This window comes from Pteropus medius, unplaced genomic scaffold, assembly GCF_902729225.1.
Source record: "Pteropus medius unplaced genomic scaffold, Ma_sr-lr_union100, whole genome shotgun sequence".
Lineage (NCBI taxonomy): Eukaryota > Metazoa > Chordata > Mammalia > Chiroptera > Pteropodidae > Pteropus > Pteropus medius.
This window is the reverse complement of record NW_024352149.1, coordinates 287999-432177: the sequence shown is the minus strand read 5'-3', so window position 1 is coordinate 432177 and position 144179 is coordinate 287999. Positions and strand designations below refer to the sequence as shown.

The 144179-nt window shown below is 37.0% G+C and overlaps 1 protein-coding gene, 2 long non-coding RNA genes, 1 other non-coding gene and 1 pseudogene across 10 annotated transcripts in view; 4 read left to right on the top strand and 1 right to left on the bottom strand.

Moving 5' to 3' along the window:
• The window catches only part of LOC120589389 (uncharacterized), a 12031-nt gene extending 11923 nt beyond the window's left edge, over positions 1-108 (top strand). The window contains exon 3 of the long non-coding RNA XR_005649475.1: positions 1-108. This exon is cut by the window's left edge and continues 2934 nt beyond it. This is a non-coding gene — a long non-coding RNA (uncharacterized LOC120589389).
• A 47883-nt stretch (positions 109-47991) lies between these two features.
• TAB2 (TGF-beta activated kinase 1 (MAP3K7) binding protein 2) lies at positions 47992-121101 on the top strand. 7 transcript variants are annotated; one of them, XM_039846936.1, is made up of 10 exons: positions 48168-48299; positions 71411-71560; positions 77303-77390; positions 80512-80588; positions 86272-86462; positions 93359-94856; positions 114088-114248; positions 114459-114552; positions 115860-115940; positions 119073-121101. In XM_039846936.1, the coding sequence occupies exons 5-10, from the start codon at positions 86361-86363 to the stop codon at positions 119213-119215; spliced, it is 2079 nt and encodes a 692-aa protein (XP_039702870.1). In that variant the 5' UTR covers positions 48168-48299; positions 71411-71560; positions 77303-77390; positions 80512-80588; positions 86272-86360; the 3' UTR covers positions 119216-121101. The 7 variants fall into 7 exon arrangements, with proteins under 7 accessions (XP_039702871.1, XP_039702873.1, XP_039702870.1 ...); XM_039846938.1 differs by lacking the exon at positions 80512-80588; XM_039846937.1 differs by lacking the exons at positions 77303-77390; positions 80512-80588 and having other exon boundaries at positions 47992-48299.
• Positions 113825-113943, top strand: LOC120589437 (5S ribosomal RNA). The gene has a single exon (XR_005649489.1). It is a non-coding gene; the product is annotated as a 5S ribosomal RNA (ribosomal RNA).
• A 5057-nt stretch (positions 121102-126158) lies between the features above and the next one.
• On the bottom strand, positions 126159-140814 carry LOC120589388 (uncharacterized). The gene is made up of 3 exons (XR_005649474.1): positions 138041-140814; positions 130039-130557; positions 126159-126916 (listed from the first exon to the last, which is right to left on the bottom strand). It is a non-coding gene; the product is annotated as an uncharacterized LOC120589388 (long non-coding RNA).
• On the top strand, positions 128955-129073 carry LOC120589439 (uncharacterized; annotated as a pseudogene).
• Positions 140815-144179: the final 3365 nt, after the last annotated feature.

The window sequence follows — 144179 nt, the reverse complement described above, 5'->3', positions numbered from 1 at the left end:
TTCACACCATGAATTTGTCCCACATGTAAAAATTAAATCCAGGAGAAAAAAACTGAATTTAATATTGTAGACTTAATATCCTCTTGACTCTTTTTAAGAGTTCAATATTCTTTTTGAAAGAAATCTTCAACTGATCCAATTTTAATTATGTGTTTTTCTCCAGGTTTTAGACAAAGCACAAATACTGAAAAGTTTAGATAATGATGTCTAATTTTCAGAGCCGTTAAAATGTTGTTACTAATTAGAAAAAAAGGAGTCATACTATCATTGTTACTGAAAAAAAACAAACAGATGTTTTTAATCAAAAATAAATGGGTAGTTATCTATATCAAAATATTTTTATCCAAATTTAACAAATTCCTATCGCTATCCAGACACAGAAACCTGAATTTAATTTAGCCACCTACCATGTACGAAACATTATGTTGATTCTGTGTTGGAGCCAAGATTTACCAGTCACCACCCTGCAATCATTTACAGTATGAAAGCTGCATGCAGGCGTTAAGTTCGGCAGAAACTGGTTCAAGGAAGAATTGCCATTTCAGCCAAACCAAAGGATTGGTAGACTATCAATATATATGAAGATTGACAGAATTTTCCAAATGAATGTCCTGAACAGCTTCTCCTAAATGGCTGAAAACAGTCTCTTCGCTGCCCTGAAAATGCAAAGTAATTTAATAGGTTTCTTCGCTTCTACACCCCTTGGTGTACAATTTCCCTAAAAGGAATTGTAGAGACTGTTATGGCCCAGGCAGTGGTGTTCATCCCCAGGAGCTTGCCCAAGTTCCCAGGGGACACGCCTCCCACACGGGGCCATCTCTGCGGGCTTCTCGGTGGGCAGTCAGTTCTGGAGCACCAACCAGATCTCTCTCTGACTTTGGAAACTGGAGAATCTGGCAGGGTCGACCTCTTCTTTCCATGGCATATTCCCAGCCTGCCTCTTGCCAGCTTCAAGGGAAGATCGACTGAATGTTTTTCAGCGTGCACTGAAGGCGATGCCTATTCTGCATGCCCACTCCCGGAGTGCAGAAATGCGGAGGCGGGCCGCTGCTGTGGGTCGTGTTGGCCCGAGGGCCCAGGAACTGGCAGATGACACCTGGACTGAGTCTGTTGATCGAGGAAAATGGCGAAGCTCACATCTTAGCCTCCTTGGCGGAGTCTGGAGGCCTAGGAATTCCCTGGCCTCGGAGTAAAGCGCGACCGGAAGTGCCCATGCTTGGTGCAGAGACAGTTGGTGACCATGAGAGAGGAAGAACCTCTACCATAAAGAGGTGATATCTACCCTGTTCCCTGAGGGAGCGTGTGCCAGGGTTCCCACGGAGAGTCTTTGTGAAAAGAAAGACTAAGTCAAATGAGAATTCCGACATTAATGTAATGATTAGTGACTAATATCTAGGACCAGCAGAAGGAGCAAGGCCTTCTTCATCAGGGACCTGTAACGCTGGGGGGAAGGGACTCTTATCCCATTCCAGTGCAGTAACTGGTGAAGACGCCGGGAATCAGGAAGCAAAGCAATAAAGTAAAGAATGACATAACCATCAGCGGCCCTGCAGAGTTGGGGACAAGAACAATGTTTGCATGGCAGCCACATCCCAGTGACATAGCAAGGTGACCCACAGCAGAAAACTGCAGAGGCCAAGAGAAGTGGATCAGGTATGCATGGCATTGACCTCGGATAGAATTTCATAACCAAAGAGGAAGTGCAAGCCATTGCCGTGATGTGGCCACATTTCCATTGATCACCATGGTAAAGGAAGAGTTAGCCCTGTGTGTTACATTTTGTTTTCACCCAAACGTTTTGCACTAGTACAAGCTGGCATGGCTTGGGAATTTAGAATATACTTGTCTTTAGAACCATATCATTCCTAAATCTGATTTAGACAAAATTAATGACTTGGAGCCTTAAAAAAAAAAAAAAATGAGGAGGAGGGAGAGTTTTGACTCACTTGAAATAATGCTGGAAAAATGCATTTTAAATGACAAGGGTTCAGAACCCTTTTTTAAAACACGGCAGTTTCCAAGGTTTACAATTTTGTGGGTCTCTAATGGCGAAGACCCTACAAAGCAAATCTGGCTTTGCCAGCATTCCCTTTTAGAACGTTCTTGGAATTTGGTTGAGGTTAAGGATATTTCCATAACGTAAGTCCACACCTTAACTGTTTTCCAACATTTGAACATCACTGTGAATGTGACTGCTTCTCTTTTATTTTACTGTGGCCTTTCTCAGCTTCCCACAATTGGGATAGTATTTCATATCCACAGGAATGGAAATAATAACCAATAGCTCACTTTCCTCTTCTGTGGTTTCTGTTTGTGTTTTCGCTCCTGCTTCCTTGAGTTTCCTCAGCACCCCTCCTCCCCAACCACTTACCCCTGCAAGCACTGCTCCACCCAGCATCTTTACTGAAAGCAACGTCTTATGAAGAGTAAGTTGAAAGGAATATAGCAAAGGCAATTACCTAGAGGCTGTCATCTCCAGAGCACTGAACTAATATAGCAAAGGCAATTAACTAGAGGCTGTCATCTCCAGAGCACTGAACTTGAAGCCAGAAGGCCAGGGTTTAATGCTAACCTCGAAGCCCCACACCAAGTCTTCGATGGTTCCCTAATGTCTATAAAAGGTACAAACTCTTTAGCCTGGAATTCAGAGTTTTCCCCAATCTGACATTGACCTGCATTAGTCTCCTACCACAGTACCCACATAAATTCTCTTTACCAGCCAGCTGGGAAGTTGCCTCTGAGCAAAGCATGCTCATCCCTGCTGTCTGTACTGTGCTCAGGGCTCCACTTGCCCACAAGACTGGCCAAGCCCTTCCCTGTGGAAGTCCTATTGATTTGAAGCCGCATTTGTGAGACTTACAATGGGTTACAACACAGATGCTAAAGTAAGGTGATACCTGCAGTTAAAAGTGGAGTATATTAAATGATATTAGATTTCGGTTAAAGTCGTCGTAAAAGATCTTTAAGTCAAAAGAATAAAGGGAACTGAAAATAGTATCTGGTGTTAATTGAATGTAAAAGAGAGCAGTAGTCAAATCCATGTGCAGAAAGGATATGTGAACAAAAAAAGACCGACCTAAGTGAAATCTAGAAAAGGGGGCCCAACATTGCCCAAGGAGCCACAGATTGTCCATGTGTCTGTGTCACTCTCCAGAGGAGAGCACATCCTCACTGATGAACACACTCATCCACTTGGCAGAGTGTCCCTCAGCAGAGATGACTTTGCTAGACTATCACAATCTGGTCACCTCAGTGCTGAAACCCCCCGCCCCCTCTTCACCTTTGCTCAGATTTCATGCTCACTGAGGAATCTTTGGTCACATTTCGATTCCTGTGTAGGTCCTCAAGGAAGAGAGGGGCTAACTAGAGAGCATGAATATGCCAAACCTACATCACAGATGGCCGTTGGGTTTCTACTCCACATCTTCATCTCCTATCAGTTGGTTTTGTAGGCGCCCTTTGCTGAGAACCTGGCCAACTTGAGGCACAATGATCAAATCGAGTTTGTAAACCTCACAAGCTAAGATCCAGAGCATGAACATGTAGCTCCTGAAAGTCCTTTGTGGGAGGCCAGCCTGATCCCTTCGATACCACTAAACTGTCTCTATACCTGCCACACCAGTCTCCCCTTTCACACCAGTCAGCGTCTGCTTACGAGGGAGAACCCATACCAGTTATCTCAACGAAGAGAACTTCATGTAAAGAATTGAACATGCAACAAATACTAAAAATGCAAAAAGGGAACACCAAGTTTTCATAGACATAACATGGCAGGAAGTAGTTCCTACCCCTAGCATTGGGGGAGCAAAGGAAAGAGGTTGGGATTACTAAAATTTAGAGAGTTGCAGTACTGTTGTGGGCTAAATTGTGCCTCCCCCCCAAAAAAATTCACATGTTAAAGTCTAACCCCCAGTACCTCAGAATGTGACTGTATTTGGAATAGGGTCTTCTAAAAGGTAACGTTAAAATGAGGTCATTTGGGAGGGCCATAGTCCAGTATGACTGTTGTCATCAGAGGAGGAGATTTGGACTCAGATGGGTACGGAGAGAAGACCAAGTAATGACACACAGGAGAAGACAGCCATCTACAAGCTATGGAGAGAGGCCTCAGAAGAAACCAACTGAACCAGTTGGTTTGTTCTTGGACTTCTTACCACCACCAGAACTGTGAGAAAATAAGTCTCTATTGTTTCAGTCACCCAGACTGTATTTAGTATTTTGTGATGGAAGCCCTAGCAAACTAACACAAATAGGAAGGAGATTCTTGCAAAGCTGAAACTCGGAAAACTGAGAAAGGGGAACCTGCTCCTGGTTCCGGTGTTTCCGAGGGAAGGCAATGAGGCTGGCGCTGCAAGGCAAACAGGGAAGGGCGGGCGTATCCTCCTTCCTCTTCAGGAACTCCAAGTTCTTGGTGGTGCTCCCTATTGGTAGAACCTAACAAGGATCCAGCAGCAAAGAAGAAAAGTGGTTTGCGGAATCCCAGCTCCAACATTGTAAAGCAGAGGGAAAAGGATGGTTTGGTACTGAGATGATAGCTTAATAACTGACATCATATTGTATTTATAGATATTCGTCATTGTCTCTCCCCTCCACTCAAAAGTGAACTCGAATAGGGTAGGGATTTTGGTTTTGTTTTGTTTTTTCACTGCTATGCCACCAATGTCTAGAATAGTCTCTGACAAATAGCAAGAACTCAATAAATACATGTCAAATGATTAAGTGATTAGTATCATCGCCTAAAACATAGGTTGAAAATCAAAGACTACGTGAAATATGCACTCCAAAGTACATCATAATCAATGTATTAATTAAGATTGGGTTAGCTTTAACTGCCAGAAAAAAACAAAATGGTAGTGACTTATCCAAGAAGACACCCACTCACAAAAACGGTCATCTGTCTAGGGCTGATGTGGTCCTCCATGGTGTCAAGAACCCAGGCACCTTCTTTGTCATTGTTCTACCATCTTCGGCTCCATGTCCTGGTTCAAGATGGCTGCTCCAACTCCAGCCATTATGTCAGCATTCCAGTCAGGAAGAAGAAGAAAGGCAAGAAGGAATGTCATCTTTTCTCCTTTAAGGGCATTTCTCAGAAGTTGCTCACCCTACCTTCTCTTACGTGTAGTCATATGGCCCATACACAGCTGGGGGACATAATATTTCGCATGCCCATATGCCTACCTGAAAAATCATATCTTCTATTTACTTAAGAAGATGAGACTGGATATGGGAGATAACTGACATTCTCTGCCACAGTGAACATTAAAAAATTCTTCTGTCACATACATAAAAGGAAGAAAGTAAATATGATTTGCTAAGCAGCAGTTCTCCATGTATGTTATACTATTAGTTTAGAATGCAACACTAATTCCAGTTGCTCCCTGGATTTGTCCAATGCAGGAATCTGGAAGTCATCATAGATGTCACCCTTTTACTTCCACATCCAGTTGCTCTTTGAGTATCTGTTTTGATCTCCCTCTATAAATGCAGTTGATGAAAATGGTAGGAGTTTACATAGTACAGGGTTAAATGCCTGGGCTCTGGAGTCAGAAAACCTGGATTCAAATCTAGGCCCCAATGCTTGCTAACTATGTAATCCTAAGCAAGTTACTGAACAGCTCTGTTTCCTCATCTGTAAAATGGGGCTAATAACTGTTTCTACCCCACATGGCTATGGGGATGGGGAGCTGAACATCAGTTAAGTGCTCGATAAATGTTCACTGTTATTGTTATAATTATTTTCTGACAGTTTAAACCCCTAGATATCTCTCAAATCTCTTCTCTCCTCTTTGTTACTGTAGGCACACTTTTACTCAAGCCTTTATCAATTCTCAGCTGGATCAACACTCACGGGCCTTTCTTATTAGTACTTCTGCCTTCATCTTTATTTTCCTAAAATCTACCATCCACTTAGAGGCAGAGAGATCTTTATAATACAAACATCTGACTACGCAATGCAGATCCTCAAAATTCTTCACGATGACCCTACAAGACCAGATTTTTTTGGCCTCCTCATCTTTTGCCACTTGCCCCCAAGAAAACTTGCTATAATCCCAACAAAGTATTTACAGTTCTCAGAACACACTCCTTCTGATTTCGGACACATTGTTCCTCTTCCTGAGATACATATTCGCACCAGAATCTTTGTAAAGTGACTTCTCACCTTTTATGATTCAACTCAAATGTCACTTTCTCCAAGAAGCCTGCCTTGACCTCCCTTGATACAAATGAATTAGTACATGGAAAGAGATTAGAATTATGCCTGACTTGGTAACTTCTCAGTAGGTAGAAATTTTCATTACTGCCATTTTACTTCCATGTTTGCAGAGTGCCTTGAACTTTATTAGAATACTACTAAATTCCTGTAACTCTTCTGAAGTGTCTGTTTTTCCCACCAAGCTTTCTTCTACCATATACCAGAAACTTTTTATCCCCTATACCCAGGTACCAAGGTACAATGCCTGGTACACAAAAGCTGAATAGTTGCATGGATGATGGATAGAAAGATGGATGCATGGGTGGATGGAAGATGACTCTACCTTAAATGAGCCCAACATGAATTTAAGATGAAGAATGAGAAAGAGGTAAAAAACATCCCTCATGATGCTCTATCACTGAATGGGGCTTCAGAATGAGTTTAGAGGCACTTAGTAAAGTGCCTGCCACCCTATCTGAATAAATATACAGAAGGGTGACTGCGGCGATGTTTATCTAATGCAATGGGAACTTTAAATGATATTCTTTTGCTTTCTACTTTGTATATCTCTACATTGCTTGAATTATTTGCTGTAAGCATGTGATCTTCCTTTTTTAAAAAATTCTGAAAATAAATATGGCACATGATTCATTCTGAATGGTGGAAATAGGAATGATTCTTAATCTCTCCTTTGTAATTTGTGCTTTTAAAATTCCTGCTCCCACTCCCTCAATTTTTTTTTTTAATGAGCCCAAAAATTATGACTCTTCAGAAAGTACTGGTTAAGGTAGCAGGCTCTGGAGTCTGTCTGGGTTCAAATTCTGTCCATATAATTCACTAGCTGTGGTTCCTTAGGTAAGTTACTTAACCTCAATGTCCTCATAAATAAAACAGATTTGTCCTTCTACACAGTTTTGTTATGGAAAACATCTGGGATAGAGTAAAGCTGTTGTTATTATCCCCTAGCATATGGTACCTTAAACCTTGAATACAGGTGTTCGACTAAGTTGGGTTTTGTTGTATGTTTTTTCAATGACAAACTACATCTTTTATGGTACTTATTCTAGGCCTCTTCTGGACTTCAGCCATGGTTTTTCTTTATCTTCATGAAAACTCTAGAAAGCTCCTAGACCGAAAGCATGTTGGCTACCAGTAGCTAAGGAGTAATCCTCCTTTTCTAAAGGGCCAAGACGAAAAAAATGTTCACCTCCTCTTCTCTGAAAAAAAATTTTTTGCTGCTGCTGCTCTAAATGCAAAAAGGATGCTTTTCACAGTGATTATAAAAACAAATCTTCTCTGCTTCATTTAATATAAAATATATGTGTCTGCAATTTCTTCTATCTGGTTATCCATAATTTCTAATTTCCTTATAATGAACATGTATTGCCTGTGTAATAAAAACTTTTTTTAAAGCACAGTACAGTAGTTGTTTCCAATTCTCATGGTTACAGAATGAGTCAATCTTTTTAATGTCAAAATTTTTTTCAGGGAGTGACCTAGTAGTCAGAGCATGTCTGGGAGCTGGAAACTCAGTCCTTATCGAAGCACTGAGACTCTCTTGCTGTGTAGCCTTTGCAATTTCCTTTAACCTCTCTGAATCTTAAATAAGGATACTCAGGGACATTGAAAAGTTCAATTGGTTGGTGTTCACTAGTTCTGTAAAGGCATAACACCTTATTTTCATTAAGGATAAAATTGAGAATTGAGTCAGAGGTATAACACCTAAATAAAAGCTGCTTTCATTAGTGTCTGTGCTGTGGAAAAGTGATACGTCCTTTGAGTATATTGTATGGACCAGAGTTTCAATAGGCCCAAGTCTCACAATTTGAAAACTGCTTTGGTGACACTGAGAGAGAAGATCGGAAACATTCCTTGGTTTACTTTACTCATTTGCTAATATTTAAAAAGGACAGACATGAATACAACTCACTTGCAGGAAAGGTACCAGCCTCCCTATGCGCCTTCTTAAATAATCTGATGTATGCCCAGAGCCCTGGCATCTCTATTCCTCATAACACGATCCCTCTACAACCACAGCGAACTGCACTGAAATGAGGAGCTGGCCCATGACGAACCGAGCCGGTCAGATCTGGTCTCCTGTGACACAAGGTTGAGTCAGAGATCACTTAGAACTTGGGGGTGGTCACCATGTTGGGCCATGTACAAGCAGAAGAGCCTGGGGTGCAGCCAGGGCAGAGTGGAATGTACGGAGAGAGCAGCAGACAGGAGAGATCTTATAAAGCAAAGAGAGAGAAAATGAGGGCAAGAGGGTAGGCGAGGATGCTGCCTGAGGCTTCCGCAGATCAGGAAGAACTCTTGCATCTGGGTTGATGAGAATCCTCCATGTCTCCCCAGTAAACTCCTTTCTCAATGTGATTTGAACGGGTTTTATTTTATTACACCAACAATCCCTTATTAAATCTATAGAGCCTAGCCTTTTATGGCAGTGAATCCTACGCTGAAATTACATATACCAAGAAGTCTACCAAAAATCTAGGAAGTAGTCTAAAGTTGCCAACTTCTTATTCTGCCAAAAAATAAGAAATGTTACACTATACTGTCATGAATGTAGTGCTAAAATTATAATGCATATGTGATATATAACATATAATAATTTTTAAGTTGAATAGTTTCATTTAAAACTCACCGCATTATTCTTTTTTACATTTTTTTTATTAAAGGACAGTTTATGTACAGTAAATTTCACCCTCTTAAGTACACAGTTCTTATTTTTTTATTTCAACGTGAACACTTGAAAATATTGTCAAGAACATCATTGGTATGACTGTCATTGGCATGACAGTCCCTACTACATGGAACACAGAAAATAATGGACAAAGATGTCAATAATTTTGTTCATGAGCTAGTATATACATAACTTAGCCTTACTTAAGAATGAGTAGACAGGTCTACTCCAGGGGTTCACCTAGGGACCCAGGTGCTATCTGTCTTATGACTCCATCATACTTTGTCATATTGTCTTCATTTGCTTGATTGATGCTAATTCATCATAATTTTACCTACATTCTTACCCCTAGGAAAAGATGAAGTGGAGGGCAAGCCACGTCCTTTTTAGGACATGACCCAGAAGTTACTAATATCCTTTTGGCTAGACCTTAGTCACTTATCACCAGCTAGCTGCTAAGAAGGCTTGAAAGTATACTCATGAGTGGGGCAGTCAAGTGCTCTCCTTAAAACTCTATTACTCTGGAAGAGTATATATTCGTGGACAAGCAACAGTCCGCCAGAAATAGGAAATCAGCTGTGATACCTAAAATCTTATTCATACTCATAGATAATCAGGCAGCAGAAGTTCCTTTTTACAAACTATGAAAAGCTTTGCCCAAAGCCACTCTTGAGGTTAATAGAAGGTAGAATGTGATTTTCCTTTTGCTTGGGAACTAGCAGAAGGTGTTGGCAAAAGCTGAGGACAAAAATTGAGTCAAGCATCAATGGTGTCAGACACCCCCCATAAAACCACTGCCGCATACCTCCAGTCCCACCCCCCACTTTCCAAAGGCTAAGTTAGTAGAGAGGTAAGTGGAAGTCATTGAGTAATTGCCCTATGGGAACATAATATTCTGTGATAAGGGAGAATTTCTTCCTCATCTTAGGAAAAGGGAAAAGGATATCTCCCTTCTCAAAGACAAGTGAACAAGGCTCAGGAAAGTAACCCCTAAAAATTAGAACAGTGTTTCTCATTCAGGGGCAATTTTACCGCCTACGTAAGATGACTAATAATCCTGGTTTGGATTGGCACTGAGGAGTTTCTGGGTGTTTTGTTCCTATTGCTGCTGTAACAAATAAGCATAAACTTAGTGGTTTAACTGATGAAAATTTATCATTTTACAGTTCCGGAGGTCAAAGTCTCCCTGGACTAAACTCAAGGTGTTGACAAGATTATGTTCCTTCTAGAGGCTCAGGGAGAATCCATGTCTTGCCTTTTCCAACTCCCAGAGGCTGCCTGCATCCCTTGATTCACAGCCCCGTCCATCTTCAAAGCCAGCAACTGCATCACTCCGATCTGCGCTCTTGTCATTACAGTTCCTTCTCTGACTCTGGCCCTCCTGCCTCTTTCTTGTAAGGACCCTTGAAATTACAATAAGCCCATCCAAATCATCCAGGATAATCTTCTCATCTCAAGATACTTAACTAATCACATCTGCAAAGTCACTTTTGCGATGTGAAGTAATATATTCATAGGTTTGGGGGATTTGCTTGTAGACAGCTTGAGGGAGGAGGGAGGACAGGACATTATTCTGTGTACCATATCAGGACATGGGACTTTCAGGCTTAGCACCAGGAAAGTTGGTCACCCTGTCACTGAGAGACATTTGGCAACATCCAAGGATGATTTTGTTTTCACAACTGTCATCCAGTGCATAGAGGCCGGGGATGCTGCAAAACATCCTACAATGCACGGGACAGTCCCTAACGACAAAGAATTATTCAGCCCAAAACGTCAATAATGCCAAGACTGAGAAACCCTTGGTTAAAGGTACCCACTAAAAAGTCAAGAATGGCAATCTTAGGTGGTGAAATTAATGGTTTTCTCTCTGCCTACTTGACCAGGGAAAAGAGAAAATGGGGAAAGACAGTATGTCTTAAAGAATAGGTGGCAGTGAGCAGCAGACGTATCTGCTTTGGCATGGAATGGCTACTTGAGTTTCCTGTGAGTTGAGTGGCTCTCGCAGAAGGGGGCTGATAAGAGTCTGCCTGGAATGCCACACTCTGGAGCCCTTTCTACCACATGAGTGAACTCTACCAGCAAAGACAGATGGTCAGGGGAGGTGCTAAAGGAGGCCGGATGAGGTTGGGCTGGAGCCAGACCTTCCAAATAGGGAATTGTGCAGTGGGGCAGCTTCATGTGATCCCTTAAGAACTTATTAAATGTTTCGTGAGAGAATCAGCCTTCGTATGCCTGACCCAAAGACAGTATGCACAACCCACCAGTTTTAGCTGAAGTAGCATCAGCAATCAATATGAGGAGATGGTAATTGTGCCCCTACCTCTTCCCTGTGTCCCTAATCGTTCAAAATGAAACAAGGAAAGGGAACAGAAAGGCAGAGCACACAGTTTCCTTGCTCAAAGTCCTTTATGCCACAAGTCTGATCTGTGACGGGGGAGAGGGAAGGTTTTGAATGAGACATGCAATTAAAGTTTAAACTGGACTAATTTCAATAAATTGGAAGTGACTAGAAAGTAAGAGGATCTGTCCCAGATGTTTAAAAATCTGCTACCTAGTAGAACAAGAAGAAGAATGGACAGAGGGTAATTGAAAGCAATGATTGGAAAAAATAAAATTTTATGCTAGCACTTCAGCAAGCTAAATCTCCTTTAATATCTAGTTTTATGTCTTAAAAGTATAATATTTTCATTGACTGGTATCATTGTTGGAAACACAAGAGGATCTTAGTCCAAAACTCGAAAGTGTGGTGTAATCTTGTGCCCAGAGTCCAGATAACAGCGACATAAATAGTAATGCATTAGAATTCCTATGGCTATATGGTCTTGCCTTCAGTCATCCAATAGTCTCACAGAATAAGTGACCCAGTTAAGGGACCCCATTGCTAAAGTGTGTGGATGTTTCCTGAGCACTTTGTTCTCAGAAGAATCATAAACTCTACAACCTTAAAGTGTTTCCTTGGTTTTTCGAAACTGTATTTATTTGAAGAATAAAAAGTAATAGCATATTACCTTGCTTTGCTCTCCCTGTGTTTGTCCCCTTCCACTGTGTTACACAGGTAACCAGACTTTTTTGTTCCCCATGATCATGGGAGAGCTAAGAAGTTACAGAGCCGAAAGCAAAAGTTGCCTGAAAGATAATTCCCTTTCTTTCTTTTGAAAAAGTCTTAGCCCTTTAAAGAGACTGCGTTCGTTGTCCTGGAAGGAAAGGGCCTTTGAGAAGTGGTAAAGAAGGAGTGGGGACTGGGGCCTTGATTGAAAAAGAAGAAAGTTGGGGTTCCAGAGACAACGAGCACAGGAGGTGCCAGACTCCAGTGGTCACACATGTACCCGGAGCTGGACTCACTCCTTGCCAGTGCCTGGCCCTCCTCACGTGTGGCACAAGTAATGTAACTATGCGGGCTACGACCAGAGGCAGCTCAGTAATAATCAGGGCAGAAAGAGAACCTGTCCCAGTGCCTTGGGGCTCCACAACACCCCTGTACTTTTGTATAGCCCCAGGAACCTCAAGTATAGTTTTTATTAGATTTATTGGGGTGACATTGGTGCATAAAATTATATAAGCTTCAAGTGTACAATTCAATAATATGTCACATGTATATTGCATTGTGTTCACCACGTAAAGTTAAATCTCCTTCCATCACCATATATTTGACCCCTTTTACCATACCTACCTTCCTCCCTCTTCTTCCTGCTTCAGTGTATTTGACGTGGAATTTCCTGCTACCCCTGCAGGATAAAAACTCAGAGGTGTTGATTTAAAGGAAAACAAAAAGCTTGAATTATGGACTGATGTTCATACCTTGTACATCTCCCCAGTTTGAACAGAAGCCTATATTCTTAAGTTACATAATTAAAATGATCATTTTCTATTTTTAAAAAATCATACCCCCGAAGAGGTTAAAATGATGCATGTGATCGTAGATTAGAATTGGCAGCATCTGTATGAACTCATATTAGTTTAATATATATACAGATGGTTACACAAAGAAATATTTATAGATATGAGTATACACTCGAGTTAGTATACATATATCTATTTCTTTACTCTGTTAGCTGAGAGGACCTAAAAGCAACAACACCCCAGCAGCAAGGAACACACCTAGCACCTAGATCTTAGTTTCTAATACCATTTCCCAATAAATAAACTTGGAGACTTGGCTGATTCTAAGCCTAGAACAGAAAATATACAAGATGAGTCTAGAGCATTTCATAGTACCAGAAAGTAAGTAAGTGTTAAAAAAAAGAAAACCACAATGATTGGGGTATGTCTAAGGGACACAAGAGGAAACTGAAAGAACTCCTGATAGCCAAAACTGAAACAATTCAAGCAAAAAAGAAAGTAGTATTGGATGATAACCCTAAGTTTAGAATAAATAAATATCCATGAGTACATACTGATATAATAAATTATTTGATCAACAAATAAGGAAACGAGACAAATCTCCTGTGCAGAAGAATTCCAGTAATTTGAGGGCATTCTCTGCCCCCAAGCAGGTGGAGCATAACTCCCCACTCATTAAGTGTGGTCTATGAACAGTGACAAAGAGGACACATGGAAAAGTGGAGCACAGAGTAACTTTATAGTAAAGAAACCTGATAAACACAACCTCAGGCAGGTGTTCAAGTTCAGCATCAACAGAGAGAAGTCATGTTGATACTCTGTTCCCTCGGTGTGATGAATGTCACATTGCCTCAGTGGTCTTCCTCCTGAAAACCCATAACTCAAGCCTAATCATGAGAAAAAATTCAGACAAATCACAACAGAGGGACATTTTACAAAATACCTGACCAATATTCCTCAAAACTGTCAAGGTCATCAAAACAAAGCCTAAAAACTTTCGTAGCAGGAGGAGCCTAAAGAAACATGATGACTAAATGTAATGTAGAATCCTGGATGGGATCCTGGAACATTAGGTAAAACTAAAGAAATCTAAATAAAGTACTGTCTTTAGTTAATAATAATAATGTATCGATATTGGTTCCTCAACTATAACAAATATACCATACTAATATCAGATGTTGACAATAGAGATTGGTCTGTGGTTTATGGGAACTCTCTACTAGCTTTACAATCTTTCTGTAAACCTAAAACTTCTCTAAAAAATATAGTTTACTAAAAGACAATAATATATGAAAAGGCTCTCAGTTTTATTTTAAGACTCAAAAAAATTAATATAGTGGACTGAAACGTGGACATTTTATCACAAAGTATAACTTAGTGGTGATAATCTATGGAGAGAAATTAATAACATTAATTGGTTTATACATTTGTAAATTGGTTTGTATTCTATTAAGAGCCAAAGAAAATGTTTATAACATGCTATATTAAGAATGATAGATGTCTGAGGTGGTGCTCAGTGATTCTGAGAAACATCTGTTGGTTTCAATAGGAATTTTACGATTAAAAATGTTTAATGATTTGAAATTTTCCTTCTTTAATTTCTCTATTATCTCTGAAATATTGTCTTAGAGTTCAATAAATCATTCAAATTCATATTTTTAAGTACTACTCTCGGCTTTTAAACATTTGAAAAGCTGTTCAACCTCACTTATAGTAAGAGATATATAAGTTAAAACCAAAATAGCATTTTTATCACACATAAAAAATCCAGAAGTACACTATGTTGGCACGATTGTGCAAAAACAGGCACCTTCATGTATTACTAAAAGAAATGTTAATTGGTAAAACCCAAACGGAGAGAAATTTGGTGCTATCAAAATTATAAATGATTATATCTATGATCCAACAATTCCATTTCTAGGAATTTATCCTACAAATATACTCACACAAATGCAAATGACATTAGTACAAGTTTATTCATTATAGCATTGTATAATTCATTATAGCATTGCAAAAGATTTGGAAGGTCTATAAATTAAAGATCTGGGTAAATAAAATAAGATGCATCTCTACAATGCAATACTACATACCCATTTTTCTCAAGAATAAGCAAGCTCTGTTATTGATATAGAAAATCTCTAAAATATATTATATTAAAAAAAAATAACTAGATCCACAATGGACTAGTGGTTACCAGAAGGGAGGGGATAAGAGAGAGGGGAAAAATAAATAAAATGTTTAAAACATAAATAAATAAAATGCTAAAAGTAAATAAATAAATAAATGAATCTAAATCCAAAGCAGTGGATATACTATTTATATAAAAAAGAAGATAGGAATTGGTTTGTAAATGCATTTTTTTGAAGTCCTTGGAAAGATAAACCAAATAGAAATAACAGCGATTACCTCGCTGGGGATGAAGGATAGGAATGAAAACTAGGAACCAGGTAAATAGGAGATTCACCAGGTAAATAGGTAGATTTTCAATGACTACCTTTTTATATCTTTTGATGTTAGAGTTACATAAATATACTACCTACTGAAAAAATTAAATAAGTTTTAAAACTCTACTTGGTAAGAAATAGAAGGTCACTATCAGAGATTCTAAATGCACGTACCATATAGTACACAAGTTAATTATTATATTTTCTATTTCCTTTAAATGAGTCAGAACAGAAACATTAAAATTAAAGGCATGATATTTATAGTTTTAGTAATAATTATAGCTTGCAAACAGCCTGAAGGTACTTTTAGAGACATGATTTGTGATACACTTAGTCCTAATTACAACACTATTCAAACCTTCTTAATGATTCATTAAATGAGTCTAAATAGAAATTCAGACCTAAACAGAGGAAGAGAGATCATTAGAAATGGTAACCGCTTGGGTAAATATTTAAGATTTTTTTCTATTACTATTTAAATTTCCTTAAAGGGAAATTTATTTACTGTATAAATAAAAATAATAACAATGTAGCTTAAAGTATATGAAAAGCACGTAAAATACACAACAATAATATCACAAAAAGAGGGAGAGTTAGAAAAGTAACTATTGTAAGTTTCTTATACTCCATGTGAAATGGTAAAATATCACTTGAAGATAGACCGTAATAAATTAACGATGTTTACCATAAACCCTAAAGCAACCACTAAAATAACAAAACAGAGCTATAACTATTAAGTCAACAAAGGAGATAAAATGGAATCATAAAAGTGGTTGATTAATTCCAAAGAAGGCAGTAAATAAAAGGAGAGAATAAAGAACAGACGGAACAGAGAGAAAACAAACAGCAAGATGACTAATTTAAACCTAACCTTATCAGTAATCATATTAATGTAAGTGGGATCTAAACACACCAATTAAAAGGCAAAGATTATTCAGAATGAATAAAAGGCGAGACTCAACTACATATTTCCTAAAAGAAATATACTTTATATATAAAGACTCAAAAAGTTTAAAAGTAAAAGGATGGGAAAATATACCAAGCTAATACTAATCAAAAGAAGGCCAAAGTGGCTATATCTGACAAAGTTGATTACAGAACAAAGAATTTTACCAAAAATGAAAAGAAAGTCGTTTTGTAATGATGAGGGTGTCATTACTCAGGAGAACATAATAATCTTAAATGTTTATGCATCTTATAACAAAACTTCAAAATATATGAAGCAAAAACTGATAGAACTGCAAGGAGAAATAGACAAATCCACAATTATTGTTGAAGAATTCAGTAACCCCTCCCACTAACAGATTGTGGTAATAGACAGAATATTAGCAACAATATAAAAGACTCAAACAAAACTAGTCACCGACTTCACCTAATCAACATTTATAGAACAACAGAATAAACATTCTTTTGAAGTGCATGTGTAACATTTACCAATTTAGATTCTAATCAGAAATGTAAAACAAATCTCAAAAATTGTAAAGGGTTCAAGTCACACAAAGCATATTCTCTGGCTACAGTGGAATTAAGTTTGAAATTAAGAGAATGGGGAGAGAAATGATTATAATTATTGAATGTGTTATTAAAAACGTCACTCCACTTTTCAGACTACATTTTAGAGCAACAATCAGAACAAATACAAATTCAGCAGGCACTGACTCCTCTCTCTCCACAACAAAGCCCAAGACGGTGACTGAGTCACGTGAATTAGTCACACATTGAAGGAGCTCTGGTTGCCACCACTCTCAGGGGAAGCAGCTCTTGCCATGTACAGACAAAAAAAAAGTTATTGCCTGAATTTAAAAAAAAAGCTCTTCCCACCCACCTAAGGCCATAATACATTCCAGAACAGCATTCTTGGCTGCTGGTTCATCATAAATTGCCACTGACTGGGACGGCTTGGAGATGAGGGGGTAGGGTGGGGGTGGAGGGGTGAGGGGTAAAGAAAACAAAACCTTTGTGAAGATTTTGTTTTCTACCTTAATAAACAAAAGGTTGACAAGTGACCACCTAGAGAGAGTGATCTAGCAGTTATTTCACAAGTCAAACATTTAACAATTAGCAGGCTGGAGTGGTTCTATTGTGGGAGTTCCCTGGCTGGACCCTTTTCCCAGGTCCCCTCTCTCTCCCACTGGGCTTGTTTACACCACTTGGTTGATGCTCATAAAAAGGTAGCATTGCTTCCGTGATAATTCTACCCCAAAATACAATACGCGAATCTAATCTTTAGGAAACATCAGACAAATCCTGATGAGGGATAGTCTACAACATCATTGACCTGTAGTTTTCAGAAATGTATAGTATTGAAAGTCAAGAAAAGATCAAGGAACTACTCTGAACCAGATTGAAGGATGCAAATAAATGCGAAGTGGGTGGAGATAGTGGAAACCATGGGTTTCAGGTCGTGACCCATGTAAATGGTTGGTAACCAACAGAGGAACCAAAAAAGTGATATAAGTATAATGGGAATATGGGAGGAAGGGAGAGGGTCTGTCTTGTCTCTGTGTAATATGACAGGAAGTCCATTGATAATATCTAGAATAAATAAATCACAAAGTAGGGGCAGAAGAATATCGTTTGGAGGTGTAGAAGTATCCAAAGGAAGAAACAACTCAAAGAGAAGTGGTGGCTTTTGTACAACAGGGCTCCCCTTCATTGACGCTTAGGTTGTTTCCATCTTAGCATCTCGTTTTGAGCGATATGGGGGTCATTGGTTTTGAGAAGAGGAAAGACATGATCTGTCTGTTTAAAAGAATCACTTTGGTACCATATGATTTTACTTATATGTGGAATCTATAAAACAAAATAAACGAGCAAACAAAACAGAAACAAACTCATAGATACAGAGAACAAACTGATGGTCACCAGATGGGAGGAGGCTGGGAGATGGGTGAAAAAGGTGAAGGGATTAAGAAGCACAAATTGCCAGTTATAAAAACAGCCACGGAGATATAAGTACAGCTTACGGCATGTAGCCAATAATATTGCAGTAACTATGTGTGGTGTTAGACGGGTACTAGACTCATCGTGGTAAGCACCTCATAAGTTACGTAAATGCCAAATAACTATGCTGTACACCTGAAAGTAATGTAATATTGTGTATCAACAATAGTTGAAAATTTTTTTAATTTAAAAAAAAGCATCACTTTGGTTTCTACATTGAGTCGAAAGGGCGGAAGCAGGGAATCCATTGACTTAAGTGAGCAGTCTTACAAAGAACTGAGGTGAGTTCAAGATGGTCTCAGAACATTATCAAATGAAGACTGTATATAAGTTCCACTATCAAATATTGCCAATTGCTAATAGACAGTTTATTTCAAATCTCTTCATGCATAATACACCTGTATCAATCCAAAAGTATTCTGGAAATGAAGCATTTCACTAATTGGATCACCTTTTTCTGCAGTGTTTTAGGTTGGAGAGGTTTTGCTGGGCAAAGAGGAGAAGGCCCTCATCTTTTTCTACTGGCAGTGCCACATCTCTCTCCCTCGTCACTCACATCTCAGGGGCTCTGGAAATGAGGCAGGACCAGAGGAACCGGAGCTGATCACGCGGAGGAAGCCGATGTTTCTTCTAGGTGTGGCCCTGTAGGTGCGCAGAGCTCGGGTGCACCTGGGCGCAGGCACAGGGGCCCGTAGTCGTCTCTGTGAGTTTGTAACTGTCTATTTATTCTGTGCTGTTTTGCAGAGAGGTGAGAGGAAAGGACGAGGGAACCAGGTTAAGAGTCACTCTGCTGAGCAGACCACAGCGCAAGACACAAACAACACAACGACCATTTTATCAGAATCTTCCAGCCTCGGGTTCTCAGTTCGGAGATAATAGTACACAGCTTATAAAGTAACTTTGGAATGAGTGAGATAACCCACAGAAGGTACTTTGCACAGTGCCCAGCACATATTAAGGACTTAAAAATATTTCCTGTTATCATACTATGTTTGTTGCTTATGTGTTTAAATTTTTAACTAATTCATAAAAACCATAATTTTATTCTTTGGCTTAACAATAATTTGACAATTGGATTTAAACATGCTCCACATCTTTATGAGAGTATCCAAGCTTCAAATATTATCTAGTGAGAAACTATTTTGAGGTACTTAGTTAAATTGAAATTAATGCTTAAGACCTCCTTTTAAATGATATGCCCAGTGCAAACATTCTCAGGTCTTCTATTTATTAATCCACTTTAGAAAGTGTTCAGTACTAACCTGCCTTTTCCTGAAATTTTCTCTACAGGGAATAGTGTTATGTGGCAGTTCAAGCGAGCACAATGTCTTTATTTTAACATATATGAAAAATAAAACCAGGCACAGTACTGCATTGAAAACGATTTCAGTAACAGGCTGACTGAGAGTGACCTGTGCTTTGTGGGCTGTCTGGCTGGCAAGTTAATATATACTTCAGCAGTTTGCATCCAAAGAAATGCATTTACAACAACTTTTAAAGAGGAGATTTCATTTTCCATTCGAAAAAGTCACAATTTCCTCCCACTCTCTTGAAAAACAAACCCAGAAAACAAACTTTGCTTGTTATAGTTCCTCATCACTATATGTGTAGGGGAAGCTTATTATTTCTTCCCATTCAATATTACTGAGAGCATTTCCAGTTTGAGCATAAATTTACATATTTCAGGGGCTTCTCCAGTTTTATTTACTTGTTTTTAAAACAATGTTTTTTGTTTTTCTGTTTATAAAAGTAATACATCCTCGATGTAGGAAAATATAAAGAAGGGGGAAAAGTCACCTATAATCCTTTCATCCAGAGATAACTCATACTAACATTTTGTTTCGCTTTTAGTCTTTTTAAAAATACATTCTTTTATGGTTACATAGTTGAAGTTAAACGATTTTTAACCTGCTTTGTTCCCTTAACATTATATCATAAGCATTTTCGTATGTTACTAAAAATTCTTCATTTTTAAGGGTGCCAAATATTCCAACATATGGATGTATCATAGTTTACTCAGCTAGTCCCCTACTGTGATAGTTGAGTCTCAAATTTTTGTTACAATGTATAATGCAGTGGTAAACATTTTTGTGCATGAAACTTTTGTCAGGTTATTTCTTCCAGATTGGTGTCTGAAAGAGAAATTAATGGGTCAAAATGCACAAAAACTTACAAGGGTTGTGACATATACTGGCAAAGTTCCTTCCAGGAAGACTGAGCCAGTTTGGGACTTCAAAGCATGATGGGCTGGCCAGCACTTTTTTTCAAAAGCAAAAAAAGTTTTTCTATTTTTTAGAGAAATTTTTTAAATGCTCTTTATATCCTGTTTTGAAAAACAAAGTAGAGTAACATCAAATACTAGTAATAACCTAGAAAAAACTGAATACGGCCATAGAAAAACAAATTGTTCTTAGATATACAAAAATAATTCATAAGAGATGTGTATCATATAATAATATTTGAAAAAAATTTTTTTCATGATCTTTGCATAAGTCAGATACGGAAGTCTATTGATAGCAACTGAAATTTTTTTCAAACTCTAAGACCAGGTATTGGGAAAAAGGAAATGTAATTACTTGAAGTGTGTAATTAATTCTGAGATACACAATAGGGATGACTTGGTTATTAAAAAAAGATCTTGGGGGAAAATATACACCTCATTTAAGAAAAAAAAATGAATTATTTTAAAAGAATAGTTTATGAAATATATTGTTTTATGTCTTTCTTTATCTGAAAGCAAAACAAAGACTTAGCTGTTTTAAACTGTTCATTGTATTATTTAGAGCAGTATTTCTCAAAGTGGAGTCCCCAGGCCAGCACCAGGAGCGTCACCTGGGAATTCATTAGGCTCCAAGACCTAATAAATTAGAAACTTTGAGGGTAGTCCCCAGCAATGTGTTTCAATAAGCTCTCTAGGCAATTCTGATGCAAACCTAATTTTGAGAAAAATTGATTTAGACTTGAAAAGTAAATCAGTTTGCCTACCTACCCAATCACCATCCTCTGAGGCTATATAGTAACCAGCTATATATAAGGACACTTCTTTCTGCTTTACAAGTTCTACTTATCTACAAGTGTTTGGAGCAGCCACTCTGTGCTTAGTACATGACTGTATGTGATAAAGAGGGTATATAAGTATGTCAAAATACAAATTTTAGAACTTTTCCCTATTTCTATTTTATAAGAAGGCAGGATTCTTTGTTGCTGCCAGACTTCATAGGGTTAATGGAATAGGTGGAAATGCAGAAACAGGTAAGAGGAGGAGGTATATCACTTTAAGACAGGCCTAGTACTCCCCCTAAGAGATGTGGAAGGCTATTCTCCTGTAAAATGGTCCCAGGAAATGCACTCTAGGCTCCAGGCACAATTGTACAGTATTTGAGAGTCGTCTTATGCGGCTGCTGGCTGGAGTCCTGTGCCTTCAGTCTGCTCATTAAGGTAGTGTGGGTAATAACTTTTACTGAGAGCCTGTCCTGTGCCCTCTTGAAGAGCTCAATGAGCACTGCGTCATTTAATGCTGAAACTATACCAGGAAAATATGGCCTCTTAAAAACATCTAAGACTCAGAGAGGGGAAAATAATCTGACCAGCATCGCACAGATGTAAGAGTCAGAGGCAAGTCAAACCAGACTTGCCTGATTCCAAGGGTTATGCTCTTCATTTCCGTGTGGCAGTGCCCCAGATTCCAGCACCTTCCTCCTCTCCTTAGCCGACTCCCACTCTCTGAGGTTGTGATCCTAGATGCTCCTGACTCTGCAGGGGTGGTGGCTGTGGGTAAATCACCCCACAGAGGACAATGAGCATAATTCGGGGTAATCTCTTTCAGAATTTTTTTATGTCTAAGAAGAGAAATCTTGAAGAGGCAGTTCTTTAGATATTAACAATTTGGGATGGCCTTTCTAGCAGTACAGCAGCTACTGAATAAGATATTTGAGAGTGAGTTAAGGAGAAATTTCCAGAAACTTTTCGAATTCAGGCAACTGCCTGTCTTGCCCATGGGTAAAGACAGATTGTTTATATGGTGTGTGTGTGTGTGTGTGTGTGTGTGTGTGTGTGTGTGTGTGTGTGTGGTAGAAGAGATCATTCTGTGGCAGGTGCAAATTAACCCAGAATGAAAATTAGATCTAATTTTGTTTTGTTAGATGCTTCCTCCAATTAGTCCTAATGAGATTAGCATTCTCAGAACAAACTAAAAAATGCCTTTTGAGCATTTACTATGCACTCAGCAATAGGCATTAGGATACAAAGGCTGACTTCAGGAAACAGTCTAGTAGGAGAACTAGAGATACAGCCCTATAAAATATTGTAGGAACAGTGTTGGAAATGTTCACAAAGAATTATGGAAAAGAGGGGAGGCACCCAGTTCAGCTTGGGGAAAGTCAGAGGAAGGTTCCTGGTGGTGAAACTGACCCATTGCTTATCCTCAGAGAATGGATACAAGTCAGAGTAGAGAACATGGCTAGAGATACCCAGGCTGGGTCTGTGGGGAGATGAGGCATTTTGGTGTTGCTTCAGCAAAGCTAGTGGGGATGCCGCGAGTGGTGATAGACTTCATGGGAGAAATATGAAGGTCTTAAACTTTTTTAGAAGTATTGCCCTTCTGCTTTAGGCCGTGGGAGGCTATTAAATGTTCTCAGAAGAGGACTGTCATAGGTCAATTTGCATTTTAGGCGTATGATCTGGGAAACAGGCATTAAGGTTAGAGAAATCAAGCAAGAGGAAGAGATGCTGCAGTTACTCAGCGGTGGTCAGATCGAGTGACAACTCCCCTACGAGACTATCATTATTCATATTCCGAAATCTTAAACTATTCACCCCATTAATTTTAATGATTTTTATTATACTTTAAAAAATGTTTTTCAAACAAATGTAGGCAAGGATGTGGAGAAAAGGGAACCCTTGTGGACTTTTGGTGGGATAGTAAATTGGTGCGGCCACAATGGAAAAAGACACGGAGGTTCCTCAAAAAATTAACAATAGAACTACCATATGATTCAGCAATTCTACTTTTGGATATTTATACTAGGAAATGCAAAACACTAATTAAAAAACATACATGCACGCCTATGTTCACGGCAGCATTATTTACAATAGGCAAGATATGGAAGCAACCTAAGTACCTATTGATAGGTGAATGGATAAAGAAGATGTGGTACATATATACAAGGAAATATTAGTCGGCAATAAAAAAGAATGAAACCTTGCCATTTTCAACAACATGGATGGATCTAGAAGGTATTAGGTTAAGTGAAATAAGTCAGAGAGAGACAAATGCCATATATTTGACTTATATTTGGAATCTATAAAACAAAATAAATGAAGCAAAACAGAAACAAACATAAATACAGAGAACAGACTGATGGTTGCCAGATGGGAGCGGGGCTGGGAGGATAAATGAAAAAGGTAAAGGGATTAAGAAGCACAAATTGCCAGTTATAAAAACAGCCATGGGGATGTAAGTATAGCATTGGGAATATAGTCAGTAATATTGTAATAACCGTGTATGGTGTCAGATACGGTACTAGACTTATTGAGGTGATCACTCCATAAGTTATATAAATGTCTAATCACTATCTGTACACCTGAAACTAATATAAAATTATATGTGAACTGTAATTAAAACATAAATATATATTTTTAATTTTAAGTCGAAGATACACACATACAGTTTTAAGTCACAGACTTCTGCTCTCACTTATTTAACTCTAGCCCTGTTGTACAAAAGCCACCAATTCTCTTCTCTTTAAGTAACTTATGAAGTGATCACCACAACGAGTCTAGTACCCATCTAACACTGCACATAGTTACTACAATAGTATTGGCTACATGCCCTAAGCTGTACTTACATCCCCGTGACTGTTTTTATAACTGGCAATTTGTGCTTCTTAATCCCTTCACCTTTTTCACCCATCCTCCCAGCTCCCTCCCATCTGGTGACCATCAGTTTGTTCTCTGTATCTATGAGTTTGTTTCTGTTTTGTTTGCTCGTTTATTTTGTTTTATAGATTCCACATATAAGTAAAATCATATGGTACCAAAGTGATTCTTTTAAACAGACAGATCATGTCTTTCCTCTTCTCAAAACCAATGACCCCCATATCGCTCAAAACGAGATGCTAAGATGGAAACAACCTAAGTGTCAATGAAGGGGAGCCCTGTTGTACAAAAGCCACCACTTCTCTTTGAGTTGTTTCTTCGTGTGGATACTTCTTCACCTCCAAACGATATTCTTCTGCCCCTACTTTGTGATTTATTTATTCTAGATATTATCAATGGACTTCCTGTCATATTACACAGAGACAAAACATACCCTCTCCCTTCCTCCCATATTCCCATTATACTTATATCACTTTTTTGGTTCCTCTGTTGGTTACCAACCATTTACATGGGTCACGACCTGAAACCCATGGTTTCCACTATCTCCACCCACTTCGCATTTATTTGCATCCTTCAATCTGGTTCAGAGTAGTTCCTTGATCTTTTCTTGACTTTCAATACTATACATTTCTGAAAACTACAGGTCAATGATGTTGTAGACTATCCCTCATCAGGATTTGTCTGATGTTTCCTAAAGATTAGATTCGCGTATTGTATTTTGGGGTAGAATTATCACGGAAGCAATGCTACCTTTTTATTAGCATCAACCAAGTGGTGTAAACAAGCCCAGTGGGAGAGAGAGGGGACCTGGGAAAAGGGTCCAGCCAGGGAACTCCCACAATAGAACCACTCCAGCCTGCTAATTGTTAAATGTTTGACATGTGAAATAACTGCTAGATCACTCTCTCTAGGTGGTCACTTGTCAACCTTTTGTTTATTAAGGTAGAAAACAAAATCTTCACAAAGGTTTTGTTTTCTTTACCCCTCACCCCTCCACCCCCACCCTACCCCCTCATCTCCAAGCCGTCCCAGTCAGTGGCAATTTATGATGAACCAGCAGCCAAGAATGCTGTTCTGGAATGTATTATGGCCTTAGGTGGGTGGGAAGAGCTTTTTTTTTAAATTCAGGCAATAACTTTTATTTTGTCTGTACATGGCAAGAGCTGCTTCCCCTGAGAGTGGTGGCAACCAGAGCTCCTTCAATGTGTGACTAATTCACGTGACTCAGTCACCGTCTTGGGCTTTGTTGTGGAGAGAGAGGAGTCAGTGCCTGCTGAATTTGTATTTGTTCTGATTGTTGCTCTAAAATGTAGTCTGAAAAGTGGAGTGACGTTTTTAATAACACATTCAATAATTATAATCATTTCTCTCCCCATTCTCTTAATTTCAAACTTAATTCCACTGTAGCCAGAGAATATGCTTTGTATGACTTGAACCCTTTACAGTTTTTGAGATTTGTTTTACATTTCTGATTAGAATCTAAATTGGTAAATGTTACACATGCACTTCAAAATATCTATTTTGTTGTTGTTCTATAAATGTTGATTAGGTGAAGTCGATGACTAGTTTCGTTTGAGTCTTTTATATTGTTGCTAATATTCTGTCTATTTGTTCTATCAGTTATTGAGAGGGGTAACTGAATTCTTCAACAATAATTGTGGGTTTGTCTATTTCTCCTTGCAGTTCTATCAGTTTTTGCTTCATATATTTTGAAGTTTCATTAAAGGTAAGTAAATGCTTAGAATTATTATCTTCCTTTAATAAGTATTCATGTTATTTTGTTTAAATGTTATAACATTTAGAATTGTTTATGTTATAAGGTACATAAAAATTTAGGATTAAATGTTCTTATGTGTACTGTAATTTATACTAAGTTACATATAAGAAAATATTTCAGAATATTTTACAGTCGATTTTTCTAAATAAAACAACTTTGTTTACACTTCGCCACAAAATCCTCTTTCCCCATCTCCTCTGTCTCTGATTCTAACTAAGAGGAAGAAAGACAATTCGAAGGTGTCCGAATGTCGTAGTGCCATTAACCAGGGGCTGGCAGTCGTGAAGCCTGGCCTGAGAAGGCGATTTCTGGTTGTTTTCACAGGGAAGTGCGACTCACCTGGCAGTGCCCGACTTCCCAACACTTCAATCAGGGAAACCAATGAAGACAGGTGCCTTGAAAAATTATTCATCTGGTCAAAAAATTTTAATTCTATATTCATATACTGATTAGCAATAAAAGCTATTGTAATTAATTTGGGTTAGATGATATTTTTGTTAAAGAAAAATAAAGAAAATTAAGATTAGGAATGTTAAGGAAATAGGTCATATGATTAGCTATGAAATAACTTTAACTTTTGAATAAGTTCATTATTGCTTAATTAATGTATATTGATTTGTAGAATCTTCAGAGGTGCTTTTGTTCCAAATCAGAAATAAGCTGGATTTCTTAATATGTAACTTTTATGCTTCTTAATTACCTATTGGAACACCATCAATGACATAGTTTAGTGTTCTTTCAAAAATAAATTTGATAATTGGTTCTTCCTCTATTTAAAAAAATCTGTTGAGTTTATTTTATGCTTTCTTAAAGTAAACAAAAATTCTTAAATGCTACCTGGCATAGCCTCTTTGTTTAAACTTGCTACTTTATAGCCGAGCCCTTATTTACTAATTATTTCAATTACATCATCATTTTAAAATTGTACTTTCTATATTAACTTGTTCAGTTCTCGTGGACTCCTAATTATGAAATAGTTTTCTGATGCCAATGCTGATAGAGTTCAATCTGTGCTCCAAGGCACTGGGAAATGAGGCTAATCAGTTTTTGTTGTCAAAAACTTACTTAAATACTCACTTTTTATAGAGCATTATGTATGATCAGAAGCATCACACTTCTGTCTAGTCAATCAGTCTGCTTGCCATTCCCACTGTTAAATTCTGCAAAATCCAGTTAGTTGCCAATTACTTCCTCTTGGAAGGCTGTTAAGATTATCCATTTATGTTCCTCAGTTACGTTAATTTGAATAATTATTATGTTAATTATGTTAATTTGTTACATCTTAATTCGTGTAATTTTAATGAACATTTACTGGTATTTTGCTTCATATCCTGTTTTCTAACAATACAGTTCTTATGATCTGTTGTCATAGTTAGAATGTAAAACCCTTAAGGACAGGCACTGTCTTCTATTGTTCATAGGACCGGCAACTTAGTCAACATTGGCAATCACTCACCCAGAAAGCTCCAGCAACATTCCTAATGACCACGTCCAGTCGCAATAAAATTCTGAGCGCTTTTCTGGATAATCAAAGAAAGTTTAAACTGAGCTTTGTGCTATATGCTAATATTTTGAAATTTGACAATCCCTGAATGGAAAATGTTCTCAGTCCCTTTCAGTTCACAGAGCATGTGATCCGCAATCATTCCGAATAAACAGGAGTTTACTATGTGGTGTTCTGCCTAGAGCAGGAACTCAGGGATTGCGTTTGATTTTATCAAAATGGAACAAAACCTCAGAAAAGAAGAAAATCTTCTAAATTTGGATCCCATTATTTTAGATTTTGTGATAAATTGTCAAACAAGTCTCAAGCTAAAGCATATCTTTATTTTTGCTATGAAAATGAATTTTACCTAATAAATTATGTCAAGAAGGTAAGGGAATTTTAAATCATTCATTTATTCAACGGCTATTTATTTAGCACCTACTAAGTACTATATATTATTACATCTGCTGTAATCAGATGTAAACATTTGTACAATGCTTAGCTTTTATAGTTATTCACTTATAGTGTTAAAACATTTCTATTAATTAAGTTTTTTTTTTTCAGAAAAACGAACTTTGTTATTGAGTGTTTGACACTCTCTAGTCTCTGTCTTTCTACCACCAAAACCATAGTTTTTATAACACCGTATTGGATTAACTGAAGGGTTTTTTTTTTAATTAAATTATCACACCATAGCAGAATAAACACTTTTCTGATGAGTTTTTATATTATCAGATGATATAAATGAAGTTATATTGTCTGTGAAGTGATCTAATAGCATTTTGAAAGATATCATAAATATCTCTTTAACAGAACGTGCCAACTTATATTTAGAGAATGATAATTTCTAAGAGTTGACATGTATACTACTGATACATTAACTATTTGAAAAGGCATTGGGGCCCTGTCATATATGCCCTTCTCAACCCAGCCTGAATGTACCTGAAACATCTGGTTTTTCATTCATTAAATTCAACATTCCAGTGGAAAATGCCATTGGAATGTGCAAAGATTCAAACAACAAGCCAGGACAGCTGCATCTGAGACCAGTTTTATTTTGAAACCAGAAAACCCATGCAGATAAACAACAGCAACACACATAAGAAGTGAATTAATGACAGCTTGCTGGAGATGACTCAAAAAGAAGAAATTTCAATTGTAGTTTTCAGACTTCTCTGTCAGATTAAAAAAGGTGGGTTACTGATCGTCTTCAATGAGATGGTAGATTTATATAAAACAAATTCACACTATATTGCATATAAGAAAGTATTTCAGACAACATGGATGGACCTTGAGGGCATTATGCAAAGTGAAATAAATCAGACAGAAAAGACAGATATTGAATAATCTCAGTTATATATGGAATCTAAAAAAACAAACTCAAAGAAATAGAGATGGGATTGGTATTTAGGGAATGATGGGGGAAGGAGGTGGGTGAAGGGGGTCAAAAGGTACAAACTTTCAGTTATAAGATAAATAAGTCCTGGGAATGTGATGTACAGCAGTGGTCCCCAACCTTTCAGCACCAGGGACCGGTGCTCTTATGAGAATCTAATGCCTGATGATCTGAGGTGGAGCTGAGGCGGTGATGCTCGTGCTGGGGAGCGGCTGCAAATACAGATGAAGCTTCACTCTCTTGCCTCTTGCTGTGCAACCCGCTTTCCTAACAAGCCAGGAGACAGTACTGGTCTGTGGCCCAGGGGTTGGGAATTCCTGCTGTACAGCCTGGTGACTATAGTTAATAACACTGTATTGTATATTTGAAAGTCGCCAGGAGAGTAAATCTTAAAATTTCTCATCACGAGAAAAAAATTATAACTATATGAGATAATGGATGTTAACTACACTTGCTGTGATCAGTTCACAATATATGCATATATGAAATCGTTATGTTGTATATCTTAAACTAATACAATATCATATGTCAATTATATCTAAATAAAACTGGAAAAGTATTGAAAAATTAAAAGCCAGATCCTTATCATGGCCTTCAGTGGATCACCTGCAGCGCCTTTGAAAACCAAATTCTCTGGGTTGGGGCCTCAGTTTGAGTCCTTCAGAAGCTCCACAGGCGATCTGTATGTGCAGCCAGTGTGAGAACCACCGTCCTGCAGGATCTGACCTTGTTCCCCACCATGCTCCTCACCCAAACCTCTCCGGGCCACAGGGCTGCTGGCTCGTGCCTGTGCTGCCACTTCGCTGCTTTTGTACTTGCAGGGTCACCACCCATGCTCAGCCATCCCTCCTGCAGGCCTTTGTTCAAACACCACGTTTTCAGAGCTCACTTTCCTAATCGCCTTTTGCGTCCTCTTTTCTCATCTCTTCTATCCTCTTTCCTTGCTTAATTTTCCTCTCTCTATAGCAATCGTCACTGTTCCATATACTTACTAATTTATAATTGTGTCTCCTGTTCCACTCCTCTCCACCACAGTGCAAACTCCATCAGGGCAGGAATGCTTGTCTCTTCTGCTTTCTTATGTATCCCATCTGATCACATCTGGTTTTTCCTAAACAGTAATAGCCTTTATTAATTTTCTTTAAATAACTAGCCATATTAGTTTTCTAGAGCTGCCATAACAAAGTACCACAGACTGGGGTAGCTTAAACAATAGAAATTTATTTTCAAACGGTCCTGAAGGCTGTCAACAGGGTGGATTCCTTCTGAGGGCCAGGAGGGAAGGATCTGTTCCACACCTTTCTCCTTAGCTTATAAATAGCCATCTTCTCCTTATGTATTCACATAATCTTCCCTTTATACCCATCAGTGTCCAAACTTCCTCTTCTTATAAGGACACCGGTCATACTGGATGAGTGCCCACCCTAATGATCTCATTTTAACTCTCTTTAAAGAACTTACCTCCAAATATAATTACATTCTGAGGTACTGGAGGTTAGGATTAAACATAAATTTGGGGAGAACACAATTCAACCTATAAGATTAATGTTATCACTGATTTCTAACATTTTTAGCACCTGCTCTTTTGATAAGCAAATGCACTCAAGAAATCAGCTGCATTGGTGAAGTTATAGCTCCTTCATCCTATCTAGTTCCAAGGTCAAGTAGAATTTGATATTGCTTTATAACCAATAGCACCCTAAATAATATAAATTATGTTTCTGAATAAATAATTGCTTTATAGACAGTCGTTATTAACACATGCGCCATTGTAAAAATATCTATGAACTGGAAGGCTCTTGAAGAGTCAGTGGACCTGGGTTTGAGTATAGGTTCTACTATTGACCAGCTTTGTGACCCAAGCTCTCTGAACCTTAGTTTTCTCACAGAATTGTGTCAGTCAAATATGATCATTAATGTAAGAGAGTGTTGAAAACTATAAAGTGCTATGCAAGTATAAGGGACTTTTTTTAACTTTTCAAATTGAAATATAATAGAAATTACAGTTTTGTTTCTTTCTTTCTGTTCATTATACTTTTATTTTTCCTTCTACCTTACTATACTAGCAAAATCTCAAGTACAATGTTGAATAGTTTTCATCATGAATGGATATTATAGCAGACCCTTAAAATAGATTTAAGATTCTCTGGAAGAAATTGTAAAAGATCTGATTTTTTTTTTTCATTACTATTTAGTTGAGCTGCCAGTGAAGCCATCTAAGCCTTTAGTTAGCCTAATTATCTCTCCTTTGAAGGTAATCTGTCCTTTTTTTTTCTGTGCTTGTTCTTAAGTCTTTGTTTTGCTAGTTTTCTTCTATTTTACTACAATGAGTTTAAATTTTTCAATTTACCTAGCTTGAGAATCTACAATCTGTGGATTCATATCTTTCATCAGTTCTGAAACATTCTCAACCATTAGATCTTCAAATATTACTCTTTTCCATTGTCTCTCTCCTCCCATTCTGGAACTCCAATTAAACGTATGTTAGATCTTCTCTCAGTATCTTCTGTTTACAATCCTCTTTGTTCTTGTTTCTCTATGTTGTTCTCAGGATAATTTCTTCTGACCCATTACATAGTTCACCAATTCTGTCTTTAACTGCCTCTAACCTAGTGTTAAAACCATCCACTAAGTTCAACATGTTCACTTATGTATTCGTCTACATAACAGGTAGTTCGATTTGATTGTTTCAAGTCTGCCAGTTATCATCGTGCCTGGTTATCTTTGATCATGCACTGCACATTGCATTTGTAAAAGTATTTGTAGAAATAATTTGAGGTTTACGGTGAAGGCACTTTCCTGTCAAGTGTGGCACACTACACACCCAAAATCACCTTACACCAAATTCAAGGCTTGACATTCCTAAAGATCCAAAGGAATTCAAGCTGACTAGAGAATTTGAACAGAGCTGGTTGTCTTACTTGGAGTTCGCTCCAAGTTTGAGGTCTCAGCTTATTTTTAGGACCATCACTGGTCTTGCTCCCTACCATGGGCAAGCTCTGGACTTTGATATTTGTCCTCCAGGTCCTTAAATCTGTCAAAATGAAAGTTCCAATTTTCCAGGATCACGAAATGACAAGCTGACTTCTTTCTTGCTTTCCTTTCATTTTCTTTCCCTTTGGCCTGACAGTTTCTCACTGTTCTGTCATCTCTTCAATGTTTCAAGTCAATTTTTAAAATAATGTATCCAACTTTTTTAGTTGTTTTCAAGTGAGAGGCTAGAAAGAGAAGGTGGTTATCTGAATAATTTAGTTCACCATTACTGTAAATAGGAAGCATTCTTATAGGTTATTATGAAAGGAAATTGGTGTTAGTTATAAAGGAAGGAGAATCAATATGTGTTGAGAATATTGTATGTTAGGCCCTCTGTATATATTCTCTCAGATAGGTCTTACAAGAATGCTTCGAGATAGATAGTATCTTGATTTTAAAGAAGCAAAAATGAATCCTTAGGAGGTTAACTAGTTAGGCCGAAGTCACCTGACTATTAGTAATTGGTAGAGCCCAGCATTGGACACAGATATTTTTAGTACCAAATGGCTATTTTCATTATAACATGTTGGTAGAATGTCTTCGATTTTTCTCCCTTTGTTCTTTTTATTTTGAAAATTTTCAAACTGTAAAAAAATACATAGAATGATATATCTATGCAATAAACACCTGGACACCCTTCACTAGATTTACCAATTGGTAAAATTTTCACACAGTTTCTTTTTCTCTCTTCTCATCCACCTTTTTCCCCTCCTACCCAGCCTCCCTTCATTTCTTTCTTCTACTTTCCCTTCATCTACCATTTGATGGTTAGGCATCGACTTCTTGATATTTCATGCCTAACACTTCGTGACATAGCTACTAAAAGCAAGGACTTTCTACATTCACAATGCAATTATTATTCCAAGGAAAGTTAATATCTACATAATACCATTACCAAATATAGAATCAATTTTAAATTCTCAATTATCCCAATAATATCCTTTATAACTGTGATTTTTCTTATCTAGGAGCCAATCGAGGAGCATACATTTCACTTAGCTGTCATGTCTGCCTTCTTATTTTAAAAATGAGTGACTAGACAAAGATCTAACCAGATACAGACACATAAATAATGATTTGAGGTAGAAAGAGGAACATAAACTTTTTAATTTATAACCTGATGCATTGTTTTGATTTTTTTCAATGACCATGTACAATTTACATAATTTTTAAACCAATATTTTTTAAGGAAGGACTGCATTTTTAAAATAATATTGTTCAAAATGATGTTGATGTTCATAAAATTTATGCTATTTCTGCCTAGTATTTTCTCTTACTATACTGCAAGTTCCCTATTTATTTAAAAATGCTTGGCTTTATGTGACAATACCTTGCATTGTGGAAATTCTGAAAATAATTATTTTCAGAATCTTTCACAGAATGATGATTGATTTATTCTGTTTTGCCTAAAAAGTAGGACCACCAACTTAAAACATCCAAAGAAGCCATTTGGTACTAAATCATAAGTTAGTTGAAAAAAAAAATTAAGTGACTTCAGGGAATTTTAGGAGATCGTGTTCATAGCTACTCTAGTATTTTTATACTAAAGTGACTACTGTTCTAGATGTCTCTGAAAGTAAGTATGTTATTCCTTAATAATGCATTTTATTTGGCAAAAGAAATATGTAGTTTTAAAATCAAAAAACATCATTTTCAATCAAGACTCTACTTTTAAACGAACCAGTCACTTAAGCTCTTTGAATTTCAGTTTCCTCACTTATAAATTGGAGATTGTCATATGTACTGTTTAATGATATTCTAAGGAAGAATTAAAAAATGGAAGGCATTTTACAAAGTCTAGAGCATACACAAATATACAGAGAAACATTAATTTTTCTTATTTTAGGAGAAACTCCATAAAATATTATATTCTCCCACGTGACAGAACCTGTTTGAGAATTTTGAAGATAATCTCAGCTAGAGGGATTAATTCCATAACTGGCTAAGTACATTCCTTCAACTTATGTTGTTTTTGAGTTTAAAAAACATGCCTAGCTCCATTATTACTATCAATCATAACTTTTCATTGAGGATTTACTTAAAGAATCTTTTTCATGCTAAGTGAATATGAGGATTTATTTTTTTCTTTGACTGGACAGCTAACTGTGAACATTTTTATATATTTCATACATAACAGAAAATGAAAAGTATTACAGTGGATGAGAAAAAATATTTTAAAAATCCATCTGATTTTAATAGACATTTTCATCTATGGATATAGCATTGGTTTGAAATATTTAATTCTGGTCGGTTTACAAATTAATAACACATACCTAGTTAATATATGGAGAACAGCACAGGTGTACCATGATCAGGATCACAGGCCCTCCCGTCATTAACCTGAAAGACTAGACTCATTTGTTTAAAAGTAGCTTAGTACTGCAGTCGTTGAGAATTTGGAAACATCACTTGTAAAATTTTGAAACTATTTTGCCATGAATAAAACATTTTTCTTTCTGTTCAAGTATCTCTCTGAAATGTTGATTATTAGTATACATGGAATAGAGTTAAGAAGCAGTGTGTATTATTAACATAATGTAACGTCAAATTCTGCTACATGAGCCCATAATGTTACTTGGCTCATCACAAGCTTGAAATTCAAAAACTGCATTAGCTTGTCACTTTGACTATATTTCCTTTTTCTAAGGGCCCTACCCAAATCTCACAGGACTGGTCAGAATTGGGAACCATTAGATATATAAAAGCACCTCCTAATCATTTTCATACCTCAAATGTCCTACCTGTTCTTTGCTGTTAGTAGATAAGCTATTAAAATCTAAAAATTTTGACATTATCATGTGCAAAAAACATTAGTTAAAAAAAAACCAATAGAACACAAAGTTCTTCAGTGAAATGCTGGTTTTAAGAGTAACATAGACAAAGCAGTTATTCATAAATCTGAGGCAACATTCTTTTATATTTTATTTAAAGAAATGCTATAGTAGCTGAAACTGGAGTCTACAAGTGTTTCCTTAACATGTCATTTTTTCCTCCATTTCAGATACATAGACTTATTATGATAAAGTTCTTCAGAATTCTTAAGGTTTTCCATTTTATAATAGCAAGGATTTCAACATTTATTTTGGAAAAAAATGTTTATAAAATTTTGTGACTTTTTCTAGTAAGTAAACTAATAGTTAGGTCTAGGAACATGAAGATTATCCAGTGCCTCTCCTCGTCCTTGCCTCTAAACAGTCAAAGTTTTCTTTTCTTTCGTTTATGTAGGAATTTTGCTCTAAGAGAAGCAAGCGAAAGGGAAAGAAGGGGTGCTATTCTATAGATCTATAAAATTTTGATTAAATAGTCTTTCCGAAAACTTACTATGTGCTGGGCATTGTGCTCCTGCTGGGTTCACCAGGGCAAGAAAGTGGAGTGGGGACGGGGTGACCCTGCACATACAGATATATGAAGGCATGAAAGACCACACAAAGTATATCACCTTAATTTTGTAGCTTGTAACTTAAGTGTCTTAAAATGTGGCTCTCTACACAACAGCAATTATATTTTTGCCAATTTCATTTTCAGACCATGCTTGGGACCTATATGAAATCACAGAGTCCTCCTATAGTGGACAATCACTATGGACGATCACTCCATAGTCCCCGCAGTGAGCTCCTTCCAACCACCCCAAGATCTGAAGCTGAAACACAGTTCTTTTCCGTTCATAGATGGGCAGCCGTTGGAAGTCATTCAGTTCTGTTGCAAATGTGATCAGCCCTAGGACCTTGAGTCCCACAAAAGAGTGGACTGAGTTAAGGATTTTCAGCCACTTTTCCCCAATAATGGGTGCAGAGCTCAAAGTTCTTAACATCCAGATAACAGTGCAAATAAGATTAAGTTCAACAAGGACGGGAGAAGACAATGGCAAGGACAAGGAGAGGAATTATCTTGCACTCTAAAGTCTTATATATTTGGAAATTTATACAATTTTGGGAAAAGTTTTAAGAGGGATGACAAACCAAGGAAGAAGCAAACTCCCCATCTCTCCTCCCTTCCACCACATCCCCAACCCCTGCCAAAAAAAAACAAAAAACGCTACTGTAAACCAAAGGCCAATGCTGCTCAGGTTTTTCTAATCTGCTGCCCTGTCAAGGTTTCTTTTCCTTCAGTTCTTTTAACCATCATGGAAATGAGGCCAGTACTCTGTGATTGTCATTTCGTTCCAAATTCTTGAAATATTTTATTATTTACAAAAGATTTCCCTACTGACTTAGGACAGGAAAAAATATGAATGTGCAAAACCTGAAAGTCCTAATAATAAAAATTTCCATTGTTATAACTTTAGATAAACACGGATTATTCCTAAAGGACTTTTGAAAGGAAATATTTAAGAAACATGATTTTATTTTGTTTATTTTTATTGAAGAGTTTTATTTTGTTTGTTGATGTATAAATAATATATTTATTGTTTTTAAATTCAAAAAATAACACCCAAAAAAGGTATAAAGAATAAAACAAAGGTTACCCTTAATGTCAGCACCCAATGTTATGTTTTGGAGTCTATCTTTCCATACTTTTTTCTATATATTCCCACATTGGGACACAAACCCACTGTTTTAATGGTGATCAGAGTATTTTTAATAATCTATCATGCAATCTATCTACCTTCTTCATTTAATATAATATTATGGCATCTTTTCACGTCAATGTATGTAAACCTACATTTTCCTTTTTAATCATTGCATCATATTCTATTGTATCAATGCACCATAATTTAGCTTATTACTTATTAAGATATATTCAGTTTGTTTTCTATTTTTTAATTTCTTCCAATTGTAAGGAAGATTGAAGTAAACATCCTTGAACAAATACCTTCAAATATATGTCCAATTATTCCTTTCTAGGAGTGAAATTACTAGGTCAAGCAGTTTGCATATTTAAAATTCTAATACATGTTGCTCAACAGCCTTGTAGAAAGCTTATACTAATTCTACTCCCATTCCAAGGTATAAGAATGTCTGTCTCCACAGTCCCAACACTGGGATTTTGCTTTATTTTAATCTAACCATTAATAAATTTAAAAATTAAATTTCATTGTTTTTGAATGAAATTGACTATTGAGAACGAATTTATTTTCCTATGTTTATCAATCATTAACACACTTTTTAAAATGACCTAGTTACATCCTTTGTTCATCTCCTATTGGCCTGTGGGATTTAAACCTTATGATGTTTAATAACCCTTTGTATGTCAGAAATAGTGACTATAGTCTAGATGGACTATAAACTCTATGAGGATTGAGGTCATCTTCTTTATCACCATACAGTCTGCCTCTAATGTAATGCCTGACCCGTGGCAGAAGCTCAAAATATACTTGAGGTTTGACTGACTTGCTCATTATATATATTATAAGTATATTTTTCCAGTTTATGTTTCTTTTAATTTTTTAATTTATTTTGCCCCTTCAAAAGTTTTTAAACTTTGTGTAGTAATAATCTACCAATATATTCCTTTATGATAGATGACATTTGAATCATGTATCAAGATTATAGAAATAATTACAAAAAAAACCCATTTATGTATACACTACATTGCCAAGAACTGTTGCAAACGTTTTACATACATTCGTTTAATCCTTGTTACAAGACTTTTGTCTAGTAGAGTATGCCATCCCATTTCCACCATACCCCCTCCCCAATTATTTCTCCTTTAGAAAAATGATTCTAGCCATTCCTCTCAATTAATTTTTATTAACTTAATGTGTAATGCTTTCCCATTTTCTAAATCAGAAGGAAGAGGGAGGATAAAATAAGAAGCTTCACTCTCTCCTCTTTACCTCGGCTGCCCTCCTTTTCCTCCTGTGCGTGTGATTCCTCTCCTTTTACACAAATCATAGCATGCTGTACACATTGTTCTGCAATCTGCTTGTTTGATTCACGTAATAAAACTTCCAGATACTCTTTAAAATCACTTTGTCAACTTTTGATTGTGATCAAGTTAAATTTATAAACTTAGGGAGAATTTTTGTTTAAAATATTGCCTTCCTATCCCTCAAGAATATATTATTTCTATTTTTTTTCTAGCTTTCTTTTGTGTCCTTCAGTAAAGCTTTTAGTTTTCTTCTTATAAGTCCTATATATTTCTTAAGTGTATATCTGAATAGTTGGTCTTTTCAGTCTTTTTCTATCTGATAGGATGGAAAAAAATAACTCTTGTTTTTTTTAACTTGCATTTACATTATTATCAACAAGGTAATACATTTTCAGACACTTATTGGCCCTGTGCATTCTCTGTAAGTTCAACTTCCCATCCTGTACATTTGAATGACAGAGAATGTTTGAGAAGATCCACAGGACAACTAAAATCATTTTTCAACACATTAAAATTATAATTCGTCATTCCCACCAAAAGCAATTTCTCCACCTTACTCCTCTCTTTCTGTTAATAGGACAACAATTCTGGATCATTCAGGCTCAAAAATCAGAGTATTCTGTGATAACTTTTTTCTCCCTCAACCCCTACTTTATTTCCTTTGCCTAAAGTGAGAAAAAAAAAATCTGCCATCAAAATTTTTCTTGCTCTGACTCTTCCTTTTATTGCCACAGGTTTGTTCATGTCCTCCATACCTTTGCCTCGTAAGAGTCGGCTTACAGTCTCCCCGACCTCCTCTCTCTTCCTTCTCTCCCTGAATAGAAGATAGATGAAATACAGATCCATTGTTCATAAAACTTGAATGGTACACCACAGCCTACCAAATTCATTTCGCATTGCTAGGCTTTTCTATCTGTCTCCCACCACTAACCTAGATTTCCCCTGCAGTTCAGAAAAACCAAACTACTTAACGTTCCCAAAATATGCTCTATGCTTTTCTGACTCTATACCTTTGCTCCTGCCATCACAAGCACCTGGAATGCCTTTCCTTTTTACTTTTTATTATTATTTATTATTATTATTATTAATTATTATTATTTTGCAACTCCATCCCTTCTTCAAGGTTCATCTGAGGTTTCACCTCCAAGAAACCTTCTGTGATCTCCTCCTGCTCTGAACTCCCAGGGTATATTTGTTTCTCTTAAACTGCCTACCCTATTATTATCGCCATTGTAAATTATTTAAGCAAAGAAAATGAGTCTTGCATGATGGCTATGGGGTCAGAGGATCTATCCGTTCAAAGCCCCACTGTTCACTTACTAATTATTTTAGGTTGGTTAAGTCATTTAACCTCTCAAACCTTAAGATCGTCAGTTGTGAATTGGTGGTAGTAGTTATAATGTATATAACAAAAGAAGCTATGAAGAACAAAGCAGATAATGTATGTGAAAAAACTTCATAAATTGTAAAGCACTGTATAATAAATATCGGTTTACAATTGGGAAATTTTGTAGGCCCTGAGTTCCTACACATTTGTGCATCACACCTGTGAATCAATGTGCCAAATTCTACATCAGAGAGTTGCAGTATTTTCTGATGAGATTTTGCATCATAATCTAGTATCAAAAATGAAAATCATCCTATTAGAAAATAACAGATTTTTTAAACAATGGTTTAAAAGCCTTAAAATACTCAAGTCCAGCTTAAAGATAGGTGACATTGTTATAGATTGTAAAGAATAGCTAATTTTGCTGCCAGAAACCATTCTGAATAATAAGTATTTTTATTAAAGAGTCTAAGACATTTGGTGAAAGGGAAAGACAAAGATGAGAATATTAGCCATTCTGAATTTTTCTATTTTTAAGTCTAGTCCTGAGCCAAAGGGTAGCTAAGTAGATAAAGAGGATCGTTGATTTCTCATAGTTCTCTGTTATTATTATTCTCCTGAAATAAATTTTAAAATTATTCATAACAACTTCTGATATTTCTCCCCACAGTGTCATCACACAACACATACACACTATATTTTGTACACATGGGAGCATGTGACATAAATCACCTTATTTACCCTAGAGAAAAATAAGAATGAATGACTCCCTTCATATGACTGTCTCCTTGCCATAAGTTTTTAACCCCTTTCCCAACTCTTTTATTCTGAGCAAAAGACCTTGTTTTCCACATATATAAAAGGATGCAGGACCTCACCAGTGTCCTCGTTTTCTAAGATTAAATTTCTCTACATTGTCATCCATCGTTCTCTCTTTTTTTTTTGTTACATTTTTACTGGAGTACAATATATTTAGTAAAGTGCCTCAATCGCACTTAACTTTAGTGCATAGTTCAGTAAATTTTTGCATATATTTAAATCCAAATGACCACCACCCAGATCACTATGTAGAACATTTCTAGTACCGCATCCAGTAGGCTCCCTCATGACTTGTCCTCCCTCCATACTCCCTGGAGGTAAACACTATTCCGACTCGTATTTCCATCAATTCGTTTTGCCTGTTCTTGAACTTCACACATATGAACTCATATAATGTGTACTCTGGATTTTTTCTCATCTCAGAATGTCTATGAGATTCATCTACTTTATATCGGTAATTCATTCTTTTCAAATATGTAACAGTTTTATTAAGATATAGTTCACATACCATAAATTCACCCTTCAAAGTACAAAATTCAGTGTTTTTTAGTATATTCTGAGTTATGAAACCATCACCAATATATAATTATAGAGCATTTTCATTATCTCAAAAAGACACGCTGTACCAATTAAAAGTCACCCCATGTTCCTCCAGTCCCTGGCAACTACTAATCTACTTTCCGTCTCTGTAGATTTGCCTATTCTGGACAGTCCATATAAATGCAATTTTACACTATATAATTGTATAATTATATGTGACTAGCTTCTTTCAATTAGCATAATGTGTTCAAAGTTCATCCTTGTTATAACATGTATCAGTGCTTCATTCCTTTTTATTGCTGAATATTTCATTGATGGATATACCACATTTTATTTATCTATTTATCAGTTGATGGACATTCAGGTTGATTCTACTATGAATAATGCTGCTATAAATATATGTACAAGTTTTTGTGTGGACATATGTTCTCATTTCTCTCAACTATTACCTAACTTTTTAATTTTTACAAAGTCCAATTTATCTATATTTTCTTTTGTTACTTACGCTTTTGATGCCATACCTAAGAAACCACTGCCCAACCCAAAGTCATGAAAATTTACCCCTATATTTTCTTCTAAGACTTCTAAGACTTTTAAAGTTTTAGCATTTAGGTCTATGGTCCATTTGGAGCTAATTTTTATACATGGTGTGAGGTACAGTTTTAACTTCACACTTTTATATACAGATATCCAATTGCATACAGATATTCAACAGTTGTTGAAACAACTGTTCTCTCTCCCTCTTGAATTGTCTTGGCACTTTCACTGAAAGTCAGTTGACTATCAATAAATGGGTTAGTTCATTCTTTTTTTATTGTTTAGTAATATTCCATTGTATGAATATACTATAATCTGTTTATCCTCTTGATAGATGTTTGGGTTGTTGCCAGTTTGGGGCTAATAAGAATAAAGCTACTAAGAACATTCAGTTTGGGGCTATTATGAATAAATATGCTATGAATATTCATGTATGTGCTTTTTGATTGTCATATGCACTTGTTTCTTCTGGTTAGTACATACCTAGGAATGAAATTATTTGTGTATTAACCAGAGTTCTCCAATAAAATAGAAGAGAAAGAGAGAGACAGAGAATAAGGAATTGGCTCACGTAATTATGGAGGCTAGCAAGTTCAAAACTTACAAGGTGAGCGCTTGCAGACTAGAGACCCCAGGATTGCCAATGTTGAAGTTTCAGTTCAAATCCATAAGGCCTGGAGAACCTGGAAGAAGTGATGTTCCAGGTCAAGTCAAAAAGCCATCTGCTGGAGAATTCCTCCTACATGGGGAAAGTTGTTCTTTTGTTCCGGTCAAGCCTTCAATGATTGGATGAGGCCCACCCACATTATGGAGGACAATCTGCTTTACTCAAAGTCCACCAGTTTAAATGTTGATCTCATACAAAAGACCCTTACAGAAACATCTAGAAAGTTTGACCAACTGTCTGGACACCATGGCCCAGCCAAGTTGACACAAAAAATAAACCAACATAGTTGGGTCACAGAGTAGACATATGTTGAGCTTATTTAGATGCTGTCAAAGAGTTTCACAGTGTAGTTGAATCAGTTTACACTCTCACCTGCAGCATATGAGAATTCAGATTGCTCTATATCTTTCTCTGCCAATACTCAGCACTGTCAGACTTTTTAATTTTAGCCATTCTGGTGGGGAAGTGGTCACATGTCAGTGTTTTTAATCTTCATTTCTCTGATAAAAAATTTTATTGAACACTTTTCTATCAACTTATTGGCCATTTGGAAATCATCTTTGAAGAGCACCTGTTCAAGAGTTTTTCCTTATTTTAAAAATTTGGTTGTTTGGTTTTTCTTATTGACTTATGGAAGTTTTTTACATATTCTAAAGGAGTCCATTGTCAGATGTACCCACTCTCCTGATAATGTCTTTTAATTAATAGAAGTTGTTTTTTTTTTTTAATTCCTGTTTAGGTCTATGATCCATCTTGAATTAATTTTTGTATATGGTGTGAGGTAGTAGTCAAGTACCTTTCTTTCTGTATAAGTGGCCAATTGCTCCAGCACCATTCGTTGAAAATATTATTATTTCCTTACTGAATCGCAACATTGCCTTTGTCGTAAATTATGTTCTATTTGTGGATTCTCTATTATGTTCCTTTGGTGTATTCATCTATCCTGTGACAATACCAAGCCTTTTAATAAGTCTTTAAATTTGGTAGTGTAAGTCTTTTAATTTTGTTCCTCTTCAAAACTGTCTTGGTTAATCTAGATCCTTATATTTCCACATAAATTTTAGAATCAACTTCAATTTGCACACACAAACACACACACAGACAAAGACACGTAACACACAAATATTTTGGAATGTTCTTTCTTTCTAATTTTTGTGTCAGAAAATGTCCTTTCTCCTGAAAAGTTAGACTCTCCTTTTGTGTCTTCAATGACTCTTGGATACTCAAGAGTTATCACCTCATTCTTGCATCTTCATTCTTTTGCTCTATGAATTTTTCACCTCAACCTATAAACATAGCCAATGTCTTTATTTCCTGCCATCTATAAACAAACAAATAAAAGCAAGTGTTTTTCAACCTTATAGTAGTACCCTCATGTTGCCATCCTCTGTCTTTGCTATTTAAAATTTTTAAATATATACATATATTTTTAGTTATAAAATTCTATATATTACACAAAATTTGGGAAATAGCAAGAAAATAACCTATTGTTCAACAACTCCAAGACAATTATAATCATTTTATATATTTTTCTAGTATCTTTATGTGCACATGTATTTATGTACTTCTTGGTGTTGTAATCCATGTGTTTGGCGTTTCTTTTTTAGTTTTCTTTCTTTTTCTTTCACTTAGTTTTACAAAGATTTTTCCATACTGTTCCATAATTTTAAACATTATTTTCAATAACTGCATTACATATAATTGAGTATACAAACCTTAAGTTTTAAAACAATAATGTATTCAGAAATTTCAGTTGCTTATAATTTTTAGTCTTATAAATAAATATTGCTATAAACATTCTCATTCACGCAGTTTTCCCTTTCACAACTAGCAAACTTTTTGAAAGAATAGTCTCTATTTCATGCTTCTACCTACCTATCTGCTCATCTCTTAACTCCTGAAATCTACCTGCTCCTACCTTATTATGAAACAACTCTCTTAAATGTCACAATGACCTTCTAGTTGGCAACCCAATGTTTCTAAGTTTGCATCATTCTGAACTTTTCCATAGAACCTAACACTGTTGGCCTTCTTGAAATTCCATCCGTTTCCCATGATTTCTGTGCAATACATGGCCCAGGTTTGCCTACTTCTATGCCCAATTTTTTTTTTACTCCTTCCATCTCATCCTCTAGGGCTGTGCTGGAGACACTCTCCACCCTTCTCCGCCTTTGGCAATCTCATGGCTTCACTTATTTTCTCTCTGCAAATGACATCCAATGTATATCCCCAACTTTGGTTTTTCATTCCAAATTTCATTCCTGTTTTCACATGCTGATCATGTCCACCTAGATATCTCTTTGGCTCTCAAATTAAAAAGACTATCATAGAAGTCATCATCTTGCCTTCCATAACTTCTCCTCTTCCTATGTACCCTGGTCTGTTAGGCTTAAACCCTAAAGTCATCTTTGACTCTCACCTCTCTGTCTCTGACTCCTCAACTCTTGTTCCATCATATAAATCAGGGACTGCTTCATAAATGGGCATATAATTTAACTATGGCCTAGGAAATGAGAGGAAAGTCAGCGGAGGGGTGGGGAAAGTGGTTCTGGAAAATGTTTTCTCTCTCTTAAGTTCTCTCTTCTCCCTCTGGACACTATGACATCAAGATATGATACTCAGAACTGCCATTACCATCTTGCTATTAGCTGGAGAATGACATCAGAACAGAGAGGAAAAGAACCTGCTCCTTGATATTATTAAGCTTCTGAATCTTTCAAACCTGAAGTCTATACAGCCATACTATTCTTTACATACCTTGTGTTGTAGACACATAGAATTAAGTGTTATCCCTCAAATATCCCTCAAATATGACTCTCCCTTTCCTGCCTTGTTCATTTTTCCTATACCTGGAATGCTCTTACTCCACCTCCTCCTGTCCATAGGCAATTTTCTTGAAACTATCCATGACGTTTCCCCTACTTCCACACCCTGCAAAGTAACCTCTCCTTTCCCTAAGCTTCTATGGTGTTTTTCACCATCTACCTTGTATTGTTGTTATTTATACAGTGTAATCTCCTCTACTACCAGTGCTGCTCAGTAGAACTTTCTGCAAAGATGGCTAATGAGCACTTGATATGTGGCTGGTGCAATTTGAGGGCCTAAATTATTCATTTTATTTAATAAATTTAAATGTAAATAGCTATGGGAAGCTAGTGGCCACTGTCTCAGACAGTACTAGACTAAAAAGGCTTTTCAGTATAGTACAGGGATTATATCTCATCTCTGTAATCACTACAGAGAGCACCTAAAAAACAGACTACTTTTATTCCCTCTTATATTCTCACCATAGCCTTGTAGATAATACACATTGAATATGTATTGGATCATTAAATATGGAAATCACACTTATCAAATATAGAAGGGTTCCTAACTATTTTTGTTCCAAATGCAAGTATATTAAATAGGGAAGAAGTAAAAGCTGAATGACCAAAACTCCCATCTGTTACTTGGCTAGTTTCATTATAAAAAGATCTCTTCTCTCTTCTCCCATCCTCCCTCCCTTCCTTCCTTCCTCTCATTCTTCCTCCCTCTTTCTCTCTCTCCATACCTGTCTGCCTCACTGCATTCCTCCTATTAGTCAACAGGAGGACTCTGCAATTTAAAGCTCCTTGATTTTTAAAACTTTTAATTTTGCAATAACTTCGAAGAATGAAAAATTGCAAAAATAGTACAGAAATTTCCATATTCACCAAGTTTTTAAATATTTAAACATTTTTTAGAATTCAAAAATACTCTGTGGTTGCCAAGGGCTGGGGGGAAAATTAGAGAGATTTAGTGTTTAATGGGTATAGAGTTTCAGTGTTGCAAGATGAGAAAGTTCTAGAGAGCTATTGCACAATAATTTGAATATACTTAATACTACTGAACGCTATACTTAAAAATGGTTAAGATAGTAAATTTAATGTTTTTTGAGCAAAATAAAAAAATGCATACCACTACCTTAAAGCATGAAAACAGTTAAATCATCTTTGAAAAATGAGCTATAATTTTATTATAGGCTCCAAAAAAGCAAGTATCTTCTGTCTTGTGAATCATTTTTCTAGGAACCAATCTATTCTTGTATTTTGGAAACCTCATTTTTTGGAAGTCCTTCCTTATGGCTCATTTTAAACCCTTTATTTTATGATAACCTCTTTTTCATTATATTCCAACCTCAACAGAAATAATATTGATTCTTCAATAACAAGAATAACCTAGATTTACCACTTTTTAGATTGTCAATCTCCCTCTTTCTGTATATGTATATGGGAGAAGGAAAGATATGTATGTATGCGTGTGTGTGTAAATAATTTATTTTTTCTCAACCATTTGGGAGATTGCATACATGCCCTTTGCCCTTTAATATTTCAGTGTGTTTTCTTATAAGGATATTCTTGTACATAACATATTCAGGAAGTTTAACATACTTTTACCTATAGTCCATATTCCAACTTCATCAATTATGTCGGTGATGTCTTTTATAGCATTTTTCTCCTCCAGTAAAGTATCCAGTTCAGTGTCACATATTGCATTTAATTTCCTTTGATCTGCAGTTTTATTTTGTTTTGTCTTTTTTGACACTGACAGTGTTTAAGAACACAGGCCAGTTATTTTATGGAATTTTCCTCTATTTGGGTTTGTCTGATGCTTCCTCAAGAGATCCAGGTTAAAGCAGTTCAATGTTGGTGCGAGGATGTACTGTTAAACATACTTTCTCTGCCACCCACTGTTTCTTAGACTTGACCTATTCATACCTATCATATTAAGTTTATAAAGTATTATATTTCTATCAAAAACATGCATATACATTTCATTAAATTTTTAAAAATATTTTTGTATAAAATACATTTCTACCATTTCAAAGGCAATTATTGCCTCTGTGCTTTATATATTTTCAAAGACAAATGAAATTCATGCTATAATATGATACAATTTCTCCAACTCATTTCATAAATTGAGTATGGAAATAATTCCTCAGAGGAATATTGTAAAATATTAAAGTTCTGTGATTTCTTACTACATACCAGTAAATAAAAACTACAGTCTTTCCATTTTTTAAATCCTAACTTACTTTCACATCTCTTAATAATGTGGATAGTGAAAACATTTAAATTCTGGTTTGTAAGTAATAATACTTTTGGCTTTCAGAGTGGTGAAGGTTTTGAAATTGTGCTATATCCCAAGATTTCAAGTATTTTTTAAATGACAGAAAAAGAATGGGGACTGTCCCATAACTCTAGAGAAGCTTGTACTTGAGTGTTTTTTTTAAAAGGCTCTCACTGTAGTTCTGGCGCTCACACTGGAAAGAATAAAAATGGTCCTTAAAGATTCTTCTGGGGAGTAAGTAAGAATTGTTTCAAGGAAGAAGCTGGCAGAGATATGGACAATTTGGACAGGGACAGATAAATGCCGTAGTGTTTTGGACACCATGAAAGCGCTAGACTGTTTAAATAAATATTTTACAATTGAGAAATGTCTGAGTGTTAAACATGTTTTTTTCTAGAGAAAATTAAATATTTCTTTAAGATGATAGAAAGAAGTCTCCCCTTCTCCCTCTAAGTTAAAGCGTCTTTGGCTCTGCTTCAAGGACTTCTAGGAACGTGCAATTACAACAAAATCGAAACAACAAAACTTTTGCAGCATTTAGACTTTTTTTTTTTTTTTCAAGCGCTCAAGAAAACTCCGAGCCCGACACTCTTTTCAAGTCTCGAAGTTGAGGGTCCCGTGGATTCTGACATCTCCCGCACACTCTCGGGACGGCTCTGGTCTGCGCGGGTCCCTTCCTTCAGCCGCGGCTTCCGCGCCGCCTGGCTGCAAGGGGGTGTGTCCCGGCCCCGCAGCGGCCAGACGCCCGCCTGCGCCGTGGGCCCACCTGCTGCCCTCCCCGGCCCCGGCCAGGCCCCGGCCCGGGCCCTGAGAAAGCGCGGGGCCGACGTCGAGCCCGCCCCCGCCCCGAGCGCGAGGCCTCCAGCCCGCGAGGCGCCGCCGACTGCCTTGCAGGTCCGAGCGCTCGGCCGTTCCCTCCCCCCGCTTCCGGACGGGCTGAGCGGACGGGAGCTGGAGTTCCTCTCTCCTTCCAGCCCAAACTGCTGTCGGTCCCCGTTGAGGGGAAACCCTTGCACCATCTCCACATAATACACACGCAGCCTCCTCTCCCCGCCCCCATTCCGAAGAAGTATAAGGTGAGGCCGGAATAAAAGAAAAAGAATCCCGCGCCTTCTCTTGCACAGCCCCGGCCGCGGCCCGCGCCAGTCCGCGGCGCTGGGAAGCGTTCTTCCTTCAGCCTCAGCAAGACAGGCGTGGAGTCTGCGAGTGTCGGGGGAGGGGTGCAGGGCGGAGTACGAGCATCCCCGCGCCGCCGCCGCCGCCGCCACCCGGCTAGGGGAGGCCTCGTCACAGCCGCCGCCTCAGCACGGCCGCAGATCTCGCGGTGTTTGCCGGCGGCTGCGCCGCCATATTGTGTGACAGTATTTTGATTTGCACTGGGCTGGCAGAGCCTCGGCGAGAGCGAGCGAGAGCTGGGGGGGTGGGGGGAGGGCAGTCGAGTGCGAGGGGGGTGGGGGCAGAGGGAGGTAGGGAGGCCGAGCGAGCCCGAGCCCAGGAGCCGGGAGCGGCGACGCCACCCAGCCATCGTTTTTGATCTGCAGCAGCCGCCGGCGGGGCGACCCAGCCCGACCCCCTCCCCTCCCCCTCAGCCACGAGCGGCGGCGGCGGCGGCCGGAGGGAGTTGGCGGCGGCGGCGGCCGATCGGAGGGGCTGAGCGGGGAGGGAGGGAGGGCTGAGGTGTCCCCCCTGCCGGGTGGAATCGGAGGCGGCGGCGGCGCTGGCGGCGGCCGTGGTGGTGGAGGCGGCCGCGGCGACGGTGGAGACGGCTGCCCTAGTAGGAGAGGCGGCGGCGGCGGCCGAGGAGGAGGAGGGGGAAGCGGCGGCGACGAAGGGTAAGCGGACAGCGCAGCCGGGCCTCGGCGGGAGCCGCAGCCCCGGCTCTCCCCTCGGCTCCCCGCACCCCCCTTCGTCTGGAAGGGGCTCTGCCGATTTGCAAGGCCATTGCGGGGCGCCCGCTTCTTCCTCTCACTCTTCCTCCCTCCGCCTCCTTCCTTCCCCCAGTGGCGAGGCGAAGAGGGAGGCCCCCCAAGTCCTCCAGACCGGGTGGGGGTGGGGAGCACTGGGCCGGGCCCGGGCTCCCGGGAGTTTGTGTAGGGGGAGGGGGAGACTCATTGGAGTCGGGCGCCGGGGACAGCCCCGGGTGGGGGAGGGTGCCAGGGGGTGGGGAGGGCCCCTGCCTGCCCGGGTGCCCCCGGCCCGCCCCTGGGGCATGTGTGAGATCGGGGTGAAGGAAGGAAAACTCCTTTCTGGGGAGCCGTGGTCCGGATAAAGATGACTTAGAGGCAAGGTACTGCAGCGAGAGACCGAGAGAGTTCTCTCGGGGTCTAGGGGGAGAAGGTTGTTCCCTTTCTAATGCTGGTTTTCTGCAGCCTTCTTAAAGTGGGGAGCAAGCCCTGCTGTGATAATGTGGCCCCTTAGATTTCACAGGATAATTCTTGTTTTCTGTTCAATCAACCTCAAACCCTAAGATTGTGGTTTTGTCAGGAAGGCTGAGAGGGTCTTGGTATTGCTGAACAGGTGACAGGTGTATCTTTCGGTTGCTGATGCTGTGGGGATTGCTCCGGCGGAGTTGTGTACCAAGGTGTCATAGATCGTGTGAGTTTGTATTTATGTGTTTGGCCGTGTTTCATTCCATATATAGTATATTTGAGATGTTAGGTTTCCATTCTTCAAGGCAGCTTAATTGTTGCGGAGAAATTCTTCAAATGTTTCTGATAAGAGGGGTTTCCAGGAGAGTGGAGGGAATTTGCAGCTTCACAGGAGTTTCTCAAGTTCATGAAATTCTAGTCCCCAGCGCGAGGCTGTTTTCAGTGCTTTTATTCATTGGAAAGTTCTTGAACACTAAGGTTGTATTCAAAGCAACAGTGAAGCAGTATAATTTTGCATCCATTTTGTCTGTTTTAGGTAAGTTTGCAAAGTGTCGAATTTTAGGGTCAGGTTGATTCACTTTTTATAAAAAGGATTGGTTTGTGCTTTAGCTCACTCAAAAGAGTATGTTGCTCATTATGCAATTTCAGATTGGCCGGGAATTTGGGTGGGCATGGAATAGAATTTTTGCTTTCAGTTTTTACGTTACTGCTGCTTACCACACACTCTTGGTACAGTAGCAGAGTGTTGACACCTTTAAAAAATACCTTTAAGCTTTTTGTAACAGTGAAATTGTGATTGATTTTAAGCGATGACAGTTTGAGACTTTAGATTTTCAAACCATTCTCTGATAAAGGAAAACATGTTTTCATCTTATTATATGCCTTGGCTGAACAATTAGAAACAATAAGAGGAATTGTCAGATAAATAAGCTACAAGTTAAAATAGGGCCAAGTTAGTTTTAAAAGGATTCTATAGCTTTTTAAAAACGTGTGTGGGACGAATATATTGAAGATGGTACTATCAGTGTGTTAACAGGAAATAGAACAAAAATTCCAGTGATTCAGAGCTTCGTTGGGGTTCCCCCCCCCTTTAAAATCTCAGTTTTTAATAGAGGGTACTTAAGATTTAAATCTTTAAAGGATCAACTGAAAGTTGAATGCATGAATTAGATGAATAAGTCATCCACTGAATATGCTCCATTATTTCATTTTTCTCTTGGGTGCATGGAATAACTTTTCCTGAGTTTAAAAGTATTCTCAAAGGACACTGTTGAAATGTAGCCTTTCAACTCTCTTTCGTTAACTGTCATAGTGGAACCTGTGCTTTCGTAATTCGTTAAGAAATGGGTAAATGATCAGAGTCTCATCTGATACAGATTTCCCAAAAAATTTTAACTTGAATCAGTCCCATTTGATTGAAATGGTACCTACATTTGGTCCTCTCTTTAGTGGAAAGAAGTGCTTGCCTTCAGTTAAGAATATTGCTTAAGACTTGCATACCAATTATTATATCTCATGACATATGGAGGTTTTTTAAACTCTGTATTAAGTAGGTACTACCCAAATCCCCAGTTATGCCATTTTTGAGTATCGCTTCTTTATTACACATTACACTTGGGTAAATGACTTAACATGATTAGTCTTGTATGTCTTAATAGAAATGAAAGTTTATTCTACTTCTGTAGTTTTCCTTGTAAGGAAAATTCTTTTATTAAAAAACTGTTTAGGATGAAATGTACATACATACTTATGAACATACTGCATTTTGAAAAATGGGTGTAATGTAGACCATTTACACGAAACTGACATGAGTTTCATGCCAGAAAAGTCTGTGAGGAATGTCCAAATTTTCTAAAACAGCATTTTTATATAAACTGATCAAGACTAAAAGTTTATATCTTAAGGATCATCAATATACTTTAAAAGAGAATTTTTGTCTTGTTATAGATGTTTTTTAAAAAGTTCCTAATAATCTTTACATATGTAAAGTTCATAAATAAAACTGTAATTCAAAAAAGCTACGATTCCATCACATCTCTACCTGGCCAGGCTCCCATGACCCAGAGAACAGTAGTAGTACTTTTTCCATGTTTCACTTATGTCATCTTTATTTGATCCATCTAAGATTGGAACTCTCCAAAAATGGATTATAAATAAGGTAATAACAGAGGCAAATGTGAAGATTGGGGCAAAACAGTAATAAGCAGGAGAAGATAGGGGATAAGATACTGGTAAAGGATTAGATGAACAGTTTTAGGCAGCTAGGAATTTGGAGATGTGGGTAGTGATGGCTTCCAAGTATAGGAAAGTGATCATGCTGAACAGTACTAGAGAGATCTGCTCTGGATCTTTTGGTAGACCCTGACTGTATATGTCATCTCATATTAAATTCTCTGTATTTAGATGGTAAGGATTTGGAGACATCGAAATTGTATGAAATTTTAATATATATGTGTTCATATTTATTTATCTCTGGATCATATTTCCAAAATACTTACTGTATTTTAACATTACATTTTTTGTGATTCTGATCCTAAAAAGCAAGGACACTTACTAAATCTGACAGCTAAAAAACCTGAGTAAGTACTCTTAGGGGTAGCCAGTACTGTAGTTTCTATATCCTCTTTAGTTATACACTGAACTTGACTATGATCTTGATAGAGTCAGAGCTTAAGAATGGCTGTCTTTTTCTTTACTAAGTATTCCATCCCTCAGAACACCATGTTTAGCATTAAGTAGTACTTACTACTTCTAGCTGGCTACATTAAAGTTATACATTTCACTTAGACTTTTCAGTTGGATTTTTTGACTTATTTTACAGCATATGCTTAGTTTCTAATTTCTTAGTCCTCAGGAAGAGAATGAATTACTGTTAAAAGCACTGGAAGAAGTGTCAGCTAACAAGTGGATGTTTCAGAAGGAGATCCAAATCAGAATTGCTACAAAGTAAAGTCATAGATATATATCAGTAAAAGATCTCTATGAAAATTGATTAAAGTTTTGGCACTTAAAAGTGCATTTGTTCAAAATGTATTTATGTAGACTCTTATTTCCTGATGATGCTTGATAAATGAGGCTTTGCTGAATGTGTTACTGATTTGCTTCTTAACATTCTTAATGTAAAACTTAAAAAAATTCAGTTGTATTTATAATCATCTATTTCTTTTGACCTTTAATATCTTAATATTAACCCTTTTAGTGTTTCCTACATAGTGAAAGAAAGAGAAACTAGTATTTACAGAATGCCTTTTGGGTACCCAGCTTTAATTAATTTCCAAAATATTTATTGAGCACCTACTATGTGCTAGGGACTTTCAAGAGGACAGACAAAATTTCTGTCCTCTTAGTTTACATTTTGTAGTGGAAGGCATAATAAGTAAGTAAAATGTACTGTGTCTGGGAGAAAAAAACTACTGTGTGAAAAAAAAATCCACAAAAGGCTATTGGGGAATTAACATTGTATATTTGCTCTTTTAAAAGCTGCATAATGGATATTTTCCTTGCTTTTAAAAACAGAAACTATCCCATACATTTTTTCTTTGATTAAGAATACATTTCATAACTTAGGAACAAGGATTATGCTTGTACTTAAGAATTACAGAGTCTCAATTAATCGTGATTTCCTATGGTTATTACTTCAGAAAGTGGCTTTGTGGCTCACTAGAAAATTTAGAGTTTACTCTCCTGGTTTTGCCACTTACTTACTAGCTTTGTGATTTGGGGCCAGTTAAAATTTCTCAGCTTCTCTGAGCTTGTTTTCTTCTCTGTAAAATGAATTATAATATCTACAAGGTTATTGTGATGGTAAATAATACATTTTGTGTAAATTATCTGATATATAGAAGGGTCTCAGTAAATTGCAATTTTTTGTTTACCACCTGTCTGGAGTTCTATAAAACATAGTTGAAGTTGGTGACCCTTCCAAGAAGGTCTCATAGCACCAAGTGGAATATTGCTTAATATACCTTGTGTTTGAACAACTAAAGCAGTCTTGCCTGCAACTGTAACTTATAGTCACTAGTATATTCTGAAGAGTTTATACACCTTATCTAGTTTATATACCTTATCTAGTCAATGTGATGTTAGGAGTAAACCTGCATTCTTCCTTTTTCTGGTGAGGGAGCATTGCGATACATCTTGTACAGATTGATGAGCCGGATGTCAGCATTTTGACAAGTTAGAATAGAAATTTTTTTTTAAGATATGGAAATTCATGGGAATTACTTATAAAACATTTAGTACAGTGCCTGAGATATTGTTAAATATTCAGTAAGGGTCTGCTTTTGTCATTTTTTACTCTTATTGTGTGAAGATGGGTAATTCAAAGAATTTACGAAGTATTAAGGAAAACTTACAAAGATAAAAAGATAATAATGCAAATTGTGAATGAGTTTTTTGAGAGAAGAGTCAAATTGCAATAGTTTTTCATTTTTCTAGTGGGAGATAACTAAACTGAGATTCTCAAGGACAGGCCATGTCTTGTTTTCCTCAGTCTTGACTTCACCATATCTTCTGTGCCTTTCTATAGTTAGGAGCTCAAGAAAAAGTTGGACAGTTCTTAGCGATAGTTTTTCTGTGTATCACAACTGTTAAAGTAGTAAGTACCTTCTGAGTCGAAAAACTAGATGCACCGGACATAAGTCTTCGAATCTTCAGTTTTAAGCACAGGCTAAGATGTCATGCAAAATCTTCTGAAAGCCATTCTTTGAATCTAGCCAAAATTATTTTAAATATCCTAGAAATTGAAAGGAGGAAAAGATTAATTATTTGCAGCTAGATTAGTGTTCATTAACCTAGTCCCTGTGAGTTGTTGACATTTCAGTGAATAGCAATTTTAAAAAAGCAGAGTAGAAAAAATAATTCATGCATAATTATGTGCTCTGATTGTTAAAAAGACAAGTTTATCTTTAAGGCAGTTTCAGTGAAACGGTAGATTTATATTGGCTTTATGAATTAAATGGTTCAATCAGTTTCTTGCATTCTTTGATGTGGGGAATATTGGTCTTCTCAAGGAAAAGGGAAAACATCCCACCCCACCCCAACCTACTTTAACTATTTTTCAGTTTAAATCTTAACACTAGACAGCTTTTTCCTGGTCTATAGCAAGTTATCTTTTGCCTAATGAATAATTTTAGCTTTCCTAAAGCTTAATACTTCCCTTAAGTTCTAAGACCTTTAGTCGTTTGCACAAAATATTTCTTGGCTTTTGAAAAAATTCCCCACAAAAATGTATAGGACAAATTGCTTTATGTCCAAAATTGGCATAACAGTACTATTTTAGAAATGAGATAAAAATACATACAATTGAATATTTTTATATTCTTGTGGTTTGTTTTCTTATTTTGAACTATAACAACCTACCACTGGAAAAGGATATTATTGCTGAGTATCAGTTTGGGTGGCTTCAGAAAGTCTGATTTATCCACAAACAGGTACAACATAGATGAGGGCATTATAAGAATTTGTAGTATTTTAATTGCCTCGTTAAAGAAAATGATATTCTTATTTAACTTGAAAAACAAAAAGAGTCCTAGTATAAGTCATAGAAGCCAAATAATAGAGCAGAGGTTGGAAAGGTCTTGTAGAGAGAGAGACAGAGGAGAAAAGCAAGAGTAAAGATGTGGAATTTAACAGAGATTTTGGTAGAATTATATGAATTCTGCTTGTGATTAATAGAATTATTCAAAAGAATTAATCTGTTAAAGTGTGTGATCCCTGCAACCAGCCTCCCTCTGCCCAACCTTGCCAAAACAATAAATCAAAAACAATGTCATGTTTCTAGGTATAGTACAGAGATTATTTAGACTACCATCAAAAACTTGGAAGTTTTGGGAGGGGGGTAATTCTGACCATTTAATTTGTGTATTTGGCTGGTGAGGAAGACAGGTTCTGGGAAAATGACAGTGAATTATTGCAAAAAAAAAAAAGTGTGTGAAAGAATAATTTTTGGTTAGTAAATTCTACTTATTCCCTGGTTTATTTACTATACTTCCATCTGAATTATACTCATTTTGAGTTTTAGATTAACAGTTTACTCTAACGTTTATATTAAGAAGAGTTTCTTTAGGCCTTTAATATCTTAATGTTAACCTTTTTAGTATTTGCAGAATTAAGCACATCACGTTTGCTTCCTGTCAGTTTGCCAGCCAGGCAGGCCAGAGATATTGCTTGTTTTATCAGTATAGAGCCAATGGCAATTGAGTGGAAGGATTTTCCATTCCCTATCAATGAGAGAAAATATTTGCCAGTACAAACAAAAACTTGAATCAGCATCTTGACCTTGCAAAATTTGGTTCTCACACCAGGCCGGTTTTGTTAGTCAGAGAAATCAACAAAAACAATTCTGATATGAACTGAGGAGATAGAAGCAGAAGGGAGTTTACCTAGTTTTAATGCTCTCAGCAATTTAAGAAAATATTACTTTTGATTTTAAGTTGGTCTCTCTGTCAGTTTGTCAATCTCCACCCTTTTAACTAAATATTTACTTTTACCATGTTGGGAGTCAGTGAGAAGTAATAAGAAAAGACCTGGTCTTTAAAGTCAGAGGAGCCCAAGTTCAAATCCAAGTTCTACTGCTGACTATAGCTCCGTGGTCTCAGACTCATACTCTTTGAGCCTAGGACTTTCCTTTTGAAAAATACATATGTATAGTAACACGCCGCATAGTAGTTTTAACCACATTATCTGTGTTTCTTATGTTAGCTAGCACAGTACCTGGTACTTGGAACCTAATAGGCATCAATAAGTAGTAGTCAAAATGTAAAATATATCCCATGATGTCCTGTGCTGCAGCTTTTCTTCTCTGTAACTTTCTTATATTGGCTTCATTTTTGAGCACCTTCTATTTAGTCAAGTTTAATCTTTAAAAGTATTAATCTTTCAAATAGAACAAGCCAATTCTTGTTCTAGTTAATTAAACATATGTAGCTTAAGTAATGGGAAGTGATTTTATTGGAACTTTACTTTGTTAGGTTTTTCCTTCAGGGTACCTATTCACTCCTTTTTTCCTCAACAAATAGAATGAAAGGGAAATAATTTCTATACTGTTTAACATACTGAAACTCTGTAGACCAAGGATGAAATAAATATCACCATCATTCTTTAATCACAAATATACAAACTATTCTTTGTATTTTTCTTACCCATTCATTGAAAAAGCCCACATTTTCACTTTGAAAGTAGTTCACAATCCATAATTTACTTCTTTTACATGAAAAGTATTAGAAAATTAACATAGATCAGATTTTGAAAGCACAACAAATACAAAGTTAAATATAATAGTATAAAACTTGTGCCACTTTATCTATATAAAAAGATCTCTGTACATTTTCTGAATTGCTGGTTAATATTTTTTCCATAATTTCAGCAATACTTTTTTTCTGTGTCCACATTTTATATTCAAAGGAGATATAACGCTAAATTTTCCAGTGTGTTACTGGATTAACTGTGATCTTTTGCTTTGATTTTTATTTTCCTAAAGACTTTTTAATCCATTGAGTCAACTGGAATGATTATTGTAGAATATTTTGCTCTACTAATACTAAATGCTGTTTGTATAAATAACATTTTAACATGTTAATAACTCCATTTGTTTACTGATTAATTAGTATATTTCAGAACTCTTCCTGCTAGTATAATAATACAACTAACTTATTACTGAAATATAAATCCAATTGCTGTGTTTGCTGTTGAAAATGTTTAAAAAATCGCTTGCATTTTAGTAATTATAATTAGAACATTTTGTAACGTGTTCGTGAAATCTCTAATCCTAGAAGTGATACTCTTTAGTCTTACACATGAGCAGTTTTTGTGCAGTCTGTGAAGTAAAGTCAGGAGCACAAATAGTGATAGAGATCCAGCCATTAATCATCAGATAAATGACTTATTAATGCAGAAAGAATTATGAGATACATATCGGTCTTTTCAGTCTTATTTTTATTGCTAAATAGTTTTGCTGTTAGCAAAGTTAGCATGTGTGAATGATTGTTTATATGTGTATACACAAAAGTTTCATTTTTTGTTTTCATCAAATACCATTATTTTGAAACCCTAACATATTTTCATGTCCTTTCAGATGGGTCAAGTTAATTTTGCTTTTTTGCTGTTTGCAATAGTTGGTCTTATATGCAACAAATAAACCAATAATCAAATGTATAAACATTTAAATTGAAGAAACCTCCCATTAAAAATTAATATTCAAATCTGTAATATAAAGATAGATACTTGTTTTCATATTGACATTTTATGGACTTTTCTGTTATGCTTTCATTTTCTGAACATAGATTTTTATTGGTATTAACTCATCACTAGCAAATAGTTGTAGAGAATATAGCAATATAGGTAGAAAACTTGATTTTTAAAAGGAATTCAAAACTGTATACTTTATTTTAATTCATTGAATACAAATTGTGGTATAGTTGCTTGGTTAATTTTTTTAAAAGCAGTTAGTGACCCGATAAACATGAATGTCTACTCTCTGGAACTTAAGCCACATGTATGGAGGCATCACAGTTAAGAAGTTGCTAGAATTGAAGAAAAAAAGTACTGAAGGGGATATCTAAGGGATCACTGTCAGACAAAAGTTGGTGGAAGTACAGGTCCTGTATTGAGAGTAACTTGCTGTTTCTCCCTTGTGACTAGTACATGCCTGAACTGTACTTGGCTAAGTACCATTTGCCATTTTACAGTGATTTTCTAAAGAAAAGGAAAAATAAACACGTGGAAATGGAGATTTCAAAAAAATTCCCATTCATAGATGATTCTGCTTTTTTACACATAAAAATGTATTGACATGTATTGATTGAACTTACTTTTTCTTACTAATTTTTTCTTTTTTGAGATTTTTCTGGCTGCATGATCGCTTGGCCTGAGCGAGACATCCTCATTCACTTTATGAGATTTTCCCCTCATGAACAATGGCATGAATTTACAGGATGACTATTCAGAGCAGTTGCAGTAGTTCTGTAAGTGGAACAAGAAGTACTTTGGTGGGGGAAGGTAACTGGTGGGAATATTGAACTGATGATCTTAGCCAAACCAAGCCACAGGATTAGTACTTCAACTTTTATAAGATATCACAAGAGCAAAAGAATAACAAGAAACTCCATAGAGTTTGTTTCACGTGCCTTCTATGACACACCTGTGCAAAATAGCTGGCTAACGCAAGAAATCTTGCCTTACTCATTCTTCCACTGTGTCTCATCTCTCATTCTTTATTAGTCAGTCTAATTCACTGATCCAGTAGTTTGAGTTCCTACCGTGTGCCAGGTACTTTGCTAGGTGACAAGGATGGAGAGATGAATGAGTAAAATACAGTTCTTGCCTACAAGAGGTATATACTGCCTAGTATGCTGTTCTGTAACAACTACAGTAACAGGGTTAAAACATAAAACACTTTAGGAGTCTGCAGGAGAAGAGTGTCTGGCTCAGTGAGGAATGAAGGGATATTAGAGGGAAATTTCGTAGGAAATATCTGAGTGTGTCAGATAGATGAGGAAGAAAAGTACAAGTTGGGAGAAGAGGCCATTTCAGTCAGAGAGAACAACATGCGTAAAAGATAGAGATAGGGAAGTCCACATGTATCCTGTAACTGAGTAGTTTCACAATGCATTAGGCACCAGCAGTGGATTAATAGGAAGTGGGGTGGAAAATTAGAAGACAGAACATGAAGATATTTGTATGCTTTGTAAAATAGATTTGACTTCATCTTATAAATGATGGAAGGCAAATGCTTAAATTAACATTCTAGAAAGACCTCTCTGGCTTCAGTATAGAGAATATTTAGGAAAGAGGCTTGGGAGGGAGGGGCAGGCATTTGAAAGTCAGTAAGGATCTGAATTAGGGCTGTGATTAAGAGTGGGTGATGAATTTAAGAAGAGAATACTGAGCGTGAAGTAAATAAAGCAAGGAAAGGATCGCACATGCCCTGATCTTGAGTACTTGGGCGCTTAGTGTAGTGCCTACCATTCACTAATATGAAAACAAACCACAGGGGCAGTTAAAGTGAGAAAGACATTTGAGTTCTCTTTGCTGGTTTTAAGGTTTCTATGGAGAAAGAAAGGGGAAGAAGACATCACTTCATATGAAGGGGAGACAGGGAAGACTTCTCTGATTAGATGACATTTGAGCAGGTACCTGAATGAAGTGATCAAGGGAAAGAGCTCTCCAAGTGGAGACAGTAGTAAATTCAGAGGACTTTAGGTGGGAGCATGTTTGCCATGTTCCAAGAGCGAGAAGGCCATTGTAGTTGGAGCTAAGAGAGAGGGAGAAGGGTAGATGAGATCCAAGTATGTGCTTTACTTATAGCATCTTTAGATTGTAGTAAGGACTTTAGATTTTATTCAGGGTGAGATAGAAGCCACTGAAGGATTTTAAGACATCTATTTGCCTTTTCCTCCCCCCCTCACTTTTTACAACATGATTTATTTGTTGGTGCTTGTGTGTGTATAGTTCTGTATCATTTATCGTGTGTATAGATTCTTGTAACCATCACAGTCAGAATATAGAAATAGAATTGTTTCACTACTACAAAGAAATTATTTTGTGTTACCCCTATACAGATGCTCCTCAACTTACAATGGGGTTACGTTTCAATAAACTCATCATAAGTTGAAAATATCATAAGTCGAAAATGCCTTTAATACACCTAACCTACCAACATCAAAGCTTAGCCTGGCCTACCTTGAACGTGTTCAGAACACTTACATTAACCTATGGTTGGGCAGTTATGTTGACTTTCACCTTAGAGTAATTGCCTTCCTCCTCTTCTCACCAGAAGCAAGAGACACAGATCGGCGTTTTGTAGGTATGATAGGATGCAAAAGTACAAAACAATGTTTGGAAACACTGGCAGCATAGTACACGGTAGAACTTTGGTGTTTACCGTCTCATGGTACCTTGCTGCAGCTGCCCAGCATTACAAGAGAGTATCGCACCATATATCATTAGTCCAGGGAAAAGATCAAAATTCAAAATTTGAAGTACATTTCTACTGAATGTGTATAGCTTTCACACCATGAAGTCAAACGGTAGTAAGTCAGGAACCATCTGTATAGTCATACCTTTCCTTCAACCTTAACCCCTGGCAACCACTGGTCTGTTCTCTATCACTATAATATTGGTACTTAGAGAGTATATGAAATAAATGGAATTATATATTATGTTATTTCTTGAGATTGGCTTTTTCACTTATCATTATGCCCTTAAGATCCATTCAATTTGTTATATCAACAGATCATTCCATTTTAATACTAAGACGTATGTACCATTTTATGGATGTTCCACAATTCGTTTAACCATTGATTGAAGGACTTTTGGGTTTCCATTTTGGGGTGATAAAAATAAAACTGCTATGAATAGTTTTGTATAGGTTTTTATGAGAAAATACATTTTTAAAAAAAATCTCTAAGAGTGCAGTTGCTGAGTTGTATGATAAATGTGTTTAAATTTACAAACCACTTTTCCAAAGTGGCTACACTATTTTACATTCCTACCAGCAAAATATGCAAAATCCAGTTTCTCTGCATCCTTTTCAGTATTTGGTGTTGTCATTATTTTTCATTTCAGTGATTCTAACGGGTGTGTAGTGACATCTCATTGTAGCATTATTTGCATTTCTCTACTGGCTAATGATGTTGAACATATTTTTGTGTGCTTCTTTGCTGTCTGTATATCCTCTGTGGCGAAGCATCCAGGTCTTTTACTGTTGAATTCAATGAGTTCTTTACATATCATGGATACAAATCCTTAATTGACTATGTGATTTGCAAATATTTTCCTCTGGTCTGCAGCTTATCTTTTCATCCTCTTCACAGGGGCTTTTGCAGAGCAAAAAAAGAAAACTTAATTTTGGTAATTTACCCATTTTTTTCGTTTATGGATTGTGCCATTGTTGTCAAGTCTAAGAACCCTTTGCTTAACCTTAGGCCCCAAAGATTTTCTCCTGTTATGTTTTCTAAAAGCTTTATGTCTTTCATATATAAATCTGTAATTTTTATGTAACTTAATTTTTATGTAAAGATGTGAAGTTTAGATAGAGGTTCATTTTTTATCAAAGGATGGCCAGTTGTTTCAACACCGTTTGTTGAAAAAATTATCCTTCCTCCATTGAAATGCTTTTTGCACATTTGTCAAGTCAGATGGCTATACTTAAGGATCCGTTTCTGAATTCTCTGCTAGGTTCCATTGATCTTTGTGGCTATCCCTCCACCAGAACTGTCTTGATTACTGTAGCTATAGAGTAAGTCTTAAGATCAGGTAGTGAAATTCCTCCAACTCACTTCTCCTTTTGTACAATTGTTTTAGCCACTCCAGTTCCTTTCCATGTAAAATTTGGAATCTACAAAAAACTGCTGGGATTTTGGTAGGAACTGCATTAAACCTATAGATCAGCTTGCAGAAGATTGACATTTTTATTTGGGTGTCTTTCAATCCATGAACACAGTATCTCTCTCCTTATATATAGGTACTCTTTGATATCTTTCATCAGCATTTTGTAGTTTCCAATGCACATACCCTAAACATGTTTTGGTTTGGTTTGCCTTTTCTTCATTAATTGATATGATCATATGGTTTTTTCCCCTTAAACTGTTAAATGATGGTTACTTTCCTTTTTAAAGATTCACTCTGGCCTCTCTATGTGGAATAAACTATGGGAGTAGGGCAAATATGTGAGCAAGGAAACCATATTGGAAATTAATTGCTGCAGTAATCCAAATGAGAGAAAATAGTGTCTTGGACCAGGGTAGTAACAGGAAACGGTGAGAAGAGGTCAGATTTTGGATATGATTCAAACCCTGTGTGAACAGGAATTGCTGATGAATTGGATCTGAGATGTAAAAGAGAAGTCAAGGATGACTCCAATATTTTTTGGACCAAGAGGTTGGAAGTATAGAGTTGCTGTTGATCTGAGTTGTGAAGACAATGAAATAGCAAGTTTAGGCTGTGCAATCAAGAATTTGGTTTTGCACATGTTAACTTTGAAAGGCTTTTAGACATAAAACTAGAGATATCAAGTAGGCAATTTGATATATAAAATAGAATTCCAGCAAGAGATTCAACCTAGAAATGGAAATCTGAGATTCATCAGTTGAGTCGATATATGAGAAATTATAGTGATATTTATTAAAAACTCTACCGTAACCTTTTTCTTTTTACTGTACTCTGCTTTAAGGATTATTAGCAAAAAGCTATATTCTCCTACTATGTGAAGAACTTTGTGGAAATTTGGATTGGTTCTGTTTATTAACATACTGTTGTGTATCTGACGTTAAGTGCACTAGAAATTATGTGATTTGGAGACAATTTAGGGGATATATACGTATTATAATATTTATTTAACCATACTTGATAAGTAGATGGCAATAATAGTGGTATAGATACATGTGTCTTACTAGTTTTCAGAGCTTTGTTCTAAATCTTTATAAAATGAATAGCTCTATGCATATTGTGAAAAGCGTTTGATACTGTTATTAAGTGCTAAATGGCTTTCTGTGGCAATATTTCTCTTGTAGATGAAGCAAACAGGACAGCCAGAGAGATAGATCAAAAACAAAAATTAACAGGAATGCAAGATAGCTAGCAAAGGAGAGCCTAACAACTAGAAGTTGGAAAAACGAGAGGGTGTGCCTCAGTTTACAGAATTGGTGAAAAGACTGATATCCTGAGTTCGTTCATGTGTTTACTTCATGTTAAGGTATTATAGAAAATATTTTTCAAATGCCACAATCTTTTCTATTATAACTGGTTAACTCTAACGATATTTTCTTATTGGTAATTTATATATATATATATATATATATATATATATATATATATATATCTATATATATATAAATATATATATCAGTATATATATATCTATAGATATACATATAGATATATATCTAGCTCTTTGTTTTGCTTCCCCATCACAGGATTTATCATATTGTTATAATAAATATTCTGTTTACTTTTCAGTTTCTCCCACTGAACACGTTTTTACACCATTAGTACAGTATCTTAGCACTTAAGCTCTCTGTAAATATTTGTGAATAAATTAATGAACACATACACTCTGCTAAAGTTTAAAGCTAGTAAACTTGCCTACTTTTGAAAGTAAATGAGTTTTTGAGATTCCAGAGTATGGGTTATGGTCAAAGGTCTTTTCTGAGTAGTTCCTTATGCTTTCAAGCAAACATTCCACACCTACAAAATGCACCCATACGTAGCAGCATTTCTAACTCAAGGTCAGTGAGGCATACATTTTGCCTTTTGTTATTTGTTCTTTTTCCTAGTGGTAATAGGTTTATGCAAAATCATCTAAACTTTGTCCTAGACTTCTTATGTCCAAGGGAGCACACATTGCAAGATAGTAGGCCAAGCTTAGAGTTTAGTCCATTGTGGTTTGTCTCAGGAAATTTCCTATGCACATTTTAAGAAAAAGTAATATTAATCTTGATCCCATTCTTTCCTGCATTTTATCTGACTTATCTGACCCCTTTTTAGTAAGTTCTTGGTCTTCAACTCTTTTCCTGCTTAGCCTCTTTTCCATTATTCTCGAGGTCAGTGTCACCACTTTCTACTGAAACTCAGTATAGTTTAATTCTATGAAATCTCTTACCTCTTTGGGGAGAAACATCCAGCTATAGTTTTAGGAGCTATAAATTTTGTTACCAACGTGAAATCTAGCTTAGAAAGGCCTAGGAGTGGAATAAGTCATCAGATAATAGATTATTATGTTACTGTGATTTTCCAGGTAATACCTGAACAAGGACATTGTGGGTTTGGATGAATGCAAGAAATATTTGTTGGAGTAATCAGTGGAACTGTGCCATTGTGTGTATATGGCAAGGAAAAGGAGAGTTGAAGACCCTGAGTTTTCTAACTTCAGAACCATGCTCAATTATTAATAATTGACATAGAGATAACATTATTGGGTTGGGGGGCAGTGGGCTGAGTTTTGGACAAGATGACTTTAGGTTGCTAACGTGGCATTGTCAGGCTATCAGTTTACTTGTTCCAGTCCCACCCACCCCCGCTTTCCCTTCACTCACTCAGCCTTTGCATTCCATTGCTATTAGTCTAAGAACTTCACTTTAGGAAAAGTAATTTATTTTTGGTCTCATAATCAACAGTAGAGATTGAAATGTACAGCAAGCAATTCCTTCTTTCCTACCCAAATTCTCATTATCTTCCTTTTCTGTATCCTCCTTTCATTGAAAAAGATTATTTAGAATAATATTTACCAACATCACTACTACCACCCACCCCACGTCTGAGATATTGGTAGATAAATTTTTATATTTTTATATGAAATAAATGAAGCAACTTGGCAGAACTCATTGAAGAAAAACAAAACTTTATGAAGTGTTGTGATTAAAATATTAATCAGCCAATGAGTAAGTAACACCTCATTCATTTAGTATCATTAGGTAATATTCTACATAAGATAATTGAAACTTATCCCAAAATCTATTTCTTTATAGATTTTATATACTATGTAGATTATATATACACACACATATTTTAATAGCTCCAAATCCATTTCTTTATATTTTACATGATTTATTCCCTTCTGAAATGGGGAACATTCCCCTGCCCCATACTCAACCTTTTCTGCAAGATAGAAATGGTTTTCTGGTTCAGTTTCAGAATGAGAGTCAGGAGCCCCAGGTTCTAGTCCAAGGTCTAACAGTAAATTCTTGTGTGAGATGTTTTGTATTTTTACCCCCGAATCTGTGTAATCTGGAATAGTGCCTGGCATGTAGTAGGTGCTTAGCAAATATTTTTGGAATGAATCATTGTTTTATGCCTACATTAGTACTCCTATCCTGATTTACTACTTGGAATTTATTACTGCCTAATAAATAAGCGTCTGAGTTTTTAATATAATAAGAGTATCTAGGTTCCGATCAAGGTGAACTATTAAGCTTAATTTATAATGTCTGTTTTAGCTGCTTAGTGGAATTTTTGGCCTTCTCTTGATGTATTTTCTGGTACTTAAAGTTGCCAAACAAATGATATTCTAATACTTGATTTATTGAGAATAGTTTATTGCATACTTTCTGTATCCCTCTATTATGTATAGGCAATGTCTCATATACAAGCATATAGCCCATGTCCCCAGGGGTCTTATTCCTTCGGTGAAGAGACACAGAAGTGGAACTATAATAAGAGAATAATTAAATGTTGGATCATGAAGCATGGACCCACAGGTACATTAGGAGTTCTAGGAATAGAAGGATCCGTGTAGGCTGAAACCGTAGAAAAAGGATTCAAGAAGGAGATGAAGCTCGAATTGGTTATGAAGAAGTAAAGATTTTGATAAGCATCATTGGAGAAATGACATTCTAAATAAGCAAGGGCAATAGCAGAGTCAGGAAGGAAATTTGGGTTGATCGTGTTCAGACAGTCTGACTGGATTCTTAGGGATAAGGGTGCTAGTGGGAATTAAAAGTGGGTGAATTTAGTAGAGTTTTACTCTTGGCTCCATGACCCCTGAAGGGGTCTGAGGATAGAATTTAGAGGAATCCATGCATTTATTTAGATGAGGAAAAAAATCACATCTTTATATTTTCACTAACAATAACCTCAACTGACAGCATTTCCTTCTATTATGATTTTAAGCAGTAAACCACAGCAATATTAGCAGTGCCTGTGACTTTGTTACTAATAGAAAAAGTACTGATATTTTCATATTAATTTACAATTGTGGATATCTCTGAAGATAATTTATGCAGATTACTACAAAATTATGATTTTTAGACACTTTAGATTTTATTGTGTTCGGCATTCATAAGGAAGCATATATTAACATCACAGATATGGATTTTATAAGTTAATTTCAATATTTTAAATTTTTTCATTGTTTTTAAAAAGATAAAAGATCTATTCTTAGCTCACAGCTATAGATAAACTAAGGTTTCAAAGGTAACAAAACCTTGTCTAGAATCTAGCAATCACTTTCGTTACCCTCCTATTATGTATCTTCCAGTTTAAGTTCTTATGCAGAGGAGTGAAATTTTTAAAGTAGTTGCATAGGAATATCTCTTAATCTCTTGTACTGTACTTGATAGGTAAAGTGGGAAGACCTTGGTGACGTGGAGGTAAGCTTTGGATTTGGTCATTGAGATGGATGGATTGGATAGTGTGATAGCAGTGGGGGTAGAGTAGAATTGGCAATTCCAAAAGGTGTTTGGGAAGAAGGATTTATAGGACCTGGTGGTAAAAGGTGAGGCTGAAATGCATGGAATGTTGTAGGGGAAAGTATCAGAAAGTTAAGAATAGAGTGCCTAAATTAGGATTCTTGGAATAATAGTGTGCAGGTCCACAATACCTTATCTGAAACCCAGAGGCTAACTATGTTTTGAAATTCAAAATTTTTTTAATTTTAGGTTAATATGGTGTATATAGCGTATATTATGTAACACCCCAGCAGAGTTTGAGGCATCACTCAGTAATTAAACACTAATATTTCTGCAGTGAAACATGGAAATATTCACAGTAAGGAGGCCAAATAAACCCTATAAATAGCCTCACATCAGTTCAGAGCAGATTTTTGCCACTACCAGATGAGTTTTGACATGAAGCTTCATGAAAACATTTTTTTTTTTCAGAACTTCTTAGATTTCAGTGCTATGGAAGTGATTGTAGACTGTATTGACTGTAACATCCAGTGAGGAGAGTCTTAAGAATTTGCATTTTAGGGGGTGATAATTATAAAATGGACGAGATTTGAAGAAGTTGAGAAAGGTAAAGGCAGGGGAAGAGTTTCAGTAACTTCAGTTTTCAGGCTAAAAAGAGAATTGCTTCTGATAAAAATGGGAAGTTGAGAAGGAGAGCTAGTTTGGAGAAGAGTTTAACTTTAAACTTGCTTCACATGAGATTTCTTTTTATTTTTCATGTATTCTATATCATGATTAAATGAGCTTAAAAGTTCAGGTATATTGAAGTATAAAGTTTCCTTTTAAAATGATCACTTAATTTTCAGAGCCTTCAGACTCGAATGTTAAGATATTGAAGTACTTCTGGTTGGAGAGGTGTTTCTGGATAACTAAGGTTCGGGCCCTTGCCCACCAGGAAAATAGGCCAGATGGAGTGGCGCGAGGTACTTGTCCCCGACAAGATTCTTTTCTGTATGGCCGAATCGTTAATATGGCCACATTTATAATGATATGAATATATTTAGAAGTAGTAATTGTTGCAGCAGCAGTGGTAGCTGCTGATATGTTTTGAATGCTTACCATGTGCCAGGCACTGATCTAAATGCTTTCCAACAAGCAGTCTAGTGGTATCTGTTTCTGCCTCGTAGACTGGGATATGACAGCAACCTAAGAGGAAAGTATTAGCATAGGTAGTGGTGTGATTTTGATTCCGAGTTCACTTAAAAATCTGGAATGTAGATTATTAATGCATGAATATACAGAATTGAGCAGGGTTTAACTATATTGTTGTTCTGTGATTTTCTTTAAATCTACTTTGACAAATGTACTCTGTTAATTCTGTCATATAAACAAAATCTCTTCAAAATAGGGACAGGTCCTTTACAAATATTAAATAAGGTCCAGTGGTTACACTTAAAGTTAGTTTAATTATTTTACATTTACTGTGAATATATGCATTTATTTTGTGATTCATAAGTTTTAAAAAGGCAAATTTTGTCTTAAACTTTTATTCAAATTCTACTACCAACTTGTACTATTTGAACTTTGTTTTCTTATTACATAAGGGTATTGTGCTGGATAATCTGTAAGGTTCCTTTCAATAACAGATTCTAAGATTCTGAATGTTTAAGTTTCATCAAGTAGGATAGAAAGCTTAAACTACAATTTAAAGGAGATTCTCCTTAGAGTATTCTATAAGTGTAGATGAGATGCCAGATGAGGAAGTGAGAGAATGAATGTCATAACTTTACATCTTTATTCTTTTGACAAACAGTAAAAGAAACATAGAAATTAGGATTCCAGGAAACTAGAAGAATGTGCAGTGCTGACTAGAAAAGTTTTCAAGAAGAGAATGATCGGTCATCATTCAAGTTAATAATCAACCAGTCAAGTTAACACAATGTAGAGGAAGGAACCCTGGACCCAGAGTTCGAAAGCCTTGAATATCTTTCTAGCCCTAACTCTGCTGCTTATTGGAGTTTTGATAATCAGTAAATTACTGAATTTTCTGAACCTTGCAGACTGAGTGTAATAACTACCTAGCCTTCCTCAGTGATTTTTCATAAGGATCAAATGATGTGATGAATTAGAAATGCCTAATAAAACTTAAAGATATTCTGTTAACATTGCAAAATGGTGGATGAGGATTCTTCAGAGATTATTGGATTTGGTGATTTGAATAAAACTGTTAAGAAGGGAGGAAACTTGAAGGCAGATTAAAACCTAATTGAGACCATAGTATAAGTGCTCAGTAGATAAATTTGGCAAGGAATGAATGGTAAGAGAAAGATGGCCTCGGATAGCATAGTCATTCCTTAATTTCTATTGCAGTTTTTTGTAAGCATGTTTGTGTTTCTTATTGGATTAGGAATAGTAGAGTGCAGGAACCTACAGCTCATTCTCTATTTCTTCAGTACCTTGAATAAAATAGCAATTTTATTAAAGGGCATTACGAATAAATACTTGCTGAACAAGACAACCGGTAAGGAAAAACTTTGTGGTATGAGTGTGTACATGGATGTATCTTTAAGATGATTAAGACTTAGTATGTTCGTAGGTTGAAGGGAGAGATTACAAAGAAAGGGACATAATCTGGAGCCACAAATGAAAATGCTGGTCTCACTAGTAAGAGATTATTCCCCTCAAAGAGCACCAGACCCAGGAGGTTTTACCGTTGAGTTCTTAAAAGCATGAAGCACCAGATAACAATTTCAGAACATAGTTTAAAAAAAAAAAAAGTAAGCTTCCCAGTTTTTACAGTCAGCATAACATAAAATGTGAGCATAAAAGACAACTATACACCAATCTCATAAAAGCTAGTACAAAAAAATGCTTAATAAAACTATCAAATGGAACCTTGCATTACATTAACAGAATAATGCTGTAACCAAGTAGGATTCACTCTAGGAATTTAATGATAAATCAGATTAATTCATATTAGTACATGAGAGGGCAATATGAATACCTTGAGGAATACCAGAAGGGGAGATCAACACATTTGAGATAAGAATCCTTAGTGAAACAAGAATAAATAAATATATCTAAGATTTTATATAGCTCAGAGGAGAAGTCAGCAGTTTTTATGGTAAAATGCTAGAATTCCTATTTTAGTGTTTAGTGAAATATGAAATTCCTTTTAAAAAGCCACGAATCAAAAAAAGGTCTGGCTAGCATTACTATTACATAACATTGTCTTGGACCTGATAGCCAATGCAATTAGACCAAAAAAAAAAAAAAGTAATTATTTAAAAGGAAGAAGGCAAATTCATTATTTGTAAATGACATTGTACATGCGGAAAAGCCAAAAGAACCAACTGAAACTTTATGGTGAGTAATGAGATTTCAGTATGATAGTTAATCTAAAGCGTTTCATTTTGCTTTCTTCCTCCCTCACACCACTTTTTCTTTTCTTTTCTTTTGAGTTGGTCTTTAAACCGAAAGCCTAGCCACATAGGTTAATAAATGGGAATCCTCATTCTTAAATTACTTTTTTTTTTTTGCCTTCTGGGAAATATAAAACAATTTTATCATCTCTACATAAACTGCAGTCTGTTTTCAATGAGACATTTTTCATGTTAACTTTAAAAACCATTTTGAAATAAAGTGCAGCAATGAATACATTTAGAATGACTTTAAGGAAATTTTTTTTTTAATTCCTTGTGGCTTATGATACTTGCCCTATTACTTGCTAATGCTAGGGAAGTTGTAATCTGATCTTTGAACCATATATGGTAAACAATAATTTTGTGTGGAACCCACTGTTCTGTCAATAAGAGGAAAACTCATTGCACAAATGTAAGGTTTTTCTTTGCCCTTAAAGCATTTCCTGACTTAAAGACACAAGTTATGTCATGTACTGATTCTTTTGTTTTTTAAAATAACACTGTGTTTCGGATCTAAAACCTTTTAACAAGAGATGTGTTGACAAAAGTACTTTACTTAGAGAGAGAAGAATTACATGTCTTCTTGTTTGCCACTAATTCTCTTTATATCTGAAATGTAAATTGTTATATTTTTATTCATCAGTTCTCAGAATTGAGCTCTTTCACACATTTGCTTTGTAGTTGTTCTGAAATCAGTGATGATAAATTGGTTGTATCTCTTAGGACGTGATGCAGATGAGTTATTTAAAACTAAAGCTTGTTACACAGCTGTTTTAGCATTTATGAAAATGAGAACTTCAGTATACCCATATCTTTAGAAAAAAAATGTTTTATTCTTTAGTAATACAGAAAATGTATTGACTACCTATGCCAGGTTATTACATACTTTAGCTAATTATCATGACAATCCAGTGAGGTGGGGGGTGTTGTCCCATTTGATAGAAAGGAAACTTTAGAGAGTTTTAGTCTAAGGCCTTAGTGAAACTAGACTTGAACCTAGATTTTTCTCTCCTAGTTTTTTTTCACCTACAGCATGTCATCCCAAAAGATGGAAAATTTATGTTTTTCTTAAAAACTACTTTTATTCTAATTTGCTTTGTTGTGTTACTAGTTACTAAAATTGCAAGGAGTTAAGTTCTTTGATTCCTTGTCCTCACTATTTTTTTGTCCTGTTACAGTCCTTACAATCTGCCATCATTTGGCAGCAGCAGAGAATTCAGTTTATTTTGACTGCTGTGGGATTCATTTCTTGGAGAAACTCCTTAGGGTGCCAGCTCACCAAGCATAAGGACATTGTTTCCAGGCCCTAGTTATCTAATTAGTACAACAGTCTACCACTTTCAATATCCTACCATTTCTGTAACCTTTGTAGTTGCAAGTTTGTTTGTTTACTATGGACCTAACTTTTTTTTTTTTTTTTAATCATTGAATCTATTTTGGTAATAGAAAAAAGAATTTCTAGTGTGGTTAAGAACCACATCTTATAAGCTGTTCTTTGCCTCCCTCTTTAAGAATTACCAAGTATTTTTTTAAATTGGAACTTGAATTTCGATTCTTTGCTTGGATTTATCTAAGGCATTTTTTAAGAAACCTCTGAGGATTGATTTTAGGAAATTAGAGGAGCAGTTAGAAGACAATTGGAAATAAGATAGCAAAATAGAAAAAGCAAAATGACCTGAAAATCAGGACTTCACAATTCACTTTTACCATTGAAAATGGGTTTATTATTTTTTTCTTTTTGTTATACTCTGTGGTTTCATATGAGACAGTCTGTTGCTAAAAGCCACTAGAGATTTCATAAAGACTACTATTTCAGTTTCTAGAATTGGGAGTCCAGAATAAAATTGGGTAGATAAAAACAATGACATAACTAATGTAAATAGCATCTTCTGGTAACTTGTATTTTAAGAGATCTTTTTTCCACTTAATAATATTTTATGTGAGAGACGTTGGGGACTGCCTCACTGCTATTAGATCTCATAATGTTATCTGGTCACATTTCTTGTTCTGCCTACCTCTAGTTTACTCTAGTTTCTCTTCTGCTTTCAAGGCTCCAGACCCAGTTCCTGGACCTGCCCTGGGAAAGAAGTATCCAGTAGAGATGAGCTCACTGCAGTTACTTAATTAAAAATTTGTAAGCTGCAAAAAATGGCAATGGGCCAACCAAGAACAGCTACAATTTGAATTTTTCTATTTCCAGGTATGCTAAAGTCCATGGCACCAGTCAAGCTTAGCCTATGTAACTGCCTTAGGATGAAATCTATAATAACCAAAACTTTACTTTCAAAATCTTGCTTTAAAGTATAGTAGCATCCCTAACATCTAGGTAACTTGCGGCTAGTATTGACTTTAACATACCTCTTGCCTGAGTATTCCTAATTTAACTTGTTTGCTAGTAGTAGCAACCTAATTCAAAAACAGTTTAAGAAAAATAAATCTGAAATGCTATTGAGTTAAGCCCTGTAAATGTACAAAAAGCACTCTGGTCTTCATTGAAAAGTAAACATTGACAACAGTAAAATTATCTTCCTTTAAGAGGTTCTCATATAGTGTATGTAGTATAGGGAATTAAATAAGTGACACTAGTTCTCCATCCTGCGTTCCTCAACTACTCTATACTACGAATGCTTTCACTTAAAGAGTTAATATGTTTTTCAGTAATTGGAAGTAATAGGTAAGATTTCTGGATAGAACCAAATAACATTTTATGTAGTACTTCTACCTGAAGAATTTAATTACATTTTAAATGTAAGTATAACTAATATTTGCTATATTTTACTTTGTTGCTCAAAAGAAGCCAGGCAAGAAAAGTCATAAATAGTTGGAATTGTAACAACAAAATTAAAATGTAACAATAAAATTAAAAACTGAGGTTTCTTGCTGCCTTAGATTTTAGTCAAGAGAAAACTACTTATGAATAGTTAAAGGGTTTGAGGTCAGTTAGCTTTTAAGGACATTTATTGCTTTTACTAATTTGTATGGATTTAGAAACAATCCATAAAAAGTGACTGTATTTACTAAATGGGTAGATAATAATACATGTCTTTTGATTTTAAAGTGTGATTCAGGTTAGTTAGAGATTACCCAATATTGAACAGAGGAATTTTATATTCCAGTTGTTTTAAGAGGTGATTCTAGTATTATAGCTTATGCTTTACATTCCTACCTCTAATGTTACTGCATAATGAACTTAATGTCAGCCAGTTTAGTCATCAGTAGGTCACTGATTATGTGCTACAATATTTGTTAGGTATTGAAAGAATTTTAACTTATTGAGTGTTGAGTTAGGACTGGAAAGGAAGCTACTACTAAAGTTATAGGAGCATTACCACCATTAAGTGAATTAAGGGGAAATCAAAGAGAATTGCATCTGAATTTCAAGTCTTATTAGTTATCACTGGGACTATTAGTGATGGTAAAATCTTTATTATTGAATGCAAGTTGTGTTTAAAACACTGCTCTAAGCACAGTAGGAATGTTGAAATGAATAAACCTTACTTTTAGTGAACTTTTAAAGTATCATACTAGAGGTGCAAACAAGGTACTTGAGAGTGCGCGAAAGAATCAGTTTTATGGGGAAGGTTGTGTTTCTACTGAGCCTCGAAGGATTGATAGAATTCTTTAGAGAGAACGGCAAGAGTATTTCTAAGTTATGGAAATAAAAGTATGTAATAATGTAGAAGTTGGGAGCAGTCTAGTGTGCTTAGAGAATAGTGGAATACAGAAAGATATGACAGGAGATAGAGTTCTATCATACATGCTTTCGAATGTCATGTGAACGAGTTTGACTTAATTCAGTAGGTAATGGGGATCCGTTGAAGATTTGTTAGCTAGGCACACTTTAAATCAGTGAGTTTTTTGAAAAGCTGACTGCGATAGAGTGAGGGTTGCTTGATAAAGTTGTAGATTAGGCAGTAGCAATACTTAATAAAGGACAACATTTATTATTATGTGTCAGGCATTATGTGTGAAGAGTTTTACCTGCAATTTCTCATTTAATCCTTACCACAGGAATGTTGTAAGAAGTAACTGAAATAATACATGTTAAGCTTTTAGCACAGGACCTCACCCATAGTAAGTGCTAAATCGTAGTGTTTATACTGTTAGCTCAGAGAAAAGTGTTCCTGTCCACCTTTATATGTGATAACTTTCTATATGATAACTTTCTATAAGAATGTTATGTTTATTGGGGGACTCTTAAGCTTAAGATGATAACAATAAACTACCTCTTTCTTTTAAGCATTAATTCATCTCATTGGTGGATGAGTACTACTTGGTTTGAGGACTATGTATTAGTTCACATTGAGTTAGCCTTTGGGAGAAAAAAAGGGATAGACTTGGCTTTTTAAAAAAAAAAACAACTGGATTGTAAATTAGGAGACTACACATAGAGATGGTTAGTCATCCGCCTAAATATATAAGCCCATAGGTAATATTTAAATTAAAACCGTAGTTCTCATCTGTCAAGCATCCTGAAAATTGATCATTGTTGCAGCTGTTAACTATATCAGTAACAGTTTAAACATAGATAACATAGCTTTTGAGTTATTTGAAAGTTCATATAGTTGGCTAAGTACAGGTACTTTCACATAACTCATTCCATTCTACTATTACTCTCCTACCCACATATCAGCATAAGATAATGTTATGTGGTAATATATAGGAAATAATTTTATAGGGGAAATATTCTATTCTAGTTGTCTCAATTGTTTATAATTAATTGTATAAGTAATACATGAATATGTATATTTTTGTAAAAAAAAATGAAAACAACAGAGATTACTAAATCTCCCTTTACCCAGCACCCCCGTCAAAAGAATTAATGATATCCTTTCAGAACCTTTCCTATACATTTCATAAAAAAATATCTCTTTAAAGTACATCTCTTTTTGGTATCTCTTGTTAAAAAAAAAGTATCATTTATGTAGATTTGCATCTTTTTTTCATTCATTCATGTCTTATAGGCCTTTCATAGAATTATTGAGATATCTTACTTAAAAAACAAACAAACAGCTGTTTGGTATTCCATAGTTTTGCTGTACATTAATTTACTTATTCATTGATAGATATCCAGGTCGGTTTTAGTAATACGCACTGAAGTGACTATCTTTGTGTGCTCCTCTTTAAATATCTGTTTGTCTCCAGATTAGATGCTTTAATTTATATAGACACAGAGAGATAGAACTCTAGTACTTTATTATTAGTAACGAATTTCATTTAACCCATCTCACAACTGATTGCAGTAGCAATGAGTGTGACACCACAGTTGTGTACTACTGGCTTAGAATACTGATCTGCTACTGACTTAGTTGAAATTGGATATATCTCTTAATATGTCTCTTCATAATTGTCTTAAGTTTAAAAAAATGATATAACAGTTGTCTTCTCTGCTTCGTATATGATGAAGATAAAATGAGATAACTGATATGTGCTATAAGAAGTCCAATATAAATCTGAATTCCACTAGATTATAATCTCAAAAGCAGGGAGTATGTTTTATTCATCTTTGCATATTTAGAGTACCTTGCCTAGCATATTGTAGGCAGTGTTTATGGAATGGATTCCAGAAATGGTGAACCAAAAAATGGATCACATCTATGAGAAAGTTCCAGACCAGTAGAAATTTCTTATACTTATCTTTTACATTATCTGAAATCTGTATATTTTTCACTGAAAATTTGCCACCTTTTCAACCTCATATGTCACTGCCCTGCTGCATGCACCACAGCCACAATTCTTTAAATTTATCATGTTCTTTCACGGCCTTTCCCTCAACACAAACAGTTGTTAAGTGATATCTTGCAAGACTTACTATTTCTCATGGCTAAACTCAGCCACTACATTCTTTGTGAAGTTTCTCATCCCTGTCTTCACTTCCTAAATTTTAGGCACTTACTCGGCTTGAATCTCCATTGCAGTTTATACACCTCTAAGTGGCACAGAGTGAATGTTACTGTAAATGCATGCCCGTGTCTAGGACTTGGTGGAATGTCACAGAAACAGGCAGGGCGTGGAGCTTCAGAGATGGATTATCTGAGTTGAGAAAGTGAGAGGGATATTGTTTTTGCTGACTTCTGAGATGCAGCACATGTGATGCAGAAGGCAGTTACCATCTTCTATGATGTGACCATGCCTCCCCTACTAATTCAGCTTCATCTTTCATCACACTTTCTCGCTGTTAGTCTCTTTCCACTTCAGTATTTGCCATCTACTTTTAGTTTCCCAAACTTGTCATGCTATTTTATTCCTTTAAGCACTTATATCTGAAATATTCTTTCCCTCTCACCTGTCCACCTGGTGAACACATTTTTATCCCCTAAAACCTATTTTAGCTGTCACCTTCTTTAATGAATCCTTTTCTTAAATTTTACCCTTACCTCAGAATTCACTGATCCCTCTTTGTTTCCTTTGTGTACTGCACACTATATCTGTATCAACTCAGTTATTCATTTATTTATTGATATGTTTGTCTTCCACTAAAATGTAAATTTTTTAAACATAGGCAACTGTGTTTTTTTAATTTTAATATTTTCAGCATTCATTATAGAGTAAGTAGTAGTCAACACGTTTATTGAGTAAGCAGTATATATAATACATATGAAAATATAATATATAAAAATACTACACTAGAAAATATTTCATAAATGTTAAGTTGATCACTTTCATATAGTTCATATTTCATATTTCATTAGGAAAGTCTATATTTATGGATAAATATTATAAGATAAGATATCTAGGTTTTTTAACTGTTATACAATTTAAAATACTCCTAAATTGACTATTCTCCAAGAGTATCTATAATTATTTAGAGCAATGTGAAATAGATTTATATGCAATAAATCTGCTCAGATAGGAGTTTTTGTACAGTTCTGAGATTGTTCTTGACCATCTAACAAAAAATTTACTCACCATAACTGTAATAAGACTGATAGCCAACTATACAACAGTTTCATAGTGTTAAATTTGAAAGAATGGCACATACTTAACAAAATTATTGTACGTATTGTATTTTAGACATTTTATTTCAGTTTAATATTTTACCAGTTTTAACTTGGCTTATTTTGAATTCTCCATAATTTTTTTAAGATTCTGAGTACTATTATAGTAATGAAATCTTTTGTTTAAATGTTTTTTTTTTTTGCACATAGATTTTTATGTATTTTCTTTGTTAGGAAGCTTAGCAGTCTCATGATTCACCACAGTTGTCAAATTGCCAATTAAGTGTATGTGTGTAATTTAAAAATTGCTGATTTAACTTTTTGTTAGTTATTGAAAGTTTTAAGAGATCAGTAATAACTATATATTTACAGTGTCTGTCTAATTCATGAACTTAATTGTCACACTCCCAGTGCCAGAACACACACCTAGGCGTCGGCCAGCAGTCCACCCTGGGAAAAACTCAGCTGAGGGCCATGACATTAGAAGGAGGATGAACAAAGTTAAATGAGATGAATAGGAAAAACATAGGGCCAAGAAGGGATTGAAACAGCATGGAGATCAGTCGATGAAACTTCTCATAACTTTTTCTGAATCTTCATATTAAGATGACATTTTATATTAATATTTTAATCAAATTATTATAATTTTTACATGTCATTGATCTTGGTTTGTTACAAATGTTTGTGGTTGACATAAGATGAAAATTGGTTCTTCCAAGTGCTTTAATTATCTTTTTTCCCCTTTATCCATAATTAGGAACTTATTGTCATATCACACTTATATCATGTTTTTTTAAAGGTGATATTTATGCACAGGGTGGATTATCCAAAAATTATAGTAAAAAAAGGTGCACTGAATGATAACTTTGTTTTAATATTAAAGCACTTAATGTACTGAAAAATAATAATATGAATTGAAATATATGCAGAAAGGTAGTTATATAATGTTTTGATGAATTATAACCATTCTGTCTTAGATTTATTGCGCTTTTCTTGATCCTTAGAAAATGGTAGCACTCGCCACAAAACCACAGTACATAAATTGCCAAGTGTGGCTGACTTGCACATTCCTTTTAGAAGAACTTATTACTGGTAAGCCTTTTAACCATAAGAAATGATCAACATTCATGGACTTGAAGCAGTGTGTTAACTGAGCAAATTGGGAAGTTTTCTTTTTATAGAAGATAGTGTGTATCATTGTTACTTCAGCTAGTAGTGTTTATTATTTTTCTTTAGAAAGTAAACCATAGCCTTATAAATTAAGAAATCCGTTTTTTTGGTAACATAATCCTTTGTTCCCTTCAAGCTTTTAAATAACTCTAAATCAGAACATAATAGTTAAAGTAAGTAGCATTTTGATGATTGATTTGGTATGTTTGTTATTTTGTTTTTGCGAATAACTGGTTAACTATATAGAATGATTCAGTAGGATAGCTGTTCTATGCTAATGTTTATGCTAAAGGTGGATTATAATTATCTTGTTTCTAATCTTCAGTGGTGATAATATTTGAATTCTAGATTTTTAATTACATAGTTATAATTCTTGTACTTTAACTCTTAGGAAAATAACTTGATGTTATAGACTTTGAGGGGGAAAGTTTGCTTTGCCTTTGTAAAGTTGTAACATCATGCCCCAAGAAATAGAATTCTCATAATTTACTGTTAAAAATAATTTTGAAATTTGTTTGGTTAATGACATTTGTAAATTCCTTTAAAGTTAATCAGATGTAAAGTGCATCAACTTACCTAACTGGCATTTAATGAGATACTTATGTAATATATCAATAATGTAAAAGATGTTTAAAATAGTCTACATAATTAGACAAGTAATACGATTTTTTTCTGGTTTAATCCTAAAATGTTAATTGAGGCCAAAGGTGTTAAAACTTGCTTTAACACTAATTTTAAAAATTATAGCATCATTCAAGAATGGAATAATATTTTTATTCCCCATATCAATGCTTCTTTCTATGATAAAGATATTCTTTAAGAATAACTCACTGCACAGTCTGTTAATGTCAGCCAATCCATAGAAGAGACAAATTATAATTAGTAATAAGAAACTGTTAACATCATATTGACAACCAAACAAATAAGTTGAAACATCCTGACTTCCCATTAGGCATCCTGGGGAAGGAAGTCAGTGTTAACAGTTTTTGAGGTCAGGGGGGCTTTGCAGTACAGAGAGTTCTGTTATAATTTAACATAAGTGTTTCTAAAATTCACCATGCTTTGCAAATCATGCAAAAAGGGCTTATGGAAAATGTGGAATTTGTGGTACAACACTCAAAAACTTCATCAGTGAACATTAAAAAAAAGATACGAACCTTTAAAAAAAACCATGGTAGTATAGTTTTATAAATATTAAATGGTTAAGAGATATATAAATACTTATATAATATTTATACAAGTAAATATTGTTCTTTGCTTTGAAAAAGCCTGAAGTTTGCTTATGGAAGTGAGCATAGATGTGGCAGCTTGTTACGGTGAAGTGGTCTTCTGAAATCAGAAGGAAAGTTGTAACAAGATGTGGATGGGTGTGACTGACTGCATGCAAAGGCAGTGAGCCTGAGGTGTTTTTGTTTGAGGTGTGCTAATATTTACGTTTTATTTATTTATATGTAGCTTATATGTGCTAAGTATGGCTTTCTGCTTTCACCTCATGTTTCTTGCAGACAAAATCACTTAATGCTCAAATTGTTCCCTAATATATCAATTGTATTGGAACAAATTTGCAGTTTCAAAACAAGGTATTATAGCAGCTCTGTATGTTAGGCTAAGGAAAACACTTCAGTTTGAAGGGATAGATAGCACTTTTTATAGTAGTCTTTAAAATGTAGGTACATTCTCATGCGTACTTAGAGATTTATTGCAATAGATATTTACTAAGTATCTATTACTTTCCTTACACTTTGAGTAGGTAGGATACAGCAGTGAAGAGATAGTTTCTCCACTATGGAACTGGTATTATTTGTATAAATTTATTTGTCCTGGCCAAGGGTTGGTTTTAAGAGGTAAAATTGAACAAATGTGTGAAAGAAGTCTAACAGGGACTTTTTTGAGACAACAAAGTTTTTCTTTAACCTCTTAGATTACATCCTTTTACAAGATAATTTCCTAGAGTCCTGTCCAACTCAGTATTCCAATATTCACAGAAAATGTTATCATCTCTAGAAGTTATTATGGAAACTAGAATTAAATTTTAGAATGATTTATATGTTAAAATGGAAAGACCTCCTTTCCTTCTTCTTCTTAAGGTAAAGGAGAATCTTAAAGCTGTTGAGAAGAGACTTTTAGTTTTATATATTTTATCCTGTTTCTCTTTAATATGCCACATGAATGATATTGTTCTTTTAGAATAATTAAATATGTCCCAGTAAAACTCAATCATGTAAGAATGGAGCAAAGATAAAATATGTATATAAGTTTTACATAATACCAAAACTTTAGTGTTAGTGTCTATCAAGGCTTTCTATAATAAAGGCCACTACACACTTGCAGCCTTCATTGGCCTTTCTTGTCTTCTGTAACTACTCCCCACCCAGACCTCCTTTTTCATAATTCCCTTCTTTCCTCTTTCTCCTTTTCTTCTAGCCAGACAGGTGACTCGTTGTATCCAGAATCTGCCTAGTATTTGGTTGCCTTGCTCCAGACTTTAACTTACTTATTTAAGTACTCATGATTCAAGACCACCTTCCTCAGCCCAGACAGCCCTTTAAGTACCTATAGCACAGTTTATACCGCTTATCTGGCACTTATATACATCCTACTATTGTTTAGTTTTTTCAGGCAGCTTTGTTCGAGTTCCCTGGTTACACAGTCATTTGTCCATATACTTGGAAGAGGAAGGCCTCAATGGTTCAGTCAACTCCTTCAGTATTCTGCAACCAGAGTAGCATGCAGCCCTGTTTGCTAAGGTTTTGTTCCTTTGTATTTTGTGAAAATTCATGATATTTAGAATAAATAATTATTACTTCCAGTGTTTGTGTTTTTTTGCTACAGGGCAGGCAGGTGCAGTAATATAGTTAACTTTCACTGTGCTATCACTAATCCTTGAAATTCTTTGAGTTCTTTTCTCTATTTTATAAAGAAGAAATAATAGTATTCCTGGCTAACATTTACATAAGCTGTTTTATTTCTTGTGTGCTTACTGTGTGCTCTTTTTTCTTATCTTACATGTATTTCTCATTTAATTCTCAATCATATGAGATAGCTACTCTATCATCATTTTATAGATGAGGAAACTGAGGCACAGAGAAGTTAAATGATTTGCCCAAGAAGACACTGCAAGTAAGTGGCAGATTAAGTTTTATAAATTAATGAACACAAATTATAGAATCCTGGAATTTATATTAAGCAGCCATCATTATGTTTCAAATACTGTGTAGTTTATGTACATTACCTCATTTAATTGTCTCATCTTATTAAGTGAAACAATGCTCGCTAATTTAGAATTGAGGTTGAAATATTTAGCGTGTTAGGTCATCTCTGTTTTTATCTATTAACATGTTCTATTAACATAGAAACAAATGGCTTAAGTTTGAATACTGTTTCTTAAAATTATACTCTTAGGAAATTCTGCTCTTTAGGAAACTTTGAAGGCTCTCAGTGACATTTAACTTATTCATTTCTTTTTTTATATAAGATTTTAATAGGAAAGGCCAATACTTTGACTGTCAAGTTTAAATTATATAAATCTAAGTAGTTTATACAAGGTACATTACCAGTTACTCCTTTTATTTTAAAAGTTGATTCTCTGGGAATTTACCTTTGCTCCATCGTTTACTTTGTGTGTTACCTCCTGGTCAGAAGTAGTCAATTTCTGTCTTTGACATACTTTTCTATATCTCTGTAGTCATTTTTGTTTTTGTTTTTAATATCTCATTAAGGCAGCTTGTTTGCTAGAAAGTAACACGTGTCATCTAAATCTATAACTTCAGTAGTAGAATAGTAGTGTTCCTTCCCCACCTCCCATTTTTCCTCATTTTTCCTGGGGTTAGAATTGCAAGAGCTTTGATGTTTTATTGGACTTGATAGAAAACCAGCTTTCAGTCACACATGGTTAGTTGTCTACAGGGTTTTTTTAAGAACATATATACTTTTCCCAAAATGCTAGTATAGGAAGGGACCTTGGAGATACACTCCATCTTTCATAATAGACTAAGTGGCTAGGCTAACAGAATTTATAGAAAAAAAAGTAATATAAACATTGAATTTGGATTTAAGCAAAAATTGTGAAATAAGTAATTGGGTAGATGAGCATAGGAGTGGGGAAGCATGGTGTAAATATGAGATAGGAACTGAATTGTAAAGCTATATCTTCATTTTTCCACTGTAGGAAATCCAGAGATAATGTATGAAATTGGAAGGGAAAAAAAAGAACCCTGTAATCATCACGTGTAGGAATGTGGAGCAACAGCTCAGTGGTTACTGCTACCGAATAAGATCAGAGCGGTGATACATGACGCAGAGGATTTGCTGCTTTCCCCAATGAACTTTGTATTACTGTCTGACTTATTACAAGCTGTTACCGTTTCCTGATTAGACTACAGCAGTAGTTATCTAACTGGTCTTCTCATATGTTCTTTTGCCACACTATGGCCATTCTCCATATATACATAAGTTCTTGATCATGTCACCTTACCTGCCTCTTAGCTCTTAAATCCTTCAGCAGCTTCCCGTTGCTCTGAAGGTAAAACCTTCAGATTTTAATGGCCTTTAAGGCATTCCACCTTTTTTTTGCTCTCTGTTCTGTACAATTTTTCCTAATGTACCATGCCACCTTCCAGTCTCTGATTTTGAATGATGAAAAAGAGATTTTTAAAAAATGGCTGGTAGCAGCAAAGATAGATTGAGGTGGCAGGCAGCAGATCTGGCAGCAGAAGAGGGCAGAAGGTAAAATAGTGAGCAAGTTAAAATAGTTATCCTCAATTATGAGCTTGTACCGATGTGCCTTTAATCCAGGAATTTTTGTGGCCTGGAGAGCAAAGGCATTGACTCTAATGCTTACTAAGCTGCCCTTAAATTCATGGGTCATGGATAAATAGATGATAGTCCAATTTTAAATACTCTTATTCAGTTGCCTCATAAATGCCCAAATTTTGGCCAGACCTATAAGTCCTGTTGCTTTTCTCTGTTGTTTTTTCATCTGAAGGCTGTGGTCTCTTGTGGGTACAGTCAAACGAATAGCTGTGTTGTACTCCTACAGTCCTGGAAAAATTCACCTTGATAAATGACGGTGAATATGAAGACTTGCTGTCATAGCTTGAAGTCTGAGTGAGCCACTAACTGATACTTGGTGCTGTCATAATTGAGAGGTCAGATAAATTGTTTACATACTCTTGAAGAAAAGAAAGAATAGGGTACATTTTATAAACCTTTCCAATATATTTACTCTTAGGTTCTGTGTGGTACTGTATATACTCGGCTACTGTTTAGAATCCTTAAGAAATGAATCATTTGAGCTGACAGCAGTTTAGGTGCCAAAACTTTGCACCTAATGCTAGAAACATTTCTATAAAGCATGATTTCTTTATTCTTTTCCCAGAAGAGCAGTCATGTTTGCATCTTTTCACAGAAAATGTTTCCTTTCATTTATTACTAGAAAAAACTTTCAGATTAAGTTATAAGGTATTTCTTGCTTTTCCTTTTGAATTTAAGTAGATACCTGTTTGTTTGTTTCAGTCAATATGTCTGGGAGCCCATCAAGATCTTGATTTATAAATTTATCTTTTACTGATTTGTGGAAATTTTTAGCCACTACTTCTTCAGATACTTTCCCATTCTCTCTCCCCTATTCTTCTGGATCTCCAATTACAGATATGTTAGAATTTTTTATGCTTTCCTACAGGTCTCTGAGGTTCTGTGCACCTCCTACCGAGTTATTTTTTTCTCCATCCTTCAGGTTGTAAAATTTTTTATTGCTTTGTCTTCATGTTCATTGACTTTCTTCTGTCATTTCCAGTCTATGGTTTAATCCATCCAGAGAATTTTTTATGTCAGACATTATGTTTTTCACTTCTTGAATTTGCATTTGGTTCTGTTTTTAAAAAAAAAAAATTTTTTTTCCCCCTGAGAGATCCAAGTGTATGTGCCCTTAGTCCTTGAGCATAGTTAAAATAGCTGCTTGTAAATCCTTATGGTCTAATTCATCTTGGGCTGTGTTTCCCGTGGTTGCCTTTCCTCTTGAGTATGGGTCAATTTTTACTATTTCTTATATATAATAATTTAGATTGTATCCTGGGCATTATGGATGACATGTTGTAGAGACTATAAATTTTATTGTATTCCTCTGATGAGTATTGCTGTTTGGTTGGTTGATTTGCTTGCTTATTTGCCTTTTTGTTTTGCTAGGCAATTAACGTGGCTGAGCTCAAACTACAGATTGAAATCTCAGTTCTGTTTTATCTTTAGCTTGGCTGCTTGGAATCTCTCACATATGTATAGTTTGAGGATCAGAGATATGTGCAGGATACATAGAATTTGGTGTTTCTCTTCTTTCTATAATCTACTCACTAGGTTTTCAGCTGTTGTGGTTATCCCAAAGTCTGTTCTTTGGTTCACTAAGCAAGCAAGACTGCAGGTTTTCTGCCTAGGTTTTAGCTACCCAAACCAACTGGGGCCTGCTCTCTGGCTAAAAGCCATTTTAAAAAAACAGAAAGTCACCCCATGCTATTCATTCTTCTGAGTACTGACTCCCTTCTCCTCCCCACCCCTAGCACCACCATCACCCATTTCCTTCTGCCTTCAAGTAGTTATTTTTTAATACTTTGTCTATTGTTCGTAATTGTTCTTGGTGAAAGAGTTGATCCAATAGGAGCTACTTGGATTCCAGGAAGTGGAATCCCTAAAATACAATTGTACATTTGAACAATTTCCTTATTTGTGTACTTGATAATCTTTAGAAAAGCAAGCGAGTATGATGAGTTCTTCAAAGAACATTGATGATATCTGTATATATTTTAATAATGGAGAAAGTTGAGATTTATTTTCTTGATTCATTCTCTTTTAAGTAATAAAGGTGGTCCAGAGTTAGACTGAGAATTTATTTATTTGCTTCTCCCTCAAATTGTGTGTACATTTCCAAATCTGGATCATTGGAAATGCATTTCGAAGCAAGGTAACGTAAAGAAACTACAATAAAACCTTCATTTCATCTAACAAATGTCGCATCTTTGACCAAGGTCCTGTGGATACAGCAGTGAACTTCAAAGTTCTTGATCCTGTGGAGCCAACATTTAAGGATAGATAGAATATAAATAAGTACATGTCAGGTATTGATAAATGCTATGAAGAAAAAGCAGGATATGAGAATGTGATGGGGGAGGTAGACAAGTGTGGCATTATTTTAGGTAGAGTTTGGTCAGGGAAGCTATCTCTGAGGAAGCGCTGTTTGATCAGAAATCTTAATGAAGTAAGAAGAGGAGCCATGCAAGTATCCGAGGGAAAAGTGTTCTAGGCACAGAGAGCAGCAAGTCCAAAAGCCCTAAGTAAGAAATAAAATCGACACTTTTGAGAAATAACCAGAATTGAAGGAGCTCATTTTAGAACTGCGGGAACAAGGAGAGTGGTGGAAGATGACATCTGAGGGATTGTAGTTAGCCAGGAGCCTTGTGGTGTAGGATTTTGAACAGGGGGAATGATTATTCTGATTTACTTTCCACAAAGGTCACTTCACTCAAATGGAGTTGCGGGGTGCAGGTGGAGCAAAGAGCAGAGGCAGGGAGGAGACCAGTTAGGAGATTTTTGCTTTCAATCTAGATGATTTATGATGGCGGCTTGGACAAAAGCAGTAACAGAGGTAGGGAAAGTGGTCAGATTCAGAATATATTTTTGTAGAGACACTCAACAAGACTTGATGGATCAAGGAATGTCAGAGAAGGAGCAACTGGGTGAATCATGGTACCGTTTGCTGAGATGAAGAAGACTGGGAAAGGGTTGGTTTGGGTGGGCAGAAATTAAGAGTTCGATTTTGGACATACGAAGAATTTTAGATACCCAGAAGGATATGTCAGGCAGCTGCCTCTATTAGTCTGGAACTCAGGGAAGAGAGCTCCCTTGGAGTTGGAGATATAAATTTGCAAAGCCTCTGTTTAAGCAGTGTGTTTGGATGAAATTACTTTGAAGAGGAATGTAGATACAGTTGAAAAGAAACTCTAGATTTGAACTCCTTAGCCCACCAACATTTAGGCGTCCAGAAAAGGAAGAAGATCTGACAAAGAAAACTGAGAAGGAGCTGCCAGTGGGTACTTGAATGAGTTTTTTTTTTTTCTGTTGAGGACTCAGGAGTTCTGTCGTAACTGAATTTATTCATAAACATTTTAATATCTAATGTCATGCTGAAAACTGTCTACACAATAATGGACGAAAGAGACCTAATTCCTATATTCATGGAGTTTACAGACATTTTTGGAAGCTTAGGTTAATGAGGTTAAAAGAGAAATACTACAGATAAATTTGTTATAAAGAGATTGTCTTATTGCTAATTTTATCCTAGAATGAAATGTATTTTAATCAGTAAGCAAATGCTATTATTTTAAATATTTTAATATACCGTTCAAGTTTAATGTACTTATATATGATTTTTATTCCAAAGAGGCTTTCAAGATTGAACATGATTTACATTAGGAATATAAGGAATAAAAATAAGGTAGATAGTTAAATTATTTTCCCCTTTTAAAAGAATGAAGGAAGACCACCTTGACAATAATTTCTTATTTGAATGCTTTTTGGTACAGCCATTATAAAGCATGCAAATATCTAGGAATTAGACAATTTAAAGTTTGCCATGGGGAATTGTAACCTGAAAAGATAGTATAACTATATGGAAAGCATTATAGAACTAAATATTTTTATAGGTTATATTAAATGTTAGGTACTAAAGCACATACCCTTTTGTATTGAAATTTTAAATCCACAATAATATTCATTCTATAATCAGTTCTCATTAAAATTGTTTTTCTTTCTTTCACAGAAAATGCTTGGACAGAAGAGATGAGTACTATTTCCACTAAGGCCTAGAATTGCCTACTTTACACATAGTCCTGATCAGGCAATATACGAATGGCCCAAGGAAGCCACCAAATTGATTTTCAGGTTTTACATGACCTGCGACAAAAATTCCCTGAAGTACCTGAAGTTGTTGTATCCAGGTGCATGTTACAGGTCAGTGTTCAATGATTTCTGAATTTATTGATACAAACCTGGTATTTTTTTAAACAGTGGAGGGAAACTTTTATAATTTTGTCGGCATTAATGTGCAATGATGAAAAGAGATGAGCTTTGATGTCTAATAGTCATATGGCCTTTAACAAGTTGCTTAGGGTCTGTACCCCAATACCTACCTTGTAAAGTAGATATAAGGATTATATGAGATCCCAATATAAAACATTGATACATGGTTTATACTTATATGAGGCTACTTTACTTTTCTCCCTCCTATTTTGCTAGAATGCCAAGTCTTTGAAAGTGAGAAAATCATTAACTAGGAGTCAGGACTCGGGTTCTAATCCTAAATGGGCATCCCAAGCATATTTGGCAGGTACTATGCCTTCTTTGTGCTTGAGTTAATTTTTACCTGTAAAATAAAGGAAACTGACTACACAATGCCTAAGGTCCCAATTCTAAAGATAAACATTTTTTATTTTATAATTTTTAATTTAATCTGTAAATTTTCCAGTTAATATCACTAAACATCTAATAAATTTTTATTTTTTCTTACTATGTACAGTTTTAGAAATTTGTAATTCTAAATGTTTAATAATAGTTGTGCCTTCTCATTTGATTAAACTGGAAATCTTTCTATCAGAAGATTTTTCAGCTTGTTAAAATAGACGTATAAAAATAATTTGGGCTAAGACATATTTACTCTTGACAAATTATTTTTAAAGTTTTAAATTGTATGAAATTTTTAAAGACCTTATATTTATACTTGATATCAAGTGACTACATTTTGTTCACACATTTATCACCTTTTATCTGTCCATTTAATTGGTGTGTACTTGCCCTTACTGAACCTAGCTTTAGTCTCTCCCATCCATCCTTTTCATTTCTGCTAGATTATCTTTCTAAATGCCAATTTTATCATATATTTGCCTGCTTAAACCTCATTATTGTTCCCTATACCTTCAGAATAAAGTTTATATATCTCAACTAAGGAATACTAGGTCTGTGATCTGGAATCCTTTCTTTTGCAGCCTGATCTCTTACCTAGTCCTTCCTCACACCCTATGCTGTAGTCATCCTCAGCTGATTAGAATTCTCTGAACATGCCTGGCTCTTTAGAGAGTGTTTAATAGCTTGAGTTTTGAGGATACAATACTGTATTGTATACTTGAAATTTGCTAAAAGAGTAGAACTTAAGTGTTCTACTAAAAAAAAGTTGACTCTAAGGTGGTGCATGTGTTAATTAACTTGATTGTGGTAATTTCACAATGTATACATATATTAAATTCTCACATTGTACATCTAAAAAAATCAGGTACAACTTAAATATATAACTTTTTATTGGTCATATCTCAGTAAAGCTGGGAGGAAATAAAAATAAAAATTTAAAACAATAATAGCATATGTTTTGGCGATAACATGCGATAAACAGACTTGAGTTCAAGTTTTTACAGTTACTAGCAATAGTAACCTCTAACTGTACAATGTTAATAAAAAAATACTTCATAGAGAATCAAATATGATAATGCAGGTAAAACTTCTAATAGGATACCTGATGTATAATGCATCCTCAGTAAGTATTAGCAGCCAGTACTAATAACAGTAATAATAGTAGAAGACCCATAATAAATATTTGGTGAATGAATCAGTAATTCACATTTGTCAATATAGGATGTGAAAGGAACAAATTAAAGGGGTGGGAAGTAATAAAAACAGAGTCAAGTTAAAGGAAATATGGAGAGGAGCAGAGGTTGTAGGGGACGGCATCTTCCCTAGAACATAGGTATCTCTTCCTAACTGTTCCAATAGAATTTTGTGATAAAATAAACACAGAGTATTCAGTGATTCATAGAAATATAGAAAAATACTATAAGTTCTTTAATAAAATTTACAAGACTTAATATTAAAGGAACTGTCTGAAACATTTTCTGATACCCTATAGTTACCTTAACTGGGAGTAAAACATAGACCCTTTTGTAGAATTATTTAAAATATTTTCAAAAAAATAAAGAACTCTGTGTGCACTCAGTATGATCTTCAGGAGGATGTATTAAGAAAACAGACCAGTATACATGGATGAGAGCAGAGGAAATAAATATGCACGCATATGTATGTTTGCCTGTGTTGACATAAATACTGGAAGGACTAAAAAAATTAATAAAAAGATGGTTACCAATAGTGGGCAAGAGGGAACAAGCCAGATGGGGATAGAGATAGAAGTGAGACTTCTCAAGATACGTCTTTTTGTAATGTTTCGATCTGTGTAAATGAATTGCCTATTTTTAAAAATTAAGAAGTATGTTTTCAGCTTTACTAGAAAACAAATGATTTTGAATTTCCTTTGGTCACTCAGTAGTATCAGCTTCACTATGTTAATCTGGTTTTACAAAAACAAACCTCCCTACAGCATGCTTCCCAATGCCTAGAGATTACTAAAATGAAGTCAGTTTTGCTTGCATATTACCCGTGAGGAAGACCACACTCTTTTCTGTTGTGTTAATAATTATGCTGGGCATCCAAGTAATGTACTTTTAACTGATAGAACAAGAAATGTGACAAGAAAGAAATGAGAGGGCTCTTTTGGGGATACAGCTAAGGTGTAAGTCTTCCCAAATTTGGCGAAATATTTTTAAACTGTAAAAGTAAATTAAGATACCTCTAAATGTAATATAAACATCTCTTACTTGGTGGCAGCCTTTCTTTTGGAAGCAGCTCTCCTTTTCTCAGTTGAGTAGGTGTCTGTCCTTTCTCTGGAGAGATTCTCCTTATAATATACTGGTTTAAAACTTTTCTAGATTAAAAAAAAAATAGTATACAAAATAAAAAATTAGCAGTTAAAAGATCATGCCCCACTGCCACTTTGTATCCATGTTCTTAAACATCTTGCATCTTAGGAGAGCAGAAGAATAGATCTTCTGTTCTCTTGACTTTATTTACTGCTCAGATCTGTGTTTCTGGAGCTACTCACATCATTTCCTTGTACTGTGGATTCTCTAAGACAGCTATGTTATCAGCAGGTGCAGTTCATATCTTTAAAATTTATTAATTTTTGTTGATTAAACCTTAGAATATTGCATAGTTGGTACTTTGATTTTTTTAAAACTGAGCTTTTCACCATTCTTTAATTCTCTTAATGCGGTTGAATCCTTAAGTTTAAAATTGCTATTTCTTTTCAAAGTAATTCATTAAGTAGTATTCAGTCAGCATTTGTAAGACTTAATATTAAAGTGTCATATCCTCAGATGACCTCTACCTGTAGTTCTTATCCATATTTCTATCAAAACACCTACTATTTTGTGTTATATTTATGTATATATTAATCTCTTCCAATGGACCGTGAGATCCTTAAGAGCAGTGATTATATTCCTTTCTATTTCCCTAATGGGTGCTAAGTAGATACTGGTCGAAAGAGTGAATGAATCAGTTTGAGAAGGATGCTTTTAGTGTATACTTTGATACTATCTATGATCTCCGTGTCTGTACAAGAAGCTTAGAGAAGAATGAAAGAGGAACTGGACTCATTCAGATTTTGTAGCTTAGAAGAGAATGCAGATTTGTATATATACAAAAAAACAATGATTCTCAACCTTTTAAAAACTCATCTCACCCATTTTGATACACTTAAAACGAGTCCTCTACAGTTTCCCAATAAAAGTAACCAGAGTTTTTTTGAGAAATAGCTGATTCCAGGTCTAGGGTAGGAAGTATATATGACTATCTTAACATCTTGTCATATCAGAAAGCAAGGCGGTAATGAAAGACTGGATTCATATCATATACATAGGAGCCCACTTGAAGTCATTTCCATCAGCCTAAAGATAGGATGTAATGACCACAATTAGTTGCCACATCAAAATGTTAAAGATACAGCAATTTACAGTGAGACAAAAAAAAAAAAAATCTAGTCACCTTTGGAGGTTGCTAGGGTACCATTTCATTACTCTAAAAACAGTAAAGAGAAGGAATTTATTTATCCTGCCTCTTCTGTGCAAAGAATAACCAAGTAGTTGAAGAGAGCAAGTTCTTTGAGGAGAACTACAGCTAATGCATGAAGAAGGAATCTCATAATCAGAATATCACCAGTATCACATTTTACAGCCCTTGATGAAATAAAGTTTCTAAGCTGTGATTATTAGTGGCTGCTAAAAATCATTAGCTGAATTAGGCTGACATCAGAATCCACTGATCCCACTTCAAGATCACAAAAGACAGGCAGACATTTTTGTGCCTCCTTGTGTGGTGCAATAAGAAATAGACCCTATTAAGGATCCTGCCAAAAATTCATGCATGAACCTGCTCACACCTATAGTTAAAACTGCTAGTTTACAGTGAAATACAGGGGAATTGATACCACAGAGTGCAGAGAGCCAATCCAGATGGGAAATTCTGCTGGACAAATGGTCATATTTTACAACAAATGGCTAAAATTTTTTTAAAAAGAAACCTAAGAGGCATATCAACCCAATAATTGGACCTTGCTTAAGTCCTGATTTAACCTAACTAAAAAGACATTTATGAGACAATCAGGGGACTTTAACAGTATTTGAGTGTTAGGTGATATTATTGATTATTTTAAAGTATGATAATGGCATTATGGTTATGTTTTTTTTTTAAGTTCCTGTTTTTTAAAGATACATTTTAATGTATTTCCAGATGAGAACAAAATAATATCTAAGACTTGATCTAGCTTGGTGGGAAGAGTAGCTGGGGCAAAAATAGATTTGCCCTATCGATATTGTTAAAGATAGATGATGAATATAGGGGAATTTATCATACTTACTCTCTTTTTAAATATATTCAAATTTTCCTAAAATAAAAAATATGTTTCCTTTTATCCTATTTGTAGCCTTATTAAATCCTTCTAAGTTCTTTTATGTTTTGCTGATGAGAAAGTGATGTCCGTATAGGGTAAATAGTCTAAAGGCCTGTGAGTTATGATATATCTGGGGCTAGAACATATTAAATAATCAGAGATTATGAAGGATTAAAGGGATTTTATGAGAGTTCAAGAGAATTAGAGAGGAAAACTTTGTAAATATGAGTACCAGCTTTTAAAAAGGAAGTGTGGGATTGAATTTGGTAAGAAATGTACATTTTAATTTGAAATGTTGGTAGAGAGATAAGAAAATGGGATCTTTGTGAGCTTTGGCTTAGAAGAGAGAAGAATTTACTAGGAATAGCAATAAATTTAGTTTGAAGCAAAAAGCACCAATTAGGTTTGGCTAAAGATAATGTCTAACTATAATAAGGAGTAATCAGTTGATAAAGATTATGATGCATTTTTAAATTATATTCGAAAAACTATATCAATTCAGAATTAGGAGTAGTATAAAAAGATTTTTGTGGCTTGAGAGATTTGAACTGTTGGTTTGGGGTGGGAAAAATCAAACCTTGCTTACTAACCTTTTTCGTATCGAATACTTGTAGACATTTTATTTTGGTGTTACTCATCTTTTTTATGTCTCTCCTCTTTCTGTTAGGCTCCTGACTCTCAAGTTTACTTTGAATTCTCTTTCTCTCTTGTAGCCAAATTATGTCAATATTTATTTGTAGTCTTTCATAATTTGTTACTACTATCAAACAGTCATTATGTCATATCTTTAACTGGCCTTATCAAAAAGTTTACCTTTTCCTTTTCATTTTAAGTATCAGTAGTCTTGTTTTTCTAGAACACCCTTTGTGTCCTCACTTTGCCTATATTGAAGTCCAAACTCCAGTGTGACTCATATTTCAAAGTCCTCAATTATTTAACCCAGTCTACTTTTCTAACAACTTATTCTACAAAATTCCCAGTACAAACCTTTAACTCCAGCCAAATCTGTTTAACAATCACCTTGTTTAGAACATGCTTTTACTTAACTATCGCGTTATGTCTTTCTTTACTAATGCCATTTTCTTCAAGAATTGTTTTTTCTATCCAAGTCCTCCGTATCCTCTGAAACCCATCAGGCCATACCTTCCTCACTGAGAGTCTTTTCTCCTTTCTACAGAAGTGTACAATATTTACTCTCTGTTGAACTTCAATATCACTTATTATTTGGCAAACATTTTAATAATGTTACCTTTTCAAAAACCCCTGGTTTATCTCTCTAATTAAGTTGCAAGTTCTTCTAGGAAAAAGTTTTGTTTTATATGTCATTGAGTCTTCTCCAATCTCAAACAGTGCTGTACATATTGTTGGTGTTCAGTAAATATTTTTTATGGATGACTTAGGAATAGTGGTTAGTCTCTTTAGAAGATTCTTTGGAAACAATCTGGGTTTTTTGTTTTGTTTTTATGTTTTTGATTACTCTGGAGTAGATTTTTGTACGGTGCTATCTAAAGACAGATGTGAACTCAGTTACTCTGGAGGCTACCTTGAGCTTATATTTCATTTATAAATGTATGGTTTTGTTTTTTATTTTATTTTTTTACACACATTAGGAGGAAACGTAAGGAATTCAGATGACTGTTACAGATTTTAGAACTTCTTTAAATACTACAAATGTAATTTTTAAAAAGAATTTATATAGCCCTTGAATGTGCAAAAATACTTAATCATACAGTATTATATGCTTAAGTTGATTGTTCATCGTTCAAATTGCATTTTTAATTAGGGTGTAATTTTACTCTATTTGCATAATTCATTTTACTATAAAATAGCTCCTAAAACAGAGCGGTGACTTGGTTCACTTAGCTATTGCTAGTTACTTTTCCATTATATTAGTAATGAGGATTGTTAATTCAACCATTTACATAAAAACTAGTTTTTCTCAAATAGGAAGGTTCAGCTAGCTATACCTGTTATAATTATATTAACTAATCATTTGCTAATCATGTAATATTTTAGTAGTGATGAGATTATAAGCATTAGCTTCTGGTTGTTAACATCAAGCTGTTTTTATTTTGTCTTATAGAATAATAATAACCTGGATGCCTGCTGTGCCGTTCTCTCTCAGGAGAGTACAAGATATCTTTATGGTGAAGGAGACTTGAATTTTTCGGATGATTCTGGAATTTCTGGTCTACGCAATCACATGACTTCTCTCAACTTGGACTTACAGTCACAGAATGTTTACCACCATGGAAGAGAAGGAAATAGAATGAATGGAAGTAGGACTCTAACGCACAGCATTAGTGATGGACAACTTCAAGGTGGTCAGTCCAATAATGAACTGTTTCAGCAAGAGCCACAGACAGCACCAGCTCAAGTTCCTCAAGGCTTTAATGTTTTTGGAATATCCAGTACATCTGGTCCTTCAAATTCAGCACCACATCTTGGATTTCACTTAGGCAGCAAAGGAACATCCAACCTTTCTCAAACTCCCAGATTTAATCCCATTATGGTAACTTTAGCCCCAAATATTCAAACTGGTCGTAATACTCCCACATCTTTGCACATACATGGTGTACCTCCACCTGTACTTAACAGTCCACAGGGAAATTCTATCTATATTAGGCCTTACATTACAACTCCTAGTGGTACAACTCGACAGACACAACAGCATTCTGGCTGGGTATCTCAGTTTAATCCCATGAACTCTCAGCAAGTCTATCAACCTTCACAACCTGGTCCCTGGACTACTTATCCTGCATCTAATCCTCTGTCACATACCTCAGCCCAGCAGCCAAATCAGCAAGGCCACCAGACCTCTCATGTCTACATGCCCATCAGTTCACCTACTACTCCACAACCACCAACAATTCATTCATCTGGTAGCTCACAGTCGTCTGCCCATAGCCAATATAACATTCAGAATATTTCAACAGGACCTCGAAAAAACCAGATTGAAATCAAACTTGAACCTCCGCAAAGAAACAGTTCTTCAAAATTGCGTTCTTCTGGACCTCGAACCTCCAGCAGTTCCTCTTCGGTCAACAGCCAGACCTTAAATAGAAATCAGCCCACTGTTTACATAGCTGCCAGTCCCCCAAATACCGATGAGGTGATGTCCCGTAGTCAGCCCAAGGTCTATATTTCAGCTAATGCCACCACAGGAGATGAGCAGGTCATCCGGAATCAGCCCACCCTCTTCATATCCACAAACTCTGGAGCATCTGCCGCTTCCAGAAATATGTCTGGGCAAGTGAGCATGGGTCCTGCCTTTATTCATCACCACCCTCCCAAAAGTCGAGCAGTCGGCAATAACTCTGCAACGTCTCCTCGAGTGGTGGTTACTCAGCCCAATACAAAGTACACTTTCAAAATTACAGTTTCTCCCAATAAACCCCCTGCAGTTTCACCAGGAGTCGTGTCCCCTACCTTTGAACTCACAAATCTTCTAACTCATCCTGATCATTATGTAGAAACAGAGAATATTCAACACCTCACGGACCCTACTTTAGCACATGTGGATAGAATAAGTGAAGCACGGAAGCTAAGCATGGGATCTGATGATGCTGCCTACACACAAGGTAATAATACTGAAGGTGGGATCAGTTTTCTTGCTGGGCTTAACGGTATACATTTGATTTCACTGCAGAAATGGGTATCAGCATTATTATTTCATCTTTTAAATGTTGCCCTAAAAAATATTTCAAGAACCTTTGCAAGTATTCAGACATTTTGAATTTCGGTTTTATTATGGTATAACTCGAAATTTGATAGAGTTATCAGATGTTCAGAATAGTCATCTCTGGTTGGTTGGTTTTCTTAACATTTATAACATGTTTTTTTCAGTTACTGTTTTAACCTGTGGTGATGCTTACTTTCTCCTTAAAATTTCTGCAAATAAAAATTCGTAACATTTTAATAAGAGATTAATGGACTAATGTAGTAAATCCGACTTCTTGGACCAGTAGAATTCTCTTCATTTCTCTAATACGATGTTGTTAGTCGTATTTTATATCAAAGTCTAAATTACCACAAGTCCGAGACTTAAAGAGAAATTTGAATCCTATTCTTAATATCTGTCTCTTTCAACCTCCCTTAAACATAAGTTAATACAACCTTCTTATTTGGAATTTTCAGTAAAAACATTAGTTTTAAATCTAGCTTACTTGAGTATCTTTTTCTGAAATCAGCAATTATATATATTCAAGTAGAGATAATTTCTATCATGTGATATTTTATCTGACCCCTTAAGTTGCTCCAATCTTTGGTAGGAAACTTAAATTCATTCAGATAAGAAAGTGGAGGATAAGTGTTTTCTTGAATATTGAAGCAAGTTTGTAGATTAACTGTGAGTACTTTAGAGTAACAACAGCCTGTCTTAGTCATCCTTGTATCTCCAATGAATTGTTCCACGTATTATAGGTTGGAAAATACTATTTCATCACCCCCATGCAGCATGCAGCCCCTGCTACTGCTAGTACCACTTGTCCTTTTTAAAACTTCTAAAAATGGTGAATTTGCTGCTGAGTTTCTTAGAGGAGCTTGATCGTTTGGGCTTATTTTATGTTTTAAACAATTGTATTCTAATAATTCTCAACCTAAGCTGAGCTATGATGCTTTCAGATTCCATAATTGCCTATGGAGCTTTCAAAAAATAAAAGTTCCCAGGGCTCAGCCCAAACTTGCTCATTTAGAATCTGTAAGTGGTGAAGCCTAGGTGTGCATGTACACGTGTGCCCATGTGTGTTTTAAAGGACCGTGTGTGATTCTAATTGCACTAGAAATTGTGCTAAAACTTTTTTTTTATTTCCCATGTATCCGTCACTAAACTGGGACCATTTTTGTTTGGTTTCAGCAGTATGTGAATTTTAATATACCATTATTTATTGCGTGATATCTTGTCCCTATTCTTCCGCTGAAATCCTCTTTCTTATACTCTCTTTCCATCAAAATAGCAGATTTCCTATGTTTGGAGAGTTGCTGATTGTTAAATGAAGAGTAAATTTTTTTAAAGATAATTTTATAAGGGAAATTTTATATTAGGCATAAGATATTTTATATTTAACTGACCTGTGGAAATAAAATTGCTTAAACTTGCTATCCCCACATTCTCTCCCATTCTTTCTTGAATCTAGTCCAGTCAGGATGTTCTCGCTGCAGTCCATCAACACTGCTCTTGTCAAGGTCATCATCGACAGCATCGTCGCTAAACCCAGGGGTCTTTCAGCTCTCATCTTCCTTGATATTTTTATCAGCAGCATTCGCACCCACAGCTAGGCACCCTTTCCTCAGTGAGACATTTTGTTCATTCAGCCTTATGACTTAAAATATAGTCTTAGGCCACATAATGACGTTTTGGTCAGGGCTGAGCCACATATACATGGTCCCATAGGAATGGGTTATAAGCAAAAAATTTGTTGCTGTGTTCTAAGAAAAGGCTGGACCTGAGACGTTGAATTTACTGCTAGCTTTGGGTGGTTTAAATAAATTAGGAGGCTTAGCATGTTGTTCACCTGAGCCTTACTGTGGCTGGGACCCAGAGTTGGTTAGGGAGAGAGGGGAAGAGGGCTAGAAAGAAGGAAAGAAGGGGAGCCCAGGAGCCCACTCATACCCACCCCTGCACACACACTCACACACTCATGCACACATACTCATTTCTCTTCATTTCTTTTTATCTTTCTTTCCAGTCCTGTTTCTCTCTTTCTCTCCTTCCATCCCTCCCTCCCCACCCCTCCCTTTTATTAATTCTAGTTTCATGATTTATCTCTGTATCTCTTTTGATCTCTGTTCTCCCTTTCCCCTTTTCTTCCTTCCCTCTCCTCCCTCGCTCCCTCCTCTTGATGGTACCTCCCTACACAGCCCTCCCCTAGCCCCTCCCCAGCATTCATACACACTTTATCTATCATACCTTATTTTTATCGAGCAACTTCTGTGTTTAGATTCACAAATACCATTATGTTACAGTTGCCTACAGTATTCAGTACAGTAACATGCGCTACAGGTTTATAGCCTAGGAGCAATAGGCTATACCATATAGTACCATATAACCTAGATGTATAGTAGTCTTAACTGTCTAGGTTTGTTTAAGTGCGCTCTATGATGTTAGTTCATGGAACGATGAAATCACCTAACAACCCGTCTCTCAGAGCAGATCCCCATTAAGTGACCCATGACTGTATGACTCCCACATTTGTCACTCTAACCTGGACTTATTCCCTCAATTTCAAGCCAGTTTATTTACCTACTTAACATCTCCATTTGAATGTTTACTGGGCATCTAAAGTTTACTATGTCTGAAACAGCTTCTGACATTCCCCCCAGCTTTCTCTTTCAGTGATCAATCTTTCCATCACAGTTAATGGCAACTTAACTTTTATTTAATGATTAAGCCAGGAACTTCAAAATCACCCTTGACTTTTTTCTTTCACATTTCACATCTAATTGGACAGTAGATCCTGTCACCTCTAACCTTTCAAGTATATCAAGAATTCTTTCTTTTTATCAACCTCCGTTGTCACCACTCCGGGCCCAGCCACCATCATCTCTCAGGCAGATTATTGCAGTAGCCTACCTGCTTTACCCTTGCCTCCCTGTGGTCTTCTTTCAGCTCTACAGATATGGTTATAGAACTTAAGTCAGATCATATCACTCCTCTGCACATGATGGCTGCCTGTTTCATTCAGAGTGAAAGCTACAAAGCCTTACCTGATCTGCTGCCCCTCCCCATCTCACTTCCTTTTACTCACCCCCTCACTCACTCTGTTCCAGCCCTACTGGCCTCTTACTATTGCTTAAACGTAGAAGGTACACCTTAGGGCCTTTGTACTTGCTGTTCCCTCCATCTGAAATTCTCTTCTCCCAGAATCCAGAATTAACTCCCTCACTCCCTTAAGGTCTTTACTCAGAAGTCACCTTTTCATTGAGGTGATCCCTTGTTTCTATCTAAATCCACTCCCAGCATTTGTCTTTCCATCCTTGCTTATATCTGCTCAAGAGGGGAAATGAATAATCTAATATTAAGATATATAATAACTAATATCTGCATAAAATGTTCTGTGTGCTAGGCCCTGTTCTGAATGCCCATTTATTTCTCTCAACCAACTATAAAGTAGGCATTAGTATTATTCCTAATTTCAGGTTAAAATACTTAGGAACAGATAGGTTAAAGTACCTTGCCAAAGGGCAAGTGGCAGAGTCAAGATTCTAACCTAGGTAGTTGACAACAGACCCATAACACTCATAACCAGGCTCTGTAATGGCTTTCTAGACTTTCAAAAGAAACTCTCTGGAAAGATGCTTCAGGTTTATCTTGTAGCTTCATATACCCCCAGTACACCACTATGGGGGCACATGTGCCACAATTTGAGAATTAGGGAGCTGAAAGATCACTCAATAAAAATAAATAAAAACAGGCAGCTATAGAGAAATAAATCACAATATGTAGATATAATTAGAAATAACTTGAAACAGTCAAACAGATACCCTGGGTGTAGGTATAGGGAGCGCCTTATAAAGGCACCTGAAAGTAAAAAAAGAAAAATAATGTGAGCCCACCAAAAAATCGGGTTCTCCAGAATCTGCCACTCGGATTACTTCTCTTCACTAATAGCCTTCGGATAGCTGCGACAGCCATAATCACTTTCTTTAAACATGCCGACATACATACGGAATTTCCTAACATTCAAATGGCTGTGTAACGTGGTATCACCTGTGTGTGTCCACACTATTAGGTGGGTGCAGTTCTGCAACCTTTCGTCTTGTTTTCTTCTGTTCACTTATGGAACTGATATTGACCTAGATTTATGTATCATCCAATGACAAAATTTTTTTCTCATGTTTCTTTGACTTGGTTCTAATCAAATGAAAGGATTATTTTTCCCTAAAAAAATGCATCTTTAATGATGCTAACATCCACGTGCGTGATGCCTTACAGTTTATACAGCACTCACTACAGTACTAAATGGGGGTGATATTGATCTTTAAGCAAGGATATTTTCTGAACTCTAATTTGTGTGCTGTGGATAATGAGAAAACAAATAACCTCTGCCTCCTGCAGTGATATTGCTCTTTCTAAATCTCCTGTAACATACTGTTTCAGAGTAGAAAAATAAGTTGAGCCAAGTACTAGAATCATAGGAAAATATTTCCTCAAATTGAGGAGGGAACATACATAAATAAATTTGGTAACCAAAAGGCATTATTTGTTGTTTATATTTTGTCTAACATTTGAAATCTAAAAATACTACAATAAAAATTTCAAAAACAAGAATTTATGCTCATAAAAGGTACATTGTTTGATGCCCTCTGCTATAGAATGAGGAGAAGAAAAAGAGGTAAGTTAATGAAACTTCCACCAGGACCATGCTCATCTCAGCACCCAGTCTGCCACCACCACCCAAGGGAAATAAATTACACTAGAGTCTTTAAAGTACCACAGGAATCAGAGACAAAAATGAGTGCCAAATAGGAAAAACAAATTTAGGTTAGAGAGAAATTTTAGCTTAAAGTCTATAGATATGAAGAAGACTCTTACTTTACAAGAAGAACAAATATTGAAATGGAAATTGCTTATCAGTGGTAGGACACTGGCCGGCTAGCTAGCTACATTTTCCCCCTTGAGTCATACCACCTGACTATACCTAATTTCTGAAAAGTGCCAGTAAATTCTTTATCATTTACTGTATTCTGAAACTTTCTGGTGTTTTCCTCCATTCATAGAACTATGCTTTTTGTAATGCTGACGACTTCTATGGAGAATAAATGCTTCCCGCATTTAAACCAATTTTTGTGGATTGGAGGAAAAGGCCTGCTTTCTGTTTTGTTGTAATAGCCAGAGGCTCTTAGAAAACTAACATTGCTTCCAAAAATGTCTCATTCTCTGTTATCTCTACAGAAATCCATCTGTGGTATTGCTCTAACTGATAAACTACATTGGTTTTTTAAAAATCATATAAGAAGTTATAAACATTTTAATGATGCTGTAATACTGGTTTTTTGTTTTTGTTTTTTTTTTCGGTTATATTTATGAAGGAGCAGCCTTTGAACTTAAAGTAGAAATACAAATAAGAAAAATTATAAGATTAAAATTGGCTTCTTGGACTTTGTATTTCTCTTCCTTGTCATTTTTTACCAGTGCTTCCCATTAAATCACAACACCTTTCTGTTTAACAGTATTTAATAAAAATACTAATCATGATAAAAATTGAGAGGGCTAGGTATTTTTTTAAAAGGAAAAATATTTGTTATTTACACTCTGACTTTATGCATCTGCTGGTTCAAAATGTCTTTTTTAGAGCATTGATTTCACTGTGTTGACATTGAAATCACATTATATAATTAACTCAGTAACTAAGCTTAATTGACATTAAACTACTTACAGAATTTTTTTTCAAATCTGCCCTATTTCTCAGGTTTTTCACAGTCTAAAAACTAACAATTTTTTAAATTTGGAAGAAATCTCAGGGTTGGAAGAGACTTTGAAAGTCATCTTGAATTCTGCAACAAAGATTATGCAGTCCACTCACCCATCTAACACTTGGTCCTCCAGGATCCCTATCAAGTGTAAATCCATCCTATACGTGAATACCGTATGAGAAACAAGCTGCCTCCTAAGGTAGCACACATTATTTTTGTAGAGCTCTGCTTACTAGTTATATCCTGTACTAAACTGATCTCTTTATAAAGTATTATGAAAATAACATGCATATGATAGAAATTCTAACCCTAAAAAACAGAAAATACAATAAAAATGTGTCTCCTTTCAACCCTTGACCTGTTCCCCCAGCCCTCCCACCATTTAACTATCAGAGGTATTTCCATTAGTAGTTTTTTATCCTCCTTCCCTTTATAATTACACACACACACTTTTATTAATGGGAACACACTATACATATATGAATATGCATACATATGTAGGATTATATGTTATATATACTTGATAATATATGTAGTATAAGTATACACTACCGTTTACTGTATATACTGGGATATACAGTACACATTTTTGTTTAACATGTCTCAAGATCATTGCATTTCAGTATGTACAAATATTTTTCATTTTACTTTTTAAAATTTTTGAGTCATTATTTTGACAGCTAGATTTAACATCCCATGCAAATCACTCATTTACAATGTACAAATCAGTGATTTTTAGTATAGTCACATATGTGCAACCATCACCACAACCAATATTAGAACATTTTCATCACCTCATAAAGAAACTGCATACCCTTTAACTATCACCTCCCTACTCCATTACCCGCACCCTCTGTTCTAAGCAGCTACTAATCTACTTTCTGCCTCTGTAGATTTACATATTCTGGGCACTTTATATAAATGGGATTACATAATATATAGTCTTTTGTAATGGGTTTTTTCACTTTTTTAAAAGTTGACCCATGTTTAGTGGTTCATAGCATGTGTTAGTAGTTCATATTTTTATGGCCAAATGATATGCCATTGTAGAGATATACATTTTCTTTGTTCATTCATTCATTCATGGACATTTAGGTTGTTTCTACCTTTGGGCTATTATGAATAATGCAATAATGCTGCTATAAACATTCATGTACACCTTTTTGTGGACATTTGTTTTTATTTCTCTTAAGTATATACCTAGGAGTATAATTGCTGGGTCATATGGTAGTTCTGCGTTTAACCATTGAGGAACTGCCAGGCTATTTTCCAAAATGGGTGCACCATTTTGTATTCCCACTGGGAGTGTATGAGTGTTTTGATTTCTCCATGTCTTCAACAACACTTGCTGTTGTCTGACTAGGATGATTCTTGCCATCCTAGTGTCTATAAAGTGGTGTCGTTTGGATTTGCATTTCTCTGATAGTTAATCATGTCAAAGATCACTTCATGTGCTTATTGGCATTTGTATATTTCCTTTGGAGAAATGCTTATTTATATCCTTTACCTATTTTTTAATTGGGTTATTTACCTTTTTATTATGAATCGTATGAGTTCTTGTACCTTCTAGATATATCTCCCTTAATGATTTGCAATAACTCCTATTCCATAAGTTATCTTTTTTACTTTCTTGATAGCGTCCTTTGAAGCACAAAAGTTTTTAATTTTGCTGAAGTACAATTTATCTGTTTTTCCTTTCATTGTTCATGTTTTTGGGTTCATATCTAAGAATCAGTTGCCAAATCCAGGGTCTTGAGGATTTACCCCTGTTTTCTCCTAATAGTTTTATATTTTTAGCACTTACATTTTGGTCTTTTCATCAATTTTGAGTTAATTTCTATACAGTGGTATGAGGTAAGGGTCCAACTTCATCCTTTTTCACGTGGCTCTCCAGATGTCCCAGCACCATTTGTTGAAAAGACTTTTTCTTTCCCCATTGTATGGTCTTGGCACCTTTGTAGAAAATCAGTTGACCATAAACACATGGGTTTATTTCCTGACTCTTAATTCTTTTCCATTGATCTGTGTGCCAGTACTACATATATCCTTATGCCAGTACTATATTGTTTTGATTATTGTCACTTTGTAGTAAGTTTTGAAATTGGGACATATAAGTCATTTGGGGTTTTTTTGGTTTTTTTTTTTAAAGATTATTTTGGATATTTGGGGTCTCTTGCTATTTCATATAAGTTTTAGAATTGTCACTTTTAAATTGTATTACACGCAAATATTTTCCTATGTATACTTGGTTTAAAAAAAAATAAAAACAACGAAAGTATATGTATTAAAAAATTTCCCTCACCAGAGACAACCAGTAGGTATTTACGAACTGTTCATTTTGTGTTCTTCTAGAAATTGAAATTGTATATCAAGCATATATGTGTGTGTGTTTATATCTCTTTTTATACAAATGGAGCATAGTATTTTGCTCTCTGTCATTATCAGTTTTTTTCCTTTTTATCTCGTCGAGTATTCTAGGTCAGCAAATATAGATCTGCTTTTTTCAAAAATGGCTGCATAGTATTTTGTACTATAATCTCTAACCTGTCCTTTCTTGATAGACCTTAGAGTCTTGCTTTTATATACTGCTGCAGTAAAAATTGTGTATATACATACTTGTGCCCATGTCCAAGTATGTTGGCAGAAGCGATAACTAGGAGTGGAACTGCTGTGTCACAGGATATGTGTATTTTTAATTTTGATAGATGTATCATTTAGGCTTGGTTATGCTGCAGTGACAAACTGTCTTTAAAACAACAAAGGTTTATTTCTAGCTCACTTGCCCTTGTAGATTAGCGGTGGGCTCTGTTCTATATCATCCTCACTCAGGGACCCAGGTTGAGGAAAGCTCAGTCTCTTGTTTCCGTGATTGTTGAGGCAAGACAAAGGAAGTACAGCAAATCAGCACTGCCTCCTTAGGCTTCTGCCCCAGCACATGTTGCTCTTTAGTTAAGACAAGTCACTTAGCCACACCTAATTCAGACAGAATGGAGAGGCTCAGTTCCACCATATACAGTAGTTCTCCCTTATCGGTGGGGGATAGGTTCCAAGATACCCCGTGAATGCCTGAAACCACGGATAGTATCGAACCCTGTATGTACAGTGTTTTTTTTTCTATACATACACATCTGTGATAAAGTTTAATAAATTAGGCACAGTAAAAAATTACAATAATGTAATGAATAATTATAACAATATATACTATAATAAAAGTTATGTGAATGTGGTCTCCCTCTTTTCTTCCCCCTCTTCCTTTCTTCCTCCCCCACCATAATTTTTATATTTTTCAGCTCAACTCTATTCATGAATCTGACCATCCCTTACTTGTAGTAAATGGCTTGGTGTGTCACCCTTTTCAGGGGATCCCTTGCTGAAGTCTTTGTATAGGCTCAGTGCTTTGTGGCACAATACAGTGCCATTAATCGTAACACATTTTCTGTTCATGTTTTCCACCCATAAATTCAGTGCCTTTTCCATCTTAACTAAGCACTTATCATACATGCAGCCATAACTTTTGCAGTTTAAAATGTGACAGAAAACTTGCACGAATTTTTCTTCACAATTTCGTAGATAGAAGATTCATTCTTACCATTAGATCTTAGCAGCCTCAGCATACAACTTTTCTTACTGAGAAATTTCACCTTTCACTGAAAGGAAGCATTTTACAGCTTCCTTGTGAAGTGGTAATTGCCAGCATCACCACTCTTGTGCTCTGGGACCCATTTATAAGTAAAATGCAGGTTACTTGACCACAAGCACTGTGATAACGGGACAATTGCTCTGATAACTGAGAGGGCCACTCAGGGACCGAAGGGCAGGGAGCGTCTACTGTGTGGAGATGCTGGATGAAGGGATGATTCGCATCTCAATGGGTCAGTGCAAGATTTCATCATACTGCTCAGAATGGCAGACAAATTAAAATTTATGAATTGTTGACTCCTAGAATTTTCCGTTTAATATTTTTGGGCCACGGTTGACCAAGGGTAACTGAAACTATGGAAAACAAACTGCAGATAAGGGGGTTCTGCTATCCCTGGAAGGCAGAGGGCCAGGAATATTTGGTGAAGAACATCAATGACCACCACAGTACATGTTGCCAGTTTTAATTTTGAGACCCTCTAAAGAGATTCTTCTACCAGAGTATAAACTGGTAGAATATTTCTTTTTTCCTCAATTTTATAAATAGCATTTTTGGCAACATTTCTGATTTTTTTTTTTTTAATTTGGCCAATAAATTTTTTTCGTTTTATAATTTTTTTTTACTTTTTTATATTTAAACGTATCAGTCTTTTTTCCTTATGGCTTCTGGGTTTTGTTTTATGTCTTATTTAAAGTTCTCCATTCCAAGATATGGAAAAAAGAACAAATCTTGTATACATTTTCGCTTTAGTTGTAGTGATACGCCTTGAAACTCATACTGAACTGGCTTCATTTCTCTTCATGTGGCATTCTTTCAAAAACTTGAAAATAGCTACCATATTTCCTTTTAAAGTTTAAACCGTTCTAAGCTGTAAACATCCCCAGTTCCTGTAATTGTGAATCCAGTCGTATTTCTTTGAGACTCCTTTGATGTCTCTAGGCCCCCGTTTTCTTTTTCTCTGAAAACAAAAGTTTTAGACAATGTTTATACTTTAATGCTGTAAGATTGCACACAGCATCTTAATTATATACAAATAAATGCCAACAAAGTATTATCAAGCAGAGGCCCCATACTCATCTATCATTAATAGTAATGTGTAAACAGCTTAAATTTTTAAAAGGTAGTTACAGAATTTAAGCATCATTTCTCAGTTTTCTTGTTATGTTTGTTGCCCAAATTACAGGCCCAGTTCTAGCACTGTTGCAAGATCTGGTTTCAAACTGACCTTAAAATGGCAAGATAGATGAAACATCAGTAAAGAGTAATTGCCACCTCTAAATCTTTTGTGACTCAATCACCAAATAAGTGACTATAATTATACAGTGATGTATAAAACAGATATCCCTGATGTCAACAGTTACAGTCTAGAAAAATCTCAATTTATTTTAGAAGCTGGCATTGTACCTTTTAGATACAATGATTTAGGCACATACCTGACTTAGGCAAATAAAATTGTTATGACAGACAAAAAAATACCTATTATGTTTCTAATGGCAATGTTTTTTTTTTTTTTAGTAAGCTTAAGATCTTTGTCTTTATGAATACCTAGCACATTTTCCAGTGACAAAAGTATTTTTTCAGTATGCACATTCCATACTCTGACTTCTGGAGAAAGATATTTACACCATAGAATGCCTAAAATTAGTAAAACTTACACCGTCTGGAACTTCAGGTGTGTTTTTCTAATTACAAGTAAAGTTGAGTAACAAATTATCTTCATTGTTCATTGTAAGCTGACAAAAGTTAGTAAAGACTAAGTTTTCTGAAATTACTGTATAAAATATCATTTAGTATACTTATTGGAGTGTTTAAGAGTCCCAATTTTTAAATTAACTAATAATTATTTTAACAACCACAAGAGGGAGTTGCATGATTAAATTATCTTTATGCATTAAATTTTAATTTTAACTGAAAGGATTTAAAAGGTACTAAAAATTTTTTTCTACCTGTTATTCCTCCTTTTTTGTCTATTTAAGAAGACAAAGTAGATAGGCAAATTTAGAAAACCAAAGAAGTCAGTGTATGATAGAGATATTAAATATATTACTTATTTGTTAGATCTAGCATATAAAAAAGCCACCTCCCTGCGAAGTCAGCAACCTAAAAGTCTTGCCATATTTCAAAACATTAAATTTTACTAAATACAAAATATTAATTCTAAACATTGAAGGAGACTTTGTCATTATTTAATAGATATTTATCAAGTGCCTATAATTTTCAAGGTTTAATACTAGATACCAGGTGCAGGTAGTACAAAACTGAATTCAGTGTTTACCCAACGAGCTTGAGATTTAATTGAGAGATGTATTTGATAATGAAAAATCGAAAGTGCTGAATTTTTCCAAGTGTGAAATGAAAGGAACTTCTCTTAGCTTGATAATGGTTTTTAAATACAAAGTAATAATATGTAAGTTCTTGAAATAGTTGTTCAGTGCTTTATCACAAATGAAGCTGCAGCACAGTCTTTTACCAGACCTTGTGATTTAACGTGGATATAATAGGATCTTACGTGGATATAATAGGATCTTATTTTCATTTTATCAAGGTATACTTATTTGTATACATATCTTTATATATGTTCTATATATATTTTGTACATTGCTTCTAAATAAAGTCACAATGATGTGTCTAGGTATAGGGCTTTTTTTTTTTTTTTAAATATCCTTGTTCCACCTTCAGTGGACCTCTTCAATTTAAAGGCTAGTGTTCTCTTTCTTTCGTCATGGAAATCCCACTCTGATTCCCAGTTTCTCCATAGCCTCTTTCTAGAACTTCTTGTATTCAGCTATTTAGTATCCTGGGCCAACTTTTTATTTATTTTGCATTGTCATATCTTCAGTATACTTCACTGCCTTGTCTTTCCATTCTACAATTAATTTTTGTTTCAACTCATATGAAATTTTCATTTCAGCAGTGATGCTTTTAAATTTCTAAGAGCTAGTTCTCTGGTTCCTTTTTCGTAGCAGATTGTTGTTTTATGGGTGCATTATTGTCTCAAATCTGTTAATGGTGTTTATTAGAATTTAAGTTCTTGGCTATCTCCTAAATTATCTTTACTTAATCTGGGTTTAGTCTTTCTGTTGTTTATCTTGATCTTTCTCGTGTCAGATGTTCCTCAGTTGTGATCCTTGACTATTAATTCGTATTTAAGAGTGAAGGACTGTGAAGGCTAACTGAAAGCCCTGTGTAAGAAAGTGAGATTTGTCACTTGGCCAACATCAGTTTGTGAAAAATAGGAGCCAGCTGCTACAAGAGAACACTCTGCCGTCACCACCAAGTATTTTATGTATATGGGGACCAGCTTAAGAAGTGTGTGTTGCAGGTGGGAGGGAGAAGGCTTATGAATAAACATACAGTTTCTTCTAAAGGATGGGGAGAGGTTGACTTCCACAGACCTCCCATTAAGCCCCTGTTTTCTTACCATTCTTCACTTCTACCTCCTGTTAACCTGCATTCTCAAAAGTCTCTTCAGGTTTCTGCAGGGCAAGTTCTGCCTCTTTGTCCGCAGTGCCCTCCTTGTCGATGAGACTGTAGCTTTCCTCACCCTCCATTAGTCTATGCCATTTCATCTGTTCTCAGTCTTCAGAAACTTGCTGAAATATCTTGTCTATTAATTGTCTTCTTCCTGTTGTATCCCTGTTGGACTGTACCAGTGATAGTCCTCTGTCATTTCCATGGGGTTTTAGGAGGCAGAATATATATAAATACAATGCTTAGTCAACTGTCTTTAAACAAAAGTTCTGGCTAATATAAGTGATTCTTCATAGCCTGGCTTTTTAAGTACATATTAGTCTATGTGTAAATAACAGGAATGAGGAGAATTTTTCCTTCAGCTTACCCACTGGAGTCTGTAACAAATCACCTCTTCTCTGTAAAGTACATATTACTAGATGTGCATGAGTTTAATTGATCTATATGTGTAGTTGGTATGATTTTGTGTATAACAGTTTCTTCGTATGCCAAAAGAAAGAAACAAAACCCAAAACAATCCAAGGGATTCCTTACATCCCTGTTCACAGTCATTCCCCATAACAGAGGTGGAATTTTCTAGCCTCACCCCACAAGTGCAGCCCTCATTTTTGTAAGCCTGTTTCCAACTCTCTCTCTATGCTATCCCCTTCTTTAAGACCCTGGAAAAATAATTGTCATGTTTCTTTGTTCCCAGTCAGTACCTAACCCTCTTTCAGTTAGTGGAGGCTGATCAGAGCAAAAGTATCTTTGTAAATAAATGCTATAATTATTGTTCTTCATTATGAGTTCAATAATGTTTCTTAATGGATGTGTATTTGTAATATTTTGTACAGTGAAGGTTAGAATTGCACACAAAGAGTTTAATTTTGGCTGAATTTTCATAGTAATTTTTAGAAATTCACCTCGACACTATTTTTTTGTAAAATTCGTTATTCTCAGATTCCTATCTAAGAATCCCAAACCACAAATGAAAAGTGAACCAGACACATAAAAATTGAGGCATGAAGAAGAAGTAATTCCTAAAAAATAGAGATCATATCTCTTTTTCTACTACATTCAGAGTATTTTTTTAGCTTGATTATAATTAACAGGCATATAAGATCAAAAGAGATCCTGAATAGTCTACAAATTAGGTTTGTCATTTCTAAGTAATATAGTCATTATAACGCTAAGGTTTTGTTTTCATGAGAAAGGAATACCTCTTAAATAAATTCTAGATAGTGGATTCACAGTATTTTGCTTTAGGGCTTCCCTTAATCATAAGAGATGCCTTTCCTTTATTCCCAAAGGCAAGCCACATCTTTAACCAGTGCAAAGACTCCTTTCTTTGTGAATCCCCAAGGATGTAATATTTTTTGCTTAAAAAACAGTTTTAAGAATTTACTCTTTAACTTCAGAACATCCCTACAACAACACCGTCAGCATCTGTGGCTCCTTCATTTCTCCTGTCTTTTTTTAATCAGATTTCTGCCTGTTGCCAAAAGTTATCTCCCACTACTATTGGCCATCTGTGAAGCTGTCGGCTCTGTGGTTTACATTTTCCTATTTTGATAGAAACATTAAGAAATATAGTATTGAGAATTAATAAGGAAGCTATCTGTGACTGAGAAAATGTTAAACTCCTGTCCTGGAATTATGGTCTCAGATGTACATTAGTTAGAAAATAAATTAGAATTTTTTATGGTTTTCCATACAGAATGAGAGTTGTATGCTAGCATTTTTTTTCTTTTATCATTAAGTAAAGAAACTTCATCTCATAACATATTTTGCCCTAAAGTCTTTTTTTTTTTTTTAATTTTTTTTTTCCTGAAATGAGTATCGCTACACTGGCTTTCCTTCAGTTTTATATTTGCCTGATAATGTAAATTTTAAAATTTCTCTTGCTGCCTTCAAGATTTTCTCCATATCTTTAGTTTTCACCAGTTTGACTATGACATGTCTAGGTTTTGTTTTGTTTTAATACTATTTGGAGGTCTCTGGGCTTCTTGGATCTGTGGTTTATTGTCTTTCATTAATTTTGGAAAATATTTGGCTATTATCTCCTCAAATATTTCTTCTGCATCGTTTTTCTCTTCTCCTTCTCCTTCGTAATATGCGTTAGACTGTTTGATATTGTCCTGCACCTCTTGGATGCCTTGTTCTTTTTTCTACTTTTTCTCTTTGTGTTCAAAATGGGTAATTTCTGTTTTCTAGTTCACTGATTCTTTTGTATCCACTATACTGGAAAGTCCGTTGAGGGAATTCTTTATCTCTGATACAATATTTTTTCCCTAGTGTTTGACTCTTTTTTTAATAATTTCCATCTCTCTTCTCAAATTAGCCATCAGTTCCTGCATGTTGTCCACCTTTTAACTAGACTTAAAAAATATATTAGTCATATATTTTTTTTAATTCCCTGTCAGTTACAGCATCTGGATCACCTTTGAATATGGTTCTCTTGATTGTCTTCTCTGTTGATTATAAGTTAGATTTTTCTTTTGCTTTTCTTTGTGTTTCATAATGCCAAATATTGTGTACAAAATAAAAAATAGAAGAGACTGAGGTAAATGATATTTACATCCATAAACGAGAACACATCTTTTTCTATCAGATCATTAGTCTGAGAGGTTGAGTAGATTTAGTTGGGAGTGGAGCTGAGTTTGGGTTTTGTCATTGCCTTTAGAGCACCAAAGTCTCCAAGTATCTCCAGCAATTGGCTACTCTTACTTTTTGTCTCAGAGTGGTACTCACTTTTATCCTTTTACTTTGACGCTTACTGTGCTGTGATGGGTTCCCATTTACTCAGAATCCTTGATATGGTCAACAAGTTTCCACATGACCTGATAAAGGGCCAGACAGATAATAAATTATGTAGGATTTTGCAAGCCATGCAGTTTCTGTCACAACTATTCAACTCTGCTGCCATAACACAAAAACAGCTATAGACAATAAACAGTGAGTACGGCCATATTCCATTATAGCTTTATTCACAAAACAGGTGGCGAGTCACATTTGGCTAATGGGCCATAGTTTGCTGACCCCTTATTTAGAGCCTTGTTCCTACACCACCCCTACCCCTCACCTCTGTAATATAAGCTCTATCAGGGGATTTTTTGCCTGTTTTGTTCATTCATTTCCCAAGTGCCTACAACAGTGTTTGACACGTAATAGGCTCTAGGTGTATTAAGAATGGATTAGTGAATTATATTTTAAGTGTTTCTTATAAATAGCATATAGCTGAATTTTTAAAATCCAGTCTGCTGATCTATTGCATCTTAACAGATAGATACATTTAATTAGATTGTAGTTATTGTGATTACTGATGTATTTGAATTATTCCCATCATTTTTTGTTTGTTTTCCAGTTTTTTCCCTTTTTCTCTTCCTTTACTGCCATGTAAGTTTTAATCAAATTTTATTGATTTTCCATTTGTTCAGTCTTTTAATTTAGAAACTGCATCCTATTTAGCATTCTCTACTAGTGATCCTTAAATCTTTAACATGTATATTTGGTTTAGCAACAGTTGGAAGTATTCTTCATAAACACGTTCAAAACCTCAGAATGCTTCCCCTCTGATCTTCATATGTCCAATTTCTTGTTATTTTCTAATATTTTAGTTTTCCTTTGTTTTAAACAGTCTGTGCCGCCTCACCCACTACCATGGTCTTTTTCCTTTTTTAGATTTATTCATCTTATCCCTTTTGTATTAATTTCTTTGAGTAGTTCTTTCAGCAGCAGTCTGTGGTTGGTAAATTCCCCCAGACTTTATCTGGATATGTCTTTATTCATCCATACTTTGATAATTTTGGTGAACAGATTATCCCTCTATCTTCTGGAATCTATTAGTTCTTCAATTTTGGAAATTTTTTCAGCAGTATCTCTTCCAATTTTGCCCCTCCCCCATTCACTCTGTCGTATTTTTCTGGAACTCTTTTTTTTTTTTTTCAGATTTATGTGAGATTTTTTTATTCCTCTTTCATGTTTTCTATCACTTAATCTCTGTGTGTACTGGGTAATAATCTTAGATCTATCTTCCAAGTCACTAACTGTGTCTTTGACTATATTTGATCTACTGTTTATCTCTTTGGCTTTTTCATTCCAATAACTGTTTTTCATTTTAAGAGGTTATGGTACTTTTCCAAATCTGTCTATTCTATTAGTCACAGTGTCTTATTTTTTGTTATATTCTTGGGTTTTTTAATCACTATAATCATCTTAAACAGACTTTTCCATAGCTTCTTTCAGACTGTTACGTAATCTTTAAATGGGTCGGGGCGGGGGGGATCCTTTCAGGCCATTGATTCTCATGGTAGATCATTTTCTTGTTTGGTCACTTTTCTTCTGAGAACTTCTCTTCATTGAGGATTTTTCCTTTATGGATTCCATAGTAGTACCTCCTGGTAGTAGAAATCAGTCAACAGAGCAGTTTGCATTTGCTTTTGCTAGGCTCCTAAAGGAAATCACCAGCCTGGGACTGATTGTTGTAATAATCTCACCCTGAACTCTCTCTCTGCCCTTATGGTATAAATTATGATCACTTAAGTGTGGTATAAAGTGGATTGCAGTTTCTCTCCACATATAATATTAAACAATATCACAAATATATATCTTGTTTTCTAATTTCAGCATAAACATAAACCATCATTTAGTCATTGGAACCACTATCAGAATGTGTTTAAATTTTCTTTTACATATTTAGCAAAAAAAAAAAACTTTTTGGGAGAAAATTTCTAGCATTAATTTTAAGAAATGTTGCTTTTAAATAAAATAATTAATTTGAACAAGTTTCTAATTAATGCCATTTGAGATATAGTGGTAGGTGATTGGAATTTAGAAATGAAGAAAAGTATATTACTCCTAGTTTTACTTTAACTTGCCACTTCCTGCCTTCACTTTTTCTTCTCTTATTGTCCCACTCAAAAAATAAAAGCCCACGTGCTTATCTTTTAGGAGAATAAATAAACCCTAATGCAGAATTCTTATATTTTGGTAATAGAGGGATAAAACTCCACAAGTCAAATGAAATAATCTAAATTAACATAGGCTTGACAGAACAAGCTAGAGTAGGTATAGATGTGCAGAGACATAGCAGGTTTTCAGCCAGGAACATGCAGACCTCCAGAAAGACCTCCCTGTGTTCTCGGAATATAAAATTAGCAGAGAGGGTACCAGGATTTTAGTGTTTCTGAGAATTCGCCATTGTTTTTAAAACTTGAAACATAATGCCCTTGTATGTGTTTCTTCCAATAAATAAGGAAAATTACAGAGGGAAAAAAATCTGTGGATTATTAGTGTCAAGTTTTTTGTGGAAGAAAAATCTTTTTAAAGTTAATTGTGAAGTATTTGAGCCGAACAGCTTCCCCAATCCCACACCCTAATTATGGTTCTAGAATACACTACCAGACTGAATATAGAAGTAGATTGAGGTATCTTCACTTTCAGTCCAGTACCCTAAAAAACAAGGCTCATATTATCTAGGGATGGGTCATAAGAATGTTTGTCAATTTTTATGCCTTACTAGGTTTTCCAGGCAGTTCATCATTCATGCTACAAGATTGATTGCTTATTTTCTTTCTTGAAAAATCTTTGGAAAATATTTTTACAAAAGGTAATTGGAACATATGTGTGTGATTTCTCTAAATGGTATATAGTTTTTACTCTGCAATTTGAACATTCATGTAGATTAAAATCAATGTTTCATTTGTTGCATATATCAAAATGGATTCAACATAACCCACATTCCCTTCTAAAATATCTCTAAAATGTTCCTATTAGAATAACATGCATAGTCCAAACATGTCGGACTTTTTGGAGTAGAAGGGCTTATCCTTTCAGAAGATCACATATGAATTAAATAGTAGTAAGTTAATTGACTAGACTAGAGCCTTTAGAGAAGTAATGGGCTACAAATGCTGTCTTTGGCATAAAGTGGGTTTATCTAAACCCTAAAAAAAAATAGGTTAAAGTGAGTGACATTTGTCCACCTAATTAAAATAATTTTCAAGTTAAAATTTTGAAATTTTAAATATTTAAACTCACAATCTTGTCTATGGCCATGCCACCCTGAACAAGCCCGATCCCATCTGATCTCAGAAGCTAAGCAGGGTCAGGCCTGGTTAGTACTTGGATGGGAGACCATCTGGGAATACCGGGTGCTGTAGGCTTAAAAAAAAAAACTCACAATCTTTTGTTTTAATGTATCTTTGAGATTCTTGGTAAACTCTTGTCACAGAAATATTATTCATTGTTTTGTTTTCCCAAGGCTGCTTAAAGGTGTGGGTCCTCATATTCACTAATATGTATTACAGCTCTATTGGTACACCAGAAGGCCAGAATGGAACGACTTCAAAGAGAACTTGAGGTTCAAAAGAAAAAGCTGGATAAACTAAAATCTGAGGTCAATGAAATGGAAAATAATCTAACTCGAAGGCGCCTGAAAAGATCGAATTCCATATCCCAGATACCTTCAGTAAGTCTTTCTCTAACTATTGTGACCTCTGTGCTTGAACATGAGAATAGGCAGTATGTCGTAAGTATAAAAGCTTGATCTAGTTTTCTGAAAAGTTCTTAATTCATACTTGTTTTTCTCTTCTTACCTTCCCCTGCCAAACTCTACTCTTTCTTAACTAATGACACGAGAATTCAATGTAGATCCTTCTCACGTGGAATTATCTTTCAGCTCGAAGAAATGCAGCAGTTGAGAAGTTGTAATAGACAACTCCAGATTGACATTGACTGCTTAACCAAAGAAATTGATCTTTTTCAAGCCCGAGGTAAAGTTCAGTGCATACTCAGCTGAAATTCATTGTATAAATTTACCAACTCTTTTCCTGTGGCGAAAAACAGATTTATCAATCATAATCTTACCGTCTCACATTTGGCTTTGGAGCCAGATAGTGCTAAAGAACTATTGGGGTTTTCTGTCTTCCTCTACCCACCTCCCACCCCCCATCCCCCGCAAAAAAAAGTATGTTTTTGGTTGAGGAGTAATTCGATATATTTTATATCCTTCAAATCTGCTTTACTCATGTGTTAAAGGAAGACAAGGATTAGTATCTCCCATGTACTGTGGAAAGTATTGCTATTATGTATTAGTAGAATGTGTTACAATAATATTTATTAGGATTAAAATATATGTACTCATACACCTTTTTTGTATTTCCCTTTTTTCTTTTACCTTTCAATTATTATGCTTTTAAAAACATAATTTAAAAGGCACCTCCACCCTAATGACATTATCTTAATTGACAAAATAGAGAAGAGAATAAAAAGTGGTTTATAAAATTATTAGAATAATTTGTTTATTATACTTGAGCTGTTATTGACAAGCAATCATTGCTTATTGTGGTAAAAAATGTTTAAAATTTAATTCAGTTCCATAGACAATTAAAAGGAAATTTTATAACTTAAACCTAATTCTGAAGTTAAGGAAATAATAGAGATATATAAAATGGAAAAGATAGGAAAGAGAAGGAAGCCAACAAAAAAAGTTCTTGTACTTTTGATTTTGTGCCAGAATCCATTAAACTGAAAGATGATTTGTTTTATTTTATTTGAAAACGTCAGTGAACTATTTATCTTGAAATATTCATAGGAAAATACATTAATTTAACTTTGGAGAGAAAAAGTTAGGGCTGGTCTAGAAACTATAGTCCTGAACTTGTTCCTTTTGTTTAAAATCTGAACCTCTATATTACATCAGTGCAAGGTTTTTATACTTACTTTGGGCCAAGCTATTTAGTTGCTTAAGTCCACATTTGATCATTTAAAATTATATTTTAAATCCTTAAATTTTTAGTTATTTTAATTTGTTTCATAGCACAGGGGTCTGGTTCTAATTATATTACTGTCTTACTAGCATATGACTTCTTCCCCAATTTACCACTTAGACCTCTGTTGTGAGTACTGTATTATGCCTACTCAGCTGTTTTGAAATCCTTACATATAATCTGAGAATAGAGGTGTAAAATAAATGAAAAGCATTTCTGTGATTATTTTTTAGAAATAAAATATTTGCTTTTTAAAAAATAAATATTTTTAAGCTATAAACATTGATATATTTACTTTTTATATATTTCAGGACCACATTTTAATCCCAGCGCTATTCATAACTTTTATGACAATATTGGATTTGTAGGTCCCGTGCCACCAAAACCCAAAGGTTAGTGTATCCATTAAGTGTGAAAACTGTTACATTTTGAAAAAACAAGATTTTAGAAAATTTTATTTTTAGCAAACTTCCACTCTAGCAAACTTTGGCATTCTTGGATGGATTCACTAGGAAGATATTTATTTTTACTTATATGCTAGGGATTGGGGAAGATGCAAAAGTGTAATGTATTTAGCTCTTAAAAAGTAGTATGAATGTCCTTAGGATTCATCACACACTCCCAGAATAGCGAATCTCACCCCTCTCCCCGCCCCAAAATAATCCAGTGCAAACACTAGTATTCTTTATAATTTTAGACAAATGATGAGGAAGATACCTTAGGGAAGTTTATTTTTTATGAGTATCCTGTTTAATTTATACATGACTCTGTATAATCAAATACTCAATTCCAGATGAATAATTTTTGAAAATTATCAGTCATTTTACATCATTGATTTATAACTGAGACTATATGCATTCCAAACTAGGAAATGTCAAAATGTGTGTGGGTTTTTTATTCCAAGCATTAAAAAATATATAGAAATGGGAAGAAGAAAGGCCAAGTATGTTACTCATTCTTTGTTTTGTTACAAGAATTTTAACATTCTCATTCAGCAGCCTGTTCTCGTCACTCTTTCATTTTTGTTTAAATATAATTTAATTATGCCTATTTGTATCTTCATTTTTTTTTTTTTAACTCATGTTTTTAAACATAGCTGGATTATAATGAACTGTTCTTACAGAGGTGCAGAAGTGAGATTAGGGCGTTTGACACAGTAACCAAGTAGTCAAACACTGGATGCTGTTCAGTGTTAATTGAATAAAGGAATAAAGAAAACGGTGGCATAGCTGCCTCCTTAGAATAAGCGGAGGGGGGGTTTCAGACTCTGAATGCGTTGCCTCACTATCATTTTACTCTTTCAAAAACTGGGATTTTTCTTATAAAAATATTCCTGTTTTGCTTCAACATAATTTAATACTTCTGTGTTGAGGGTAGCGGAGAGGTGGGATATAAATAAGATCAGTCTTGATAAGAGTTTATTTTACTATTCTCTCTACTTTTGTATATATGTTTGAAATTTTTCATAGTAAAAAGAAAAAAAATCATTACTTAAAAGCTTTTTTACGAAAGATGGAAGCTTGTGTGCTGGCTGTTTTTGGTGAAATAACAGGTCAATCATTTTTGCCTTAAGGCTAAAATGGAGAGTTACTAGTTTCCCTAATGGAGGTTTGTTTAGTTCTTAAAATCAGATCTCCTTCATAAGGCAGTTTTTTTAAACAGCTGAAATTACAAGCCATCTTTTGCAGTGTAACTTCCTCTTTTTTCAATTATAGTGGTTTAGTTTCCAAATACCTCGAATAAAAAGATTTATAATTCTAAGTGCCAAATGAGATTGTGCAGATGTAAGAAAACCATTGGAGATTTTTCATTAAAAAGAAAAGTGAAGACGATGCCTAGATCGAAGTGTTAATATAGAGTGAGTGGTCCCCCTATCTAAAAAACCTTTGTAGTTAAACAAAAAGGATAAACAAAGTTTTACTAAAAATGTGCCAGGTGGAATGTTTTCTAACACCTGAGTGAGACTAGAATTCTGGTAAGTAGGATGGATCCCCAAATTAAAAAAAGTATTCTATAAAGAGTGTGAAATAATTTCCGATGAGAAAAAGTTAAACTTTTTTTAACTGTATTGATTTTAATGTGTTTTAGGGGATACTAACTAGTATTGTCAGACCCTTGATTTTTCAAATATTTTTTCCTAGATAAGCCTTGTTTTAAAATTATTCAATTTTAAAAATATTACTATATAATATCCTCAAGTTGCTCATGCATGTGGCAAAATTGTCCTAATGCCTAAAAATTGACCAATGCCTAAAGTTGGGAATTTTGCAATAAAATGTTCTTTAAGACTAACCAGTAAATAAGGTGCTACGAAAGAGATACAGAATACAAAAGATCACTTAATTATTTTAAATTTTTTGTAAAAACTTCCTATATTTTCATCTATTAAATATAATAGTTTGTCTTTTAAAGTAGCAGAAAAGGTATCATTTAGTTCCCGTCTAGTAGGTGGAATTTGCAAATTAATATACATTGTTTTAATAGTTTGAATCATTAAATTTTAAACCTTGACAGGAGAAACCTAATAGTGCATGCTCCTTTTACTTTAAAATGTCCCAAAACTAATTTGTAGGAATGCTATTCTAAATTTATAATGGGACCCCTTTCAAAAAAAAGTTCAATAAATGTAATTTCATTTTAGATGCAACATTGGAGTAATATAGTTATTCCTTGTATTTAAGATTCCTCTGTTCATTCAAACATTCTAGAACATTGGCCTCTTAAAGCTGCAGTAACTTTATTTTATAAGTAAGAAAGATTAAACCGAGATGGTATGTAATTTATCTAAGATCACAGAGCAAATAAATTAGGCGTTAGTAGCACAGCCAGATGCAGAAGTGCATCCTCATAGCTTTCAATCTAGTGTTCTTTCTACTGTTCCATAATAAATACGATTTAAAAATAAAATGAGAAATAAAGTATGCTAAATTTTTTATACCGATTTACTTCTCCAGGGTCTGGTTTTGAGGTATAGTTGAATAAGATTATAGATATTAGTTCATCTTTTTATTTTATATGTGTCATTGTTCAAGGCTTACATTTTCCACAGATAGAGAACATTTAACAAAAACTTTCATGCCTAATAGAAAACAGAATTGTAAATATTACTTCAGTTGGAAATGAAACTCCAACTTTAATGAGACTTAAATTCACTGTCAGTATTGTATTGTAATAGGACACCTTTTCACAGTCTCAGGTGACATTATGGGAATCTTTGCTATCAGTTACCATATGAATTGATTTCCCTTTTCTCCAGCTATAATTTGGAGAAAATGATGCTTTTTTCCCCTTTAGGGAGATAACGAGGTGGTTGCATCATATCCATGTTGCTATTCCTCAGCAGAGAAGTACCTGCTTGATAGAGGTTGGTGAGGGTCAAGCATGTGTGTCAGTTTCAGCTAGATGCTTCATTTGGTTAACAAGCAAGGCTTGATGCTGTGCGGTACAAGTAGTGTTTAAAATTGGCAGTAATTTATGACTTTGTGATTTTTTGCTTCTAAAATAATTCTTTTGCTTCCTTACAGATCAAAGGTCCACCATCAAAACACCAAAGATTCAAGATACAGAAGATGACGAGGGGGCTCAGTGGAATTGTACTGCCTGTACCTTTTTGAACCATCCAGCCTTAATTCGCTGTGAACAGTGTGAGATGCCAAGGCATTTCTGAGCCAAAAGGCCCTATATCTTCTATAAAACCACATCTGAAGTTCAAGAAACTAATCTGTCATCAGGGGAAAAGTTTCACTGCTACATAGGATTTTGTCAGATCGAAGGTGTGACAAGATGGTGTTGTGCTAATGTTAAATGTCAGCCCACAGAGCTAATAATACCTCAGTCTAATGTCACGGGCAGTTGAAATTCACCACATGAAAGGTAATCTGCTGAAAGACTTGGTTGCCCACTGCCTAGCCATGTACAGTGTTAACCAGTAGCCCGTTATGAATCATTCTCCATGTGTTGATGCCTAGGTGTTCCCAGTACCTTTTTCCCCTCATGTCACTACTGAATTTTGACAGGAGGAAGGAATGGAATGATGGCTTTTTTTTTTTAAAGCTTCCGGTGAAACACTACAAACATGAAGAAAAGGAACAAGGTTTAACTATTTAAAAACTGTTTGCTGCCGCATAGTGCCAATGGATGGGGGAGGAACTTCACGAATCTGTGGTACTCTTGGCCTCATCTTTGTCTTCCCTGAAAACGTCTCCACTCTGAAGCCAGCATCTAGGGTCTAAAGATGAAGAGGAAAGCAGCATGCATTGTCTGTACAAACATGCAGTGAAATATCCCAGAGCTTTTCCTACTGTACAGATCTCTTGAGTCTGCTTTAAGTGATTTCTTTTCTCCTTTATTATTTTCTTATATTTCTATATGTATAGTGTAATAGTCTTTTGTTAACTAATTTTCTTTTTTCCTTTTAGTGATTAAGCACGATCATGTCCCTTTTTAAGCCTTACCTGAAAGAACCAATGCCTTAAAATAAAAAAGCATTAATGAAATGAAACTATGCACAAAATAACTTTCCTCTACTTATTCTGTACGTTGCCCTCATGAGTGCCGATATTCTGTGAAGACATACAGCTGCTGCACAGGGAATTGCAGAAAATATTACAAGACTTAGTCTGTAGGTCACACTATATACTGACTTTAGCAGTGGGTGACACAACACAGTGTTTTATCTTCCACAGGGAAGCTTAAAACAAAAGATATTTTTAACCCACTGACAGCAACAAGGTTAAACTCGCTCCATCTACCTGGTGTCCCACAGAACTTTCACAGGAGATCGCTCTTGGGAAAGTACAGTCTCAAAACCAGCTACAGCCCTTTTTTTTTTTTTTTTTTTTTTATTTTGAGAGAAGTTAAATGCTTTACTGTTCGTTTCTAAACCTGACTTGGTGGCAGTATCATGTGTATTTATAAAACAAGGCTAGTCGTATTTAGGACAACTGAAGAAAAGCTGGAAAAAAAAGCAAACTTGAACACTGAAGCAACCTCAAGCATCTCTTTATTGTGATGATATATTTTTATAAGGAAAATAATTATTCAGATGATCAGGAATGTATATAACTAAATGAAATCAAGAAAAAACAGTATGCATTTAAAAACAAAATTATGAAATTATATATCAGTGCTTAGAATGGGGCTAAGGGAAGTGCTGAAATATAGCAAAATATAGGAGATAATGTAAACTGTCACCCACTGTAAATGTTTGCAAATGGATATTTTTTAAATGAAAATACCACAGGTGATCTATATGAATGTCAAAGCCTTGACTTTTAGGCTTTGCATTGTGTATATGGGAAGAAATATGACAATCCTACTTAATTAGACAGTAGACCCAAAGCCCTTACATTTGATGCATTTTGCTTTAAAAATAGGCCTTGTTTTTCAGCTTCATCTGCAGTTCTATGTGAAGATCGATAAATCAGTTTTTACTTGTTATATTAATAAAACGTAATTTGGATATCTTGAGTTGATGGTTTTGTGATTTAGCTGGGTAAACTATCTTTGTAACAGATAAGTTATTTATAAAAATTAAAAAAACTTATATTCTAATTTGGATTTTGTGACTTGTTTTTAAAGTTTACGGAAGAGGAGATATATTATGCCCCAGCAGAACATTTGATAGTTAATTAAAACCAGAGAAAACTCATTCTCTAGAGTCTTCTCATGACATCATGATATTCAACTGAATTTCTTGGATTATTTTATCAATTTCCCCAAGCTGCTTTTTACCTGATAAAAGAAAGCAGTCATGTTTCAGCTGAGCAAGAAGAAATGAATATAGCTTTATTTCCATAGTTTATTTTAGTTTTTCCTTTCTTTTTGAGTTTTTAAACTTTACTGCATTGTTAGAAATGTGATTTCTTGGATCAGTTAGCCCGAGTAGTCATTTAGTTAATATTTGCTCTCTCAAAAAATGTATTAGGGCCTGAGGAGGGTGGTGCTTCTCCTGAAGAGAACCTTTTATATTAACAATTTTCAAAAAATTATGACTCGGTTTTTCTGAGCTTGAAATGAGCAAAATAGCACTCACTGACATCTTTATGATGTCGCTGTAGAAAACCCTGCCTTGCCTTGATTGGTCTTTTAAACCTAGTGGGACAGAAATACCCTTTGCCAGGGAATATGAGACCTGGGCACGTTGGCTGTCCGGAGACCACCTTTCAGGAACTGCACTAAAACTCAGTTACAGGTACTAAGAACCTAGATGGAAAGATGGACTTCTGTTCCTCATCACTAGTTATTTTTAGGTACTGACATTCTCGATTCTTAAAGGGAAGGTGGATAATTAACAGTTCATGTAAACTGGACTTGACTGGAAAACTTTTACATTAAAATGTTGACCAGTATCTACTATCATTGATAACATTATACAGAGACGCATATCATATTGCAAATTTTTCTTTTAAATTTTTTATTTTTTAAATGACTAATCTGGATGTACCTACAGTCTAATATTAACAGACTTTATATTAGAGAATTAAAATTATACAGGAAACTATAGTCCAAAACTGTATTGGATATTAACTTTAAACATTTTAATCAAAGCATTTATAAATAGCATAGTAGACTGACCTTTCAGAGTTTTCTCTGTCCTCGTTCAGTGTCAGTGGGAAATGGTGTGAGCAATGGTAGTTTTAAGAAATGAACTGTAATATATAATATGCAGTCCATGAGTGATTGAAGTTGGCCTTAGAAAATAATATTAAATCTGTAGTGGCACCCAAGGCCATTCCACATTTAATGTCTGCTGCTCGGTGTTAGCATAGTTCCCCATATAATATTACAAAATGCTTCTATTTCTCTGTAACGTGACATATTTTTGGCTCCATTTTTAGAAGTCACAATTATTTTCATTTTACTTGAAGATGAAATGGCTCAGCTGCATTTTAATTTTTATTGCTTCTATCTGAAAGTATAATTAGGCAACAGAGAAAAGAAAGGACTTCTAAAGAAAACAATTTTGTAGCTTTATATTAAGTTGGGTTTTTCCCCCTCAATATGTAGTAAGCTGTGTTTTTGTTTTAAGGGAGTGTAGTTAATCATGTAAAAATGCTTGGTAACACATTGTGTTTGTAACTATATTTCTATATTATCGGTTCAAAAATAGCATTGCCATGTTGTATTGTAATAGTTCATTGACTTACCTAGTAACTTGGAAAGGCTACAAAAACTATTGCGTGTTTAACACTATGGCACCTTGTTCCCCAGATAGACCTCACAAATCTTATGAGGACAGTTGGGGTCAATTTCAGGCATCTCCCCAAATTTTCTCTATAACCCTGGCAGTGTCCCTTGCTGTCTATTTCTCTGCCTTACGAAATGAAAGTAATTATATTAATGTTAAACCCACGTTACAAGAATGTTAAGGGGACTATTATGAACTGCCTGAGCCAACGCCTTCTCTCACTAGAAACGATTATCCTAAAACAGTCATGTTCTTCTATGAATGGGTTTTAAAGCATTTTACTCAACAGTGTTAATAAACAAAACGGTAAGTTTACTATTTCTCTGAATTTGTCTAGAGACATCTCGGTGGGTCAGAATTTGGTATTTTAGTTACTGTGGTTGAATACCTTTGCAAAAGGTTGGTTGCTTTGCAAAGATAAAATTATGCTGACCTGAAGATCGAGTGTGTTCATATTTCTGTTATATGTCCAGCTATCTAAAGAATGTACATTTTATGATGGATCACAACAAATTATTTCTCCAGGAAAATAAACTTTCTTCAAAGGACTTACCCCAATGTTTGCACAACTGCATATTTGTTTTAAGCCTAGAATTGATCCAAGGTGCCAGCCTCTCTTTACAGATCTCTTTCTTCCTTTTCCTTTTCTAAGGTCAAGAATACTTCCTTCCTCTGATCCCGGTGACATCATGGAACCATTCCAACTTACTGATCTGCATTCCAAAAATGTGTCTTGATCCTCAGAGCACAGTGTACACATACTGCAGTGTCTTCATCATGGAAATGCTTCCCAGAGATTAAAAAAAGAAAGGACTTTCAACTCCCCTCCATGAGTCCACTCATAAGGTCTTAGTAGGCTTCATGTCTTTTCACACTCTCATCTAATTGGTTCTCCTTCCTCCAGCTTACACCTCCGTGCACTGCAGCTAGATTAAAGAGAAAACACCAAGTTGGTCCACACTCCTGTTCAGAAATCTTTACCGTTTCCCCATCGCTGACTGGGCTTTCTTGTAAGATCTGTAGTCTGTTCTATAGCTACCTCTTCAGGATGTTTTATTACTTTCCAACAAAATACTCTTAAACTAAATTGGCCTAATCACCTCCCTCAATGGATTTGCCCATTCCCATTGATGTACTTTTGCCCATCCCATTTCCCCTGTCTAAATTCAACCTTCAAGGATCAGGTTAAGGGTCAAGATTATGAGATCTTTCCAAATTGCACCTTCTCGTGGAGCGTGCTGTATTTTCTGTCTACTTGGTATTCACTGCTACTTTGTCTCCATTTAAATGCCGACAGGGGAGTTATCTGATGTAGCCCTTTGCGTCCCCCACAGTAAATACCCTTATTATATTTAATATCAAATGACTAAAACAGCAAAGCTTTTAAAGCTGGGCACTGTATTCCTTAGTGAGAGGTCAGCAATTGTTAATGGTGATGATTCCGGAAAGCCTTTTTTTGTTGTTGTTTTAATCTAAATTGAAACAGGGAAGGGGGCACTATTTTTACTGAGAAAACTGATCTGAAAAGAGGAAACAAAAGTTGAATGCAATTTGTGTGATAACCTTCACCTCCCGGAAAGAGGTAGAAGAGCAGGCTTCTCACTAAAGGAAGAATAATAGCCAAAAGCAGGGACTGTTTGTATATTTGTGAATTAGCTATGTGGAACCAAGCCTGTGATGGGTGCTATGAAGCAAGTGTACGTTCTATTACATGAATGTAATAGAGTCTTAATCACTACCTTTTGGTTTTTAATAGAATGGTTTCACAAACCCTTGTACTGAAGTGGCAGATTCTTTTTGTAATAGTACACACACCTAAGAACACTAATTTGCTAACCCAGGCAACCAAGCTCAGCTAAGCTACTGAATGAGAAGCGGTGTGTGTGATTTCAGTAAATGATAATAGGTGATTTTTGTTAAGATTTCTAAGTATCCCAAAGTATAATTATATTTAATATCAAATGACTAAAACAGCAAAGCTTTTAAAGCTGGGCACTGTATTCCTTATTACTCTCAAACTTTCTACTGTTCATGACTATTAATGTGCTACAGTTAAATGCACTGGCTTCGTATTACATGAAACAAATGGCTCCCACATTCTGAGACAAGTGATATAAAGAATAAGCAGAATTCACTGAAAACCATAAACCAACTGTCATTTTTTTGCCCTGAGCATATGTGCTCTGGCATCTACATTTGCTATGGGGCAGAAATCTTGAGACCTCCCCCCTTAGAGTTATATAAGGCTTTCATTTTCATAGCACATTGACATAATCATCTGTCCACAAGTAAAAGGATTTTATGACTGTAATGAATTTCATTGGTTCTATTTTCTCAATTTCCTACAGGCATGATACTGAGGGGAAAAAAAATTCTTTCGTTCTCAACGATATTTAGTACCATTTCAGCTTTCTCTTCTCCAGACAGAATAACTACCTTCGGTATTTCCTCATACACTGTTTTCCTTCCTTTCGGGGCCAGCTTCCTCGGCCACGCTTTATGAATGATGATCGGACATAGGACCTTTGGCATCCTGATGCATTCAGAAAATGGGCTTAATGCTTGTTTTCTGGCACTGCATGTTGTGTGCTTTTGATTATGTGCTAGGGCAGAATGGAGGCTTCCTACTGTGGTGACATTCATCGCAGTACCCTGCCTGCACTTCCAGAGTGATTATGGGTCCCAGCTGACTAGAATTGTGCAATCCAGTCACTCCCTCTGTGTTTAGTGTGTGTGTGTGTGGTTTTATTTTACTTCATGGCTATTGACCTTATGCTGTTTTTATAGAATCATTTTGTCTAATGTTTTAGATTATTGAAACTTTAATGTCTCTTTTTGTGTTAACAGCCCATCCTAAATTAATCCTTCTCTACATATCTGCACTGAGCACTTTCTCGGTAGGTTTGTGTGTCACTCACCAAGGGACTGAGCGGAATGGTGGTGGTGATTCTTAGCCTCAGGACCAACCACGATTCAGCCCTGTGGTGTCGGCGCATCTCTACTCAGCCCATCTTTTCTCTAGACTCTTCACCTATGTGGTTAAGGCTGCATTTTCCTAGCCTGATAATGAGAATGCCGTGGAAAAGTACCTCACAAATCACTTACCTGTTTCTCTCAAAGATAATCAAATTGATCTGACAAGATTTGCTTCTTCAGCAAATAAATTGAATGCTTAGTCTTTAAAATATGATTAACACATGCTTATTACTATACTAGGCACTATTCTAAATGATTTACAAATATTCTCATGTCATCTTCATAACAACCCAGAAGTAGATGATACGCTACCCCCATTTTACAGAAGAGGAATGGAGGCAAAGAGAGGTTAAGCAACTCACCCAAGGTCACACAGCTCGTAAGACTCGGCCAGAACTCCAGATGGAGCAGTCTGACTCCAGTCACGCATTTAACCACAGCAATGTTCTGCCTTCAGCCTCTCCTAGGAAACTGCAAATCTATTTTTATTTTTATTTATTTTAAGATGGCTAAGGTAAGTTATCAGCTTTGTCTCTAAAATCATCTTTACATTTGAGGGGAAGTTTTACAATTCAAGCTTTGCTATTTCCTCTTTTTGCTGGCTTTCCTAATCTTATTCCTGTTATTTGAGAACAGGGTCTCTTATTTTGTTCACCACTGTATACCCTGCTTCCAGCACGGGCCTGCCATATAAGGTTGATGACCTAGTGTAACTTTATTTCGCTATCATTTTCCCCCAAATGCTTCTCAATATCACATTCCTCCATTAGGCCAGGCCAGGCAGTGTGTTCGAGAACATGGGAGATAAAGTCACCCGCTTAGAGCTCACAGAAGGGAAAGAAGTATGCGAGTACAGCCAGTCTCCATTATTTTTGGATTCTGTAGTTTGTGGATTTGCCTACTCACCGTAGTCATTCGTGGACTTGCACAGGAGGGTGAAAATTTCAAGTCTCCCGACGTTCATGTTCCCAGCTGAGGTCAGACAAGCCGACGGTGCTCCGCCTTCCCGTTTCAGCTCTCCTGCTGTAAACAGCATCCTTTCTTACAGTCTGTTTAGTACCACGTTTTTGCATTTTTCGTGCTGGTGATTTTGCTGTTTAAAACGATCCCCAGAGCTCCGAGGTGCTGTCTAGTGTTCTTAATTCTAGAAGCCCGTGATGTGCTCGGTAAGCTTCATTCAGGCGTGAGTCCTAGCGTGGCTGCCTGTGGGTTCAGTGTTAGTGAAAACTCCATATTAAAGAAGGTGTCTTTAAACAGAAACACATACAATAAAGTTATATATCGATTGCTTGATGAAAATGTGGTGACCAGAGGCTCGTGGGAACTTAAACCTGTATTTCCCTGGGAGCAATAGTTTTAGTGTTCGCTAATTCAGTGTTTGTGGAGACTTTATAGACATAACTGCCATAAATAATGAGAACCAACTGTAATTATGACGTAAGGCAAGTGCTGTACAAAGAGTGCCAAGTTCAGTGAAGGGGGAGATGCCTTCTAATGGTTGAGTCAGGGACAATTTATGAAAGGGAGGCATTTGAGATGGGACTCAAACGATAGGGAAGAATCTGAGAGAGGTGGGAAGAGAGTCCAAATGCAGAACACGGAGTGAGCCACGGTGCCGTCTAGAAACCACAGAGGCCCTGCAGAGATCCGAAGGTAACTAAGCGTGGCTAAAAGGTGAGTACAGGTTGGGTAGATAAGCAAGAAAGGTCATTCAAACCGTTCTGTGGGGGGACAACTCAGTGCACTTAATTCGATAGGCGAAAATGAGCTACGAAAATAATTCAGGTAATTTGCTCAAGAGAAATGAAAAATGTAAGTCTACATAAAGATTTGAACATGACTGTTGAAAGCAGCTGCATTCATAGTAGTCAAAAACTGGAAACCACCCAAATGTCCATCAATAGGCGAAGGGGTAAATAGATTGTGGTCTGTCTGTACATTGGGATGCTGCTCAGCATTTTAAAGCAACAAACACTGACTGACACAGCACTATGGGAGAATCTCAGGTACATTATGCTGAGTGAAAGAAACCAGACACTGGAGTCTAAGTAATTTTGCATGATTTCATTTATATGAAATTATAGAAAGGGCAAAACTAATCTATGGTGACAGAAAGCAGGGAGCGGCAGGATAAGATTCACTGAAAAGGGCACGTGGGAACTTTGGGGTGATGAATCTGTTCTGCATCTCGACTGTGGCAAGATTACATGGGTGTGTCCATTTGTCAAAACTCGTTTAAAAATGGGTGCATCTTGCTTAAAAAGTATGCAATTTCTGAGTGTACTTTATTGTACATAAAATAATAAATTTGTTTTAAAAGAAGCTTTAGGGGAAGAAACATCTGATATGTTTCAATACTTCTCCCCACGCTGATGAACGAGCATCCATGAGAGAGAAATAAGGAGAAAAGCAGAAACAAATAGTTACCAACTAGATGCTCCCTTACCAATTACCAGGAATAAGGTAAAACCTTGTTATATCTAAAGCTAAAGACTCACAGACATCATCCCATTTGAGAACTTCCATTATCTGTGCTGTTGCTAACTTGTGTTTTATTACGATTTCATATTAGTGCTGTATATACCAATTCCTCTATACTATATCACCACCATATATCCAGTTGGTTTCCTTCTCAAACCATAACCCCACCGAATTAATGTCAAGATGACTGTAGGGGGTCATCCTGTGTTAGGAGCATTGTGTTGACATCTTTGTCTTCTAGGGAGCAAAGCGTGAAATCCGCGCACATCAGCACACTGTGGAGTGGCCGGGTGGACTGTCCACACATACGGCAAGAGCAGCACCAACCTAGGACTTCGGTTCCTCCCGTCCTTCCGAAGGATCATTCTCTCTTAGGGCAGGAGGAGCTGCACTGTCCTGGTGGTGCCCACGCTCCCGGGCAGCTACCCTCTGATGATGGGGTCACCGAGTCAGCAATGGACACCCGGTGGGCACAGCCGCTGGCCTTCTGGGGGCCCGACGCAACCACACAAACAGGTGTTCTCAGGGGAGCTACCAATCTTTAGTTTTCCCAGTTTTGAGTGCCTTTGCATTAAACTATATGTTTAAGTCTAGTAATTCTCTTGTATATGAAATTGATACCTCTGGTCATATTCACAGTAGAGAGAGCATCCTGTGCTGTCTGACAAGTCCCAGAATTATCAGATGTTCCCAGTTTCTACAGTTAAACCTTCATTTGGAAATTGTATTTCTTTTTGGTTCATTCAAAAAATGTAATCCTGTCTACGGCCATGCTTCCCTGAACAAGCCCGATCCCGTCTGATCTCAGAAGCTAAGCAGGGTCGGGCCTGGTTAGTACTTGGGTGGGAGACCACCTAGAAAGACCAGATGCTGTGGGTGTAAAAAAATAAAAAAATAAGGGATTGTAAGCTGACAAGGTCCTTGCAATCTGTGAGGTCGACCAAGGGTTGCCTCGCCTAAAAATAAAATAAAAAATAAAAAATAACCGCAGTCGTGTGTGCCAATCACTCTTCTGGACTCCAGAGATACGACAGTGACTACGACCCACTGTTACCTCGTGCTCTCTGTCCCCTGGGCCCTCTCAGGGCCCTAGATAGACACTCATGCCATCTACCTTGTTACACACCCTCTCTACACATTGCCCAACGGCTTCGAGAGTGCTCTAGCTATACCGTGTCTTGTTTCAGATTCTCTCTTCAGCGGTATCTGCTCAAATTCAGAACGATAAATCTCTAAATGTGAGCAAACATCACCTTTTCTGAAAAACTATAAACTTTAATGCTTTTCCGACTTCTGCTTTTGTGATACAGTAAAGAACCTCGTTAGTCAAAGGCTGCTGCTAAATGCTCAAAAAATTAGCTTTTAATCCCTTCGGAACTGGTTTGAGTTATGAAACGCTCCCTCTAGGCTGCCAGTGTTGGCTCTAGATTGTTCGCCGGGTGCATCTGACACTCGTGGTACCCTTGGCGGCATCTGATTTTCTTTCCTTTAAATTGGATGGATTCCTAAATCTGACATAATTTTTTGTGTGTCTTTCCCGCTGTCTTTCTTTAAATGTTCTCTTTAACAAGGAAGAGAGAGCAGAGGGTATCCCAAAAAGAAAGATTCCTTTCCACTTTAAATGCTGCATTGGGGAAGGAAATGGCACACGTGGGGTTTCTTTCCTTGGGCTCCACTTTCTAGCTTTCTAAGCATATCATGAGAACGTCTTTCATCGGCCGAGCCCTGTGTGGCTCCACTCCTGACTGCTGAACCAGCAGAATGGAAGTCGAGCAAGAGAAAGGCACGAATGCACACAGAGGCATAATTACAAGGAACGTTTTTAAGTCGAAAACGTTGCTCACCCGGAAAAAAACTTTATGGAGAAAAGTTTAAGCTGTTTTCAGTTTTCTCATCAGAAATATTTCCTTACAGAGTTGATATTTCCACAGTTAAAAAGAAGATCAAAGCAGAAGATCAAAGTTAAGATTCATTCCAAAAGGCAGCAGGCTTCACAGCACCTGATATCCATCACAGGAAACAAATACCAAGCAGAGGAAGTAGTGGCCGCTGGGGGTCTTGGGCCTGAGGTACTAATCAACACCCAGGCCCCCCACACCGTCCCCTCTCAAGTCCACCCCAGCAGGGACTGAAAATCCATGTGAAGCTGTCACCTCTACTGCATGAGAATGAACATCTTTCTACAGCAGGGCTTGACCGACCCACATTAGCTGAGAGGGCATTTAAACTTGAATGAATAAGGCCATCCCTGCCCTCTTCACAAAAGAAGCAGCAGGCGAGCCCAGCGGCGTGACTTCGGTGCCCATGACCACAGACGCCAAGCTTCGCACTCATCCCAGTCCATAACTGAGACTGTCAGTCATCTGTAGAACAAAAAGAAGAAACATGAGAACAATGTGCTGACATTTCACAAAGCAGAACTCATTTCGTTTCAAAGGCTGCTTTTTATTCTAATATTTTAAACTTCTTTATAGACTGTCACCTCCTTGAGAAATGACCCAGCTGAGGGGCTTTAAAATTCAAAGAGCATACGTTAGTTCACAGCCTCCAAGAAGCAGGAACTGAGGCGTAGGGCCATACGTGTGAGCTGGGGCAGGGGGGCTGCTGGTGACATGCGGTCTGGGCCACCTATTCATATGCTTACTGGTCCCCTCCGATCCTGCTTGCATTTCATCTTGGATGTATCATTTCCATTTTAAAATGGACAAGTTTTGAGTCCATTCAACTTTACGAGTTGACGGGTCTGACGGGACCCAGCTCTTAATGGACCGTTCTGGACGCATGGTCCGCTGCGGCCCCCCCGACCGTGCTTTCCCAGATGGTCTTCACGCCTTGGCCGGCACGCGGATGCGCATCCTTCGGGCGCCTTCCTAGGAGTGGAGTTGCTGGGAAGGCGACATCCCCGGCTTCGACGGATTCCGCTGATTTGTCCTCCTGTTCCGGTCGCAGAGCTTCCTCTCCCACATTCTCACCAGAAAGGCACTGACAGCTTTTCTACTGTCGCTCACTTGATGGGTGTGAATCACATTTCACTGTGGTTTTAGTTTGCACTTTCCTGTTTACAAGTGAGGCTTAGCGGCTTTTCCCTTGTGCGTTGGCTCTTGTGTTTTCCTCCTGTGTGAATCGCCTGTTCGGGACTGTCGTCCCTTCCATGGCCTTCTGCCCCCTCCAGTCCATTCTCGATACCTGTTACCAAAGCGAGAGCTCCCGGAAAAGGCAGCTCTGACCGGGCACAGCTTCGTTTAATCCCCCACGGGCTGCTCAAAGCCCTGGATTCATAACAGGGCCTCAGACCTGCACCTTTCGTTTCTGCCATCGCCTCCCGTGAGTCAGGCCACACTCTCTTCATCTCTCCGGACTCCCGGCCGCCTGGACTTTTGTTACTTCCTCATATGTGCCAGGCTCTTTCCTGCTGCAGGGTCTCTGAGTCACCGGTCCCTCTGCTTGTGCCCCTGCCCACCCTCTCAACTGCTGACACTCTCCCAGCCCGGTGGCATCTCAGGGACCCTTCGCCAGAGAGGCCTCGAGCCTGCTCGGTCAGCGCAGCGGCCTCCCCCCTCAGGGCCCTCATGCCTCCCCTCGAGTCCCGGGCCCCCGCCTGTCTTGTTGGCTGTGTACAGAGCCCGGCACAGTCTGATAATGAATGTCAGCTGAGGAAGAAACTAAGGCTCGGGGCGTATAAGTGACCTGCATAAGGCCACGTGGCCACCTTATGTTATTTCACAGCTACTTACGACTGAACGAAGGGTCCTTACCCTTCCGTGTAGAAGGGTATCCTGGGCGGGGTGAGGAGGAGGCCCCCCACACTCGCGTCATCCGCAGCAAAGCCGCTTTGTATCTGCTTTATGTAGTGGAGTTCTGGGGTAGGATCTTGTTTGGAAAAGAGTTCAGCTGTAAACATTTTTTGCAAAGCGCTGCTTTGGGCCACAATTGGCCACCAATTCTCTCCCTGTTCACTACAAACTCCTAACCACTTCCAGAGGGGCAGGGTTCCCCAGAGTGGGTTCGGATTCTGATGTCCCGCGTCTGCCTGCCAAGCAGACCTGGAGGTGAGGCCAGGCATCTCCATCATGCAGGCAGAGTGAGCTCAGAGAAGCCTCCTGTCCCTGGGACTGGCTCTTGCTCCCAAGCAGAGCACAGGCGGATCAGGAGTGAGTAAGTGCGGGGTATACTCCCGCCTGACGACAGGAAGAACTGGGATGATGGACAATCAGGGAGAGAGTTTATTAGCGAACGCACCATCCATGCGTAACGAGCGAAGGGGCTGGTGTTTTTTTGCTGCTGTTGCTGGGTGCTCCCTGCATCACGGGCAGGGTGCCTGCACTTTGCCTACATTATCATTACATCCTTGCAACCAATCATAAAGTGTGTTTCAAGACTAGAAACTACGGCAGACGGGGATCAAACGACTTGCTCAAAACCCTCTCCCTTTTCAGACACCACAACTACCTCCACAGCTTTCTCTGGATCTAGAACATTCCCTCGAAAAGTCATCCAGCCAACGCTATATTTTGCTCCTTTGGAAGCTCATCTTTCTTACTCAAGTAGAATAAATTTATGGAATACTCAGAATATGGAGACATGGTTGCAGTTAAAATCAGTACAAAACCACCCAGACTAAAGGGTTGAGGACCCCAAGAGCTGAGATCTCCCCAATGTCACCTGCACACACAGCGTCCCAGTGCTAGATCTCTCCACTCCCACCTCTCCTCATTAAACTGATGCCACACTCACTGGCCCATCGCCCTGGCCCTTGCTGGATAACAGTGGGTAAGAGCTGGGAGGAAAAGATATCACGTCTAAATATATCAAGGCTCTGAGCTATCATGCGATTTAAAAATACAGGTAATGATGAACACATGCACCAAAGCTGCCTGAGGTTCTACTACCAGATGTCGTCATACGTGTCCATCCCTTCTGGATAACAAAGGCCTTTCTCAGAATGTAAGTAAATTTCATATGCACTCCTTGGCGTCATAATAGTAAAACACAAATTGTGATGCCGCATTATTAAACTGGACCAAGAGGGCCTAAAAAAGTGTAACTTTGCTGACCTGCTCAGTTTTTTCCCCCAGCTTTATTGAGATATATTATAACATTGTGTAAGTTCAAGGCGTACAATCTGATTATTCAATACGTGTATATATTGCGAAATGATTACTGCTATAGGGTAGGTTAACACCTCTATCACCTCACATATTTACTTTTTGCATGTGTGTGTGTGTTGTGACAACATTTAAGATTTGCTCAAGTATATAATACAGCATTGTAAATTATTGCCATGAGATCCCCAGAACTCATCCATCTTCTAACCGGAAGTTCGCGCCCTTTGGCCAACATCTCCCCATTTTCCCCACCCGCCCCCCATCCCTGGCAACCACCATTCCACTCTGAGTTTGGCTTTCCTAGGGTCCACGTGTGCGATCTCATGGTATTGGTCTTTCTCTGACTGACATATCTCACTTGGACCTGCTCTATTTTGAGTCACCTAGCTCCATGCTGGCCAGGAAGAGCGTCCTGTCTCTGCCTACCGTGGAACACCTCCTGGGGGAGCCGTCTAAATCTGCCCTTCTCTGAGAGTCAACCATCCTTGGAGCTAATGGTGGAGGTGGGAAGGGAGATTTGCTGTGACGGCCATAGATATGCCCCCTCAGACCTCTCTCCGCAGGAAACACAGCTGACTGACAGCCCCAGCCACTCCCTGCTGGGCGCACCTCTGTTTGTGCTGAAGCTGCCCCCAGTCAATGACAGCGTGGCGGGGGAGCTCATTCGGATCCCCCTCTGAGAGATGCAGGTCTCCTCTGTTAGATAACTTTCCTTCAAAGACTCCCATGGGCCTGGCGGAAACTTTCTTAGCATGATCTGTGGTGGTCTGAGTCTCTCCCTACTCAGCCTTTTTTCCTGCTCAGCCTGCTCTTCTCTCTCTCTTCTCTCTCTCTCTCTCTCTCTCTCTCTCTCACACACACACACACACACACACAGGGAGAGGTCTGCCTTGTGGTAGGACGCTCTCCTGCCGTCTCCTGCTTCTCCCTTTACACTTCCCATCATTTTCCCCAGTGCATCTCTCTCACATCTAATCTGTCTTAGTATTTACTTCACAGAGGACCTGAACCAGCACAACTGGTGCCAGGAGAAGTCCAAGGAAATAAGGTGGGATTAAGGACCTAAAGTGAAATGTAAAACTTTAAATTTTTAGAAGAAAATATAGTAGAATGTCTTTGTGACTTTCAGAAAGGGAAATAGGTCTTATAAGATCTGAAAAACACAAACTGTTAAGAAATTGTTGATTATTTGACTCCATAAAAATGGATAACTTCTGTTCAGCAGAAATCCCTAGAGTTTAAATAAACCACTCACTGGGAGAAGATATTTCCAAAGCATGTAACTGAAGAATTATTATCCAGTATATTTAAAGGACTGCTACAAATCAGTAGGAAAAAAGACAGCGCATTAGAAGATGAGCAAAGGATGTGAATAGACAATTCACAGAAGAGGAAACTCAGAAAGCCGATAAACACCAAAAGACAGAAATTAGAAAATGCAATTCAAAACAATAACATAATTACAGAAGTCAGATTGGCAAGGGAAAAAAAAAAATTAAAGAAAAGGACAAGGGAAATATGCCAATTATGTGGCCAAAGAAGAAATCTACACACCGCTGGTAAAATGTGAGAACTGAAATGTACATGCTCATGGCCTTCGAAATTCCACCCTTAGGTGGAGAGAGGAATTCTCTTGCACAAAGAGACCCGTGTAAGAATAGTCGCTGCACAGAGAGTAGGTTAGCAGTTGCCTGGGCTGGGCAGGGACTGGGGATTCGTTGTAAGTGGTCACCGGGATCTCACTGGAGTCATAGAAACAGTTGAAACCCGATTGTGGTGATTACTGCACAACTTGGTAAATTTACTAAAAGTCAATGAATTGGATACTTAAAATAGGTAAACCATATAATATGTAAGTTATACATAAATAAAGTTGTTGGGAAAATGTCATTGCAGCGTTGTCTGCAATGATAAAAAAAAAAATTAGAAACAGCCAATAATTTTATAAACTGATTGCTGTAGAGATTTAAATTGAATGCAATACAGTGGTTCGAATAAATAACCAGAGCTACTATATCAACCTCCAAATATGAAAAAACCTCCAAAATGAAAAATAATGGCTGAGGTAGTAAAAACTACTTGCAAATAATACATATAATGTAAATGGTAACATTTACATTACATTTGAAAATGTACGGAATGATGCTATATGTTTGAGTACATACATATAAGTGGCATACAAATGCACCTAGGAATGATAAACCTCAAACTCAAGATAGTGATTGTCTTGGAGAACAAGGAATGGACATAAGCTGTTATCTCAATGTTTCATTTCTTTAAAAAAAAAAACACGGAAGCAAACATGGCAAGTTGTTAAAATCCAATTCAAGTGTCTGTTGTCATATTCTCCATAATTTTCTCTATGTTTAAAATAGACTTTAAAAATACAACATAAAAATATTTTTACAGCTTTTCCATCTCCCGTCACAGAGAGCTGTAATCGCCAGAGTGCAAGCTTAGGTGAGTTTTACTTACATTTTATAATCATGTTCAACTGTTTACTGGTTACTGGCCTCAGGCTGGGCACTGCTAGACTTTTGGGAACCCGGCGATGATACAGAAAACCAAGCAAGAGCAGATGAACTTGGAGCGTGGGCAGCTGCCTGGCGCCCAGGTGGATCCATGTTGTGTACAACAGTGACACCTAATGGTCAGTGTAGGTACTTACATGAGCTCCGGGGTCTGATGGGCTGGGAAGGGGCGCAGACCACTGTCTATTGCGGCCTGTTCTTCCAGCGACTCTTCGTTAAAGAAAACGAAAAAGTCCAGACTGGACCGGCTCCCTTCTCGGTTAGCCGAAGCAGATGAACGCCCCCAGGAGACCTAATCGGTTCACGGAGTTCCAGGAGTTAAATTGCCGAGCTTTGCGTCCTGACCTTCTCTGCCAGCATCCTCGAGAAGACCAAGGCAGCGTCTAAAGCCCTTTAAAAATAATGCCTCACATCCATATTTAAAGTGATATTTTAGGGGAGGAAATATTTCTGTAGTTGGATGGAAAAGACTGCATGAGGTGGGAACACGTTACTTTTTTCCATTCCAACGCCAGTTGGTTAGTGATGCTACAGAAATGTGTGGGGATAGTAATATGAACTCTAATATGAACTCTAAGGTCTGACAAGGGCCACACAAGACCTTAGAGTTCATATTCCTCATTCTCCACAGGCATTTGGTATCTTGAAATATCCGAGAATACATGCGACCAAGAACAAAACTGAGTTGATAATGCTAATATTGTGAGCACAACACACAGGACAAGTAAAATGAGTGTGCATACCTCAAGCAGGCGACACACTATGAAGTCAGCAGGCCTTTCTCCTTCCATGGCCATTTATAAATTCTCTAAGTCTGCACAACAAGCCACTAACAAAACTGGCTGCTTCCTTGCTTTGACATGAAAATCATCACTGGCCTGAGTCTTTCGATATTACTGAAAATCAGCATCTTTGTTGGAAGGTCATTAAGTGAGCAGTGCAGGGAGAGAGCGAAATTCATCAGTGTATTAGGATTTTCCAGAGAAACAGAACCAATGAGAGAGGAGGGGGCGGGGAGATTACACAGAATCGGCTGTCATGATTATAGGGCAGGAAGCCCCAAGATCTGCAAGGTGAGTCAGCAAGCTGGAAGACCCAGGAGAGGTGATGGTTTAGTTTCTGTCCAAAGGCTGGCAGGCCTGACACCCAGGAAGAGCCGATGTTTCAGTTTGAAGGCTGTCGGGCAGGAAAAACTCTAACTAAGAGAGTCGGCCTTTAGGGGGCTATTCAGACCTTCAACAGATTAGGTACAGCCCACCCATACTATGGAGGGCATTCTGCTTTACTCAGTCTACCAATTCACATGTTAATCATCCAGAAACACCCCACAGACACACCCAGAACAATAATGATAATATCTGGGTACCCTAGGGCCTGGTCGAGTTGACACAAAATTAACCATCACAATCAGTGGCCGTTAACCTCCTCAAGAGTAAGGGTAGGAGCTGAGGGAGGCAAGTGCCCCCTGTGCTGTGGATCTTTCCCCAAGTTTTAGAGTGACCACACTGCCCTGTCCAAGGGCCTGGTTCCCTGCGGTCCAGCTTCTAGGCATTGCCTGTTTCTAGAAAATGGGTCACTAGACTCACAGCAAGACCCTCTTCACCACTTCTCCGGAAGTTTCAGTCATTGTGGACATTGGTGTGGGAGGAGGATGAAAGCCGGTCCTTATAGACTTTCAGGAGTCATTCAGCCTGGCCACTTGCCTTCGGGGATTTCTGAGGAACTGTGGTGACCAGCTGTCCAGTTTGCCCAGGACTGAAGTGTTTCCTATGGATGTGGGATTTTTCTATGATAAATTTGGGACAGTTCTGAACAACCTGGATGATCGTCACCCAAGTATCCCTGCCCTGCCTGAGGGGCTTCAAGTGGCTCCAGTTTCTTTGCCTCCTTCAATTTAGATACTGAGTCAGCCCTGGACGCACAAATGTCCAAAGGTCTCATAGCTGAATGACTCTGAGGCCAGGGTCAGCTGCCACTTTGCATCCCAGAGGTTCTCTCGGTGGCGCAATAATGATGGATGTTTGGCAGCTGCTTTGGGTCACTGCTTCTGCAGCCCTTGATGTGGTAACAACACAGGCATGGGGCATAAACCCCCAGATGGGCCAAGAACAGCCAAACCCTGCCCAGGACCCACGGCCACACTTAGAGTGCCAATAGGCACTCTAGGCCGTGCACTCCAGCTCCCAGACAGCTGGCGGCCACTTACTTACCTGAGAAAGATGGGCAGCATCTGTTCCCTCCCAGAGCAACACACTGGCTCCACGCTCATCTCTCCCTCATGCTGCAGCTTTAACACGAGCCCTGAGATGCTAGAACCGGGAGGGGCCAGGAAGCTGAGGGTTCCCAGCGTGTGGTCCTTGTGCCACTGAGAGACGCAGAAAGATTCGGGATGTTACACAGACCAGCTTTCTTTCTCTTTCTTGTTGCTTTTTTAACAGCTTCATTGAGATATAATTTGCATTCTCTACAATTCACCCATTTAAAGTGTACCGTTTAACAGTTTTTAGTACATTCACAGAGGTGTACAACCAACATGATCAAATGTAGAACATTTTCATCACCCCAAAAAGTAACCTCCTACCCTTTAGCTATCATCTCCTTACTTCTCTCAACAGCCCGCTGCCCCAGACCCAGGAAACCACCACTCTGCTTTCTGTCTCTATAGAAAGAGCTTTAGCTACATGTTTATTTTAATGTGTGCTGGGGAAAATGGAGCTAACGTATCAGCCCAGGGCTTCACCGACTCTACTGCTTGGGAAATGCTAGGTAAAAGTGGGCAGGCATCAAATCAGTTAGGAGAACGGCCGAGTACACAGTGGCACTGGTGGCCGGCCACAGGGCCAGGACTGGGAAGGTGGTTATTTCCTCGTCTGTTCTCTTCTTCCTGCCGTCCGTCCCTTGATCCTCTTCCCACTCTCCCATTTTTCAGTTGTTCCTGGAACACTTACTTAGAAGCCTGTCAGTGTTTCCCCCTCTTCGGCTCTCCCACAAACCTCTTCCAGGGGACTTTGGGAGCTGGGACTAAAATGGGAGGGGCTGCCATCCTCTGAGGTTTCCCCGCAGGCTATCCGTGATGGGGCAGGGAAGAAGGCCCTGGATGACAGAGCGGGGCCTGGACGGGGTCCGTGCCAGCTTAACTCATGTCAGCAGCCGGGCCGTGAGAGGATCCGCCTGAACACTGGAGGGTCTGGGAGCAGCCAGGACAAGCCGCTGGGCTCCAAGAGGAGCCAACGGCCCCACGGTCCCTCCACAGACCTCCCCCACCTGCCCCTGAAGCTGAGAAGGACCCACCTCACATACGGTGTCACACTTAATTGGGACGAACAGGGCAGGGGCACCTGCTGGGCTTCGTACAGTTCAGAGAGGTGACAGGGAGAAGCTGGGACCCAACTCACAAGACTCACAGCGAAAGCCAGTCCACGTCAAACCCTCCAGCGTTAAATTCTTCCATTTTCTGTGCAGGTTTCTTTTTTTCTAAAGAGTTTTACTAAGGTGTAATTGACATGCTATAAACTGCGCATATTTAAAAGCATATGATTGGTGAGTTTGACACCTGTATACATCTGTGAAGCCACCACTGCAATCAGGACGATGACGTGTTCATCACCCCAAGTTTCCTCATGCCCCTTGGTAACCCCCCTCCTGCCCCTCCCCACTTCCTTATCTCCAGGCAAACTTCCATCTGCTTTCTGGCACTAGGGATTAGTTTATATCTTCTAAGGTTTTATATAAAGGGAATCAAACAGTGCGTGCTCTTGGTTGGCTGGCTTCTTTCACTCAGCATCGCATTTTGAGATTCATGTTGCATACAACAGTAGCCCATTCCCGGACATTGCCGACCCTGGCTGTGTCACAGACTCTGCGAAGACTAACACATCAGAATCAATAATAATTCACTTGGCTCTCCCTCAGCCGCGCAGCAGCGGAGGAGCAGGAGCCTGCGGGAAGATGGGAAGTGGCTGGGCTGCGGGCGGCAGAGTCAGTGAGACAGGCCGCTCTGGGCAGTCTCCCTGGGGGCTTCTTAAAAGGGTTACAAGCCAGAGGATATGAGTGACACCGTCCAGGGCATCCAAAGGATAACCACCACTCTACAAAATATGAGGCTGAGCTCCAACCAGGGTGCGAGCCCTGAGGCCAGGGGCCAGGAGGTCAGGTCCTAGGGCAAAAGAAATAGGGAAAGTTTCTTGGCCCTGCAGCTCCTAAATCACTCTGGGAAAACAAGCACAGGGACAACCTCCCCAGGGTCAGGCAGTGCTTTGCCAATGGACCAAAAGGCAGCAGAGCCATAAATCAACTGTGTTTGCACCAAACAGATCATGGAGAGTTATTCTGAACATGACTTGACCAAAAAAAAAAAAAAAATCCCTGGAGCTGAATTAACTTAAGAACATAAACAGAGAATGGGGGAATTTCATGTTTTTCCTTTCCTGAGCCATGAAGCCGTGAGGCCGCAGGGCCCGGCTCTCCCTGAGGCCGGCCGCCTCCTCTCCCCTGCAGTCGCGATCCCAGATGGAAGCGTTCGTGGCTCAGGGTGCCACAGGGCGATGGGTCTTCCACGAACAGCCACTGCAGCCGCCAGACATGCAGCTTTCAGAAAGGCTCCCGGGATCCTTCAGCTTGCCCAGGAGCCGGGGCCCCGCACAGGATTTCCTAGCAGTAGAGCCAGCACGGTGCCCACGGCACCCGGACTGTGACGTCACTGACATCCGCCCTGGCCTATGAGGCTTCGCTTTCAATTAAATACGCATGCGTGAGTGGAAGGCGGTCTGGAAGGATCAGATGTCAATGCGAAGTGCCTGAATTTTCTGAACTTTAATAATGAATGTCTATTTTATCATTTTTTAAAAGGCAGCATTCTTTGGCAAGGATTTTTTTTTCTTCTTACTAAAGTTATTAACTATAGAAGATTTAGAAAAATAGAGACCAAAAGGGGGAGAGGATCACCTGCATCACAATCCTCCACCCAGATGTATTCTGTTGATCTTTTAGCGGATTTCCTTTGGTTATTTTCTATAAATATGATATGCATTTTGAACCAAAAAAAAAAAGAGAGAGATCATATGGCACGTTCTTTTTATGATTTACTTTTATGCTTTATAATACATGCTCAACATTTGTATGTCGTGAACATCCTCCTTTATAATACATGCTCAACATTTGTATGTCGTGAACATCCTCCTACAATATCGTCTTAATGGCTTACGGGATCCCATTAAATGGATGTACCATGTTTCATTTACCCAACTCCTTCCTCCGAGGTGTTCAGTCAGTAAATGTTCCTCTCTAGTCCACCACAGGGAAATTGTCATAGTGCCATTCTCCTAATATGCCTGCCATACGCAGACACACAGTAGGACTGTACTTTCCTGCCCCCGGGGAATTGGGTGTTGCCATGGCACTTGTTTTGGCCAGTGGGATGCGAGCAGTGATGATCTATCCACACAGAAGCTGTAAGAGCAGTGCATGTGGGAGAATGTTCTCTTTCCCTCCCTCAGCTCCGGCCTCTGCAAGCAGGCCCCAGCCAACCCACAAAGGACGTGGAGCGCAATGGGGAACGAGCTCGACTCTCAGCCGTTGGGATTGGAGACTGTTTTGTCTTGGTGACACAGCCCCGGGGTCTTGACTATCTGGCCTCGGGGCTGATGGAGAGACAAGGTTAAAAATAGAGCCTCAGCCCTCCAAGTGTGCATGACCCTAAATACGGGCCTAAATACAGGGAAAGACTTTGATAACGAGCAGTGAAGGACCATTCAGAGCAAAACTATCTCCAGGGTGCCCGGGAGCAGTCGGAAATGTTCAGCGCTGGCAGGACAGCATTGAGAAGGACAATCTGAGCAGAAGGATGGCTCACGGGTGCTGGAATAACCTAGGCGGACTTCATGGAGGAGGACCGAAGAGGAAGGCTTTGAAGGTGGGGCGGATTTGAAAGCGGGAGTGGGGACAAGAGTTGGAGGCGGGTAGGAGAATAAAAGAGCTCGGTTAAGGGAACGATGGAGTCCAGAGGACTGGTCAGGAAGGGATTTCGTGCGACTCAGGGGCTTTGAGGAGACGAGAGCTAGAGGCAGGCTCGGGGAGAGACAAAGGGGCCAGGCTGGGAGAAATCAGTGCCGCAGGGAAGGGAACCTCGTCTCCATCCTGTGCTCCCCATCCTTCCTTTGGGGGGAAAATGCCTCTAAACTGCCTCCTCAGGAATGGCATCAATGAAACTGGCCCGTGAAGGCTGAATACGTCTTGTTTTAATCATACGTATACTATTTTCAAGAGTAAGTTTGACATCAGATAAGGTCATAACTACTGTGGTTTGCTAATCCTAGTTGAGAAATGACTCCCAGCAGCTACGGTGTTGACCACACTTCCACCCTTGTCAGTCTTCCGGTCAGTGTCTCTCAGTCAGTCACTGTCAGTCAGTCGGTCTTAGTATCAGCTGGTGCCTGTCAGTCAGTAAGTATCCGTTAGTGTCAGTCAGTCAATCATCGCCAGTCAGTCATCGTCAGTCAGCCAGTGTCTGTCAGTCAATAAGTACAACATGCAGCTGGCTTCTGAGCACTGTGCCCGTCTACCTTTCTGTCTAGTTCCCCAGCACCTTTCTTGTAACCAAACGTTGAGATGGGGTTGTCATTCCTCCATGAGGACAAACAGGTGAGGTTGTGGCCCCAAGAACTCAGAATAAGGTAATTACTAAGCTGGACCAGGCCTTCAGCCCCCTTCGGCTACGCTGTCAGCTGCTGGGCTGAGCGGCTGTGATTCTGAGAGCTTCCTGAGCTCTAGAGGGCATCAGTTCTGAAGTGAGTCAAAGAAACACAATCACCCTTTGTCTCTGAAGAGACACTTCCTCCTCCCCTAAGTGCTCATACAGCCACAACCCCAGGACTGGCAAGGTTAACTCAACAATACCCCAGCACCGTAGCAGTAGGCTCTTCCAACTTCCTCCCACAGAAAGCTCTGCTTGTCTGTGGATGGGCAGACGCAAGGCTTTTCCTGATAAGGGAAAGAGAGAAGAAACACAGCAGCTGCTTTCTCAGGTAGAACCAGAGTAGGAGGCAGGGGGAGGCGGACATTTTAAACCCTGGCACAGTCCCCAGATTTGAACATTATTGTGGGCATTTGTTTTGTCTGCACCAACTCACTCCACCCCCACCAGCTAGATGGGTTCAGGAGGGAGCTGACTCCTCATCCTGTATGCCTTCATCTTAGCTAGAGGCCTGGGTGCGAGACCCAACTGGACCAATGGCAGTATCTCACAGTGATTGGTCCAGGGATAGGCACATGATCCAAGCCAGCCGATCAGAATTCTCCCCAGGATTTTTCTGACGCTGCCTCTTGAGTCCTTTAGCAGGAAAGATATGTGCCTAGGTCTGCCTACAGAATGGCTCTCACTATGTAGGGAGAACCTTAGAAATTGACGATGATCCCACATGCAGAAAAAAATAGGTGAGAGAATCCTGAAAAGGTTCAAGCCCCTAATTCCAGCCAGCCCCATAGCCGCCTCCATTTGGTTTATGAGCTGTGCTTGTAACCTAAGAGCCTTGTCTAATACAAACCAGCATACTTGCTGCTTGATTAGAGCTTCTCCTACCGACCTCTCACACCCATTTGGAAGTGGCCGATGCAGTGCGTAGTTTACCCAAACCCCTTGACTTCTCTTTTTTAGCTTCTTGAATCAGAGGTGGGTGGGAAAAATCAGGGAGGCCCACTCAGTCCAGATGCTGTGGGTAGTCCCTGAGGGAACCAGCACCTGCACCAGTGCGAGTGGCCTTTCTCAGATATAAAGCGTATGCATCTCATCTTGGGCTCCGACTTGGTTCACTCAGAGTTTTGTTACACTCAGTATGGCAAATGTTCTCTTGCTTGTCTTTTAGGTAACTGTACACAGGGAGCCTCCACGGGCCGTGACCCGTGCAGTTACACAGGGCCCTGCACTTAGAAGGACCCCAGGGTTAGTTGAATGCTCTGCTGTCACTGCCTGGAAATTCTTGATTACTTTTGAACAAGGGGCCCAACATTTTAATTTTGCAAAGGGCCCACAAGTTATGCAGCTGGTCCTGGCTCCATGCATTCTCTCATGGTGGGATCTGTGATTCCGATTAAATGCTCCAGTTCCCGGAGGCCCCTCCCCCATCACCCATTCTTAATGCCTCTTCTCCTCCTTCCTCCTCAAGCTCTTCTCCCCCACAGGGGACTTTTCTGCCAGAGGCAGGGAGTCATACCCGTGCCAGCTGGCAGTCAGTTCATTGCTCCCCACCTGAGTTCTCTGTGAAATTTCGAGAGCTGGGATTCGTTTTACGTGGAATGATGCTGACACGGGTGGCTTCCCTTGCTTCTACCCTTCGACCCCTAACATTCTGCAGT

Bases quoted from the DNA above. Each gene is read 5' to 3' on its own strand.
- TAB2 (XM_039846939.1), top strand. From the start codon at position 86,361: ATGGCCCAAGGAAGCCACCAAATTGATTTTCAGGTTTTACATGACCTG. The intron at 94,857-114,087 runs GTAATAATACTG...TATGTATTACAG, and splicing joins TGATGCTGCCTACACACAAG to CTCTATTGGTACACCAGAAG. The intron at 115,941-119,072 runs GTTAGTGTATCC...GCTTCCTTACAG, and splicing joins CGTGCCACCAAAACCCAAAG to ATCAAAGGTCCACCATCAAA.